General features: G+C 43.7%; 2 protein-coding genes and 2 non-coding genes across 10 annotated transcripts; 3 read left to right on the top strand and 1 right to left on the bottom strand.

The window, feature by feature from the left end:
- Nucleotides 1-675: 675 nt before the first annotated feature.
- MTIF3 (mitochondrial translational initiation factor 3) lies at nt 676-41578 on the bottom strand. Of its 6 annotated transcripts, none has more exons than XM_029602577.1 (6): nt 40873-41532; nt 32600-32692; nt 31730-31783; nt 29814-30307; nt 18271-18425; nt 676-1951 (listed from the first exon to the last, which is right to left on the bottom strand). In XM_029602577.1, the coding sequence occupies exons 2-6, from the start codon at nt 32620-32622 to the stop codon at nt 1721-1723; spliced, it is 957 nt and encodes a 318-aa protein (XP_029458437.1). In that variant the 5' UTR covers nt 32623-32692; nt 40873-41532; the 3' UTR covers nt 676-1720. The 6 variants fall into 6 exon arrangements, with proteins under 6 accessions (XP_029458437.1, XP_029458439.1, XP_029458438.1 ...); XM_029602582.1 differs by lacking the exon at nt 676-1951 and adding an exon at nt 14520-14904 and having other exon boundaries at nt 40873-41578; XM_029602579.1 differs by lacking the exon at nt 31730-31783 and having other exon boundaries at nt 32588-32692; nt 40873-41502.
- Nucleotides 41579-108626: 67048 nt separating this feature from the next.
- Nucleotides 108627-133650, top strand: RPL21 (ribosomal protein L21). 2 transcript variants are annotated; one of them, XM_029602583.1, is made up of 6 exons: nt 108627-108744; nt 111204-111285; nt 119260-119321; nt 128392-128504; nt 132896-133046; nt 133520-133650. In XM_029602583.1, exons 2-6 carry the CDS (start codon nt 111219-111221, stop codon nt 133607-133609), a joined length of 483 nt encoding a protein of 160 aa, XP_029458443.1. In that variant the 5' UTR covers nt 108627-108744; nt 111204-111218; the 3' UTR covers nt 133610-133650. The 2 variants fall into 2 exon arrangements, with proteins under 2 accessions (XP_029458443.1, XP_029458444.1); XM_029602584.1 differs by lacking the exon at nt 108627-108744 and adding an exon at nt 108841-108962.
- On the top strand, nt 128553-128687 carry LOC115093154. The gene has a single exon (XR_003857187.1). It is a non-coding gene; the product is annotated as a small nucleolar RNA SNORA27 (small nucleolar RNA).
- Nucleotides 133282-133357, top strand: LOC115093151. The gene has a single exon (XR_003857184.1). It is a non-coding gene; the product is annotated as a small nucleolar RNA SNORD102 (small nucleolar RNA).
- Nucleotides 133651-144179: the final 10529 nt, after the last annotated feature.

The following is a 144179-nucleotide window of genomic DNA, read 5'->3' on the forward strand; positions in this document are numbered from 1 at the left end:
CAGCAAACCTGTTCTCTGTCTCCATCTGCTGGTTGGGTAGCATAACCCATGCGTCTGGACTGGCATGGGTAGATGAGGAAATGTGAAACTCGCACTACCTTACTTGTACCAATATCTTAAACTATAGCTAAATATAATGCATACTATCATCTTCAAATTTATTCTTTAAAAAAAAAAAAAAAAGTTACAACAAAAAAGAATGCCTAGGTATAAAAACACACCAAAGCAACAACTAATTTAACAAAAGAATAAAAAAACTTTTTCTTTAAGAAATTCATTTACAATACAATTTATATAAACCTTGGAAATACTATTTCAAACTAGCTGAAACCTGTAAAAGAGTTTCAGGAAAAAATAGCACTTCCATTATGATTCCCTTCTCCCATTCTTTCTCCTGCCCAACTTTTTTTTCCCACCAATACCAAACTCATCTCTCCCTCCCTCCCTCCCTCATCACTCTCTCAATTGTGGCCAGTTTCACCTGTTACAAACTTTTGCAGCCTTCTGCCTTGCCCTCCTTCTCATCACCAATATAGCCCATGCTGCTGCAGCACATTGGCAGTCACACATCTCTGGCCCTGAAACGTTCCCTACCACATGTCCTACTGGCCAAAACTGTTTCCATGACCCTGAGTCAGTTCCTGGGCTCCAATGTTGCTGAATTGCTGCTGCCACACGAGTGCTCCATCTCTCTAGCCTGTGGGTTCTGGCATGGCTCAAATATTATGTCATATTTTACATTGATTTACAGTCCTAAATCCCATTACAAATGTGGCTCTGTTTCGCTGGGGCCCTATGCTCATAACAGACACTGATCTTAGCACCATTTATACATGTTTTATTGAACAATATTTGGTATTATATAGGATGCTGTAATTTCAGTAATTTGTAGGGTTTTTTTTTTAATTATTAAAAAATAAATTTTTACCAATAATGCTTCTTCAAGGTTCATTGAATGGCTCAATTACATGGCCCAGCAGTACAGAATCTTGGTTTGTATTCAAAATCACTGCAAGTCATTATTATCTAAAAGCAGTTTGTGAGATTAGTTGGTGGCCTTTATTCCATTCCTGGTGTGTACCTCATTAAAATTACCATCACAACTCGAACCTAGGCTTCCAGTTCTCCACAGTCATGGAAACTGCTTTACCCTTGCATCCTGAGGCAAACCCCTAGGAACATCTGGTAAGGCAGTGTGGGGAAGCTTACACTAGCACTTGCACAGGCACTAAATTCATTTAAAAAAATGCAATTTTGAACACTGCATTTTCTGTGCTAGTAACGTTGAATCACCTAACCCAGTAATGGATAATGCCACTTAAGTTTTTGCAAGTACTTCCTGTTTAGAGAGACAGTAGTTAAGAGGCTGACTGTTCCATGATTTTTTGTTCTTCCTGATGACGGGAGAGGTTGGTACTGACGAAACGCCCAAGTCTTCTCTCCTTTGCATGGCACCTTCCATGCTGTCCTCACCAATACAAATACCAATGGACTACATTAGTGTGTGACTTGATGTCTGCAGTGTTTTGAGCAATGAGACCTCCATTTATACCAGAGACGCACTCACCCACCCCTTATATTTTTTTTAGATGAAAAAAGTATTCTGCAGTAAATTTTATATCAGATATATGGACTTGCATGGGCATTCCTTTCGTGCACGTTGGTGTCATCCATGTTTACAATTAAACTCTGCTTGTGATGTTGAAGAAATGACCCTAGTTTAGTTCACATCCTCTCCTTTAAGCACTACAGAAGAAGCTTCAGCAGTTCCACCTTCCTTGTCTGAAAGGCATACATTCTTCACGGTTGACTTCTGCCTGTATTCACGCAGTTCTTTTTCTGAGAGGTGCCTCAGGACACACATTGCAGCTTTCCCCTCTTTAATCAGCTTTGGCTTGAAGACATAGGTAGCTTTTTCGGACATAGAATCAACAATCTGGTCGAAAATTTGCTGATTAGAGAAAAAAAAAAAAAAAAAAAAAAAAAAAGAACACAGCATTTAGTTATTCCCAACGTTCTTGATATTACAGCAACCTCCCCAAAAACTACAATTTAGTAAAAGATTTTCTGCTCAACTTTTTATCCATTAGCAAGTTCTATAAGGGGTTATTATAGGCCAGGCTGAGATCAGTCAGCAAGCATGCAAGAACCAGACAGCTAATGGAAGGTTGCGGAAAGTCTCTTGGATACTACTAGAGTTGATATTAACAAAATTGGCTATTTGTGCCACACACTGGAAATATGCTTGCCCTACTACCTGTGGTTAGCATAGTTGACCTCTCTTGCTATCTCAGAAAACAGACACAGGCTCAGGTTCTGCCAAATGTTTAGTTGCCTTATTTGCTAAAGGCTGGAAGGGACACTTCCTCTTAAATGCCAACTGTATGTCAGGGATGGGAGGGAGAGGTTGCTCTTACTGTAGCCTAACCTCCCTCACAGAAATTGAGCGCTGCTGCAACAAAGCACTCAAACAGAAAATCCCTACATGGATCTACTTTACTGCAGCACTACAAAAATACCACAGAGCGGGATCATAAGTACTATTTCTTCTGGTTACATAGGTTACCAGAGAATATAAGCAGTTCTGCAGCATGTGTGTATATATAATAAGTGTTGTGGTTTTTTTTTTTATCACTAACTACAGTGTGTAAATATATCGTTATATTTGTGCTACCTGTTATATAAACAGAGTTCCTAAGTGTTAATACACAACATGAAAAAGAAAAAAAAAAAAAAACCAGTGAAAAACAGTTATACCTATTAGATAATAAACTATGTAGATTTACAACACACTTACTTGCTAATCAAAAAACGAAATTAAATCAAACTAATAAAAAATTAAACCACCAAACACTTGGTAAAAAAGCCAGCTTGTAATACACTTGGCATGTAGGCAAATTACAATCATTTCAGGCATAAAACACATCCAAATATACTTATATCACTATCAGTGTGAAAAACTGAATAATCAAGAGACATTTTTACATTTGCTGAGATTTTCAAAAACTTCTTTTCTTAATGAATAAATGTTAGCTAACATCCAAGAAGACTTTGAATGAACTCTCAGTTGTTCAGCAATCAACGTGGATCTTGAATAAACATTTCCAGTTGGAAGACATCCAAGGAAGGCCTGGAATAAACCCCCAACAAAGGCTTTCATTTCACTGAAACAGCTCCTTCAGGGGGGAGGGAATACACAGAGCTTGAACATATTAATGAACTGCTAATGAAATATGGCTTACAGTACACATCTTCTAATTTTGTTTTCCCTCTCTGTTCTCAGAGTTTCACACGATATGTCCTTCAAAACCTATGAACTCCATTGCTGCTGTCCAATAAGTAGAAGTCTTTATTTTTGATTACTAATTAAACCATATTTTCCAGAAAATATGGGTAATTTGTTTGGTTAAAAACTGGAGAACAAACAGTAGAAAAATAAATGGTACCTTTAAGAGAGGTGGTCAGGCAACACAGCTCATTGGGAATCTGCATAAATGTAACTTTTTAAAATATATCCAGAGCAGGAAACCTGCGAGGGAGTCAGTTGGACCGTTAGATGGCCAAGGGGTTAAAGGGGCTCTTAGGGAAGATAAGGCCATAGCAGAAAGACTAAATGAATTCTTAGCTTCTGTGTTTACTAATGAGGATGTTGGGGAGATACCAGTTCCGGAGATGGTTTTCAAGGGTGATGAGTCAGATGAACTGAACCAAATCACTGTGAACCTGGAAGATGTAGGCCAGATCAATAAACTAAGGAGTAGCAAATCACCTGCACCCCAGGGTTCTGAAGGAACTAAAAAATGAATTTTCAGATCTCTTAGTTAAAATTTGCAGCCTATCATTAAAATCATCCATTGAACCTGAAGACTGGAGGGGGGCCAATATAAACCCATTATTTAAGAAGGGCTCCAGGGGTGATCTGGGAAACTACAGATCAGTGAGCCTGACTTCAGTGCCAGGAAAACAGTGGAAACTATTCTAAAGATCAAAATCAAAGCATATAGAAAGAAAGGGCTTAAATGGAACCTGATCAGCATGAATGTAGCCAAAGGAAGTCTTGCCTCACAAACCTGCTTCATTTTTTGTGAAGGGGTTAATAAAAGTGGACTGATAGATGTAGTGTACTTGGATTTTCAGAAAGCATTTGACAAAGTCCCTCATGAGAGGCTTCAAAGAAAACTAAAGAGTCATGGGATAGGAGGAGATGTCCTTTCGTGGATTACAAACTGGTTAAAAGACAGGAAACAGAAAGTAGGATTAAATGATCAATTTTCCCAGTGGAAAAGAATAAACAGTGGCGTGCCTTGGGGGATCTGTACTTGGGACTGGTGCTTTTCAATATATTTATAAATGATCTGGAAAGGAATACAATGAGTGAGGTAATCAAATTTGTCTATGTTACAAAATTATTCAGAGTAGTTAAATCACAAGCAGACTGTGATAAATTGCAGGAGAACCTTGCGAGACTGGAAGATTAAATTGCATCTGCCATATGGATGTTCAATGTGGACAAGTGCAAGGTGATGCATATATGGAAAAATTATCCATGCTGTAGTTACACGATGTTAGGTTCCATATTAGGAGCTACCACCTAGGAAAAACGTCTAGGCATCACTGTGGATAATACATTGAAATAGTTAGCTCAGTGTGGTGGGGGAAGTCAAAAAAGCAAACAAACAATGTTAGGAATTATTAGGAAGGAGATGGTGAATAAAACGGAAAATGTCATAATGCGTCTATCACTCCATCTTGAGTACTGTGTACAATTCTGGTCGCCATATCTCTAAAAAGATATAGTTGCACTGGAGAAGGTACAAAGAAGGGCAACCAAAATCATAGAGAGGATGGAACTGCTCCCTTATGAGGAAAGGCTAAAGAGGGTAGGGCTGTTTAGCTTAGAGAAAACACAAGTGAAGGGGATATGACAGAGGTCTAGAATGGGTAAACGTGAATCTGTTATTTACTCTTTCAAATAATAGGAGGATTAGGGGGCCCTCCATGAAGTTCACAAGTAGCACATTTAAATCTAATCAGAGAAAATTCTCTCTCATTCAATGCACAATTAAGCTCTGGAATTTGTTGCCAGAGGATGTGGTTAGTGCAGTTAGTGTAGCCAGGTTTAAAAAAAGGTTTGGATAAGTTCTTGGAGAAGTCCATTAAATGGTATTAAGCTGATTTAGGGAATAGCCACTGCTATTACTGGCATGAGTAGGATGGGATCCACTTAGTGTTTGGGATCTTGCAAGGTACTTGTAGCTTGGATTGGCCACTGTTGGAAACAGGATGTTGGGCTTGATGAACCCTTGTCTGACCTAGTATGGAAATTTCTTATGTTCATCTAAAAGAACAAAGTGTTTAAAACAGGGAGATAAGACATGAATGGTGTACTCTATGGAGAGGGTTAAATTAAGGCTGTGTATGTTTTTGAGTTTACTTACATGTGTGGATGTGTTTTGTGTATGTGAAACAGGAAGTCTACTCGTCTGGGTGAGTGTGCGAAGTCAGGAGATGGCAGTGTATGTTTGCGAAATGGAGTATGCATGCCATGAGTGCTTACAGATGTCTGTCCATGTACTTTTTCACCTTACATAAATTTCAAAATTAAAAGTGTAATTTCCATGGCATTAGAAAAATAGGTGCTTAGGTGGATGCAGATGTGGGAACATCAAGCTGCTCAAATGCCCACTTGCAGAGAAAATGCTAAAGTGAGCTCCTATTTACTTTGAAGACAATGAGACTCACGGCACTTCTCGCAAGAGCTGGCATGCCTATCATATTGTTAGAATTTCATTCAAACACAAGTTGTGTAGGTGAGAGCCAGCCACAGAGAGCACGAGAGTGAGGGATCCTGCAAGTTTATGAAAGAACCTGTATATGTATGGGAGATAGCCTGCATGTGTCTCCTCCTACCATAGGATTTATTATGTTAATATCCGCCTAGGATAAATCTCTGTTTATGTCTCGCTACTATATTGTTTTTCGTTGATTATTTTATCGCTCTCCAGTTATTATTGTCTTCCATCTCCCATTTTCTCGCTCCCTGTTTAATGTAACTTTTTACCTTCTACTTAGTTGTTATTTGGTTTCCCCCCTGTTCTATTGTAAACCGGTACGATAAGACCTTGTCTTGAGTATCGGTATAGTAAAAGAATTTAAATAAATAAATAAATACATGTGTATATGTGAGGAGCCTGATTGTGTGTGAGAGAGCAAGATCCTGTGTATGTGACAGCATATACAGTACTCGAGAGAGAGAGCGCCTATGTGAGTGTAGGAGAGAGAATAAAGCCTGTATGACTCTCCTCCCACCAATCCACAACAATCTCTAGGTGACCCAAAATCAAAAGATTCCAGGTATGGAGAGAGCTGGATATTTTTTAATCCTATTTTTGATCTGTTTTTGCTATTTCATGCATTTGCTGTTTTAAAATATTTGGTGTTTAGTAAATAGGGAAATACTAGAAAAAAAATGCATGAGTTTTGTTTTTTTTATTTTTGGATGTTCGTAGGCTGTTTTCACATGTTTGATGTTTTGAGGAATTTTGATATATTTAAAAAACATTAACCGTTAATTATAGCCTCTGTTCTAAGCGGTGTATAGCTTACACAGTGTAATAAAACCACACAATCAATAATAAAATTATAAATAAGCAGCAGGCTGATTGCTAAAGGCATTCCAAAATAATAATGCCTTTAATTGTTTCCGAAAACAACTTAATATCAAAGATAGGGCAAAGTGGATAGGAAGTTTGTTCCAAACAACAGGGCTGGCTATAGAGAATGCCTGTTTCCGGGTTGTAGCAAGCCAAGTATGTTTATAAACCAGAACTTCCGGTTGCTTTGTATTCATTGATTGAATATTATGCACGGGTTCCTAAGGAACAAGCAGATCAGTAAGTATGGACCTTCCCCATTTAGAAAAGCATTAATATCTTAAATTTAATGCATTTAAAACTGGCAGCCAGTGGCGTTGAATGAAAATTGGGGTTATATGATCAATCCTTTTTCCACTTATAACAAGATGAGCTGTGGCTACTCTTGGGGGAATTCTGTGCAAAAAAATTAAGAATTCTGCAACAAAAATTTGAAAATTCTTGGCATACTTTCTAAATTCTGCAAAAAAAAAAAAAAAAATTTATTTATTTTATTTTGAGGTTTTCTATACCGGCATTCGCGATTGGAATCGCATCATGCCGGTTTACAATTAACTAGGGGTGCAAAGGAGATATAATAAGAACATAACAGGTGCTGAGAGAAAAGTTGCAGTTACAATAAAACAGGGATATAATAAAACTTTCTGCACATTTTCAAAATAACAATGCATTTCAGTGTCACACACATGTTCTGTCTCCCCACATACAACTTTCTCTCACACACACTCCCTCCCCCCCCCCCCCCCCCCCCATACAGACTCCCAGGTAGACACCTACCCACCCACAATGGCTCACAACAAACACAATGGCTCACAACAAACACAATGGCTCAAACATACACAGCCAGGGCCAGGTCTCTTTAGCCGCCAGCAGGATGAGGGTCTGCTGGCAGCCCCTGGATCCTCTCTCGCTCTCTTTCACTACAGTAGGGTGGCATGAGAGGAGGTAAATAGGAACTCTCTCCCTTTCTCTTTCCCCCTCCTCTTCCCACTCTCCCTTCCCTCCTTTCTTTCTCTCTATTTGATTGTTGGGTCCTGGTTTTTAGCACGGTACAGCTTGCTAACCTCGAGCCGCCCGTGCCGTGCTGCGATGCCCCCACTCTGTGCGCCACCTGACTTTGCTGTCCCGGATTGGCCCCTGTCCGTGCGCAGCATGCTTCCGTTTTTTTTAATCCTTTTGCGGCACGGGAGGAAATCTGTGGGAAGGGGGAATTCTGCATTCCACAGTAGTGCAGAATTCCCCCAGGAGTAGCAGCGGCACTCTGCAAGAACCAAAATGCTTTTATCCGGTATTTCAGGAGTCCCATCAGCAAGGCATTGCAGTAATCCATGGCACATTTAAAAAAAAAAAAAAACAACCCCACACACACACAACTGAACAGTCCTAAAAATCAGTAGGGTATTAAATAATGTAATGTTGCAAGCATCTCAATTTATAAAAGCCAATTCTTAAAAGTAACTTAATATAAGTTACACAAGACACTGTCAAATCCAACTGAAAACCTAAATTTCTCACAGTGTTAGAAAAAGGTATTAAAGTACCATTAATTGTAACCCCAGTACTAGCGTAGGATAGAGTACTGTAAGAAAGCCACATAGCTTCATTTTTCTTGGTATTTAGGACCAACAAATTAGAGGACATTCAACTTTTAATATAATTCAAACATTCCTGGATTTGTATCAAAGCTTAAGAACATAAGAACATGCCATACTGGGTCAGATCAAGGGTCCATCAAGCCCAGCATCCTATTTCCAACAGTGGCCAATCCAAGTTACAAGTACCCAAACAGATAGATCACAAGCTACTATTGCTTATTCATTTGGTGTTTAATTTGGTAATAGCATTTTGTTTTTCCATTGTAGCACTGCATAATATAATCAGGCTTGTTGTAGTTTTCAGAGCATGTGAGTGAGTGAGAGAGAACAAGTGAGCCAATGAGCATGTGTGTGAGCAAGAGGACTATTTAAGCCAGTCGGCATATGCATGAACGAAAGAGAGAGTGAATGAGCTCGTGTGAGCAAGAGAGAGTCACTGAATATTTGCATGAATACGTGTGAGTGAGCGTAAGAAAGTGTAAGTGTGAGAAGAGAGAGAAGAAAGTTTATATATACCTCCCACCCCTGCTTAATCCATGACAATCTCAGGGTGACTGGAATCTAAACTTCCCAGGTATGGCGAGCAGGGGATTTTTTTTTTTTTTAGTCTTAGTTTTAATTATTGGTGTTATTTGATGTGTCTGCTGTTTTGAAATATTTTATTGATGTTAGGGCAATTAAAAAAAACATTATTATGTTTCTAATCATTGGATGTTGATTCGTCAGTTGCTTTAAAATACTTATTCTTTTTATGAGTATGGTTTTACTATTATGATTGATGTTTTACAATTGACTGACGTTTAATGAGGAATGGTGATGTTTGTTTTTCCATTGCTGCACTGCATACGGAGTCTGGCTTGTTATGGTTTTTGGATGCAGATTTCTGTTTATACTTTATTATCTCTTTGGTGAAGGTCTATCTGTGTTCTGCATGTGTGACTGAGGTGAGGTATTCTGCTAGCTTGTAGTTTCTGTGCAAGGATTTATAACAGTTTGGCTTATTCTGTTTTCCTAATAGCAGGTATATTGGTGTTTTAGGGCCTGGAGTAATATTTGCAGTGCTGCCTTTTCATAGGTAGGATTGTTCTGTTTGAATGCAAGCAGTTAGTACTGTTTTCATATGGGAGGCTCTCTTTATAGTAATTCAGTTTACTCTAAGCCCTCTGAGAGCAGAGTCCGCCTAATACAATATGGCTGCAGGTGTCTTTTTTGCAGAGTTTTCTTTTTTTTTTTTATCATGAATATTTTTTATTGATGCATACATGAAACTACAGGTGTAAAACAGTAACAGAACAAAACAAGTAAATGCATCACATTTTCAGTGCACACCCTCCCATTATGTCTCTCCCCCCCCCCTTGACAACAGCCTGATAAAAGTTCCACTGATGAACAGGATAATCTATGTCAGATGAGCCATGAAACAAATGTGCAGGTAAGAAAGTCCCTCGCTACCCCCCGCAGTAATCATATAATACAAATTCAGCAACTCAGACTCATGGGATTAGAACAGAAGGCCAATACTACAAAATTAACAAAAGCGTGAGTCCGGGCCCTCTGGAAATAAGTACTCCCGGTCAGGATCGGGTAATAAAAGTATATCATTGTAGCAAAAGCTACAGATGTATCCCATGGACGCAAAACAACTAGTCCGGAGAATAAGAGGACCTAGATGTCCGCCACTGAAGATAAGGGTTCCAAACCCGGTGAAACAGGTTTAACCGCCGATGTCTCTCTGCAGTGAGCTTGTTCAAAGTACATATTTGATCCGTCCGGCGCTGGACCGCAGCCAAACCAGGACCATCCTTGTCCCTCCATAATCTCGCGACTTCCAGTCGCGCAGCAATACAGACTTGGATACAAAGTTCCGGTATTACTGAAGAGTCAGTACCGTTCACATCATTCAGTAAGGCTCCTTCCATAGTGAGGGAAAAAGTATGATCAAATATTTCAGCCAACCATCCTTCCACACTCTTCCAGAAAGATTTGATGCAATCCCCATCCCACCACATATGTATGAAAGACCCTGTAACGGCACACCCTCTCCAACATTTACCATCATATGTAGAGAACATCTTCCCCAACCTTTCCGGGGTAATATACCAACGATACAAAAGTTTGTACCCATTTTCTACAAGTGCGGAGGATACAGAAGCCTTACTAATGCCCAGGTGGATACGATCCCAGTCATGTGGGGACACTTCCCGCCTAAGATCAGCACTCCATGCCGAAATATGTTTGGCTTCAATTAAAATTCTGGTATTCAATAACTTGTAAATCTTTGATAGAAGCCCCCTTGTTCTATGGGGATGTGAGCAAAAACCTTCAAAAAGGGTTTTACCTCCCAGCAAATCCACCAACACTCCATGTGTGCGGCAAAAATGCTCCAACTGCTTATAGGGTAAGAATTCCCTAGCCTGCAACCCAGCAGTCTCATATAGAGAAGCATAGGGAATCAATTTGTCACCTCCCCAAATATGCTCCAATCGAGTGATCGATTTATCCTTCCAGGCTTGGAAGGCTAATGCCGGCAACCCCGGACTAAAGGCAGTGTTGTGATATAGACTAGTCAGATAAAAATAGTTCTTGGTGCCCACCAACTTAGCCTTCCAGGCGGCCCACATCGCCAAGGTATGTCTAGTAGTTGGCAACATTGCTGAACAGTCCTTCCACGTTCGCTTAGGTTGCCAAGGCATGGCTGCTAATTTCATCGCGGGCATCCTACTCTGTTCAATAGTCACCCAATGCTTTGGTGTGTTAGCCACATGCCACTCAATAAGAGGTCGGACTTGGCTAGCTGCATAATACCATTGAAAATTGGGCACACTAAGTCCCCCTCTACTTTAGTTTGATATAAGACCCGTCTATTAACTCGGGGTGGACGCCTCCTCCAAATGAAACTGAAAATCCGACGCTGCCATTGTTTAAGTGCTGCATTAGAGACAGCTATGGGCAAGGACTGAAATAGGTATAGTAATTTTGGGAGAATATTCATCTTTACAGTCGCGATACGCCCCATCCAGGACATGGGGGCTCTATGCCATTTATCCAAATCAAAGAATATTTTCTTGAGTAATGATGGGTAGTTGCAATCATATATATCTCTCGGGTGACTAGGAAGGAAAACCCCCAAATATTTAAGCTTTTTATGAGTCCAGCGAAAGGGATGGAGAGGTTTTAAAAAATGCACGGTGGCATCGGAGCAAGTGATGTTGAGTATCTCCGATTTGTCCCAATTAACGCGGTACCCTGACGCCCCGCTAAACTGCCTTATTTCGTGTTCTATGGCCAATAGGGTAGTATGAGGATCCATCACAGTAAAGATAATATCATCAGCAAAAAGACATAGTTTGTGATGGGAATCACCTGCCTGTATGCCCTGTATAGTTGGATTATTACGGATTTTGACTGCCAGAGGTTCCAGAAATATTGCAAAGAGAATTGGCGAAAGAGGGCACCCCTGTCGCGTACCCCTTTTTACTTCAAAGCTATCAGAATACCCCCCATTGATTTTGAGGCATGCTTTTGGGTGATCATATAATTTAAGCAACCATTCGCAAAAATATGGGCCAAACCCCATTTTACGCAGTACTCCGAATAGAAAGGGCCAATGCACCATATCGAATGCTTTTTCTGCATCCATGGAGAGAAAAAGCGTGTCTGCAGATCGTTCATGTACAACCCATAACAGATTTATCAGTTTGCGGATGTTATCTCCAGCCATTCTCCCCGGTATAAATCCTGCCTGGTCTGGATGGATAAGGGTTTTAATATAGAGATTCATGCGGCCAGCCAGGATTTTTGCTAATATCTTAAGATCCAAATTGATCAAGGATATGGGGCGATATGATCCACAAGCTGTTGGGTCTCGCCCCGGTTTGGGGAGCACTGTGATTCCTGCCAAATTAGCCTGGGGACCCAGCTGGATGCCAGCTCTTAGAGAATTATACACCTTTTGTAGATGCGCAACAATATGAGGCCCAAATTGTTTATAAAATTTGGCCGTCAGACCATCCGGGCCCGGAGATTTCCCAACCTTCAAATCCTGTATACTAGCTAGTATCTCTGCAGCTGTGACCTCCGCATCTAGCGCCGATTGGGCATCCGCAGAAAGGCAAGGTAAAGGAATATCTGCCAGATAACCATCCACTATGTCTTGGGAAATAGCAGCATTAGAATCATATAACTGCGAGTAAAATTCTAAAAATCTCTTTCTAATATCGGTGTTATTAGTAAGAATGACATCTGCAGTGGACTTAATCTTGGCGATATTATTTTGATATTGTACGTGTTTTAAACGTGAGGCCAACTGCTTTCCGGCTTTATTGCCCCCCTCAAAGTAGTCCTGTTTCGCCAGTAGCATGGAGTGTGCAATCTTTGAAGATTCTAAGCGATTTAGGTCCTCCCTAGCCTGGGAGAGCTTCAACCACACCGTCCCCGAGCCACTAGCCTGGTGTTGTTTGGAAAGTTGTCGTATATTAACCCGCAAGTCATGAGCGGTTTTTGAATCCCGTTTTTTAACAAAAGTCCCTCTGGCAATCAATAATCCCCGGAGGTATGCCTTGAACGCATCCCATACCATGGGTGCAGAGACATCCACATCCATGTTTTGCTGAAAGAAATGTTTGATATTATCTGTGAGCACGTTAACATAATCGTCCTCATTCAACAATGACTCATTCAGGCGCGAAAACCTCACTCCAGCATCATACCCCTGCAGTGTAACCTCTATAATCACCGCATGGTGATCAGACCACCCCACCGGGCTAATGTCGGATTTTCGAACATGGTGAAACACCCCCTTATCCGTTAAGAAATAATCTAGTCTGGAATAAGAGAGATGGGATGCCGAGTAAAATGTGTAAACCCTGGACGTGGGATAGTGCACCCGCCAGACATCCAATAGCTGCCAAGTGTCCATTAACTCCTGCAACTTGGCCCTATGTTTATGAGAAGCTGAAACATAGCCCTTAGAAGCATCCAGCTGAGGCACCCGTGCTATATTAAAATCTCCCCCCAGAATTAGATAGCCTTTGCTATGTTGTAGGAGAAGTGCACTAAGTTGAGCAAAAAACCCACCCTGCTCCGTATTGGGGGCATAGATATTCATGAGGGTATATTCTATACCATTAATAGAAATCACAAGAATAAGATAGCGTCCCAGAGGATCCCGAATGCAATGAAGGCTTTCAAAAACCACATTGCGGCTAAACAAAATTCCCACTCCTGCATATTTAGCCTGCTTGGAGCTCGCTGCATAAAATTGAATTGGATAGGCCGACGAAGCCATTAAAGATTCATATCGCGCCCTAAGGTGCGTCTCCTGGACGAATGCGATATCAACCTTAAGGCAGTCTAATTCCCTGTAGAACATTTTATTTATTTATTTAACATTTTTCTATACCGACCTTCAAGGTTGAATACCATATCAGGTCGGTTTACATCGAACAGGGGTAGATCAGTATAACGTAACATAACATAAGGAGCAAATTTTGTGGTAAGAGACAAGAGCAGAGAAGCAAAAAGTTACATAATAACAAGGACCTTGAACTTGGAAGCTGGTTCAGCTGGAAAAAGAGAAGCCTTAAGAAGGTATTAAATTAAGTACATTGTGATATGTCCAAACTAGTAAATGAGGTGAATATTGGCGGGGCGAAGTTCCATATTCAAAAGCTGAGTAGTTATCTAGTGAAAGTTTGATGGATCAGGGAAGGCTTGTAAGAAGAGCCAAGTTTTGAGTTTTTTTTTAAATGTAGTTAGGCACGGTTCCATTCTGAGTTCTGAGGGGAGGTTGTTCCAGATGGATGGACCTGCTGTAGAAAAAGCTCGGTCCCTGGTAGAGATGAGTCGTGTGGCTTTAGATGGCGGGGCTTGTAGAGTTCCTTTGTAGGTTTCCCTCATTGGTCTGTTGGAAGTGTGGAGTTTGAGTGGGAATTCGAGGTCGAGATGGAGGAGGTTATGAATTGATTTGTGGATTAGAGTTAGCGATTTGTGTAGAGCCCTGTAACTGACTGGTAACCAGTGAAGATTACGGAGGATGGGCGTAATATGGTCTCTCTGGTTGGTGCTTGTCAAAATTCTTGCTGCAGCGTTCTGTATCATCTGTAAGGGCTTGGTTGTAGAGCTTGGTAGGCCGGTGAGGAGAGCGCTGCAGTAGTCAATTTTGGCAAATATTAGAGATTGGAGAACAGTCCTAAAGTCATGAAAATATAGGAGAGGTTTGAGTCTTTTTAACACCTGAAGTCTGTAGAAGCACTCTTTAGTTGTGGTTTTGATCATATTCTTTAGGTTAAGACGGTTGTCTATAATTACTCCAAGGTCTCTCACATGAGAGTGGGTGAGAAGGTGTTTGTGATGAATCTGAGATGAGAGGTTTTCTTGGTTGGAGGAAATGAATAGGAATTCAGTCTTAGATGCATTGATGACCAGATTTAGACTGTTGAGGAGATTAGTGATGGCTTGTAAGCTGTTGTTCCAGAGTGCGAGGGATTTGTTAATAGATTCTGTTATAGAACATGCGCCTCTTAAATGGTGTGTTTAGCCCCTTAACATTAATAGAGGCCATTCGTATGGTAGTCATTGTATCCAATCCAAGACATCCTCTCCACATCCACTCCCATGGCGAGATCCCAGCCCCAGTACTCCACTGCCCATCTTCCCTACAATGATATCAAAAAAGTTATCCACATTACAAAAATAGCCCGTTGTCAAGGAGCATTGCACTCTCCCCCTCTCCACATACCTTCCCCCCCTCCCCTCCCCCCCCTACCCTCCCACTCAACAGATCTACACACTCCCTCCTGTAGATCCATACTCTTTTACTTGTGGAGGAAGAATATAACTGACTTCACTCCCCCTTCCCCAAAATACAGGTTAAAGAACAGTAACAAACCGCTATTCCCCAACTTACAACATATGCATAGCATGTATTACGAATTGAACAACATAACAGCTTTTACTGACGAACTCAGAAAAGTGGACCCCCCTCGACCAAAGTCCTCGGGTACAATTTGGGCACCAGTTTTAGATACCCCTTGTAGTTCAGGTTTTTCCTTCCACTTGTTTAGCGGCGTCTGAATTTCTCTTCAGTCTGCTATTTCTGGCATTGGCCCTCTGCCAGCGTGGATGTTGCCCCTGAGGGACAGCCTTTCAAGTGGGGCCAGCTGCTGGTATAGTAGGATGAAATCCCTTGTCTTTTAGTAGTAGAGTCGCCTCCGCTACCGTTTGCAGCTGCGAGGTTTTCCCGTCCCACGTATAGCTCAGGCCAAAAGGATGTAGCCAGCGATATTTGATGTTCTCACCCCGAAGAAATTGTGTGACTTCCCGAAGCTCATAACGACTCTGTAGCGTTGCCTGGGAGAGATCAGCATAAATGGAGATCTCCTGAGACTCCCATAACCATTTTTGTTGCTTTCTCGCTGCAGCAGCTATTTTCTCCTTTTGAGAGTAATTGTGGAAGCAAACGATTATGTCCCTGGGGACATTCACTCTAGGCGGGCGGAGCGCCCTGTGCGCTCTATCCAGCTCTATTTCATCCCCCTCCTTCGGGTCTTCTGGATTCGCAGCACTGAGCAAATAGGAACAAAAACGTTTAATTAAAAGCTCACAGTTCTCAGCGCTAGTGGTCTCAGCGAAACCCCGAAAACGAAGGTTTCCCCGCCGTGCTCTGTTTTCTAAGTCGGCCATTTTGGCTCTCATAACTGCATTTTCACTCTGTAGCTCGCTGCAAACCTCTTGAAGCTGCCTGCTGGTCTCTGCCTGTTCGTCCATTTTGCCCTCATGTTCGTCCACTCGGCGTCCCATCGAATGCAACTCCTCCTGGAAGTCTTCCATCATATTGCGGATTTCTTTTTTATAACTTTTGAGATCCTGTCTAATACTGCAGAACCATTCGCGAAATTCGGAGCGAGTAGGCGCGACATCAGAGGTAAGGTTAAATTCATCTGCACTGTCAGTCGCGCCATCAGCGGCAACCACGCTCTGTTCTGGGTCCGCGTTCCTTATCTGGGCCTCCGCCTCTGCCCCGCTCGCCTTTTGGTAGGAGAAACAGTGAAAATCCACAGATTTTCTTTTCGCTGCCATCTCGGGTGTCTATTGGCAATACTCGCTGCTATGATTGAGGAAGCTGTACTCGGTTTGTCACAGAAAAGGAAGCTTTATAGAGGGAATCGATCGGGAGCTCGTGAGTTAAGCAGCCATCTCTTCGGCTGACGTCACTTCCTCTCTCTTTTGCAGAGTTTTCTGGCTGATACATTTTTATCTTTGAAGACTGTTCTTTGAATGTTCTTTTTCATGTAAATCTGTTACTATAAATGCATTGTGTGTGTGGAGATCTGATCTGGAATGTATACAAGCGTGTAAGGCTTGCTTATGGTACCTAATACCCTTGCAACAACCCTGGCTCCACAAGAGAAAGCAGGTTTCCCATCTGGAGCTGTGCTGCCTTGGGTTAAGTGGCTTGTCCTAGTCTAGGCCGTATTGTTCTCTTTTTATTAAGCCCAGAGAGCAATATGGATCACTTCTGGTCTCCTCTCCCCTGGAGTAGGTAGGTAGAGCAGAGCCTGGGGAAACAAAAGCAGCAGACTGCATAGCACGCAGTCAGTGGGAATGCTCTGGAGTGGTAGGAGGGTGGAAAAGAACTGGAGGCAAGCTACAGGGATAGGAAGAGAGAGGTTAAGCTAGGAAGAAGTGGTGCCTGGATAGTGCCAGGGAATCTTCTGTCTGAGGTGACTGGACTGAGCGCTAAGAAGAGAAGCAGCTGGCTGTGGAACCAGCAAGTCTCCTGGAGAGTGGGAAGAGACTGCTGCAGAAAGGGGAAGAGCTCCTAGCAAGCATGTTGCAGAGCACAAAAGCACCAGCATGTTAGACAGTGTTTTTATTTCTGGGTCAGAGAGAGAGACATACACCCATACACACACTGAAACAGAATGTGTGTGTCTCTCTAACAGAGACACACATTCTCGCTGTCAGTGTGTGGGTGAGTCTGAGAAAGTGTGAATGGGCATGTGCCAATAACATTTCTGTAATCTAAAAATCTGTCTGTCTGACTGACTGGCACTATGGGTTGTCTCATCACTTGCAACTGGTTCAAGAGCTAATTGGTTGCCCTCTATAAATGTACTTATATTTCTGGAAGCGATTTTTTTTTTTTTTAATATATTTATTAAAAAAAAAAAAAAAAAAAAGGCAAAATCTCTTCCAGAGATACAAGTAGATTTGTGGGGGGCCCAACCGATATGCATGGATGGAATGGGGTTCTGCTCATCCATGGTCTAGATTATGCTCCACTTTAGTTATTTAAGAAAAATGTGACATTTTGGAGATATTTGAAGTCAATTCTGCCAGGTTCCAGGGTCGACTTGACATGCTTTTTGGAGCTGTTGATGCATGTGCTGTAGGGAAAGCGCACAAGGGAATCAAATACCCCACGGACCAGTTTTGAAAAAAAATCCCCCAGGCTGTTTTCCTGCACTCAGCACCTGAAGTGGCCAGTTGCCAACTCTTTAAGGCAAACATGACAAAAGCAGTTCAGGATAGCTCATCATGGTCTGCACTATTAATGCTATTGTGCAGAGCAGTTCTGGATTCTTTAATGGACTACCTGCAGAGTGCCAGGTCAGGACAGGAGAACATCAGAAATGCCACACAGAGTCAGAATAGTGCTCCATCACACCCAGGATCTTGTCTCTAGCATTGGCCACTCCGAGTCACAAGGAAGATGTCCCCTTCCCTGTTCTTCACTCCCAGCAGTAAGAGATGGCATTCCCCCTATCTGGCTAATAATAGTTAATGGACCCATCTTCCAGAAATCTGGCCACATTCTTTTTGAAATCCAGATATACTACTGGCCTTGACCATATCCTCTGGCAACAAATTTGTTTGTGTTGATTGAAAAACGTGCTAACATTTGTTTTAAATCAGTTACCAGTTAGAAATTCATAAAATCATGAGTGCTGTGGTAAAACTATCAAATTCCCTCTCGTATAATCCACAGTAGATCATTTACCCATTTTGTATCAGCTTACCAGCTTGTCAGTTCCATCGTCAGTGCTTCTTTTCTGAACAGTTATGCGAACATGATGCTTCTTCTCAATCCACAGCTCAATCTGCTTTATTTTGGTCTCTAAATCATGTTTGGCAATAGTTGCAGAAAAGGTCAGCTCCTTTATTTGAACATTGCCTACAGAAAAAAATAATAAAAAAGGCCCAATAAACAAAATGCTAGGTAAGTAAATTCCGAAAAAAGGAACTTTGATCAATGTGTCAAACAAAGTGAAAACACCCAAAACGTTGGCCCTCCGGTTTGAAGGTAGCATTGCCCTCTGCCACCCCACAAACTGGGTGCCCTTACTTCCAGGACCCCAGTGGGACAGCCAAGGGAGGAGGGGTACAAGCAAAACACCTTTGCAAAACCTGCTGTGGAACTATTGTCCCATCCTTAAAATTTAGCCCTGAAGGACAAAAATCCCAGAACGCATTCTCCACCAAGTTTTCACTCACTCGATCGTTTGCGTGTAATTTCTATCCCTTCCAGAAATTGGAGGAAATAAGAGCCTTGGACAAAAGATGAGAGTTTAAAACTCCGGAAGCTTTTTGTACTTTTTCATTCCACTCCCACCTGAGTCTTAAATCTAGCCTTTCAAGTGCCAATATGGTAAAGAATTGTCGATCAACCCTGAAGCTTAACAATGGAATTTTGGACGATTACATTTGAGATGTTGGCATGCTTTTTACAACAGACCCTGCGATACCTTCAAATTCAAAGTGTGTTCCACACTTGCCACAAATTCCTATATGGGAAGCTCGCTCTATTTCACCATGTCCAAGTTCAGCCAACTGCAACTGTATAGCACTTTGAAGGACCATGTCAGAATGCAGGAAATCAAGCCAAAGTCTCCATTTGACATCCTAGTCAATGTTAAAAGCCTGTCAGAGCTCAGGAAGCATTAAAACGGGTATTTAAAATAGATTGTGGTGCAGGGCATTCAGACTTAGTTCCCCTCTTGGGCACGGCCAACTGGACCAGGGCATGCCATGGAAGTGCCTCAGGAGCAGGGAGATAAATCTTCCCTATGTATTAACAAAAAAACAAAACAAAACACAAAACAAACTTACTATTTCCTTGTAAAACTAAGCAGTTTATAATAGAATAATCCAAAGTCGAAGCATAATGCTTTATACACCAAGGGCCGGATTTTAAAAAGGTTACGCATGTAAATCCGGAGGATTTACCCATGTAACCGGTCTTACGCATGCCAGGCCTATTTTCAAAAGGCCCGGAGACACGCGTAAAAGCCCTGGGACACGTGTAAGTCCCAGGGCTTTACTAAAGGGGCGGGACCAGAGGCCTCCGACAGAGCGGCCATTTGCCGCTGTGTTGGAGGATCGCATGCCGGCAGGCTGCTAGCGCATGCAACTTAAGCCTGCCCAGAGGCAGGCGCAAAAGGTAAAACAAAGGTCCGGGGGTGGGGGGTAGGTAGCACGGCTCGGCATGCGCAAGGTGCACAATTGTGCACCCCCTTGTGCATGCAGACCCCCAATTTTATAGCTTGTGAGCACCTGCACACACAAGTTATAAAATCGGGCGTACACCTGTGCATGCCGGGTAGCACGCGCACATGTACGCCCTCGCGCACCCTTTTTAAAATCTACCCCATATCCAACAGTATAATCACACAAAAACACAATCAACACATAAACCACACAAATATAAAATACCTACAACAGCTTCTTTCAAATTACAGTTAGAGACCATACCAATCTAAGAACACATAGCAGAAAGCATGCTCACCCTTAAAAGAAAAACCTTGTCAAACAACCAAGCCTTCATGTGTTTTCAGAAGCTCAGATAGTTTGAGTGAAGTCACAGTTCCAAAGGAACATCATGCCACAGAATCAGAGCCCTTGACCGACTAGAGTTTCCCCCTTCCCAGGGCTCATACCCACAGTAGTGTTTGATAGGATGAGCTCAATACACTTGCAGGCACATAATAAAACCAGCAACTCCTTTAAATAAGGGGGCCTATGACAATACAAACATTTGAACTTTATCTGCCTTTCTACTGGCAGCCAATGAAGCTCTTTCAAAAATTGGTGAAACATGATCTGTGCTTGTGCCTACCAGAAGCCTGGTAGCAATGTTTGGAAGAGCTGAGGTCTCCTCAAACTTGTTAATGGTAAAGAGTTAAAGAGTTGCAATAATCAACCTTAATATGTATTATAATCAGGGTATGAATCAGAGATACCAAATCTTTCTTCCCCAGCAATGGACACAATCTGCAGATCTAGTAAAAGGCATAAAGAGATTCTCAACACCAATGAAACTTGCAAAGTCCATTGATAGCCTGGAATATAATCAGATTTCCAAACTCATCACTCCCTTGGGGTATAAACTCTACTACACAAACGGAGGGCCAAACTATTAACAGATGTTGCTGCCTGCTAAGCCAGTGCAAGTGAAATTTCTGTAGATTCAGTGTCAACAGGTGATGCTTAAGCCTGTCAGCAACAGCAACGAAACACGCATTCAGTTTATCTATGGCTGCTGTCTGATTCTGGCTCACCCCCTTGCACAACTGAATATCTGCAAAAAAAAAAAAACAAAAAACCCCAAATTCTGGATAACAATGAGAAGTGGACAAAGGTGCACATTAAACAGGACTGGGGAGAACCACAAGTCAGTAGGACTCTGAACTGCTGAGCTCCTCTTACTTTCCTGCTTTAAATCTGGCATAGCACTGAAGAGGAAGGGGAAAAGCAAGGTTTCCTCCCCCCCCCAAATCGAACCCTCTTTACCTCCTGGCCAGCAGTCAATTGTCAACTTTGCGTCTCCTGCAGACTCTTTGAATCTCAGTGGCACGTGCACCTTTTGCAGCACTTGGCAAGGGATCTTCGGTGCTTCCTGAGGATGAGGTTTCTCTCAGCCCCTGAGAACAGGCTCGTCTGCCGGCAGATCAATGCACCTCTTCTGATGTCACTGAAACTCTTGCAAGTATACCTTTGCCGGCGTCCACGTGAGTGCAAGCCGAGAATACTGCACATCTTTCCCCAACAACTTCGGCAGCCTCTGAAAGAATTGCAGTGTTTGGAACTGAATTTTCTTCTCTGCCTTCTGGAAGTACTGGTCCGATAAGGAGGATGTGTTTATTCTCCTCTTGGGGCTGTTTCTTCGCTGGTGGTTCCACAGTTGCAGGAGCTCTTTCAGATGCCTGCCAAGCCGGCGGTTATTACTTTGGAATCACTTTGGGGAAACTGATGGAGAATTTTGCCAAGATTTTGTTCTCTTCAGTTTCTAAAGCGGACATGGTTATTGCTAAATTGGATCCTATGGTAGTGCAGCATGAAAGTCCTATTCAAGAACACACTAGGCAACTAGATAAGATACAGCAAAAATTCAGGCAGTACAGTCTGTTTCCATTCACAATACTGGAGCTTTATCCAGTCTGCTTGAATTGATGGAGAATTTGTCTCCGATTAAATCTCAGAATTTTGAATTTTCCTAAAACTCTGGGTGAACTTCCACTGACTACCTTAAAAAAATATATATTTTTTTTTTTTTTTTCCCCATCGAGTTCTGGGTATTCCACTTGAAGAATCTCCTTCCATAAACAAGCTAACTTTTTTGCAGTCGTTTTCTCATGCTTCTGTGAATACCTCTGTTGGAAATTAAATTTGCCCCTTTAAATCTTACTGAATCTGGCTCGGAAATAGAGCTAGTTTGCTTGTGTCTTTCTAAAGTATTGTCCTTATATTTTCACAATTTAAATTCTCCTTTTTATGGTCAAAATCTGCGTATTTTCCCCTGATATTTCCAGGTTTACCCAGCAAAGTTTAGGATTTTTTGCTCTTAAGAAAGAGACCCTCAATTTAGGAGCTCCTTTTATATTATGTTACCTATGTAAATGTTTTGTTACATTAAGTTCAGATACTTTTGTATTCTATGCCCCTGAGCAGCTTCAATCCTTCCTTAATGCTAGGAAAATAATTACTTCTTCACCAGTTCCGCTGACCCTTAGTTATTAGAGACCTTTAACAACGCACGGGAGTCCCTACTTGCTATTAGCCTTTTCTTGAGTTGCTTTTCCGTTTACTCCCTGGAGTTTCTTCCCTTTGGCTTGTTTCATTTTTACTGGAGGGACGATAATGATGTTATATGCTTCTGTCTTCAGTATGTTTATTGGAAATATTGGCAATGTATTCTTTGAGTTACGATTGTTCCCTTTTTAGTTTTATTCTCATATTGCCTTTCAAATATTTATAATGCTTTGTATATTAAAAATTGCATAAATAAAGTTTAAAAAAAAAAGGATTGGGGAGAGTACAGAACTCTGCGGCACTCTGCATTTTACTGACTTGCGTGGAGAACAATCCTTTTTCCAACAAACTTGTGCTTCCTAGCCACCAAAAAGATGCAAATCAGTCTCAGGTTGTTCCAACAATATCCACTTCCAAAATAGCAGCAAACTTTGGGAACGTAGGCAGATGACTGCTGATACAGTGGTGGGTACCTGGTTGCCTGGACATGACTGTCTGGAGAGAGGTGGGGGCAGCAGAGATAGCAGAGTTGCTTACCTGTAACAGGTGTTCTCACAGGACAGCAGGATGTTAGTCCTCACATATGGGTGACATCACAGGATGGAGCCCAATCACAGAACACTTTTGCCAAAGTTTCTAAAATTTTGACTGGCACCTTCCGGGCATGCCCAGCATGGCACTAACCCTGCAGCTAGCAGGGGTCCCCCTTCAGTCTCGTCTTATAGTAAAAGTACATGCGAAAAAGAAAATAAGAAAACGAACCTAACACCGTGGGGTGGTGGGCGGGTTTCGTTAGGACTAACATCCTGCTGTCCTGTGAGAACACCTGTTACAGGTAAGCAACTCTGCTTTCTCACAGGACAAGCAAGATGGTAGTCCTCACATATGGGTGAGTACCGAGCTGAGGATGCCCGAGCAATGCACCAAATGTACCCAAAGACGTGCAGCAGGCACAACTGGGGTGTCAAATTGGTTAGAGGGCATCCTGAACCCTAATGGGTCATGGAAGGGGGTTGGTACACTAATTCGCAAATAAGTTGCATAGATCAGACTAGCCGAAGATGGAATCTTGTCTGCCAGCCTTATCTAAAAACAATAATGGGCTGCGAAGGTATGGAGAGAGCTCCAGGTTGCAGCCTTACAAATGTCAGAAAGCAGTACCGAACGGAGGTGCGCTACTGATGTCACCATGGCCCTAATAGAGTGTGCTTTGACATGATCTTGAAGCGTAATGCCTGCCTGCTGGTTACAGAAGAAGGGGATCCAGTCAGCCAACCAGAAGGAGAGGATCTGATTTCCCACAGATTTACCAATTTGATGGTGTCGAAAGAAAAACAATTGAGTGGATTTTCTGTGGGCGGCTGTATGGTCTAGATAGAATGCTAGAGCACGCTTACAGTCGAGAGAATGCAGAGCCTGTTCCCCTGGATTTAAATGGGGCCTTGGAAAGAATGTGGGTAGTATGATGGATTGATTAATATGAAATTCCGATACTACCTTAGGCAAAAAATTTAGGGTGAGTGCAGAGCACCACTCTGTCATGCAGAAGCTTAGTTTAAGGTGGATAGGTGATTAATGCCTGTAACTCACTAACTCTGCGAGCGGATGTGACTGCTAGGAGAAAAATCACTTTCCAAGTGAGACTGCAGAGATCGCAGGTTTGAAGAGGCTCAAACGGCAGTTTCATAAGCCGCTCCAAAACCACAATAAGGTCCCAAGCAGGGGCCGGAGGGCACAGTGGAGGTTTCAGGTGGAGCAAGCCCCTCAAAAAGCATGTCACCAGGGGATGTACCGAAATGGAGACTCCCCAGACACCTTTATGGAAGGTGGCCACTGCACTGACATGCACCCTGATAGAAGAAGTTTTGAGGTCTGACTGACAGATGCCAGAGATAGTGGGACAAGTAAAGGGGTCTATGGACATGGAAGTACACTAGACCATAAACCTGTTCCATTTATAGCGATAAGATCTTCTTGTGAAGGCTTTCGTGAAGCTACCAGGACACTGGAGACAGACTGAAAGGTTAAGAGGTTGAAGAATTAACCTTTCAACACCCAGGCAGTCAGAGACAGGGCCTGGAGGTTGGGGTGACGTAGGCACCTGTCGTTCTGAATTATGAGAAGCGGGTCCTTCCCCAGAAGAATGTGCCGGTGAACTGATAGGTCCCTTAGGATTGGAAATCACACCTGGCATGGCCAGTGAGGGGCAATCAGTATCATTAGACACCTGTCGTTTCATAACTTCGAGAGTCTTCGATATGAGTGGAAGTGGAGGGTATGCATAAAGGAGACCACTGGCCCACGAGAGGGAGAAAGCATCTCTTGGCTGTGAATGGTGGCTGCGAATGAGAGAGCAGAAGTTCCCTACTTTGCAGTTGTGGATTGACGCAAAGAGGTCCATGTGTGGGTAACCCCAACGTTGGAATATTGAGTCCGCTACTGTGGAGTTGAGAGACCACGCGTGCGGATGAAAGGTGCGACCCAGCTTGTCTGCCAACACATTGTCCACTCCCGGCAAGTAGGTGGCCCTGAGATACATCAAGTGGGAAAGGGCCTCCACCCATATCTGTGCAGCTTCCTGACTCAGGAGGTAGGAGCCTGTTCCTCCTTGCTTGTTGATGTACCACATGGCCACCTGATTGTCGGTTTGTATCAGGATGACCTTGTTGGTGAGGGATCCTGAAATACCCTGAGAGCATATCTGATTGCTCGAAGCTCCAGGATATGTATCTGATGTTTGGCTTCCTCTGGAGACCAGGTGCCCTGGATCTGCAGGTTTGCAACATGTGCATCCCAGCAGAGGTTGGAGGCATCTGTTAAGGTTATTTGAGGTTCTGGAACCTGAAAGGGAAGGCCTTGAATGAAATTGGAGTGGATGGTCCACCAAGCCAGTGATAACCAGAGCTGGTTGGTGACTTGGACAATGGTGGACATTGGCTGAGAAGACTGAATCCACTGAGATTTGAGAGTCCACTGCATCACTCATGGCGAGGCAGGCCATTGGAGTAACATGCATCAAGGACGCCATGTGACCAAGTAGGACGAGGAAATGACGTGCAGTTGAATGTACTCGAGACTGCAGTCGATGGGCCAGAGAAGCTTTCGCTTTTAAAGTGTCCAAGTCGGCTTCTATGAAAGACAGGGTTTGCGATGGAACTAGCCTGGATTTGGGATAGTTTATGAGGAACCCCAGGGAGATCAGAGTATGCAGAGTGAGACGTAGGGACATCAAAGCAGCTTGATGAGTGGGAGCCCTGATCAACCAATCGTTGAGATAGGGGTAGACATGGACACTTTGACCCCTGAGATAGGCTGCTACCACTACAAGGCACTTGGTGAAGACTCGAGGGGCAGATGCAAGGCTAAATGGCAACACTCGATACTGGTAGTGTTGTGGGCCTACCAAGAATCGCAGAAACCTGCGATGAGACGGTGTGATTGTGATATGCGTGTACGCGTCTTGGAGGTCGAGAGAGCAGAGCCAGTCTTCGCTTTGGAGAAGTGAAGTGGAAGTAGAGAACCCAAGGTCACCATCTTGAACTTTTCTCTGTGCAGGTTCTTGTTTAAAGCACAGAGGTCCAGAATTGGACGAAGACCACCTGACTTTTTTGGGATTAGAAAATACCAGAAATAGAAGCCGTGGCCTTGTTGGGAGAAGGGCACTGGCTCTATTGCCCAGGACTCGAGGAGGATTGAAACCTCCTGATCAAGAAGGTGAGAGTGGTAGGACGTTTCCCCCCCCCCCCCGTCAGCTGAGGTGGGGAGTCCGGTGGAACAGACAGTAAGTTGAGATTGTAACCTTGAGACACTACAGCCAGTACCCACTGATCTGTGGTGATTATATGCCACACACTGGTGAAGTGGCACAATCGACCTCCTACGGGTACAGATGGAAGAGGAGGTTGGCAACTGCTCTCCAGGAGGGAGTCAAAAACCAGACGCTGGACCTGGCTGAGGATTTGGCTGTGTCTTTTGCGCATGGGGCTGCCTGGTTTGGCCCTTTAGGTAAGGCTTGGAGACATGACCTCTGGAAGCTGGAGGGTAGAATTTCCTTTGCTCGTAAGTAGTTCTTTTGTAATCTCTTCTGAAAGATCTCTTGGAAGAGGAAGAGTAATCAGAAGGTTCTGAGAAGCGTTGGCGGAGAGTCTCATGGTGGTCCTTGAGCTGCGCCACTGTTTCTCTAATCTTTTTGCCAAAAAGATTATCTCTAGTATTCACTATTCACCAACCAACCTCTTTCCCTTTGTGAAAATATTCTCCAACATCCACTGTTCAAGGGAAACCCTTGCTCGGTGGTTTTGTGCAGTGGCTATATTTCAAGGACAACCACTGTGTAGTTGCCCTTAATAGCCCCGTATTTTACTCTTTATGACATTGGCCATGTTTCGGCAAGACGTTGCCTGCTTCAGGAACTGCGGGAGAACAATTTACTGTGTCCGCGCCGGGTTCACAGTTTTAAGATGTTTCTTAAACAAATAAAATCAAGTTAAACACATTACTAACTGCCTAAAATTTGTTAAAACTATTTTTACCACCTAACAAGCTTATGGTACTTACTGTTCACGTTTGTCCTATTTTCTTAAAGTGAGCGAAGCCTTCATCCTCTTGTTCCAGCATCTCTCTCTACTCTGCCTGCTTTTATATCTACCATGGGTTAACCACTACTCTCCCCTCTCAAATCGAGGCTCCCTCCGGTGCATCCCATAAATCTTGATTGCAATGATTATTTCCTCCCAACGCCTTTACTTTTATACTGTCCACTTCCTATCTATGTGTCCCCGTTTTCTGCGTCATTTCAACACGTGGCCCGATTTAAATCGGACTTGTCCTTTTTATACACATCACCTACAAACTTCAATTGTTACTATTGTTACTATCCCTTGAACAGTGGATGTTGGAAAAAGATTATCTCTGGCACAGGGCAAGTCAGCTAACCTGTCCTGTACCTCTGGTCTGAGGTCGGAAGACTTGAGCCAGGCCCATCTTCTCGCACTAATTCCTGCAACAGACACTCTTGAGGCGGTGTCGAAGATGTCATATGCAGAGTGTACCTCATGTTTACCAGCATCTAGTCCTTTTTGAGCTAGGGCATGAAGCTGGTCTTTTAGTTGGTCAGGCAGAGTTTCAGAAAAATCCTGGATTTTCTTGAAAATGTTCCGGTTGTACTGGGTCATGTAAAGTTGATAAGCAGCAATGCGAGAGATGAGCATTGAGCCATGAAAGACATGCCTACCAATTGCATCCAGGAACTTTTGTTCTTTTCCTGGAGGAATGGGGTTTGGATCGTCATGCCTTTTTCTGGGCTGACTCCACAACCACTGAGTGATGATGCAGTTGAGCTTTTTGAAAACCAGGAGCTGACTGGACAAGATATGTGGCATCTGACTTAAGGTTGACAGGTGGTACAGAACCTGGGTGCTCCCAGTTTCTCTTTAAAAGATCCATAAGGATGTCATGAATAGGGATAGACATGATTTCCTTAGGAGCATCTATAAACTGAAGTACTTCTAGCATCTGGTGCCTAGAGTCCTCTTCAGTCTGAAGCTGAAATGGGATTGCTTCCGACATCTCCTTTACAAAATTGATGAAGGACAGATCCTCTGGAGGAGAACGCCTTCTTTCATCAGGAGGAGAGTGTTCTGAAGGCACATTATCAGTGTCTTGGGACAAATCATCGGCCCAAGGGTCATCAGATGGGAGGAATGGTGCTAAACCTGAAGGTCCAGGTCTAGACATTGATGGAATCTGGGTGGAACCGAAGGCATCGATGGCGGCACCGATGGATGAGTCGGTGGCAGCACCCCAGAAGGTGGAATGGAGATCGGTGTTTCTTCTTCATCTGATAAGGGTATATCTGCATCTAAGGAATCTGAGCCACCGGTATCCTCGGATCCATCAGTGGAAAGGCACCGATCAATGCATCCATTCTGTCCAATAGCAGTGTCAGCACTATGGGAATTGGATCGGTGGCCGGCTGGTGAACCGGCATCGATGGAAATTTAGGCCATCGATGGAAATTTAGGCCATCGATGGAAATTTAGGCCATCCAAGAGGCCATCGGAAAAGTGCTTTTCCGATGGCCTCTTGGATCATCCGATCTAATTCCTCGTGGAAACCTGGGGCATGGAACCCCCAGTTCCAGAGGAGGCGGCAGCACAGGTGTAGCCGGAGGGTCCACCGGTGAAGGTGGAATCGCAGATCCCGGCACCTCTGCAGATGGGGAGAATACCTCGATGACCCGGTCACAAAAGAGGATGAGGCCTTTTTTGTCGGTGGCTCAGACGACGTCTATGCCGAGGGTTTACTTGTATCGGTGGCCTGAGGCTTATGATGGCGGTGACATCGTTTTTCTCGATGTTCACCTCGGTCTTTTCTCTGAGGAGACAGAGAAGGGGTAGACAACCACGGAGTCGTTGAAGCCGGTCGGGCAGCAGCGGTTTCACGGTGCTGGTGCGAAGTAGATGGCTCTGGTTGAGTCTATGTCAAAGCTATCGATGGAGTCGGGGTTTTTGACCGAAAGAGAAGTTCCATCTTCGCCAGCCGAGCTTTGCGGTCCTTCTGTGTCATTTGGGCACATTTGGTGCACGTTTAAACACAGTGGTCGGGCCCCAAACACATCACACATACCGTATGAGGGTCAGTGATGGACATTGTTCGAGTACAGTCTGGGCACAGGTGAAAACCAGACGCCACGGCCTCGACAACAATTTAGCCATGGTGCGGTCGATGGCTGGTAGGCCTCGAGGGAAAAACTCTACGTGAATCGACCGGAACTAGGTAAAAAACTTACCGTTCGACCACAGAGTACTGATAGCAATTCGGGGACCCCTGTGGGGTAGAATATTTTGAAAACTTTTTGAAGATGTTCCATGAAGAAAATTCCTGTCAGGAATCTGAAGAGCTCCTTTACCCATGTGACTACTGCTGCGCTGAAAAAAGAAGACTGAAGGGGGACCCCTGCTGGCTGCAGGGATAGTGCCATGCTGGGCATGCCCAGTAGGTGCCAGTCAAAGTTCTAGAAACTTTGACAAAAGTGTTCCGTGATTGGGCTCCATCCTGTGATGTCACCTATGTGTGAGGACTACCATCCTGCTTGTCCTATGAGCACATTAAGTGCAAAAAAAAAAACAAACAAATAAATGGAGATCCCTTATCCTCCCTTCCACCCCCTTAAAAAGAAAAAAAAAAAAAAAAGTATTGACAATCTCTTAAAAAAAAAACTTAGAAAATGACAGCAGATATAGACTAAATACAGCCCATCCAGTCTGCCCAGCAGCAGTTTGTCTACTTTGAATAGGTATGTATACAAAATCCCATATGGGATTCAACATCTATTCCCTCTTTTCCCATGACCTTCACTCAACCTTTCATACTACCACTAAGGTTGCAGCTGCCACACTGTGCAGGTTGCCCCACTGCTTATATTATACATTGAAAAGTTCTGTTCTAAATCCACATCACAAATATACTGTGATGACCAATACATCACATTCTTCAAAGATGGCACTGCTAAAATAATAAAACAGCTGCCTACCAGTTTTCGGCTTGGCTTTTTCCATCTCTCTGCGTTTTAGCTGCTCCTCGTGAATCTGTTTGCCAGTAAGCAGCTGGTACACTGGAGGGTCGGCATTCTCCCTCACAGCAATCAGTTTCAGTCCACGTTCATCCATTATTCGAATGACGTTTGCCCTGTGCATCGTGCCCAGATCCTCTCCACTCTCACTAATCACATGAATAAGCCGGGAAGAAATTTTCCTGCCAACACTCCCAAAAGATTTCCTAGCATTTGGATCACTTTTTTTCTTTTTCTCCTCTGGTTTCTCTTCGTCCTGCTCCATCTCTTCTCCTGAAGAAGAAAACCCTCTCATATGTACAGCCAGGGGTGCTCTTCTGGTAAAAGTTATTGACTGGGACAAAGTTGTCCTTCTCATGGTCTGAGTCAAAAGAAGGCCAAAATATCTGCCTGGGCAGATCATTTCACTCTTTGTGGCCTGACAAATTAGCTTCTTGAAGCAAAGAGCAGACATTCTGCCAAAGAGAAAAGGAGAAACCCATTAAATCCACTAATAGCTTCTGATGTAGCAGAGGCATGTCAACAAAGCAGCATGTTTATCAATATATTACAGAATAGACCTAACCTATGTATTTTTACAAAGCCAATAACATTTAAAATAAAAAGTAAAAAAAAAAAAAAAAAAAGTAAAAGACCAAAGTCTGAAGAAAGGAAAAATTAATTTTCCCCACTGCTTTTATCACAATTGGACATATAGTAAAAGAAAGGAAAGCTGGGAGAAGTGCAGAATTCAGTCAAGAAAGAGAGCACAAGACAAGTAGCCATGTAAGGTATTTTTACATTAAGTGCAAGGAAGGACTTTAGTAATGAGAAAGATTGCATGGGGTCTAGGAAAAAGAGGACGGGAGAAAACAACAGGAAGCACATCTCATCCCCTCCCCAGCTCACCACCCTCAAAAGGATTATTTATCCACCTAGATGTGTGGCTTTTGTTTCCCTCCAAGACCACTTCCCCCAATAGATCTACTTTTTGCTCAGAGCAGGAGCAAGAGTGGGTGGCCTCCTTGCTGCCAGCATAGCTTCTCTAAATTTGTAAGAAATGTGTATTTTCCTCTTTTTATCCTTCCATGGAACATCATAAGAGTGCCTTGCGAAAGTCATAAGAACATAACATTTTCCATACTGGGTCAGACCAAAAGGTCTATCAAGCTCAGCATCCCGTTGCCAAAAATGGCTAATCCATGACACGAGTAACTGGCAGGACCCCAGAGTAGTCCGAGTAAATGCTGCTTATCCCAGGGATAAGCAGTGAATTTCCCCAAGTTTATGGACTTTCCTTCCAGGAAAGTGTCCAAACTTTTTTTTAAACCCAGTAACAGTAACATTTTTCACCACATCTTCTGGCAACAAAATCTAGAAATCTATGGTTTCTCGCCATGCTGATTCTGGATGGATGGATGGTGTTTTGATGTGATGTAGCATCGGGAGCCTTTGTACAGCCAGAGGAGGGGAGGAGGAGTCATCTGGTTCCTTTTACCGGCTGACATGGTGATTTTGAGCCGGAACTGGGAGTTTTATTTATTTAGTAGGGTTTGTATACCGTGATTTGGAGCAGTTCCTTCACAACTGTTCATAGGGCAATTAATAACTACAACAATAAAATTAGTTCAAGTGCCATACATCTCAATAAAAAAAACCAAAAAACAAACTTACATCAAATCGTAATAAAACAAACATTAAATGCTAGTAATACTAAAACCGTAATCCATAACATAAATTGATATTTTATCTTAAAATCGTATGCACAGGAAGTGTGCCTGTTTGGCATTTGGATACCACGGTAGAGTCTTGTTTGGGAGTCCATAATCTCTGCAAACTTTATAGACTGGACAACATTTGAAATCCAACTTGTGGAACATTTTTTTTTAAGATACTACCTTTTGCATTTAGCAACGTTGAACCTGGGGACTTCTTCGTTGAGGTGTTTATCACTGTGGACATAAAATATAAAGTTAAGTGTTCATGATATTTTTCCTCTTTTGGATTCATCATTTTCGGATTGTCTTTTTGGGGGTATTGAATTTTAAAAAATATGAAATGTGTAGTTTGTGATGAGAAGAGAGATGTGTTGTTGGTGTGGAGAGTGAATGGCATTGGCGAGAAGGTTATATTTTATATTTGTATTTTATTACACCCATTGTATTGCATTATTGAATGAAATTTGTACTGCAGAAATGAGTTAAAGGATTAACTCATTAAAGATTTATTTTTTTGTAGCTATTTTTATTAATTTTTTTCTTTTTTGCTTACATTTATATACTGTTTGATATAGGTTATTGAGGTTGTCTATAGGAAAAAGTAGGGGTGGTCTAGGGCGTTGTTTGATAGTGGCATAGATCAGTAAAACAAACTCCTACTTTGATGCATTTTGATTTGTATTTTTTTGACAGCAGAATGTGAAAAATCCACAAGGGTATAAAGACTTTTTCAAGGCACTCTTTCCTTTTCATGATTCAATTCCATTATATATAAAGAAGTCAGTCTAAAGAATAAAAAGATAAAACAAAATGAAGAGCAGTACAGCACCCAGTGCTTAGATTTCCCCATCTTTCATTGGTTCAGTCCGACTGCTCTCTAAGGCAAGCCAGCCAGACACACAGGGACAGAACAGAAACAGAGAGAGAGAGAGAGAGAGAGAGAGCGCTGCACAGGCTATGTGGCAAGGGATGGAAAATGGTAATAGCGCCCATTATCACCAGCGTCCTATTTACATCTCCCCCACTTTATAAACCTACTGTCATCTTCACCTTGTCTGGCACCAGAAGACCATCAGGCAACTGAAGAAAAATCCAGTGCAAGGAGCGAATAGGAAAGCACCAATGTTAAATCCAGGAAACAACCTGCCGAGGAGCCAAAAAAAAAAACCAAGAAATAAAAATTATATTAAACAAATAAAAAGAATGAGGAATATAAATCTAGAGCCTGACAAATGTGCCAAGGGCTAGGACAGATTTACCTCTTTTGCCCTTAGGTACGACGGGAGGTGGGGGTAGGGAAGACAGACAATCCCTCTCCCTACCACCACAAGAAAGTGCTGAGATGTAAGGGGCATTGCCTTTTCCACAGGACAGCCCTCCCTCTCTCTCAAAGCACCAGTCACAGCTTAAACAGTAGTGTCCCACTGGGCCCATCCCTTTAAAGAGGTGCAGGGTTGGGCCAGTGGTGATTCTACTGTGCTCTGAAGGCCACCAGTTCAATCCTGTGCCTTTATGAGGGCACGTCCGATAGGATGTGGTTGTTTAGGCTGAGGATAGTTAGAAGAACGTGCTGCTGGGATGGAGAACCTGTGGCTCTGCCTAGGGAGAAACCTGGGCTTGGCTAAGAACAAGCTGAATGCACACAAGAACATGGCCAGCTTTCCCCCCCAGGTACCTTTACAATCACACTCAGTTATGACTGGAAAGCAAAAGGATTTAGAAAGGCAACTCAGAAACTATTGCAGTTTATATAGAGGTAATTACTATCCCCAAGGCCATGGAAAACAAGAAGCTGAAAACAAATTAGCAAGGGGGAGAAGATATTTCTAAGAGAGACTTTTGAAAAACAGTGAACCAAGGATGGGTAAATAATACCTTTAAATGATCCCTTCTGCTAATTGCTTCTTCTGAGCTGCTTTTAATAACCAAAACCACCCAAGCACGCCAAACAGTCAGCTTTATGTCGGCATACACACACACACACGCACTTTCCTTAAACATTAAAAGCCTGGTTTCTTTGATGCGGAGCAAGTCTGTGTCCACCTCATGAGCTGGATGTAGCTAAGCAATAATCAAAAGCGGAGGCATTTCCAGGAGATTACTATTGTCTTGGGACATTTGACTGAGACTCTGGCCAATAGTCCAGGCCAAGCACTAAATCCGCAAAGAAATGTCCTGAGCTACTGTAGCCCGCGAGACTTTATTGTTGGGACAGGTCATGAAGTAACTGCTTCAAAATGAAAATTCTTCAAGTTACATAACCATTTTCTTTTTTAGTTCATATATTTGCTACCAGATTGAGAAATTACTACATACCTGAAAACTTCCTTTTCTTTAGGACAGTCAGATGAATCCAGAACAAGTGGGTTATGCATTCCTACCAGCAGCTGTAGACGAAGCAGCTGCAGTAGTATTCTCTTCAAAAGCAATGGTGGACAGACTAGCAAAAAACCTTTATGAAAAACAGATAACCATTGCAATACTCAGCCAACAGGCAACACTGAGCCCAGACAAGAATGTAATAACGCCAGTCTAGGGACTGGAGTAACGCTTACTTGTAAGCCTTGTAACACGTAGGCACACAGGAGGATCATTATGCAATCATATGGCAGCCAAGGAAGGGAAGCTGGATTCATCTGACTGTCCTAAAGAAAAGGAAGTTATCAGGTATGTAGTAATTTCTCATTTCTTAGCATCCAGTCAGATGAATCCAAAACGATAGGATGTATCCAAGCTACTCCCAAATAAGACAGGGGGCTGCCCGCGGTCCAGTCAAACCCGCATCCTCCCAGCTTGCACTTCCAGACGATAATACCTGGAAAGGTGAGTAAGGATGACCATGTCACAGCTCGGCAAATGTCGACAGGAGACATCAATCTAACCCATGATGCTGCCTGAGCTTGAGTGGAATGGGCCTGAACCAGATTAGGTAATGGCTTCCCAGCATCCATGTATACAGTCGTGACTTCCTCCTAAATCCAGCGAGCTATTGTAGCCTGCGAGACTGACTCTCCCTGTCTAGTACCACCATGGAAGACAAACAGGCGATCCGACCTACACATACCTGACATGCCACTGGACATCCAAGGGCCGCAACAGATGAAAATCTTCTACATCTATCTTTGGTCAGGGAGAGGGCAGGGAGACAGACTGGTTCAACAAACTCAGAGACCACTTTCAGTAAAAAGAGAAACATCTCCCTGAACTGCAAGTCACAGGAAGTGATGTTCTAGTCGGATGGGAATGAGGAGATATGCCCCCTGACAGATCCAGAAAGGTAAGAAATTCTCCTAACTGCATGGCCATTATCACAAAGCGCAATGTCTTCATGCGAAAATGCTTCACTCGCAGATGACGATTGACGCCTCTGATGTCCAGGATGGGACGAAAAGAGCCCTCCTTCTTTGACAACGAAATAATGGAAAAATCACCCCGTATTTTCTTGAGACGTGGGCACTGGGAACACAGCCCTCATACTGAGGAGCCTTGCCAATGCAGTTTCCACTGCCTTTTTTTTTTTTGTGGCGAGTGGCAGGGAGACACCATGAACACGTCCCAAGGAACACTGCAAAACCCCAGCGCATATTCTTCTCGCATCACCTCCAGGACCCACTGATACGAAGTGATTTCAACCCACATCTGATGAAAGAGAGGCGTCCTCCTCTCTCATGTTCCCAGAGGTGGGTTGGCAAACCTTCATTGGGAGGCTCAGGAGGTTCCCCTACCTGAGCCTGCACCTCGTCTGGGTTGCTGGGACCAAAAGGACAGACTCACCGAAGGGTCAAGTCCTCTGAAGGTTGCTCTTCTACAGGATCGAAAACATTTGAGATACTCTAGCATGCCCTCTTATGTGAAGGGAGCGCTGTGCCTGCTTCTTATCCTTCGGCAAACGAAGAACCGGAGATTCATCCCACTTACTGGCCAGTTTCTCTAACTCGTGACCAAACAAAAGTGAGCTGTTAAGGGGCAATTTAGTGAGGTTAGCCTGGGACGTGGCATCAGCCGACCAATTTCTCAACCATAATGGATGCTTGGCTGCTTCTATCGAAGCCACCCTTCTGACTGAAGTGCGGACCAAATTACAGCCTGCCTCCACCAAGGCAGCAGCAGCTGGTTCCACAACTGCCCTAGAGTTTATCCTAGACATATCAAGCTCCTGGGAGAGAAACAAACAAGAGCGAGCAACCAAGGAACACGATCTGCAAGGTAATTGCAACTGCTTCAATTGCTCACTTAAGAATAGTCTCAATCTTTTTAGCATGAGCATCCTTCAAAGCCCATTTCCCTTCCACGGGAATAGTGATCCGCTTGCAGACTGCACACACAAGTGCATTTCCACGTTGGGAAAAACACAAGCACTCTTACCACTGGATCCAGAGGGTCCAGGCCTTTCAAAATAGCTTCTGGGGCGCTCCACTCAAGACCAATTAATTCTTGAATGGCCTCCCATCACAGAAAAAAACAAGAGGCTTTACGCAAGGAAACTAAAATGGGATTTCTCTTTGGCTCAGCCACCGAAACTATCCCAGGAACTTCAAGCAGTTTTTAAGGTCTAGGAAATCAGAGCTGGCAATTCATCTCTATGAAAGAACTGCGACATAGTTCCATACAGTTCTAATCCAGGGAAATTTCACCATCCTCGAGAGAGGCAGGATCGGAGTCATCATCCACGCAGTCTGGATCTCCATCTAGAGGACCCACTGCCACTCAAGGAGTTCTCCGGCATCCAACAAAAAAATCTAGGCAAGGTCTCCCCCTGTGCCTCCTCTCTAGGAGCATGGGATAGGGCTGAGGACTTTGCCTGAAGAAAGGACTGCAACCCCTGGAAATGTTCTACCCATGAAAAAGTAGAAGCATCCAGACCAGGAGGAACCTTCCCCTGCTGAGGAACCAGTTAGGGGAGTTCCAAAATCAGGCGCCCCACCTGAATAGTCTTTACCCAGAGGCACATCCGGCTGGGAACAATCAGGCTTAGTGAAATCAGAGGAAGACAATTCACCCTGAACCTTCAGCAGGCACTCCTGGCTGAGATGCCTGTATATAAAACAAGCTTAGGCTTCTCAGGCACAGGCACCATGATGGCCGACAACGTGCTGAGTGGCGGCCAGAGGTGTGCATCTAGCTGTATTTTTGTTTAAGATAGGCGCTCAACTAGGTGCCTAGAAATTATGCATCCAACACTTAGGCATTCACACCTAGGCCCTTACCTAGGTGACCAAAAATTAAACACACAAAAAACTTAAGCGCACAGTACCACTTAAGTGCATAAGTAAGCACGCGGCCACCATGTGTCGCTTAACGTGGGCATACAGACTACAAGGCCCCACTGTGTGCCCAAAAACTGGGCATACAACATGGACACACAGCGAGAAGCACACGCCAGATAGACAATCCTGTAGAGGGCAGTCTTAGCATGCAAAGAGCTGTTGCTGCCTACCACACGGCGCTCAGCGAAAAGCCTCTTAGCAGGACCTAGCCTAAGGAGGCTGCTCAAGTCGCCCGGCTTCCCACGTTCCTCGATCTCTCACAGAGCAGAACGAAGGTCAGATCGGTGTGCTGAGTATGGAGACTGGGGTGGGAGGGGAAGAGGAAACCCTGTACAAAAAAAGCCTCCTGCTAAGTCTCTGTCTCTCTTTGGTTTTTTTTTTAATTAACTTACCGGAGTTCAGCCGTACCTGGCTGAGCACAGAGACTGTCTCCGGCTGCGGGGGGGGGGAAGAGGGCATCTGCCATCACCGCCGTGCTTGGCCTCCTGCACCCTGCTGCCTTTCAGATGTACAATCAGCTAAGTTGACGCCAGCAAAACCAGCTTCCGGACCAAGGCATACATCTGAGGGACCAAGGAAATCACCTCAGGAATTCTCAGCTGGGGGAGGGACCATTTGGTATCACTGCAGGAGAGCGGGGCGAATTTTATCTTTAATTCTCCTTTATTTAAAAAAAAAAAAAAAAGCAATTCCCAGTGGAGAGAATACTGGCAGGCTGATGTAACTGCAGGGGTGTATGTGCTGTGACATCAGTTTACTCAGTCTCCATCTGCTGGTAGGAATGCATAACCCACTGGACACTAAGAAAGTGTAATTTATTTCACATTGGGCATACCAAAAAGAATCAGCTAGCAGAAAAGGAAGCCAGTAAAATCAATTTTGCTAAGTCTACCATTTGCTCTAGCATGTAGAGCAAGTGCCACCCAAGAAGTACAGGACTAGCACACACGTTTCCAAAGGCAAAAGCAGTGGCACAATAGGCTTGCACTAGTGCACTTAGTAGCTCAGTAATATTTGTAAATCATGGTATGAACTGTTTTAGAGAAAACTATACATAACAGAGTACATTTTCATTGGGGTACTTAACAGCAAAAGATGCGCAGATCTGTGAACCCACACAAAAGAAACCAGGTTTGGAAAAAAATACTAGATGTACACTTAATTTTCAAAAAAGTTTGCATGTGTGGTTTTTAAAGACCCTCCAAAACACTACCCCCTCCCCCATAAGACCTCTTATGTGTGTGGGTAGAAATACACTAACTTGGGTAGGTTAACTATTTTTATCCCAGGAAGTTCTGGCCTTAAAATTCTACACAACTTTATTTAAAAATACAAGAAGGTTTTTTGACACACGGAATGCAACAAGAACAAATTTTGGGAATACTACATTTGAAAATTTGTTGCCAAGCTGGATTGATTAAATATGAGTATGTATATAATGTTTTTTTCACATTTAGACTGTTTTATAATCACCCATTCATATAAAATACTGTAAAAAAAAAATACAATTTTAAGACAAAAGGTTTTTTGATTCATAATGGTGCATTTCATGTCCATCTTAAAAGCCTTTTTTGGCTTGATGTGTCCATATTGAAAACCTTCTTAGCTAGAAAATTGGCATCTGAAGTCTTTTTCCTTCTTTACCTTTTTATACACAAGAACATTATTAGTTTGTGCTTCTAGAATCTAGATTACATACTGGGTTCTTTCATAATCACTTATTTGTACCTAGGGGTCTCATTTTTTGTCTGAATTTTTCATCTTGGTGAGACCATGACTGACTGATTTTTGGAGCAGCGCTTTTAGTTTTTCAAAAGAACACTGTCATACTGCTGAAGGAGCCTGCTCTGTTACAAGATGATTCTGGGGCTTTATTACAATACATTAAAAATGAATGGAGGTTTATGTATCTTAAAGGAACTCAAATTGTTCAGAGGATTCCAGTTTTGTAAACCAGTGGAACAAAATTCTTAAAATGTTTGTTGGACGTAATGGTTTTAATTAGACAAATGAAACATCAGACACTATACAGCAGGAGATTGATATTTAATTAGAACCACTAAAATTGGAAGCAACAGTTGATATATACAATTCACGTCTGAAGAAAAACAGAATTTCTGCATAGAATTACGCAAATTTAAGACCAATAAATATGTGAGGGATTCTGCAGATTATGTAAAAGGGTAAGTTTACCCATGGATGGTGCCAAGAATATGAACAAAAGAAAGTCACCTTTGCTGTTTTAGGTGACTCCTCTGACCTTTTTTTTTTTTTTTTTTTTTTTTTTTTAAGAGATAGACCAATTTAAAGAGAGAGAGAATGAATGAACCCGTCAAGGGGGCTGAGTGGTTCCCATCCTTATATTCACTCACAAAGTCAGAGAGGTTTATTCACTTAGATGACACTGAAAAAGGCAATATTACTGATCAAACGGGTACATCAGGTACACTGATTTTCAATTTATCTAAATCAGTGGTTCTCAACCTTTTTTCCATCAGGACACACCTGACAGTTGGTTCTCAGATGCATGACACACTGAACACGTGATCATTATGGGGCTAAATGTAAACACATAGGGGTAGATTTTATAAAACTACGCCCATGCGTACTTTTGTTCGCGCACCAGGCGCAGACAAAAGTACGCCGGATTTTATAAAATCCGGGATCGGCGCACCGAGCCCTGCACGCGCTGCCCGTTCCCTCTGAGGCCGCTCCGAAATCGGAGCGGCCTCAGAGGGAACTTTCCTTCGGCCTCCCCCCACCCCTATCTACACCCCCCCTACCTTTATTGCAAAAGGCGTAACTCGTGCACACTGGCCGGCCACCGCCGCGTGATTCCCCGGCCCGGAACCACTCCCGTGGCCACGCCCCCAAATGACGCACCGCCGCAACATGCCCCCCCGACACGCCCCCCCCCCCCCCCCAGGAAAGCCCCGGGACTTACGTGCGTCCCGGGGCTTGCATGCGCCACCGAGCCTATGCAAAATAGGCTCGGCGCGCGCAGGGGGGTTTTGATAGGGTTACGCGCATAACTTATGCGCGTAACCCTTTTAAAATCTACCCCAGGCTCTGTATCTACAGGACCTGCCCTGACCACCCAACAACGGATGCAGAGCAGAACTAGGACATTCCCCCATCCAATTTACCATACAAAAAGTATATTTCTGGTGTCATCTCAGTAACAGTAACATAACACTCTCTCCTACCAGGTGCAATAGCCCTCCTTATGAAAAGACAGTAATTTACCACCCATGCATGACCTATTGAGAAAACACAACTAATAAGATTGATACAAATGCCTACATGCTAATATAATGCCTCACCTCTGTCACACACACAGAATCAACCTTCACCAAGTACAGAAAGACTGATTACAAATATGGAGACAAACTGGAATGGAAACCCAAAAAAGCCACTCTGCATGCAGTGCAAAACTGGAGAAATGGAAACAGAAATATAGCACCTAACAGACACCCAGGATCTGCAATAACGTGCACAAATTAATCCACACAAAACGTTACACCTGTATTATGGAACTCATTCAAAACAGTAATAACCCTATTTATGAAAATGCAACACTACAAATATTTAACCAGACACTAAACACCAATGCACCTCCTATTAAGAAAAGAGAACAAGCCAAGCTGCTATAGATCCCTACACAGAAACTACAATCTTGAAGAATACCCTTACCTGGGTCACACACGCAGAACACAGAGAGACCCTCACCAAATACAGAATAAAGTAATCATCAAGTTCGGGTTTTTTTTCACTGTTGCACTGCATACACTCAGTCTGGCTTCTTGCTGTTTCCAGTTCAGTTGTCTACACATTTCTATTTATACATTCCTCAAGAAGTATAAAATAATTCTAAAACTAGAATTTTCAAAAACAGTAAATAGAACACTACCCAATCATTAAAATCTTATAAAAGCCATTCAAAATTAAACATTCTCCAAACACCAATAAAATATTTTAAGTGGCAGACATCACATAATACCCAATAATTAAAATGGCAGTCAATCAAGAAAAACTTAAAAAGCAACCTTTACTTACCCTCTCCAGCAACTCGCCTACCTTCCCTTGTAGCCCAACAGCACACACCAGAAGCAGCAATGCCTGCTGAAGTTCTGTCCTCACGGTCCTCTTCCTTAGGGCCCAGGACTAGTCTGTCTCACACACACACATCACCTCCTTGACCGTTCCCTTCCTCTCACATGTTGTTTCCTCTTACTTACACATACAGTCTCTCACCCACTTATACACATGCTGGCTCACTCTCTCTGTCTCACTCACTCACCCCCTGCACACATGGCAGTTACAGCACAAGGCAGCTGGTATGCTACTTTGAAAGCAGAGTTGCGACGGGCTGGGAACTGCAGGAGCGACTCCCCCCGGCCCCGCAGCGGTAAGGAGGCAGCACTCAGCTGTTTGTCCGTGGTTCGCCACAGACCTGGGGCAGCTAATCAGTGGATTTTCTAAACAGCCACACAGCAGGAAATCCCTGCGGCCACATTTTCAGCTCACTGCGCTGTACCGCTTTGATTGCAGCACAGGCAAACGGATGAGCGCTGCCTTCTTACCGCTGCAGGGTCAGGAGTCGTCTTGCGAGCCTTGGGACGGGATTTCTGCAGTGGCAGCGACAGAAGCATGGCCCTTTCTTTTTCTCTTGTGCCCCGCAAACATCACTTCCTCTTCCGGGCCACAAGGGCGGGAAGAAGACAAGTTCATGTCGCAGTTGCCGGCTTCCACGAACACTGCTACCGTTCCCTTCCGAGCTCGAATGTGCTGATAGCACGGGCAGGCACAGCAGCAGTGTGCGCTGAAGAATTCTTTGCGTCGCGCTGGGGTGAGGAGAGGGAGGGAAGAGCAACGGGAGACCAGGACGTGCGCGACGCACCGGTTGAAAACTACTGCTCTAAATGATCACAGTCACCAGAAGAGCAAGCAGTTCTTGCTAGAGGGTTCTCTTTTGTTAATAGCCAGCCATATGACTCCTTTCAATTTAGGATAGATCTGGAACGGTTCATTAGAAAATCAGTTATATTTTTATTTTTCATCAGTGGAATCAGTTCCTTTAGATCATTCAATTGTCAAGAATAAGCCTGATTGGATACCACTTAGCTTTCTGGACCCCATTATTCGTACGTTCGAGGAATCTATTAGGCATGTTATAAATTTAAAATGAGGAAAAGGGCCATGTTGTGTACATAATGTAATTAGAACAGAAAGAAGCCTTACACACAGGTCTATCCAGTACCGAGCGGTAGGAAGAGCTGTGTTAGTGCCTACGGCACCCGCGGTTACCGCCCGCACAGTGCAGCTCACCTACCGCTCGATCCTGAACACTAATTATATGTAAATGTAAAGCGCGTCCGTAATGCCTTAGTCCCGTGCAACCCATTTTACTGGATAGAGCGCCTATACAGTATCCTGGGTGCGCGGGCCTAAGGCTTCACGCCACGCTGGTATCTGTCATTTCAAATGTCATTTGAAATGACAGATACCAGGAAGCGAAAAAACCAAAAGCAAAAAGTAAGTCGCTTCGCCGCTTCACTCTTCCCTCCTCCCGGAGCAAGGCTGCTTTTCGCGCCCTGCTCCGGGAGGAGGGAAGAGTGAAGCGGCGAAGCGACTTACTTCTTGCTTTTGTTTTTTTTGCTTCGCCGCTATCAGTGTCCCCCCTCCTCTCGGAGCAGGGCGCGAAAAGCAGCCTTGCTCCGGGAGGAGGGGGGGGCACTGACAGCGGTGAAGCAACGGCGAGCGACTTTTCGGTTTTTTTTTTGCTTCGCCGCTGTCAGTGTCCCCCCTCCTCTCGGAGCAGGGCGCGAAAAGCAGCCTTGCTCCGGGAGGAGGGGGGGCACTGACAGCGGCGAAGCAAAAAAAAAACCAAAAGCAATTTTGGGTTTTTTTTTTCAAAAGCGACTTACTTTTGGGATCTGTCAAGATCCCAAAAGTAAGTCGCTTTTGGACGCCTGCCAACTTACTTTTCTGAAGCCATCATCAGGAACCCATGCGATCGTAGCTCCTCCCGACGAAGACAAAGATGGCCGCCTGCACGGGGGAAGCGTACAATTGGCCGCTGAAGACTAAGAGGCGCGCGCGCTTTGTCCGGCTTAGTCTGGAGAAGGACGGAGAAGCGACGGAGGACTCCAGAGAAAGTTTGATTGCCAAGTGAGAGTCCAAGGTAACTGTTAAATTTGTGGGATGGTAGTTTTAGATCAAGGAAGCACATAGACAATTAGAGGACACTAAATGTTAGAAAAAGTTGCTTTTGGATCTCACCAGGAGACTGCAGTCAAAAATCAAAATTATCACCAGCTCAGGCTCACACGCCAGCTTCTTGACTAAAAAAGAATTTGCATATTTAAAATATTGAGCATCCATATTCACAACTTTTTATTTATACCTAAAATTCACTAATCATTTCCACAAATGATTCTATTTGGGATATGGATTTTTTTTTTTTTTTAAACCCTTCGTTCCGAAAATGATTTCCAATACATTGCACTTTTTGAATGTATTGGAGGGATTGGATTTTCAATCAGGAGGAGGAAATATGGAGACATTAGATGTTAACTTTTTATATACATGTATTCCCCAAAGTCAAGCACTAGAAGTAATTTCCGTTTAGCTATCCAAAAGGGATAGACCTCATCGAGTCCCTTCTTCATTTGTCCTATCCCTTGCAACCATCACATTAAAGGAGAATTTGTGAGTTAGCAGCAGCTTTACTTAGAAATTAGTGGAACCACTATGGGAACAGCCATGGAGCCATCCCTAGCAAATCTTTACATTTTGAATATGAAAAAGAATGGGAATACAATTATCCTTTTTGTGAACATATAGTACTGTGGAAAAGATACATAGATGATGTATTTATGTTATGGGATGGATATGTTGAAAACTTAAGATCAGGTTTACCGTTGGTTAAATTCTTGCGATGATCATATATAGTTCTCGATGGACTACAGACATAAAGAAATGCCATTTTTGGAAGTAGTAGTTCAAAAGAATGTCCCAATGGGCTTTATTACTCATGTTCACAAGACGATGACTAATCACAATAAATTTTTACATTACAGCAGTGCCCACCCATGAGCACCTAGAGAAAATATACAATTTGCACAAATTTTTGAAAGTTTAGATATGCTCTATCAAATGCTTTAAGGCACAATCAAACTTTGGCTAAAGATTTTTTGCATAGAGAATATCTGGTGATCACAATAAAAAGGCATTTTAAAAAGCCATGGATTTTCCTCATGAAGAATTACTAAAAAGCACCACGAGAGATGACAATCAGGACAGCAGTTTCACTTGTGTCATGCATTATATGGCCAGTACAAATGAATTATGTAACTATTAGAAAAAATAGGATAGTCTTACATTGAATCCAAGCTTCAGTAATAAAAGACTGCAGACTGCATTATCTAGAGGGAAAAATTTGAAAGAGATACTAAGTCCAGCATTCCTGAATGACAATTTTCAAGAGAAAGAAAAAAATCATTGGCCACTATAGATGCAGATCTTGCCGTGCTTATGAGAGCACTATTATGAAGAAGGAGTTCACCAATCCTGTTTCAGGAGGTACATTCTATGGAATTTTGCCAATTGCGCATCAACTCATATTTTATCCCCCTCTCTCTATACATATATATAAAACACACAATATGCCCTTGTAATAAAATTTATGTGGGCAAAACTGTCGGAAGCCTGTGAATCTGTATAATCAAAATACCAGAGCAGACACAAACATGGACTAAAAGAAGCACTGTTTGTCACACATTGTTTGCTGCAAGTCATAAATTTGTGGAGCTTGTTATTTGCAATCAAATCCGTTTCAAAACAACCATATGGAGGTGATTGAACCAAGAAGAGTTTCCCTCTAAGAGAGAAAAGATGAATATGTATTTTAAAGTGTTTGGAATCCAGCGATTCAAATAACTGCATAGAGTGGGAACAATTTTTGTGATTTATGTCAACCAAAGATGTGAAGAGATTGGAGCGATTCACATCAACATATCCTCGTTTTTTAATATACTTTTTTTTTTTAAGTTGAATTCTTTTTTTAAAAAAGATGAATTCATTGTGGACTGGTTGGGGATAGTAACTACTATTTTCGATTGGAGAGAAAACACTGATCAATTAATGCAGAGAACGTGTTATTCTCTGATTTGACACGTTCATTCAAAATGAAGCTGGTTCTTTAAATAAAGTTGCTCCTCCACTCCTTTGAAATGTCCATTAAGTGTGGAAAGGCTTTTTTGCCACATTTTGGCTTCTGGTGATAAAAATTAATGTGTTGAGATTTTGTGAGAACCTTTAAAGATACTGTGTGAAAAACTGCTCTTTATTTCGGCCATTTCTGTTTAAGATATTTTTGAGATAGGCAATTGCGCTATGAATAAGATTAGTTTTTTATGAAACAGCACAATATTGAGCATATATTTAAAGTTGCAAAATTAACAAATGCTTTTTATTTCAATAGTACTGTCCATCATATATATATGATGGACAGTACACGTGCATACTTACATACTTAGCCTTAGTTTCATTCTTCAAGAAAATTTGGATTTCCTTGATACAGTCCGTGTGGGCAAAACGCTGACAGTGGCAGAATGCAACAAGGAACAAATTGTTGGGAATTCTACATTTGAAACTTCATTTCCAAGTTAAATTGATACCTTTTTCAGTTGTACTGATTAAATATGAGTATGCATATAATGGGTTTTTTCATGCTGGGACATTTAGACTTTTTTAGTCATTCCTTCACGTTAAAAAAGAAAAAAAACCATAAAAGTAGAATTTTAAGATAAAAAAGGTTTTTTGACTCATGATGGTTTTTTGACTCTGATTGAAAGAAACAAAAAGCTAAGTGGACATTTTAATGAGCTTCTGTCCATATAGAAGGTCAGGGCTCTCTTGCAGTCCAAACTGTGCAGAGTGTGTTCACCATGGTGAGCATGAGAAGTGGAAAAAAAGCTGGAAGGACAATAGATTGATTTCCAACACCAGTTCAGGCAAAACCTTTGGGTGCATATGCAAGACCACCCTATTATGAAAAATACTTAGCCTAAAGCGGATAATTCTCTAAGGCTTGAAGCTCACTGCCCCTGTGCGCTGAAGTAACTACCATTAAAAATACGATCTTCCAAGTCAGACACGTCAGGTCACAGAAATGCAGCAGCTCAAAGTGAGCTTTCATCAGCTAGGACAAAACCATGTTGAGGTTCCATGACACAACAGGAGGTTTAATGGGTGGCTTCAAATGAAGCAACCCCCCGCATAAGACATACAGCTAAAGGCTATACAGAGATAGGCTTATCTTCTATATGATTATGATATGCACCAACTGCACTAAGGTATACCCCTGACTGAGTTGGTCATAAGACCAGCATCAGAAAGATGTAGAAAGTAGTCAAGCAATTTGTGTGTTGAGCAGGAGAAGGGGTTCAAGGCCCTTTGCTCACCCCAGATAATAAACCTCTTCCACTTCAGTCCGTAAGACTTTCTGGTGGAAGGCTTTCTGGAAGCCAGGAGAACATGAGACATCTTCAGAATGGTCAAGAGAAACATAATCATCCTCAATATCCAGTAAGTGAGCGAGAGGGCCTGGAGCTTGGAATGATCAACCTGCCTTGATCCCAAGTGATGAGATCTGGGGAACTCTAGTCCGACTGGTTTCCAGGTGGACAACTCCCAAAGAAGCGGAAACCAAATCTGTCTTGGCCAATGTGGGACTATAAGAATTGTGGTCCCCTTTTCATCCCTGGGTTTCAACAAAAAAAAAGTATTTACAATCAGAGGAATTGGCGAATATATATTCAGAAGTTCCTGGCCCCAATGGAGGGCAAAGGCATATGAGGCTAGCTTGCTGTGCAACCTGTAAATGGAACAATAGAGGGTGACCTTTCTGTTCCAGGGGCCTGCAAATTGATCCAATTCTAGGGTACCCTACAGGTGGAAGATCAGATTCCCCCTGGTCACTACCATTTGTGGGGTCTGAAAGACCGACTCAAGTCTATCTGCCACCTTGTTCTCCAGACCAGCTAGACAGGTGGCCCTGAGCACCATCCCTTAAGAGTCTGTCCAGGCCCAAAGCTAAACCGCTTCATAACAGAGGAGGTAGGATCCCATACCTCTCTGCTTTTTGATGTAACATAATTGCCATTTGATTGTCCGTCTAGATCAGTATAATTTTGCTGGACTGTCGATCTCTGAAAGCCCATAGCAAACACAATTACCCGGATCTCCAGGAAATTTATCTAGTACTGACATTCCCGGGCAGACCAGGAGCCCTGGGTGAGCTCCCCAGACCAGGTTGGATGCATCCGTGGTTAGGACAATTTGCACCAAAGGAATTTGGAAGGAAACTCCTCCCACCATTTGGAATTGTCCCACCACCAGGTCAGAGAATCCCAGAGTAATGGAGTAACTTGGATACAAACCTGAGGATACCGAGTGGCTTGAAGCCATTGGGACTGCAAGGTACATGGGCTCTTTCATAAATAGACTTGCCATGAGGACAACATGAACAGTTGTGACTATGTGACCCAATAGCCTCGACATGTGCCAAGATGATGTATGCTGACTCACTTGGATTGCTACTGCAATGGCCATCAGGGTAACAGCCCATTGCTGCAGAAGGAATGCTCTGGGCTGAGTCATGTCTAGCACAGATCCTATAAATTCCAACTGAGGTGACGGGCAGAAGTGAGACTTTGGGTACTTTATGAAGAACCCTAGTAATTCTAATACCCAGATAGTCATAAGTACAGACTTCTCGGCTCCTGCCCAAGATGTGCTCATGATCAGCCAATCATCCAGATAGGGAAACATATGCACCTCCAGGCTGGGTAGGTGTGCCCCACCACAACTAAGCATTTTGTGAAGACATGTGGGGAGGACATGAGCCCAACTGACAGAACGTGATACTGAAGGTGCAGGTTTCCTACCACAAATCTGGGGAAGATTTCAATGTGAGTGTAGGTATTCTTTAGCATAGACAGTCTCCCTTTTGCAGAAAAGAGATCAAGGTGCCCTGGGAAATCATCTTAAGCTTTTCTTTTTTTGAGAAATTTATTCAAGGCCCTTAGGTCTAGGATTGGATGAGTCCCCCATTTTTTGTAAATTAGAAAGTACCTGGAGTAAAATCCCTGCCCTCTCTGACCTGGTGAAATGGGCTCAACTGCTCTGACCATTAACAGGGAGGAGAGCTCTGAAAGCAGTATCTCCTGATGAACTATGAGCACCCAAGTCAAGCTTGGAGGACAGTTTGACAGGATATTGAATAGATTTAATTTGTACCCTCTCTGAACAATGCAGAGGATCGACTCATCCCACGGGAACTCGTTGAAAAGAGAAAAACCCCACTGAAAACCACAATCACTGGGCCCCGTGGAAAAAGAAAGACTGAAGGGATCTCGCATGGACATGTGATATAGTGCATGCATGGGCATGTTCAGTGAGACTCAGTCAAAGTTCTAGAAACCTTGATATAAGTTTTCTGTGCCGGGCTCCATCAAATGTCTCCCATGTGCGAGGACTACCATCCTGCTTGTCCTTGGAAAAATCTGAACTACTTGAACCATCATTTAGGACAGCCTACAGTCACTATTTTTATTTTGCTAGTCACATTAACCATTCATATATTACTTCAGTTCAACATGATGGATTAATATCTCTTGAGAAGCAACAATACAGTTTGTCTGCTATCAAGCTTCCAAGAAGGGTGGAGTATCCTGCATGGAGCAGCTATTGTTATACCCCATCCACGAGCATAGGGCAGCCAAATGTTTGGACTACAGTTTCACTAGTTTTGGTAGCTGTCCGATTACAAAGATTGGTGGTAAAACATGGAAAGGAGCCTGGGTGTCATATTAACATGTGGAACTTGTAAGAACCAAGAGAGGAAGATGGCAAATACCTGGAATGGCTGATTGTGGAGGCCAGCAGTGTAACAGTTTAAGCACATGTGGAACAGATACAGAATGCAGAGATAGAGTTGAGAAGGTGGGTAAAAGATATTTGGCAAGAGGGGTAGCTGGTATGTTAGTTTACACATCAGACTTTCTATGCTCACCTACCCAGAGTGGTAGAGAACCAGAGAGGAAGACAACTTAGCAGGACTGGATGAGTCAATTGGTCTTGGGCTACTGTCATCTACTGTGTTACTATCTATTATGGAGCTTTCCCATTTTGCAAATTGGATAATTCTATCTGAAAGATAGATATGTTCCTTCTTGCTGACAAATGTTTCCTAGTATAGATCTAGGCTTACTAAAGCTAGTACTACCTTAATTTCTCACTACAAAGACCATACTCCTTACAAATCAAAGCTTTCAATGCTAAAAACCTCAAACCATTTTGTAAAAGATAATCTCATAGGTATTCAAGTACATTTTTAGCCTAATTTCCTAGAAGGAAAGTAGCCTTATAAAATTGTGTCTGTCTATTCACCCTTTTAATAAAACTTCTCAATCAAATGTGCCACAGAGAGAGTATCTAGTGAACCCCAGGTCACACATTTCAAGTACTCCATGACCACAGCACTTACAAATCTTTTTCCATTTCTCTTCCTATAGGGAAACAGGCCAGTTCAGTTCAATTCAGCTGAAATCTTGGGGAGGCCAGAAGAGCACATTGTGATGCCAAAAAGCATTTTAAAAGTGCCATGCCACTGGTTAAAAGCATATCACACAACAGAGAGATCACATCATCAAATAATGTGTAACCATTTATTGAAATTCACAACACACTCACCTGTGTAAACATATTAAAAACTAAACTAGCACATTCATTCCACAATCACACTCATTTCATCTTTTAAAAACATATTTATGCACAAAAAGCACTATCTGTATAAATATTCAATTAATACATCAATGTGTGTACAACAATGTCAATACAATGTCTGGGTGTATTAACTACAGCTCACTAAACTTCTTTTAGCTATAGATCTTCTGAAATCTTTGTCCAACAAAAGATATCTTTGTTTCGCCTTTCAATTAGGCTTCCTCAGGGACTAATTTCACAGTGGATAATTTATCCGTATAGTAGAGCCTTCATATCCATATATATCTTACACGGAGGCTTTCTTGTTGATTAATTACATCTCATGATTATTTCATAATATATCCACACTCTGAAAAATTAAAATAAAAAATATTTATTAAACAAAATTCCAATTGCCCTATTCTTATCGAACCCCACTCAACAAACCAAAACCTTACCTCATATGGATATAAAGTATCTCACTATACCTCACCAAGATACAATTGTAACCACGGCACAGTAGCCTTCTGTATACACACCAATCAAAAAAGACACATGTATAACCACTGACCCGCATCTACAACAAATGACGATAAATATCAAGAAACAGATCTAATAATCATACTCTAACAACACCTCCCCCACTTATATTCTCTAAACTTACAGTGTTTCTATACCAATGAACATGATCTCCAAAGACGCCGCATAGGCTGAACCGTTAAAATGTTGAAAACTTAAATGATAATTGGAGATGCTCACATATCGCAATATGTCGGGGTCAAAAGACTTCACATGTTGTGCTTCAAAGTTTCTATTCAAAAAGAAATATAAACTATGTTAAAAAGTTCAAAAAATGTACCTACTTTCCACAATACTCCTCACCAACACAACCACCCAGGAACGCCATACTTACATGTGATCAGACGTAATATGTTACATCAGGCATCGGGTAACAAATTCAATCCTTCAAAACTTTATATATACTCACTAATCAATGCTCACAATCCCTTGATATAATTAATTATCTATGATCAACTTCCAAACCACACAATCTTGAAACACCTCAGATGTAAAACCCAATCGAGAAATTCAAAAAAATGCATGCCATTCAATCGGGCCGTTAAGGCCAAATGGGGCTGCTGTGCGCCAGTTATAAATAAAACGCTGTTCTGATTTCCTGAGAGCACTGGACAGATCCCCTCCATTCCTTAATGTTATTTGCTTAACAACAAAAAATTGAATGTCATTGAGGGAATGATTCATCATAACCCAGTGATCAACCAAGGGGGCGTGTTCTCGATGCGATTTAATACGGCTGCGATGATCAATAATTCTTAATCGAATGGGCCGTGCACTTTGGCCCACGTAAATTAAATTACATGGGCAAAGTATGGCATACACCACACCACTTGAATTACAAGTAAATGTTTTTGGAATTCTGTACGGGTGTTTCAAATGTGGATGTTGAAAATATTGACAAGTCAACACAAGCGAACACACCGAACATGACCCACATGCAACTTGGCCAAAAGCCTGATCAAGATCTATAAGATCATTCCTATTTACCAGCTGTTCACGTAATGATTGGCGTTTCTTGACTGCAAAAATTGGATTTTCCTTGAAACAAGGATTAGAAGCCAAAATATGCCAATGTTTTAGAATAGCTTTTTTAACATCTGTCAACTTTATGGAATAAGGAATAGAACAGATGGGACAAGTAGGTTTCTCCTTGATGTTAGGTATTAAAAGATTATCTCTGTTCGAGTAAAGTGCACGTTTATACGCTTTCTTAACCGTGGACTTACTGTATCCCCTAGCTATAAACCTCTCCGATAATTGCTGAGCTTGAAGTTTAAATTCTACAGTGGAACTGCATAACCGTCTGTATCGCAAAAACTGGCCGATTGGGATATTATCTTTGAGTGTCTTTGGATGAAAGCTGCGATAGTGTAGCAGAGTATTACGATCAGTGATCTTCCTATGAACACTGGTAACCAATCTATGTTCATGAATATATACTTTCATGTCTAAAAACGTTATAGATTGTTTATTTTGAACTACAGTAAATACCAAGTTAGGATCACTAGAATTCAATAACCTCAAAAACCTTTCCAAATCGACATCATTCCCATTCCAAATAAAAAACAAATCATCTATGAAGCGCCTCCAATGTATAACATACTGGAATAAAGAGGAACTGTAGATACAATTCTCCTCGAAATGTGCCACATAAAGACAGGCAACACTCGGGGCCATTGGGGACCCCATAGGGATGCCTTTAGTCTGTAAGAAGTACTCAGTTTTATAGCTGAAAATATTCATAGTGAGCGCCATCTCGGCAATAGAAGACAGAAAATTAAATCTACATGTTGAAATATCCATCTTAATAAGCTCCCCCTTGATGATATCCAAAGCTGCCTATTGGGGAATACTGGTGTATAATGAAGTTATATCTGCGGTTATCAATACCCAATCAGGTTGGGCATCTGGTAATGTTAACGAGTTGATAAAATCCATAGAATCTTTCACATAAGAGCGGATGGCCATTACACTGGGTTGCAATAAATGATCTAATAATTTAGCAATGGGTTCCAATACTGTACCAATACCAGCCACTATTGGTCGACCTGGAGGGTCAATCAAAGTTTTGTGAATTTTAGGCAAGATGTAGAAATAAGCCATAACTGGAAACAAAACCTGTAAATATTGGAATTCTTTATTGGTAATGATCTTCTCCTTAAAAGCTACCTCCAAGATCTCAGTAATTTGTCGGTGCAAAGAAACAGTAGGATCACTTTCTAATTTACAATAAGATTGTTCATCGGATAATTGCCTATAAACCTCCCGGTCATAATCAGAGTTATTCATGCAACAATTCCACCACCCTTATCGGCTGAAACAATTTTAATAGAAGAATTATCCCGCAACTGCTTAAGGGCTGTCCATTGTTCCTTAGAGAGATTATATTGTAAAAATTCAGATTGATCATCTATCTGATCTACATCAGACAATACTAATGTCTGGAAAGTCTGTATTAAATGACTTGGAGGGATAGGAGGTACCCATTTAGATGGCTTATATAACCCTCCTCTCTCATATTGAACAACTTCGTTAGAGAAATATTCCCGTATATGTAGCCGTCTAAAAAATTTATATAATTCCATGCAAGTTTGAAACGCATCATACTTACTAGCAGGAACAAATGAGAAACCTTTATTAAGGAGTTCCAACATGGGATCAGTAAGTCGAACATCAGATAAATTAAATACCGAAATGTCCCCATCATTAACTAAACTCTCTTTCACCGACGTAGATTGTAATTGTAGTTGTTGGTTTTGCCTCTTTGAAATCTGGTTAAAACTGGTTAAAAGCAAGCATTTGTAAAGCTGTCTTGCCATTGTTTACTGCCTTGGTTACCAGTAGACTTCATTTCTTTACTAGTTTCATCTAAGGAAAAACCATCTCCAATGTTTAATAATGCACTTACTGCACCAATTCACATAAAGAACATTATCATAACAATATGCAAGTTTCTGTACCAAACGGAAGAAACTCGGCATCATGAAATATTCACACATCTGATTTTCAATAGTATTGGAATTCCCCTATATTATTTAAATCTAGATATTAACTTTCCCGATATAAAATGATCTTAATCACATCCAAAAGGCCAAGAAGAAAATCAAACTTAGCCAAAAGGCAAATTTACTTTCTAAACCTCAAATAAGGTTGGCAACAGAACTTGTTCTACATCAGTTAGAACTGAGTAAAAGAACATAAGATTTGCCATACTGGATCAGACCAAGAGTCCATCAAGCCCAGTATTCTGTTTCCAACAGTGCCCAATCCAGGTCACAAGTAACTGTCAGGATTCCAAACAGTAAATAATCTCATACTGCTATCAGCCAGGGATAAATAGTGGCTTTTCCCATCTGATTAATAACAGGTTTATGGACTTCTTCTTCAGAAACTTGCCCAAACTTTTTTAAACCCAGCTTCTTTAACTGCCTTTACCATATCCTCAGGCAATGAATTTCAAAGCTTAATTGTCCATTGAATTAAGAATTTTCTCCAATTTGTTTTAAATGTGCCTCTTACTAATAGTTGTGTCCGTCGGTCCCCGACACCCTCTCTCTGCCCTCCTTACCTCTTTGGCGCCTCCATCTTCGTCCGTGGGACGATTGGCTGCTGCGGCGTCCTTCTGCCGAGGCCCTCCGGCGTCCCTGGACCAGAAAGACGCTGCATACCGCCATGCTTCCTGGAGGCCTAGGGGCGCATGCGCAGCGCGGCGCGGCCCCGACTGAAGTACCGGCGATGGCACGAACTTCGGGGGCGTCCCCCGAGGATGACGTCACCCGCGACGGATATATAAGATCTTAGAAATTGCTAACAGATTGAGTTAGCATGGGTTACTCTACCTAAGCTACTCTGCCTCCTCGGACTTACTAGGGGTACCCGCTCCTCGGGGGCCTCGCTCTCTCCTTTGTTTTTCAGGTGACAGTCTGGAACTGGTACTCGCTCCTTGAGGGCCCTCGTTCCCAGACTTACTCGGTACTCTCTTCTGCCTGGAAGTCATCACTACCAACTACATCAGTGAGTTACCATAGCTCTCTCAGAGCTTTCCCTGGAACCAGGTACTCACTCCTCGAGGGCCTATACATTCCAGCTCCTGGGCTTCTACAAGACATTGTGTGAGTGTTACCATCTGGTTCAGTACATGAACTCTGCATACCCTGCCTACTCACTATATTTCAGTTTCTCTACAGCTCAGCCTCCAGGGATCGCTGTTCCAGTATCTGAGGGTCTACAGCCCAGCCGGACATTCCAGCTCACTACTGCCACCTCTGGTGGTTCAGTATACTGTCTAATAAAAGAACTAGTGTGTGTCTGTCTCCATACTCTGAGCCTGACCGGTGGTCCCTCTCGGGATCTGCCCCAGGTCATGGTCATCTGCCACCGGTTCAAGGATCCACCCACAACTCTTCTAAATAACAACAGATTGCTAACTCCATGGATCCGGCACAACTGAATGCCTTGCAGGCCATACCGGGCCTGGCCCAGCGCATTATGGAGCAGCAAGACGCCTTGGAGAAACTTACTGCAACATTTCATCAGCTACACACACAGAAGGTTCAAGGCACAGCCTCCAACCAAGAAAGTCAGTCACCGGAGGTAACTTTAAAGAATGCTATACCACTGGCGGCCCCAATCTGCTTTTCTAGAGAAATCCAGAAGACCTGGGGCTTTTTGAACCAGTGCTGCATGCACTTTGCCTTACATCCGTCTCTATTTGCTACCGCTCTCTCCAAAAGGAACTTTTGGCCAGCTTGGGGGGGCCTCCTGACACCCCCAAGCTGGCCAAAAGTTCCTTTTGGGTCGAACGGAGGGTCCCGGAGCGATCCCGCGGGGAATCACGTGACGCCGCGTCACTCCGACGTGGCGCCGAATTCACGTGCTCCTCACAAAGGAGTTCAGAAATGGCGTCCTGACTCCTCGCTGGACCACCAGGGAGTTGTGGTAAGTCTTTGGGGGGGGATTAAGGAAGGTGAGGGGTTTAAATTTTTATTTTGGATCAACAATCGCGATTTCCAACGTATTCAACATAGCTATGTTGAATAAGTTGAAAATCCGATCGTTTTCGCCTCATCACTTTTTTAAGTTAAAAAAAAAAAAAAAGTAGCGTTTTACATTTAAGTTCAAAACGAATGCACACCCCTATTGCCTATTATTGGCAGGCCTGCGACTCCAGCAGTACCGGGACTGCCGCTCCAGTACACCCCCTTTGGGGATATCTTCTCCAAAGAAGTAGTTGATATTCTTCTTCCACTGGAGCCCTATGACTGTGCCATACTACAGAAGTCAAAAACTGAGTTTCCGAAAGGACAGGTGCACTCTCTCTCAGCTTTTGAGAATAAAGCAACATTGGAAGACATTGAAGAAAATCTCCAGAAGGACTTTATCCAACCATCTGAGTCGCCAGCTGGTGCGGACACTTGTTTTGGGGGAAAAGAAGACAATACACTAACCAGTGAATGTTCTTCAATATCTCAAGATGAAGACAATACATTAACCAGTGTATGTTCTTCAGTACCTCCAGACGAAGATGATACTATTCCTAGTGAACTATCCTCTATATCTCAAGACTCATTTATCTTCAATACAGAAGAAGAAGTAGAACTCAAAATCACAGAGATTCTGGACATTCGTAAAAGGGGCAAGACTTTTGAATACCTTCTAAAGTGGGAAGGTTTCGGCCCCGAAGTGATCTCTTGGAAGCCTCAGACCAATATCCTGGACAAAGAGATGCTTTGTCAGTTCCACCTTCCGCATCCTTCAAAACCTAAGCCTGGTACCCGAAGAGAAAATTGCCCTTTGAAGGGGGGTACTGTTGTGTCCGTCGGTCCCCGACGCCCTCTCTCCACCCTCCTTACATCTTTGGCACCTTCCTCTTCGTCCGTGGGATGATTGGCTGCTGCGGCGTCCTTCTGCCAAGGCCCTCCAGCATCCCCGGACCAGCGAGATGCTGCATACCGCCATGTTTCCTGGAGGCCTAGGGGCATGCGTGTGGCGCGGCCCCGACTGAAGTATTGGTGATGGCGCGAACCTCGGGGGCGTCCCGAGGATGATGTCACCTGCGATGGATATATAAGGTCTTAGAAATTGCTAACAGATTGAGTTAGCAAGGGTTACTCTACCTAAGCTACTCTGCCTCCTCGGACTTACTAGGGCTATCTGCTCCTCGGGGGCCTCGCTCTCTCCTTTGTTTTTCAGGTGACAGTCTGGAACCGGTACTCGCTCCTCGAGGGCCCTCGTTCCCAGACTTACTCGGTACTCTCTACTGCCTGGACGTCATCACTACCAACTACATCAGTGAGTTACCATCGCTCTCTCAGAGCTTTCCATGGATCCAGGTACTCGCTCCTTGAGGGCCTATACATTCCAGCTCCTGGGCTTCTACGAGACATTGTGTGAGTGTTACCATCTGGTTCAGTACATGAACTCTGCATACCCTGCCTACTCACTATATTTCAGTTTCTCTACAGCTCAGCCTCCAGAGATCACTGTTCCAGTATCTGAGGGACTACTGCCCAGCCGGGCATTCCAGCTCACTACTGCCACCTCTGGTGGTTCAGTATACTGTCTAATAAAAGAACTAGTGTGTGTCTGTCTCCATACTCTGAGCCTGACCGGTGGTCCCTCTTGGGATCTTCCTCCGGGGGGGCATGGTCATCTGCCATCAGTCCAAGGATCCACCCACAACTCTCCTAAATAACAACAGATTGCTAACTCCCAAGTAGACTGTTAACTCCAAACTCATCAGATTGCTAATTCCAGCAACTCCGTTAACAACAGATTGCTAACTCCCAAGCTGACTGTTTATTCCGAACTCAACACTAACTTCATGGTGTGTCCCCTAGTTTTTGTATTATTGAAAAAGTAAATATCCATTTCTAGGGATGTGAATCATTTTTTGACGATTTAAAATATCGTCCGATATTTTTTAAATCGTCATTAATCGTTAAAGAGTGCGATACAATAGAAATTCCACCGATTTATCGTGAAAAAATCATTAATCGGGTTAGTGCACACTAACGGGAGTTAGGACACAACCTAAAAACCCACCCCGACCCTTTAAAACCGCTCCCTTAGCCTCCACCACCCTCCCGACCCTCCCCAAAACTATTTTAAAATTACCTGGTGGTCCAGTGGGCCCCGGGTGTGATCTCCCGCTCTCGGGCCGTCAGCTGCCACTAATAAAAATGGCGCCGATGGCCCTTTGCCCTTACCATGTGACAGGGTAACCGTGCTATTGGCCGGCCCCTGTCACATGGTAGGAGCACTGGACAGCCGGCGCCATTTTTAAAGCGGTTTTGGGGAGGGTCGGGAGGGTGGTGGAGGCTAAGGGAGCGGTTTTAAAGGGTCGGGGTGGGTTTTTTGTTTATCAGCCGACAGCCCGAGCGCGAGAGAACGCTCCCGGGACCCCCGCTGGACCACCAGGTAATTTTAAAACGTTTTTGGGGGGGGTCGAGAGGGTGGTGGAGGCTAAGGGAGCGGTTTTAAAGGGTCGGGGTGGGTTTTTTGTTTATTGGATTGGGCGCAGCCGATAAAAAAAAACCGATCGGGCTGGACGAAAAAAAATGCACGATTTGAATCGGAACCGGAACCGAACCGATTCCAGTTCCGATTCACATCTCTATCCAATTCACATTTACCCGTTCTATTCCACTCATGATTTTATAGACCTCTATCATATTCCCCCTCAGTTGTCTCTTCCTCGAGCAAAATAGTCCTAATCTCTTTAGCCTTTCCTCATACGGGAACAGTTCCATCCCCTTTTATCATTTTGGTTGCTCTTCTTTGTACCTTTTTTCAGTTCATCTATATCGTTTTTGAAATGCAGAGATTAGAACTGCACACATACTCAAGGTGCAGTCTCACCATGGCATGATAGAGGTATTATGACATTCTCTGTTTTATTCCCCATTCCTTTCCTAATAATTCCTAACATTGTTTGCTTTTTTGACAGTTGCTGCACACTGAGCTGAGGATGTCAAAATATTTGTCCATGATGATGCTCAGATCTTTTTCCTGAGATGTAACTCCTAATATTGAAACTGACATCATGTAACTACAGTATGGGTTACTTTTCCCTATGTGCACCACTTCGCACTTGCCACATTAAATTTCATCTGCCATTTGGATGCACAATCTCCTTGTCTTGAAAGGTCTTCCTACAATTTCTTACAATCTGCTTATGATTTCACTACTCAGAATAATTTTATGTCATCTGCAAATTTGATTACCTCACTCGTTCTCTTTTACAGATTATTTATAAAATATATTAAAAAGCACCAGTCCCAGTGCAGATCCCTGAGGCACTCCACCGTTTACCTTCCTCTTCTGAGAAAATTGACCATTTATTCCTACTCTGTTTGCTATCTTTTAACCAGTTTGCAATCCACAATAGGACATGAATTTGTCTTTTTCTTAGGCGTCTCTCTTGGGGATAGTATTAAACACCTTCTGAAAATCCAAATACATTATATCCATATGCTTATTAACCCCTTAAAAAATATAGTAGATTGGTGAAGCAATGCTTCCCTTGTGTTAATCCATGCTGTGTCCTATTAAACCATGACTTTCTGTATACTATGATTTTATTCTTTAGAATATTTTCTATGATTTTTCTTGGCACTGACGTCAGGCTCACTGGTCTATGATTTCCCAGATCACCCCTGGAGCCCTTTTTAAAGATTGGAGGGTGGCCAATATGATGCCAATCTTCAGATACAATGGACGATTTTAATGATAAGTTAAAAATTACTATTAGATCTGCAATTTCATTTTGAGTTTTTTCAAAACTCTGGATGGGGGGGGGGGGGGGCGGGGGGGGTAAACCATCTGGTCCAGGCAATTTGCTACCCTTTAGTTTGTCAATCTGCTCTATTACATCACCCAGGATCACTGTGATTTGTTTCAGTTCTTCTGAATCATCACCATTAAATACTGTTTCCAGCAGAGGTATCTCTGCAACATCCTCTTCATTTAATCATTCCACTGTAGCCTTTAACCCCACAGTCATCTATTAGTCCAACTGACTCCCTCACAGGCTTCCAGCTGCAGATATATTTTAAAAAGGTTTTATGATGGGTTTTTGCCTTTATGGTCAGCTTCTATTCAAACTGACTTTTTGCCTGCCTTATCAATGTTTTAGATCTAATTTCCCAATGCTTATGCTTTTTCCTATTTACTTCAGCTGTACCCTTTTCCCAATTTTTGAAAGAAGTTCTTGTGGTTAAAATAGGCTCTCTTTCACCTCACCTTTTAACCATGCCAGTCTTTTGGCCTTCCTTCTACCATTTGTAATGCATGGAATACATCTGGTCTGGGATTCCAAAATAATATTTTTAAACAATGTCCACACCCGATGTAAAGCTTTTACCTTTGCAGCAACAGTTTTAAGCTTTTTTCTATTTTCCTCATTTTATCAGTCTCCCTTTTGAAAGTTAAATGCTAGGGCAATAGATTTACTTAGGGTCTTCCCTTAAGTCATTAACCCAAATTTGATCGCATTATGATCACTGTTGCTGACAACTGTCACCTCTCGCACCAAATTCTATGTTCCACTAAGAAGGTCTAAAATGGCTGCGCCTCTCATTGGTTCCCAGACTAGCTGTTCTATGTAGCAGTTATTTATTTGTTTTCATCGAGAAACTTTTCTTCCCTAGCATGTCCTGATGTGACATTTACCCAGTCAATATTGGGGTAATTGAAATCTCCTATTATTACTGTGCTACCAAATTTGTTAGCTTCCCCAGTTTCAGTTAGCATTTCATTGCCCATCTATTCATTGTGGCCGGGTGTTTGGGATTATATCCCCACCACTATACTCTTCCCCATCACACATGGAATTTCTACTGCAATGAAAAAAGTTTACCAAGGACATGACAACAGAGGCAACAGATTATTTTATTTTATTTATTTATTTATTTAAAAACTTTTCTATACCATTGCTAAGTTAAATACCGTCGCAACGGTTTACATGTAGGCACATATTTAATGTAGGTAAAAGTGTACAATAGTACATTCTAACAGGTGCCGTCAAAGGTTCGGTTACAATATATCATTAGACATAGTCATTTAGCGAAGTAGTTCATGACCAATTGTACCAAGGTACTTACACTGGTAGTTTTATTACACATAGTATTATAGTTATGGTTTATTGTGGTGTGGAGTTCATAGACTAATCTACTGTATAGTCCTAAGGACTGTATGTCGGTGCCTTTCTGTCTTTTCCTGAAATATTTCTTTCTATTCTCCTGTCTATTTGTAAAATGCTTGTTTAAAAAGCCATGTTTTTAGGTTTTTCTTGAATGTCTTGAGATCACTTTGTAGCCTGATCTCTGGAGGCATTGTGTTCCAGATTATGGGTCCTGCTAGTGATAGGGCTCTTTCTCTCACTTGTGTCAGTCTTGCTGTTTTAACTGATGGAATGGTTAGGAGTGCTTTATTTGCTGAGCGGAGGTTCCTGTGTGGAGTGTGTACCCGTAATGCTGTGTTCAACCAGTCTGATTTCTCATCATAAATTAGTTTGTGAATGATACATAGGGTTTTGTATTTAATTCTGTGTTCAATTGGTAGCCAATGTAACTCTGCTAGGGTTTCAGTTATATGGTCCCTCCTTCTTTTTCCAGTTAGTATTCTAGCTGCTGTGTTCTGAAGTATTTGCAGTGGTCTTAATGTTGTATTAGGTAGTCCTAGCATAAGGGGATTGCAGTAATCTGTGCTGGAGAAGATTAGTGCCTGCAGTATTGTTCGGAAGTCATTTTGAGTTAGCAGTGGTTTAAGTTTTCTGAGCCTTTATTTCTTATGTGCATAAGGAAGTCAGCTCCTATGTTTGAGAGACTGACTTAATTAGATATCCAATTGTCTTTTCTTAAATGCACTTTTGCCCAGGACATTACAACAGCACTCCTTTGATTTAAGATCACAAGGTGAAAAGCATTTGCTGACATTAACATTCCAAAGTGTAAGGGTCCTGAGAACTCACCTTTCCCACCCATGTTCGGAGCCTCGGCGTATCCATTGACTGTCACCTCAACTGCAAGAAATTCATCAATAATACCCTCAAAGACTGCTTCTACAAACTGCACACCCTAAAAAGACTTAAACCTCTCCTACATCTCAATGACTTCCGCACCATATTACAAGCCCTCATATTAACGAAAATAGATTACTGCAACTCCCTGTTATTAGGCTTGCCTAAAAACACCATACAGCCTTTACAACTCCTCCAGAATGCAGCCGCCCGAATACTCACCAACACCCACAAAAATGATCACATAACTCCGGTTCTCAAACATTTACATTGGTTACCCGTAGCATCTAGAATTGCCTTCAAAGCCCTCACCCTAATACACAAATCTCTTCACAACCAGAACATGCACTGGTACAAAGAACACTTCTCATTTCACAACAGCAATAGACCCACCAGAAAACAATATCTAGCTACATTACACACCCCCCTCACCTAAGCTTACTAAACTCCGCACCACAAACGAAAGAGCCCTATCCCTAGCAGGCCCGCTTCTTTGGAACAAGCTACCTACCTCCCTCCGCCAAGAAACTTGCCCAAAAATATTCAGGCAAAACCTGAAGACCTGGTTCTTCAAACACTCTTATACCTAATATACACACATTCACTCTCACCCCCCTCCCCCCCCCCCCCCCCTCCCCCGCAGACCTGGGTCTCCAATCCTAGCTCCTCAATTACTTCTACCCCTTATATTCACACAACCACTCTAACCCCACCCCCTACAACTCCTAACCTCTCCCCCTCCCTCTCCCCCCACCTATTTTCCACCTCCTTTTCACCCCCTCCCTCTACTCTAAACTACCTCTTCCCCCTCACCCCCCATAAAGTGAATTTATCAGGACTACATATTGTATATAAAAAACTTATATATAAAAAATTTGTTCCCAATCACGTGTATATATACCTCCTTTAATTGTGGATTCCCCCCTATATATCAGAATCTCCCCCTCCCCACCCCCCCACCCCCGTTTAGATAACCTCTTTCATGTATCACACTTTTATAATTTTACTTATATAATCTAATCTGTTATTTGTATGCTCTGAATGTTCCTTATTTAATTATCTAATTACGCAAAAATTGTAAAGCCTGTTGCTCAGTTCTGTTATATGTAAACCGACGAGATGTTCCCAACGTTCGTCGGTATATAAAAGTAAATAAATAAATAAATAACTCTAACTAAGGGGTCCCCAACCACCGGTCCGTGGACCAGGACCGGGCCGTTGGGGTTTTTTTGCCGGTCTGCGGCGCCGCCAAGCACCAGCTGGTGTGTCGCGTGCTCTCGGTCTCTCCCGCTGCTCTTCCTTCCCTGCTGCCGTTGCCACCGGGCTATCAGCACATTCCAGCCCAGTGGGAATGGCAGCGGTGCTAGAAGAAGCTGTGGCACCTGCGGCTGGCCTTTTCTCCTTCCCGCATCTGCCCCTCCCCCGTGACCCGGAACAGGAAGTGATACGCGGTGCGCGGGAAGGAGAAAGGCCGTGCCGTGTGGAAAAGTAACAGCGGCGGCAGCAGCAGCAGCGGCCTCCGAGCAATCAAAGCAGACGGTAATCGGGAAAGGAGAGAGCAGCATGAGCCTCCCGTGGCCAATGGGATTCTACTTTCTTGGCCTGTGGGGGCTGGAGGAGGAGGCTGCTGCAGCTACCATTTGTGCTCGGGGGTGGGGAGGAAGTGAGTGAAAGAAAGAGAGAAGCAGCCAGCCAGCCTGCCTGTGTGTGATTGAGAGAAACTGGTCAGAGAGCTGATGTGTGTGTGTGTGTGTGTATGTGAGAGACAATGAAAGTGATTGCTCAGGGAGATGACTGATGTGATTGTGAGAGTGAGAGACATTAGTCAGGGAGGTGACTGATGTGTGTGTGTGTGTGTGTGAGAGAGAGAGAGAGAAAAAGCATGGAAGTGAGAAGTCTGGGTATGTGAGAAAGCATGGGCGTAAGAAGCCTGGTGTTGGGGGGGGGGGGTGTGTGTGAAAGAAAGCATGGGAGTGAGAAGCCTGATTACGTGAGAGAGAGCATGGGAGTGGGAAGCCTGTGTGTGTGTGTGTGTGTGCATGCATGAGAGAGAGAGACTGGTTGGTAAAGTGACAGTGTGTGTGAGAGAAAGAGACTGGTGTGTCTGAATGTGAGAGAGAGAATGTGATTCAGGGAATGAGAAGCCTGTGCACATGGAGAGTGAACATGGAAATGAGAGAGACTGGTGTGTGTGTAACAGAGAGAAATGATTATGGGAATGAGAAGCCTGTGCATGTGAAGAGAGTGAGCATGGGAGTGAGAAACCTGGTGTGTGTGTGAGACACAGCATGGGAGGGAGAAGTCTGTATATCTGAAAGAGAACATGGGAGTGGGAAGCCTGTGTGTGTGTATGCATGAGAGAGATCAGTTGACTGGTGTGTGTGTGTGTGAGTGAGAGAGAGAGAGAGAGAATGTGATTCAGGGAATGAGAAGCCTGTGCACGTGGAGAGTGAGCATGGAAATGAGAGAGAGACTGGTGTGTGTGTAACAGAGAGAAAGTGATTATGGGAATGAGAAGCCTGTGCATGTGAAGAAAGTGAGCATGGGAGTGAGAAACCTGGGTGTGTGTGAGACACAGCATGGGAGGGAGAAGCCTGTATATCTGAAAGAGAACATGGGAGTGGGAAGCCTGTGTATGTGTATGCATGAGAGAGATCAGGTGACTGGTGTGTGTTTGTGTGTGTGTGAGAGAGAGAGAGAGAGAAAGAAAGTGATTATGGGAATGAGAAGCCTGTGCATGTGAAGAGTGAGCATGGGAGTGAGAAACCTGGGTGTGTGTGAGACACATCATGGGAGTGAGAAGCCTATATATCTGAAAGAGAACATGGGAGTGGGAATTGTGTGCGTGTGTGTGTGTGAGTGAGTGAGTGAGAGAAAGAAAGTGATTATGGGAATGAGAAGCCTGTGCATGTGGAGAGAACAAGCATGGGAGTGAGAGACTGGTGAGTGTGTGTGTGTGTGTGTGTGTGAGAGAGAGACAGAGAAAGTGATTATGAGAGTGAGAAGCCCATATATGTAAGTAGAACACAGGAGTGGGAAGCCTGTGTGTGTGTATGGCATGAGAGAAACTGTTCAGGAAGGTGACTGGTGTGTGTGTGCCAAAGACTGTTTGGGAGATGATTGGTGTGTGAGAGAAGAAACTGGTCATGGGGGCATGACTGGTATGGTGTGTGTGTGAGAGGCATGGGCACTAAGGAAGAGAACCATAAGTATAGAGCTTAGCTTCTACTGCTGCTTCTGGTGTGTGCCACGGCCTGCATGGAAGGGGAGTAGGAGAGCTGATGGAGGGGGTAAGTAAAGCTGGCTTTTTAAGTTTATTTTTTGTGATTGACTGCCATTTTAATTATGTGATGTCTGCATTTTTTAAATATTTTATTGGTGTTTGGAGAATGTTTAATAGTTTTTATGAGTTTTTAATTGTTGGATGTTATTCTGTTCTTAGCTGTTTTGAAACATTTATTCTGCTTATTAGTATAGTTTTACAATTATTTCTGTGTGGGGATCTATAGCTGCTTGCTAGTTCTGTTTTCCTAATAAGAGGTGTATTGGTTTTTAGGACCTGATTTAATATTTGTAGTGTTGCCTTTTCATAGATAGGGTTGCTCCTGTTTGAGTGTATTCCATAATACAGGTGTAACTGTGTGCAGATTAGTTTATGTGCATTACTACAGATCCTGGGAGTATGTTAGGTCGGTTCTGTGTCAGTTACCGAGATGAGATATTTTACTAGCATGTAAGCATTTGTATCGGTCTTATTTGTTGTGTTTTCTCAAGAGGACATGCATTGGTGGTAAACTGCTGTCTTTTCATAAGTAGGGCTATTGAGCCTGGAAGTAGAAGGAGTTTGAGTTGCTGTTACTGAGATGACAGCAGAACCAGAATATCTTTTTTGTAGGGTGAGTTGTATGGGGAATGTCATAATTCTGCTTTACATCCATTATTGTGGGTCAGGGGGGTTCCCGTGGATGCAAACTGTACTTTTACATCTAGCCCCGTGACAATCATGGGTCAGTGTGTCATGCATGTGAGAACCTATGGTGAGTTGAGTCACATTCACATTATAAATTTCATAATTAAAAATGATAAGTGTGCACTAAAATCCAACCCCCTCCATAAGCCTGCCCCCATATGACCAAATCCCCTGCCCCACCCCTGCCCTGCCGGGCCATGGAAAAATGGTCTTGCTTGAAGCCAGTCCCTGGTGCAAAAAATGTTGGGGACCACTGCTCTAACTAACCTTGATTTTATAACTCTTCATTGTGTTGCCTAAAAATACAAAAAGATACATTTGTCTTTTCTGTTATCTAAGTGTGAGACAGTTTCAGAGACAGTTTCAAGACCAAGCAGTGCCTCCTGGAATACTTTTGGTAAATTTTCACTAAACAGATGCCTCTAATAAATTTTATTATCACAGTCCCTCCTTTTGGTCCAGGGGGCAATGCTTGTCTTAAATGCCTAGAGGGCCCATGTTCCCTGAGTCGCTGTCTGCATCTTCAAACCTTTCTACTTGGAAGACTTCACTAACAGTTTCCATCTGTGAGTACAACTACCATCTATTCCACAGTAGTGATTCATTGGAATCAGGTACTTGATCCTCAAGGGCCTGCCCTCTGTTCTGGTGCCAGACCTCTCGTTTAGTGGAATCTCTGTTACTGCTACGTGAGTACAAAACAACTGAGTCTCTCTGCTCTAAGGGATTAGGTACTTGCTCCTCAAGAGCCGGCTCTACCTGTCTCGGAGCTTCTCCTAATTCTACTTGGGACTCTGAATACTTCTCATTATGTACTCATAACTCTCATTCTCTTTCCACTACAGCACAGCCTAGCAGAGAATTCGCTGTTCCAGCGTTCTGTAGGAGACCTGCCCAGCCGGCCTCAACATCTATTACTCACTACTGCCACCTCTAGTGGTTTCCAAAACTGTTTAATAAAAGATTCAAATCTGTGTTTGTGTGTCCAGAGACTAGCCTGACACTGTGGTCCCCCATGGGACTGCTCCCTGTGGGCGTGGTCAGCTGCCACAGTGTCCAAGGATCCACCCAAACATCAATAACCATAACAGTGATGGTCATAGTATCGGTACAGTTTGCCCAAGGTGTGGCACCCTCCGGCTGAAAATACCACCCTGCCTGTTTGGTGTGCAAGGGTAGGGCATAAGGGTTAGTGTGGGTAAGAGAGACAGCAGTAGGTGCAATATAAGTATCCTGATTGAGGGTGGATGATTCATTAAAAGGTACAGGAACAAACCCAGAGCCATCCGGCAATAGGTGATAACATAGCCAGCAATCTGAAAGATTCAAAGATTTCTGCAGTTTTTAGGCCAGATAAGTCTGTACATGGGGCCCCAGATAGGGCCATGTTTCTGTGGAGTGCAAATGAATCAGAAGCAAAAGCAGGATCATGTCTGTTCCACAGCCTCGTAAGAGAGAGTTCTATATTCAGGAGCTTCTTGTAGTACTGTAAAAGCCTTTTTACAATGGGAAAGATGAATCCATGTAAGGTGTCCTTCCAATTTTACTGCAGAATGTGAGGTTAAAATTACCTGATAGGGGCCCCTCCATCTGGGGGCCAAGGAGTTCTTTCATCGGAAAATCCTCAGAAAAACAAAATTACCAAAAGAACAAAATTACCTGGTTGCACACCCTCAGTAGACGCAGGGTCCACTGGAGGAAAAGATGCTCATACTTTCTGCCAGTGTGAAGTCAAAACTTTCTGCAACATAAGCCCTGTCTTAAAATGAGGTGATGCCCGCAGGGCCATTAGTGCTAACGGGAGAGCCCGTACTCAAGTTAAATTTGTTGCAGTCATGATAATACCCAGCTTAGTTTTTAGCCTGCTGTTGAAGTTTCCTATAAGGGCAGAGGCTTGGGGTCTCTTAAGGGGTGTGGAACCTGAGAGAGATGCCTAACGCCTTGCTTAACGACACTACTATGTCATTAATAAAGTGTAACCCTTGATCACTATCAATTGATTCTGGAATTCCATATCTTGGAATAAATTCTCTCAGCAGAATCTTAGCTACTGCGATAGCATCTGCCTTCACTACTGGGAAAACCTCCCACCACCCTAAGAAACAGCAAAAACAGTGTTATTTATTTATTTTATTGGATGAGTTTTATATACCGTCATTTGGTGAAGCCATCACAACAGTTTACAATATTCAAATTGTAATTTTCTTAACAATTGTGAAAAAAGGTATAACAGGATGCATATAAAACAGAAGATTAATCATTTATGTCCAGAAGATAATCATTTTTGAGTGAGGGGGGTTTGTTTGGTGCTGGTTGGAGACAAGTTATTTTTGTGGATTTGGTTGGTAGTTTTTTTGGGTGTTAGGATGATGAGAAGTTTGAATGTCAATGTAGACTTTGTGAAACAGCCATGTTTTTAGGTCTTTTTTGAAAGTTTTGAGGTTTGGTTGGGTTCTTAAATCTTTTGGGATAGAGTTCCATATTTTAGGCAGGCAATGGAAAAAGCTCTTTCTCTGGTTGTTGTCAAGTGAGCATCTCTGAAGGGGGGGGACGGGGACAGTTAAGCGGCCTGAGTTGTTTGAACGTTGTTTGAATGTAAGTCTCTTTGAGGATTCAGGGGGGTTATGTTTAAGCTAGTTAGGCCTTGATGTTCATTGTTTAGTCATTTATGTATGATGGTCATGGATTTGTGTTCAATTCAGGCACATTTTTCGCCTTCACGGCCTACCAAGACACATTGTCTCAAACCAAGGATCTCATTTCACGGAAAGATTCTGGAGGGCCTTGTGCAAATTATTCGACAACTCTCTAGACTACACTTCAGCCTATCATCCGCAATCAAATGGCCAAACAGAACGGATGAATAGAACCTTAAAGCAGTTCATTTGAGCCTACTTGAGTTGCTGTCAGAATAACTAGGCCGAACTGTTACCTTGGGCTGAATTCGCCATCAACTCTCATCCAGCAACATCAACTGGATCAACACCTTTTTAAGTGGTATATGGACGCTCTCCAACACCGCCACTTCCACTGAAGCTCTTAGTGACGTCCCCAGCAGCTCAATCTACTGCTGATGAAATCCATAACCTGTGGACTCAGACGAAAGACATGCTAGTCAAAGCGAGTGACCGCGCTAAGAAGTTTTATGAAGCTCACCATTCTCAAGTCTGGTTATCTACCAAACATCTCAGACTGAAATTACCCTCCACTCGGTTCACTCCTCGCTACGTTGGACCATTTCCAGTCCTCCGACGTCTTGGCAACATCACCTACAGTCTGAAGTTACCACCCAGACTAAACATCAACAACGCTTTTCACGTTTCACTCTTGAACCTCTCATACTCAGTGAATTCTCTTTCAAGACTCAGGAACCATCTGCCATCAACGCAGAAGATGACCTAGAATTCAAGGTTGAAGAGATTCTTGATGTCTGAAGACGAGGCAAAACACTTGAATACCTCCTTTCTTGGGAAGGTTTCAGCCCCGAAGAAAACTCTTGGGAGCCTCAGGCTAACATCCTTGATAAAGAGATGCTCCGTCAATTTCATCTCACGCATCCTTCTAAACCTAAACCTGATACCTACAGAGGAGACCACCCTTTGAAGGGGGGTACTGTTACGACTGTCGCTGCCCGACGTCTCCACTCCGCCCTCTTTACTTCTCTGGAGACTCCTCCCTCGGTTGATGGATGTTTGGCTGCCGCGGCATCTGCCTGCGTCCTCTCCGGCGTCCCTGGTCCGGCTTGGGAGCTGCCTCCCTCCATGCTGTCCAGCTGCCTTAGGGTGCACGCGCCGAGTGACCCTGCTTCAAATACTTTCTTTGGCGCGAACCTTAGGGGCGTCCCCCTGTGATGACGTCACGCATCCCGGATACAAAAAGCCTACACTTCTGCTAGCTAATCGAGTTAGCAACGGGTATTCATACAGGAACTCGTTACGGATGGGATTCGCTCTCCGTACCTAGCTTCTCTACCTCTCCATTATTGGACTTACTCTATTTGGGGTAACCGCTCCTCTCCTCTTTCAGGTCGCTGTCTGGAACCGGTACTCGCTTCTCGAGGGCCCATGTTCCTGGACTCGCTGCCTGAACATTACTTTTGCCTGGAAGATACCGCTGCCTACACCATCAGTGAGTTACCATCTACTTATCTCAGAGCTGTTCCCTGGAACCAGGTACTCGCTCCTCGAGGGCCTGCCTCTATTCCAGCTCCTGTGTTTCCTACCGAGAGAAACCACTGTGTGAGTTGTATGAATATGGCCAGTACAAGAGAAGTCAGAGCTGAGAAAATAAAACTTAAGAAGACTGATTTCCTGGAAGCTAACAGCAAGTGCTTCCAGCAGAACAAGTGCCCTAGCAACAAAGCACGTACACATGCACAAATTTACTAATTGGATAAGGGATAAGGGGCGGGGAAATGCAGACACCTGTTGATTGTCTGAAGGTAAATCCTTATAATGCTGTGCACGAGCAATAGATCTCTGAGTAGGTTTATTCCCGTTTTAATTTTCGTCCTGCGCCTTGCTTTGGGAGGGGGGGAACCATCCACTTCCTCGTGCCTGTCATTTCAAATGTTATTTGAAATGGCAGGTACCAGCGCACCCAGGATACTGTATAGGCGCTGTATTAGCGCCTATACAGTATCCTGGGTGCGCTGGTACCTGTATTAGCGCCTATACAGTAAAATGGGTTGCGTGGGCCTAACACTTCGCAGATGCGGCATGCATTTGCATGCAATTTGAAGAGAGTATCGAGCGGTAGGTGAAGAGAACTGTGCGTGCGGGGAACGAGGGTGCACCTGGCACTGCCGCACTCTTTCTAACGCGGCATAACTGTATCGACATGACAGTGATTCTGTCAGACGGGCCAGATATTGGTAGGGCTGTGGTCCCTGTGAATCACACTTTTCTGACACCTATGACTGGAGTATTTTTGCCAAATAGCACGGTATGTCCACAGATCTGCTCCAGTTGTAGAGGGCATCCCTGAAATTTTGAATCAAAAGAAAGGATATCTTATTACAATTTAAACATTTTATTGCAAAAATATATAAAATTCCTGTGGCCATGTACGTTGCAAACTGCTTGGCAGCAAAAGAGTTAAATGGTTGGCAACTGCATGTCCAATATAAATCTGTACAGACTGCATTTTGTAAGCACACAGCCCCCTTGTTGAGCTGCAGCAAGATGGCAAAAGTACCAGCATACACCAGTTGCACTGCCACAAAACCAGTTTTTTCAAGTTAAAAGCCACTGCAATTATTAACAGCAGTGCTGAGCTCTGATGACAGAGGTTTCAGGCACAGCTTGCTGCTGCTTAGTACTGCGCTGTTTTTAACCTTTTGCCATTTCAACAGATGGTGACATTTGAAGAGGTTGGAATACCAAGTTTTTCTAATGTGGCAGTACTCTGCTGCCAATATCAGGTCAATGAAGAAGCAGCCACCATATTAGTTGGGGAAGAAAGCCTGCCAAAATCATTTTCCCCCAACACTCTTCCAAATTAAAAAAAAAAAGTATGTAAAAAGAAAAAACAAAGTAGAATATTAAAAGTCCCTGGTAAGTAATAAGCACAGCAGTTACCTTCACTGAGTAAACACTGCTGTCTGTTCAAGAAGGATCTAGCCACAGCTATGCTCCTATGTTTTAATCTGTTATATATCTGCCAGAAATATCAGATTCTGATTTAAATGTTCTCATTATATAAAACATAGATGGCGAGACAATACTGGTGTAAGAGTGACCAAAATGTGTCTCTTGCTATTTGCCACAGGGTCTCCACAGACTGATGAAATCAGAGAGCAGAAGTGGTTTCCAGACACTCCACCCCCCCCCCCCCCACCCCACACACACACAGTCTGGGGAGTGAATTTCCAGAACTCATGAGCCCACTAGTTGACTTTGCTTGTGTTCTTGTTCATCTCCTCTTTAAGGAGTGTGCTGAAGCTCAAGGGAGGAGCACTCAGGCACCCGGGATTTGGGAGTTTCTTGGGATCTGGAGACTGAGAAGAGCCAGGAAACAGAAATGTTGAAGAGGGTTTACTTTGAGGGGAACAGCCAGGAACCTGGCACTTCTTTTCAGACTTAAAAGCAGAACACCCCCACTGCTGCTTTGCCTCTAGCCCCTCCCCTTCAGCCAGCCTGGGGGAAGAGGAAAGGAGGGGGTGAGCTGGAGTGGACAAAGCAGAGAGCTCTGCTCCCTAATTCAGCTGGCCTTCTCCTTTTCTATAGGGAACAAGAGGGGAAGGGGTTTTACTGAAGCAGAAACTGCAGGGCAAAGAAGAGACACAAAGGGGCCAATGCAAAAAAGGTGCACTGAAAGCTTTCCTAACGTGCCCCCAGGCACCTGTACTGGGGGCACGATGCAATATTTAAATTAGGGCTCGCGCTGTCAAAGAGGCGCTAAGGGCGATTGTGCGCCCCTAGCGACTCCTTGACAGCGTGCGCCTGAGAGAGGTCCGCTGTCAGCGGCTGTCCGCTGGTTAGGAAAACCGATGCTGAATTTGCATGTGATGAGGGCTATTTGTTTCACTCCGCATTGGACGTGCATTCTGGAGGCGCTAATCCCCTTATTGCATAAAGGGATTAGGTAGCACCTACACAACCCGCATCCAATTGTGGGTTATACAGTGTGCATGGCTGAGTGCACAGTATTGCATCGGCCCCAAAAAGGGTTTGAATTAGCACATTTGAAACTTATGAGCAATAGTGCCAGTCATCAAAGTTTCATCCCTGGCCCCGATGATTGGCACTACAGCTCACAAGTTTCAAACTTGTGCTAATGCAACTTCTTTTAATGCCTGTTACCCAGGGCTCAATTTCTGGTGGAACAATCCAGAGTGGCTTTCTGCCACCTTTTTTTTTTTTTTCTGGGACCCAAGAAAGTAGAGCCAGTAATGTCAATCAGTTCCGGTTCTCCACAGAAACAGAGCAGAGCCAGTGGTAGCAATTATCGTTTCTGGTCCCCCAGGTTCCAGAGGATGGAAAGCAGAGTGTGTTGGAGCTGCTTACTCTGAGATGAGGCAGTCACATGGCCTTGATTCTGGTGCAATTTCTTGGCACAATCGAGGAGGCCTTGAGGGACAATAGCAAAGGTCAAAGAGATAAGGTGCATGCCTGTCAGCTCCACTGCTTCTGCCACTAGTGACCACACTAAGAGATGGGGGAAGGGCAAGAGAGTGAGGGAGGCGATGGTTGGGGGTGGGATGGCAGAGTGAATGAAGGGATCAGAAGAAAGTGAGGGTGGGGGGGAAGGGCAAGATACTGTGAGATGTTGGGAAGGGGGGGCAGGAAATTATGAGATCAGAGGGCAAGTGAATAACGGGGTGTGGTGGGGCTGAAAGTAGGTGAGGGGATTGGTGGGGCTGCGGGTTGTGACAGGACTGGAGATACTGTGAGGTATGTGTGAGATAAGAATGAGGTGCAGACAGTCTGTGAGTGAGGTGATTGGAGGGGCAGGGAAAGAGTAAATGAGAGGAGGGAAAGGAATAGTGGTGGGAGAAGGGATAGACAGTGAGTGAGAAGAGCACATGGTGCTGCTCCCTTACTTTCTTCCCCAAGGAGACAAAGAGCAGGATGCAATTTTGAATTCCAGACCCTCTCACACTTTGTCTGAGGAGGTTGAGGACAGCTGCCTTCACCCCCAATGCAGAGGATAGCCAGCTGATTTGGGCTCAGTGCCTTATTGGCCAAAGAGGGTGTTGTGTCTGTGGACCCTTGGGCCAAGGCGAGGGGTGCTGTCGGTGTTGAGAGGGTGCCATTTTTGAAAATGGCAAAGAAGGAGAGATCACGGAGCAGGAACCAGACAGAGGTTAGAGCGGTATGCAATGAGAATGAGAGAGTGAGAGAGAGAACATGACTATATATTTACCACTGTCAGAGGGGCACTTGCAACTCAGGGTGGGCTTTGGGGGTTTGGTGGGTGGGGCAGTGTTACTTGGTCTGCCTAAGGTGTAACAGATTGTTGCACTGGCGCTGATCTGCAGTCCCCAACAGTGTTCAACTTTCAATTGTCCTTCATCCACCAGTGCTTACTGAGCACTGATAAGGCCTAAAGAACAACTGTTGTCCTCCTCCTGCTTCAGTGCAGGAAAGGGGGGAAAAGACTGGGGGGGGGGGGGGGGGGAGCAGAGGGAAGGGTTGAAGGGGATGGAGTTTGGTTGGCATGGTCCCCTCAGCCAAAAGGGCATTCTGCAGCCCCTGACTACTGGAATAAGGAAGATTTGCACACCACAAGGCAGGTACCATTTAGAGGCAAACTCCAGGAAGTTCCCTCTTTCAAGAATACCTTTGCTAGGGACAAAATGTTGAAGAAATTCCCCTATGGTGTAAAGATTTGCAAGGATTGTGAATTCTGGATTATGTACTGGCCTATGATTTTTTATCTTGATTGAACCAGATGTGTCTTTTGCCATGTTATACATTTGCATAAAATATCACAGTCAAGTTTATTTTTCTGGACAATACCAGACTGTGTGGCAGTGTGTTATTCCCACTGAAAGGTAGTAGAAGATTCCACAAGCCTAAGGGTCCGGAAAGACTTTTGCCTCCTCTCCCTGCCCTTGTCAGGAAAGAACCCCGGGTTCATGGGTCACAACCTGGTCCCTGAATAGCCCCATGAGCTCCTATGTCTGACTAAAGAGGGTAATTTTGTAACTGTCAGCTCTGGTGAGGTACTTTTTTTTTTTTACCACACACATTTACATTTGTTAATATGTGCACATATGGGCAAACCCTTCCCCAACCCTGCTGCCGGGAACACCTTTACTCACTGCAGGTAAACTTACACCCATACAGGCCCTATGAGTGTAAGGTTACCTGCATATAGGGCAAGTAAATTATTAAACAGTCCTTTTCCACAGTGAAGACACTGTTTTACCTGTGGAAATAGCGTTGACGATTACCCTCAAAGTCTGATTCCAATCAGGTGAAAAAAAATTCACTCTCATGATAAAGATATTACAGGCACTGGGAGAACACAATCTCTGAACCAAAAAAGTAAGTACCCCATTCCTCTATATCTGCAGAGCAAGAGACAGCTCTAGCAGACATATTAGGGCAGATTTTAAAAAAGTACACGCGCTCATACTCTTGTTTGCACAACCGGCGCAAACAAAAGTACGCCAGATTTTAAAAGATACGTGCGTAGCCGCTCGTATATTTTAAAATCTGGGGTCGGCGAGCGCAAGACTCAGAAAAAATCGGCAGCCTGCATGCGCCGAGCAGCCTGCCTCCGTTCTCTCCGAGGCCGCTCCAAAATCGGAGCGGCCTCGGAGGGAACTTTCTTTCCAGCACCCCCCACCTTCCCTTTCCTTCCCCTAACTAACCTGGCCCTAACTAATTCTCCCCCCCCTACCTTTATTTCAAAAGTTATGCCTGCTCGAGGCAGAGATGATGGAGTTCTTCAGCTGAAGCCTGGGCTGCTGGCGATGGAACTGACAAGGGTATTGGTAGCGGAGGTAATGGCTGACAGCCATACACTATCTGGAATGGTGTTGATCCAGTGGCGGCAGATGGGTGCAAATTCAGGGCGAACTTGGTCCAGGGGAGCAACTCTGCCCAATTGCTTTGTCTGGAGTTGACGTAAGAGCGGAGGAACTGTTTAAGTGTATGGTTCGTTCTTTCGGTTTGACCATTTGATTGTGGTTGGTATGCTGACGTCAGGTCTAAAGAAATATCGAACTTCTTGCAAAGAGCTCTCCAGAACTTTGCCGTAAACTGTACGCCTCTATCCAAAAGGATATGCTTCAGCATGCCGTGCAGGTGAAAGATATGCCGTATAAACAGCTTTGCCAATTCTGGAGCAGATGGGAGTCCGGGTAATGCCACGAAGTGCGCCATTTTCGAGAAGTGGTCTACAGTGACCCATATGGTGTTGTTTCCGCTGGACACTGGCAGGTGAATGACGAAGTCAGTCACAATGTGCATCCAAGGTTCCCCTGGAGCTGGTACAGGCTGGAGAAGGCCCCAAGGGAGGCCGGCTGGAGGCTTCTGTCTTGCACGGGTGATGCAAGATTCTACTTACGCTCATACGTCCTCCTTCATTTGAAGTCCACCAGTAGTATCTTTCTAAGGAGGATAGAATACGGGCTTGCCCAGGGTGACCAGCTAATCGGGCATCATGAGCCCACTTAAGAAGTTTCTTTCTTAGGGTCCGAGGTACTACCATCTTCCCAGCTGGAACGGAATGGGTAACAGCCAGAATCACTTTATCAGGGTTGATTATATGGCGAGGTGCATCCGGAACATCCTCAGCAGTGAAGGAGCGTGAGAGAGTGTCTGCACGTGTGTTCTTGTCAGCAGGGCGGTACTTGAGTAGAAAGTCAAACCGATTAAAAAACAAAGACCATTGGGCTTGTCTATGATTGAGTCGTTGTGCATGTCACAGATATTCCAAATGTTTGTGGTCTGTGAATATAGTTATCTGATGTTGTGCCCCCTCTAGCTACGGATGCCACTATTCGAATGCTAGCTTGATAGCCAACAGCTTTTATCTCCTATGCCATAATTTCTCTCGGCAGGAGAAAAACACCGGGATAAAAAAGAGCAAGGGTGTAGTGTATGGTTATCACTGTTCTGGCTAAGAATGGCTCCTACACCAACATCGGAGGCGTCAACCTAGACTATAAATGGACTTCGAGGGTCCGGGTGGCAAAGGCAAGGTTTTTTGAGGAAAGCCTCTTTGAGGGTTTGAAACGCTGAAACAGCTTCTGTAGACCGCTGTGAAGGGTTGGCACCCTTATTTGTCATGGCAGTAAGTGGTGCAGTCAAGGTAGAGTAGTGTTGGATGAATGTGCGATAATAATTGGAGAAGCCGAGGATGCAGCGGAATGCTTTGAGATCAGTGGGTTGAGGCCAGTCCTATATACTTTTGGTCTTTTGTGGAGCCATCTGCAAACCTCTGCTGGACACCACGTAGCCCAAAAAGGGAACAGACTCCTGATGGAAGGCACACTTTTCGAGCTTAGCGTAAAAACGGTTATCACGTAGTCTTTGCAGGACTCTGGCAACGTCTACCTGATGACTTTGTAAATCTTGGGAAAAAATGAGTATGTCGTCTAAATACACAACCACACATTGGTAAAGTATATCTCACAGAATCTCATTCATCATATTTTGGAATACGGTTGGAGTGTTACACAGGCCAAAAGGCATGACCAAGTACTTGAAATGGCCATCGCGAGTATTAAAGGCCATCTTCCACTTGTCTCCTTGATGAATGCGGACCAGATTATATGCCCCATTTAGGTCTAGTTTCGTGAAAATCTTGGCTCCCTGGAATCTGTCGAATAATTCTGAAATCAGAGGTAAAGGACATCGGTCCTTTATAGTAATTTCATTAAGTCCCCTGAAGACTATACATGGACAAAGAGATCCATCCTTCTTGCCAACAAAAAAGAATCCGTCTTCGGCAGGTGACTTGGAAGGCTGGATAAATCCTTTTTGCAAATTTTCATGAATGTAGACCAACATGGCCTAAGTCTCTGAAAGAGAAAGTAGGTAAACCCTTCCTCTAGGGGGCTCCGAATTAGGTTTTAAATTAATAGCAAAGTCGAAGGACCAGTGTGGTGGTAATACATCTGCTGCTTTTTTGAAAATACATCTTGAAATGATGAGTATTGTGGTGGCAAACCTGGGAGAGAAGTAGAGGTTGACAAGCAGGGCATAGATGTTACTTTCTTCAAGCATCGGTTGTGACAAGCCACTCCCCATTGTGATAGTGTTGCATTCGTGCCTGCTCTTCGCCCTCGCTCCACCCTCTCTACCTCTTTGGCGACTCACTCTGGGTCTGATGTACAGCTTGCTGCCGCGGCATCTCCGTGTCACTTCTTTCTGGGACCCCCGGACTGGCCTGACGCTGCGGATCCGCCATGTTCCTGATGACGAAGGGCATGCGCGCGCTTCAAAGTTTGTACTAGCAAGGGCGCGAACCTCTGGGGTGTCCCCTGTATTGACGTCATCCACTTCCAACATAAAAGGTCTTTGCTTACGCTTACGAATTGAGTTAGCAAGGATTTGTCCAAGCTACTCTGCCTTCGAACTTACCAGGGGTACCCACTCCTCAGGGGCCTGCTCTCTCCTCTTGTTTTCAGATTGCTAAGACGGGATCCGGTACTCGTTCTTCGAGGGCCTACGTCCCTGAACGCTCAGAAGACTCCCTATTGCCTGGAAGCGATCGCAGACGTGAACATTGTGAGTTTCTTTTCCAGTTGCATATAGGAACCGGTACTCGCTCCTCGAGGGCCCATATTCCTAGAACTCTGAAGATTCTCTTCTGTCTAAGACGCTATCGCAGGTATGGAGATCATGAGTTATTACAGATTGCAGATAGGAACCTGTACTCGCTTCTCGAGGGCCTATGTTCCTAAAACCTTCCGAAGACTCCCTTCTACTTTCAGAAGTTATTTCATATACAGATATTGTGAGTTCTTATTACAGTTTGCCTAGAAACCATTACAGAGATAATTAACTGTGAGTTACCATCACTCTCTCAGAGCTGTTCCTGGAACCATGTACTCGCTCCTCGAGGGCCTAACTCTCTCCAGCTACTGAGCCTTATTATAATCTATATGAGTGTATCATCTCCTTCTGATTGTATCCAGCATACCCTGTCTACTCACTATCTATGAGTCTCTCTCTACAGCTCAGCAAACCCAGAGATTGCAGTTTCAGGATCTGAGGGACTTCAGCCCTGCCGGGCACATCAGCTCACTACTGCCACCTCTGGTGGTTCTACTACCTGTCAAATAAAGAACTATCTGTGTCTGTCTCCATACTCCAGCCTGGTCGGTGGTCCATCTCTAGATAGCCTCTTGAGGGCGCTGTCATCTGCCATCGGCCCAAGGATTCACCATGTCACATTGTTAACCCCTCCTCCTCTGGGGGGAGCAACTATCACAGATTGCTACTCTGCCCTCCTGGTGGGGTGATCGATAACAGATAGTTCCAGGGTGCTCCAGTCAAACTGGGGTGTATAGTCTTGCAGCTATGGAAGACCAAGTACTACTGGATGAATGGCTTTGTCAAGGACCAGAAATAAGATGGTCTTGGTTTGAAGAGAACCTGTGTGCAGGCATATTGGTTGTGTGGTGAAAGAGACCTCTTCTGGGAGAGAATCGCCATGTATAGAAGAAAGAAGCAGCAGAGTTGGTGTCAGAATGATAGGAATCCAAAGATGTTCCACCAGCCTTTTTAAAATAAAATTGCCACCTACACCGGCGTCAACAAGTGCAAGAGTCTGAAATTCAAGAGTCCCAGAAATAATTGAGACTGGGAGAGTCAGTGAAGGAGATGGTGTAGTATGACCTAGGAAGAGTCCTCCTGCAGATCCTAGGTCTGCATGTTTCCTGGACAGATGGGGCATGATTGAACCGCATGGCTAGATTGTCTGCAGTACATACAGAGACCTAATTTCTTATGGTAGCATCTTTCTTTGGCAGTAAGGTGGCTGCGGCCTAGTGGCATGGGCTCATCTTCTTCAGTGATAGGGGAAGGCTGAGTCTGAGGAGCAGGTGTTGGTCGTGAGCGCATACTACCTGATGAATGCTTCTTAGGAATCTTTACCTCGGATGAACGCTCACGCAGGCGATGATCAATTCTGCCAGCCAGGTCAATGAGTGAGTCCAAGGTATCAGGCAAATCACGTGCGGCCAATTCATCCTTGATGCGGGAGTGAAGGCCCTCTAGGAAAATTGCACATAAGCACCCCAGGTACCAATGAAGCTCTGAAGACAGGGTCTTAAATTCAATAACATAGTCCGGAAGTGGCTTAGCTCCTTGTTGGAGCTGTAATAGAGCAGATCCAGTGACAGTCTTGCGAGCTGGATCATCAAATACTGACTCGAAGAGAGCAAGAAAACCTGGCAAGTCACAGAGGATTGGGTCACTGTGTTCCCATAGAGGTGAGGCCCAGGTCAGGGCTCTCCTATCTAAAAGAGACAGGATATATGTGGTCTTGGCTAACTCAGTAGGGAAGTAAGTTGGTTGTAGAGAGAAGTGCATACAGCACTGGTTGAGAGAGCCCCTACACAACAGGGAGTCTCCTGAGAAGCGAGTGGGGGCTGGTAGAGGTACAGCAGTTGAAACGGAAACCACTTACGACGAGGCATCTTTATCAGAAGTAGTAGAAGTATTCAGTCGGGAACTCAACTGATTAAAAGCAGTGGTCAATGTCTCTAAGGTCCTCTGTTGTTCAGCAATGCATTGGGCCAGGCCAGGAATGGCCTGCAGGGCTGAGACCTGAGCCAGGTCCATGGAGTTAGCAATCTATTATAATCTGGTATGGTTGTGGACCCTGGATCATAGTGAGAGCTAATTCCACCCACAGGGAGGAGCCCTGTGGGGACTCACTATGATAGGCATGGCCTCAGTTGAGATGGACACAGATGTGAGAGACTTTATTATACTGGAATCGTGGGTGGTACCCACAGCATGAAGAGAAGACACAGTCCAGAGTAGTAAGGCTGCTCGATGATGATATCCCTGGTAATGGCCCGCAGAGCAGGGTACGCCAGGAAACTCCTCTCTTGATGACACCCCTCAGGGTAGATCTGGTAGTGGCCTGCAGTGCGGGGTATGCCAAGGATCAGCGAGTAATAGTTCAGAGAGATGCAGGAGATCAGCAGAGTGAAGTAGATGATGGTACTTACTCCATAGTGTAGAAAGATAGCTGGGATGAACACGGTAGTAGCCCGAGGCATGGGGTATACCGGCGGTTCCATCAGCAAGCGTGGAAGTAGCTTGCTTCTTGCGGCGGTTACTACCCTGATCCAATACTTCACTTTGAATACATATACAGCGCAGCTCACTGCTTCAGCGGCAGAGGGGAATGAAGAAAAGAGGATTTATATTAAGACAACCAACAAGGACTAAATTGCACAGGCTGGGTAAACAAATAAGCATGGGAGTAGCTTGCTTATTGCGGCAGTTACTACCCCTAACCAATTAGGCTTGATGCTTCACTTTTATGCAGCTCTCTACGTCAATGGCAGGAGTGGAAAGAAAATTAGAACCAAAAAGTTACCAATAAGGGCCCTGACCTCAGTAGTCAGAGTAACAGATAAGTATGAGAAAAATAACTGAAAACTTGCTGGGCAGACTGGATGGGCCGTATGGTCTTCTTCTGCTGTCACTTCTATGTTTCTATAAGATGGTGGAAGCGATAATAGCACTCACAAGGCTGAACTGGCAGGATCCCGAATAAGGATAACAGGAATCTCCAGGCAGGAAGGCCCTCCGAGGAGCGGATAGCCAGAACATAAGAAGGCCCCCTAAGAGCAGGTACCTAAGGCATCCTATTCCAGGAGTTCAGGAAAGAGTTCAAGTAGTGAAGCGAAGTGTCTTCGAATGGAGTGGAATAAGCAGGAAGGAAGTCCATGCTAACTCGTAGGAAGCATAGGCTGGATGGGTTAAATACTTCTGGCGGGTGACGTCATGCGGAGGGGATGCCCTCCGCATGACGTAAATAAGAGAGGGCCTGGCGCGTGCGCACGTGCCCTAAGTAATCCCTGATTCAAGATGGCGGACGGGATCGCCCATGCCATCCCGGGGATGCCGGGGAAGGCGGCGTTTGCAGGCTGAGACCGTCATGGCTCCAAGAATCAGTGGTGCAGGGAAGAGAGGTGAGCAGCAAAGGTCGCAACCATCTGCGACCAACGGGCGCAACTCAGCTACTGCTGGACAAAGGGTGAGGAAGGGAAAAGTATGAGAAAAAGAAGGGGGAAGCTGCCAGACAAGGGGCAGGTGGAAGAGAGAGGAGGGATGCAGCTGCACAAGGAAGGGAAGGGGAAGAAAGAGATGGATGAAGGAGGGGCAGAGAAAAGGAAATGCAGGACAAATAGTTGGGGGGGGGAGGCCAGAGAAAGTGGTGGGGTGCTGAAAAAGAGCAAGTGGTGGGGTGCTGAAAAAGAGAAACAATAAAAGGCAAGGAGTTGGTGGGGAGAGGGATGCAAGGAGTTGGTGGGGAGAGGGATGCAAGGAGTTGGTGGGGAGAGGGATGCAAGACATGGAATGGGATAAAGAGGAGGAGATAAAGGGGAAGAACTTAGTGGAGAGAAAGAGGATGATGCAGGACACAGGGTGGATTGGGGAGGAGTGGAGGGCAAGAGAAAGGGAATCCTGGGCAAAAGGTGTGGGAAGAGAAAGAGGGGAATGCTTTGCTGTAGCTGCCACTACCAGTGAGAGCTGTGACTTTGCCACTGAAGGAAAAGGAGCTGTGCTGGAGCAGTCATTGGTAAATCAAAGGGATGGGGGACATAATTCTGAATATCTACCCCAGGCGCAGAAAAAGCTGAGCCCGACAATTCCAACTGCCACCCACTCTCTCACCACAGACTCTCTCCCCCTCTCAATCATTTCTTTTCACTCTCTTCCTCTCACATTCTCCAAACCTTCCAGTTTGTCTCCCTCATCTGCTCTGACTCCTTCAGCCCCAATTAACCCCTCTCATACTTTCCTCCATCACCCTGTCTGGCTTTCTATCATACAAGCTACCACATCAGCCCCTTCTGGCTCTTACACATCAACCCCCCATCACCCCTCTTTGTCTCTTTCAAACCCTTCCTTCTCCTGATCACTACCTTTGACTCTCTCTTATCCTCTCCTCCTTCATTATCACCTCTAGCTCTCTGTCACTATTACCCATTTCTCCACCTCTGGTTCTGTCATCCCCTTTACCTTTTCTGCCTCTCTCACACACACACACCCTCCATCACTATCTCTGCCCCACTCCCACCCCAATACTATTTCTGGCTCTCTCTACCCCATCACTACCTCTGGCTTTCTTTCACACAGACCCTCCCTTCTGACTCTCACATACATTCCACTTCCAACAACTCTTTTACATCTACCCCATCCGCACCCCTCCTTCTACCTGGTTCTCATGCGCTCCTATACCCGAGCTCTCTCTCATCACCTCAGAGAGCCCAAGTTACTATTTCTGATTTAAGAACAAAATGCCATGCTGAGTCAGACCAAAGTACACTAAGCCCAGCATCCTGTCTCTGATAGTTGCCAGTCCAGGTCACAACTACTTGGCAGATCCCAAAATGTAGATGGGAGATGTGGAGGAAACAGAATTCACTTCTTCTTGTACTTCCCTCAGCAGAGAAGACACTTCCTTCCCTGAACTCAGGTAGACAAAAGCAAAACTTGTGAAAAATAAGCTTGGTCTCGCTCTTCCCCTTGAGGTTACTACAGCCCCTCTTGATCTGGGCGAAGAGGAATGCAGGACCCTCATGGCCTTCCTATGCAGGGGAAACAGCCTTTCAGAAGGCACAGGTCTTAGACAGAAAAAAGGACTCCAAAAAAACTCAGAAACAAGGCAAAAACTCTTTTGCACTCTGCTATCCCTTACAGCACTATAAAGGTGCTGGCAGGGCAGTGTCTCTCCACTTCCTGAACCTGGCAGGGGCCTAAACTTGGAGAGAACATGAAAAATACTCCTCATCCTTCCAAAAGAAACTCTAAACTGCCACACTACTTCCTTAAACTCCTCCTCCCTTATGGTGCTGAAGCTCACCATTACAGACAGCCTCAGGGGAGGTGCTGTTACGAATGGTACACACCTCTCTTAAGCTCTCTAACCCCAGGATGAAACTAAGACCATCTAGGGGAGACCCAAAGAGTCTCTACATTAGCAATGCTCCTGGTGCTACAAGATGCCAGGTCAAACAGGACAATAGAAGAGAGGTGGCACTCATTGGGTATCAGTCAACAGAGCTCTGCACAGATTCTGTAATAGTTTTGCTTTTTCAGGTAGTCTTAGTTCTGTAAACCCATTTCTTCACAGGATAGGTCATTCTAGGAAAGGAGAAAAGTCACTGTAGATACAAAACTAGGTAGGGTTGGCAATGCAGGTGGTAAAGTAGACTGGATTTGCATTTTCCAAATAAATGCACTCAAAAACAACAAAGTCCATAAACAAGCAAATTTAATAATCTGTATTGTGTTGTGTAGGCAGTACAGTGGCCACACTCCTAGAAACTGTCACACTACTGGTCATCATAAAGGAGCCACTTTTTTTTTTTACAGTGCTGCTCCTTGTGACGTTGGGCAGGTCACTTTACCCTCCGTTGCCTCAGGGACTAACTTACAGGGTCATTTATCAAATCGCATTATGGTGTTTTTGCATGTGAAAAATGCCTTAACGTATTCAGCAATGCACATTTTTAAAAGGGGAGGGGGTTGGGAATTCCATAAAAGTGGGCTGGCTTTACTACACCTTTTTCAATTGTGAAGGAGAGAGAGAGAGAGACTGTGACTATCTACAAGGGCTATTAATAGTTAGCTATTTAATGCTTCTATAGGAGGTCCACCGAGTAATTTGAGTTGAGGTTTAGGTAGTAGTGTAGGGGTTGGGGGCCACTTTTACATGCAGAGTGAGACGTACGAACAGAACAGTGCACTGTTGTGAAGATTTGATGTCCTTCAGAGTGAGGAAACTCACAGAACGATGAGATTTGTACAATGTTCTCTCAACCTAGTTTGATGGACTCTCTACCTGGGTAACATCAATCTAGGTTGAGAGAATATTGTACAAATCTCATCGTTGTGTGGGTTTCCTCACTCCGAAGGACATCAAATCTTCACAAGAGTGCACTGTTCTGTTTGTACGTCTCACTCTGCATGTAAAAGTGGCCCCCAACCCCTACACTACTACCTAAACCTCAGCTCGAGTTACTAGGTTGGCCTCCTATATTAGCATAAATAGCTAACTACTACAAGGGCCTTGTTGATAGTCTCTCTCTCTCTCTCTCTCTGTAAAAATACACATACTCACAGGAAAACAAACATTTTTACCAGTTCAGTAACCTCCACAGATTTAATGTCAGCACCCTCTTAATAGCTACACAGTAACATTCCAATTCATTAGTAGCTCAATCGAACATTGGATCCAAATAACTTCAAACATTTAACTGATTTGTTTATAATTCTAGAATAAGAAACTAGATTCATGGTTTCTAAAACCAGGAGCAAATTTAAGACAGTACATTACTAGAAATACAGTCATTGAGAGAATTTTTGTAGAGAATGATAAGAAGAAAGCACTCAGCAAATATTTGAATTATGAATCCAAGATTCTTGCTAAGAATACCAATTCTTTAAATTAAAGCATATTATCCTTGACTAACTGACACAGTGGAAGAAAATAATGTAATGTGGATGAAGAACATGTAAGATTAACTTATACAATTCCAGGTATTAAGCCTGCTGCATTACAGCACATATAATTTTACATGGTTCTCTAGCCTAAGATCCCTGCCTCATGATACTGTTTTAAAATAGGAATGTTGCAATTACATACTCTCTAATTCTTAAAACACTAACCACCTGATTTACTAAGGCTTTGTTTCCCATTCTGTGCCAATGAAAAAAAAGCTTTTTTACACATTCATTTTTACTCTAAGAAAAGAAACTCAATAGATCTTTTTGAAGAATGGCTTAACTAGGCAAATGGATCAATTAATCCCAAGATCAATGTATGAACTAATAAATCAAGAGATCAAGAAGAAAACATGTTCTTATCAAATATATGTGGCCCGGGCCCTTAATTATGGTCCCTAAGTCAGTAATAATGGTATCTTTAGAGTTTTCCCCAAATGTCTTACTTAATCTTCTACCATTGGTTAGATATGGAAGAATGGTTGTACAGAATAGGATGGCACAGTTTTGCCTATTCCTTTAAGTAAGTGTGTGTGTAGAAATGTCTTCTAGGGGGAGTGTGCACTGCATATATAAGTCTGAAAGAGGAAAGGAATTAAGAAGGCATCGCAGAGGAGACCTCAGGGACAGAACTTGTCCAATGTTCTGAGAATATCCCTCAAGGTCTACTGGTTCTGCCAGTCCAGCAGGGTCTTCTCTTATAATGGATGCTGGTATGACAAGGATCTTCTCCTAGGCACACATGCCTAACCTCTTATCAAGAGTCCTCTGGGGATTATGGGCATGGCTAGCTGCCAGAGAAGTCTCCACCAGATGGACCCTTTCTGTAGACCAGGATTCAAGGCTACTAATGATTACTACTTGGTGTCAATATGGCATCAAGTTGGAGGCTGTGTTTTCCTTCTTTTGATTACTGGAGCTGTTTGAAGTTTTAATGGCTGTTGCTATAGGGAGGCTGTCTATTAGATGGTTCTGTAGAAGGATCCTTCGACACATTCTATTGTTTTTCTTTGTTTTATTGCTACTGATTTTTACTGCTAGTAACCCCAGAAGATAAAGTTTAACTTATTGGAACTATACTGTAATGTGTGATACTCCCTTTGTGAATCCCAGGGTGTGGATTTGACAGTTAAGAGGCACTTACAAGAGGGTATGGAAGCAGTATAGTCACAGAGAGGAAAAGCTTTTTTTTCTTTCCCCCTGTCCTGCAGCCAGGTCTAATCCAACATTTTACCCGACTAATTTTTGTGAATCTACAGAGCTTGTGCCAGGACAGAAAAATCCCAGCATCAAGACTCTTTATTTTATGTGCCCCTGGCTTATAAAAATGTCAAAAATGATGGGAGCCACAACTCCTCTAATACAACATTTCTGATAAATCCTCTTCTATTTTGCAGCAATTCTTGATTTTTTTTTTTGCCAGCAACATAAATTTTCAGGCTATCTTTATCACTTGTTCTCCTCCACACAAACACTGGTTCCTCTAAAAGTACTCAAACTCCATCAAATGTTTGCCCTTGCGGTTTATTATAATCACAAAAGCAGGACTAAGAGGAAACTGTCTGTTCTTCAAAACAAATGGTAAATTTCTATGCCTTGGTGCTAATTCAGCTCTAGGTGCAACATCCCATTCCTCCTTGTTACTTCAAAGTCAAAATCTCAGCATCTCTAAAGTGTTGCTTTACAAACAAACAATCTTGTGCTCTCACAAACAATATTGTTCCATTCAGCAAGCTCTGCTCTGGATTCACCATTACTGATATCAAATTTGTTTCCACAGATTGTTTCTGCATTACTGATATCAATTTTGTTTTCGTAGATTGCTGCTGAAAGGATTACTTTGGAGATTGAGGGTCTGCCAGCAAAACTGAAATGTATCAGCATAAATCTCAACTTGTTTATGTTGGTTTCATATGGAAATTGAGCATGACAAAGTGATTCAATCGCAAACTAAGCATACTGTACATATATATAAAATACAAATGCAAGCACTTTTAAATTTAGAGAGAGAATTTGAATAGCTTCATGCATAAAATATTACAAAGGCAAACTGTCACCATACATCAAAGATTTATAAGAGGGGTCTATGAAGAGGTGTCTTCGAACTCGAAGCTCCTTTCCTGCTGCTTCAAGGGGGTGGTGGTTGTAGTTCTTTTATATTTGGTTTAATGCAAATGCAATGTGAGGCTTAACACGTCTTCTGGGCTGAGACCGTGCGTACTGGCATTCTACCCAGGGGCTCTAACGGGGGAGGGGGGGGGCTGATCTCACTGGGGTCTACCCTGGGATTTACCCGAGGGGCTTATCGCCGGCATGCACACAGAACTGCCTTGGGGGCTTACCCAATGTAAATACACACACAACTACTGGGATTCTACTTGGGGGCTTGAATCCAGGAGCTTATTCCCCACACAGTCATACACACATTCTGGCTCAGTACATCACGGTTCCAGGTATTTAGGAAAGTAGGTTTAATTGAGCAATAAGAGGGCAGAACAAATAAAATCAAATAATACAGAAGTGTTAGTTGCAGATAATAACAATTACTGCATATATAATGAAGCTTACATTTTTCCAAGATATCAGTCTGTGCTATCATGTCCTGGAAGCACTCTCTCCCTCTCTCTCTAGCTGTTATTTCTTCTTATACACTAAACTATTGTGCTGGGAGTGGACCCTTGGCCTGGTGCAGGATTGGTATGGCCCTCCGGTTGGATCCAGAGAGCGCCTGCCACCAGGAGGTGGAGCACAGGAGGAGACCGAGGCTAGCTAGAGCTTCACCAATAGCAACCCAGGGTTCCCTTAGGTTGAGCCCTTGGTTACCTGGGCCACCTGGTCTTAGCTGGGTCTCGCAGGGTCTCCTAGAGAAGAAGGTTCAAGGGAGTGCCCACCATGAACAAGGGTGCGTGGTTGGTATTCAGATAAGGAAATCCAGAGGTCGCAGGAGGCCAGAATAGAGTGTCCAAGTGTATAGCGAGAATCAAGGCCAGAGTCTTGGTGCAGAATGGTCAGCCAAGCAGGGTCGGTAACAAAGGTCAGTCCGGGCATAGTCGGGTCAAGCAGGAGGTCGAGTTCCAGGTGGAAGATGAGTGTAGTCAGTGTTCCAGGCAGAGGTCAGGTCAGGCAGCAATCAGAGAGTAGTAGATGTTCCAGGCAGAGGTCAGGGCAGGCAGCAATCAAGGAGTAGTCAAGAACAGGCAAAGGTCAGCACCGTGAGATCAGTCCGAAGGGTACTACCAGGGATTGAGAGACGAAGGAGCAGGAGTTGCTGGAACTGGAGACACAGGAGATGCTGGAACAGAGAGACTGGAATAGAAGACACAGGAGCAAAACACTGAAATGCAGGAAGGCAAACTTGCTATCACTAGGAGATCGACCCGATTGCCAAGGCAAGGAAGTGATGTGAGACACAGGGATCAATCTGGGTGTGCTGCGGAGCTGGGACCTGCCCTTGGCCCTTTAAGAGGCCGGTCAGTCCGTGCACGCATGCCTAGGGGCAGGGCCAATGCCACGGAGGTCGCCAAGCCCCATCGTGAAGCCTGGCTGGAGCTGGGAGGTGAAGCATCAGGGAATGCCGCCGTAGCCGCCGAGTGGAGCTGGCAGCAGATGCGAGGGAGGCCGACCTGGGACTGGCTGGCGTGGAGGAAGGGTAAGTGGACTCGGGAGCAGGTCGGGCATGAGCAGGACGCACAACAGTACCCCCTCTTTTAGGTCTCCCCCTTACCGGCTTTGATCTGTCAGGGTAGTCTCGATGGTAGTCCTGGAGGAGTTGCTTGTCGTAGATGTGGGGGGAGGACTCTCAGGAGTTCTCCTCTGGCCCGAAGCCCTCCCATGACAGGAGATACTCCCAATGGCCATGTCTTCTCCGGATGTCAAGGACCTCTCTTATTTGTAGGGTCTCTTCAGGTTCTGTGGAGACTTGAGGAGGAGGAGGAGCCCTACGAGATGGCCAGCATAGTACGAGTGGCTTCAGCAAGGATACGTGAAAGGTATTGTGGATACCCATCGACCTCGATAACTGGAGTTGGTACGTTACTGCTCTGACATGGCGGTGGACTGGGAATGGGCTGATGAACTTTGGCACCAGTCATTGAAAGGGCAGCCTCAACTTAATGTGTTTTGTGCTTAACCAGACCTTTTGGCCTGGGCGGAACAAGGGTGTGGAGCGATGATGAGCGTCGGTAGAGCGCTTAGCTCGCTCGGTGACCTGGCCCAGATTTTCCTTGACTTGGTTCCATAACCATCTTATCGTCTGAGCTGTCGACTGGGCTGCAGGTGAAGGAACTGAGAGTGGGACTGGTAGAGGCAGATGTGGTTGGCGGCCAAATACCACAGAAAAGGGTGACACATCAGTGGCGGAGGCGATATGAGTATTGAGGGATAACTCAGCCCAGGGTAACAGATCGGACCAGTCGTCCTGCTGGTCATTAATGTACTCTCCACTGGCTTCCAGTAGAGAAAAGAATCGAATTCAAAATACTAACCATCTTACACAATACAATATACAAAACTGAAAACACCGCCCTAGGTAACATCATAAAAAAACACAGATCACAACGCACTACAAGAACCTCGAGAAAAGTACAGCTAAACGTCCCATCACTACCTCTAGCTAAGCTATCCTACATAAGAAACAGAGCCATCTCCATAGCAGGACCTAAACTCTGGAACTCACTACCAGAATACCTTAGTTCTCAAAGCAACACCAAAACTTTCAAGAAAGAACTCAAAACATGGATCTTCAGACAAACCTTCAAAGATGGAATTGGCTAACCACTCATAACATCCATCACCTAACCACAGTCAATTTTATAAACACAATATCAAGAATATCATCATAGAGGTCATTTTAAACCATTAATGTACTGTCAGGACAATACTATACACCTTCTCTCAAGCTCATAATAATCATTTTTTTCATAGATTCAACCACCTTCAATACTCACTGCCTTACGCTATATCATAATCTGGACTATACTCCATGCCCTTCTCCTCATCACTTAAAATAGTTGATAAATTATCCAAGTTGCATTTTGATGTTGATTTTTAACTTGTTTGATGTCTCTTGTTTTTTTTTTTTGTTTTGTTTTTTTTTTAATCTCGTTTGATGTCAGTTGCTCCCAAATGTATTAAGTTGTTGTATCTGTAAACCGGAATGAAGGCAGCCCGCTAAATTCCGGTATATAAAAGCTTATTAATAAATAAATAAATAAATAAGAATGTAAGAAGGTTTTTAAAGACCTGTTTGTTCTTTCTGCTTGGCCGTTTGCCTGGGGATGATAAGCGGAAGTCAGACTCAGAGTAATCTCGAATTTCTTTTGCATAGAGATGGTTGTCCCTGAGACGTTGAAGGACTGTCTGAACATGAGAACGATGGGATTTTAGATCCTTGGAAAAGATCAGTATACCGTCTAGATATACAACGTCAGACGAGTATAGTAGGTCCGGAAGATCTCATTCATCAAGCGTTAAAAGACCGCAGGGGCATTACAAAGTCCAAAGGGCATTACCACGTGCTCGTAGTGGCCATCCCTGGTATTGAAAGCGGTCTTCCAAATGACCTCTAGTTGGATCCTGACAAGATTGTATGCCCCTCTGAGATCTAACTTTGTAAAGATCTGGGCTCCCTGGAGGTGATCAAAGAGTTCGCTGATGAGTGGTAGAGGATAACGATCCTTGCAGGTGTTGCAACCATCGCTGCCCAGCGGCTTCACTCCACCTACCTTTTTTTTCTGAGACTCCTCCTGCTCCTTGTGGACGTCTGGCTGCCGTGGCGTCTGTCCGCCGTCCTCTCCGGTGTCCCCGGAACGGCTTGGGCGCTGCCTCCCGCCATGCTCCTCAGGTACCTTAGGGCACACGCGCCTCATTCTTATTTCCTCTATGGCGTGAACCTCAGGGGCGTCCCCCTGTGATGATGTCACGCCGCCCAGATATTTAAGCCTGTTGTTTATTGCTCACCATTGAGTTAGCAAGGGATTTCCTACGGATGGGATTGGCTCTTCGTACCCAGCTACTCTGCCTCCTTCTATTGGACTCTTTTCTGTTAACGAGGTACCCGCTCCTCGGGGGCCTCTCTGCTTCTTTCAGGTCGCTATCAGGAACCGGTACTCGCTCCTCGAGGGCCCATGTTCCCTGACTCGCTGCCTGTGTCCATCTCTTCTACTTGGAAGAATTCGCTACAGACACCATCTGTGAGTACTACTACCATCTACTCCTCAGAGCTGTTTCCCTGGAACCAGATACTCGCTCCTCGAGGGCCTGCCTCCGTTCCAGCACCAGTGCCATCTCCTACATGGAACTGCTGCGTGAGTACTTGCCAATGAGTCTCTGCTCCCAGGGATCTGGTACTCACACCTCGAGGGCCAGCTCTTCCTATCTCGGGGCTTCTCCATACTGGGGACTCTGTGAATGTCTTATTGTACTCATTCTCTCAGTTTTTTTCACTACATCACTGCTTCCAGAGGAACCACTGTCCCAGCACCCTGAGGAATACTAGCATAGCCAGGCTCCATCTTCTACTCACTACTGCCACCTCTGGTGGCTTCACAAACTGTCTAAATAAAGATATAATCTGTGATTGTGTGTCCAGAGCTCAGCCTGACCTGTGGCCCCTCACGAGATTTCCCCCCCATGGACGTGGTCAGCTGCCACAGTGTCCAAGGGTCCACCCAAACCTTTCAAAACATAACAGCGGGTTACAGCATTTAGCCCATGGTAGTTGATGCACGGGTGGAGACTGCCATTTTCTTCTTCATGAAGAAGAAACTGGCTCTTGCCAGAGAGTCGGAGGGTCTTAGGAATCCCTTGTCCAGATTCTCTTTAATGTACTCAGACATTGCCTTAGTCTCGGGTAATGAGAGAGAGTAGGTCCTGCCTTTGGGAGGCATGGTACCTGGTAGGAGCTCAATGGGGCAATTAAACTTCCAGAGTGGAGGTAGGATGTCAGTATTCTGTTTAGAGAATACATCTTGGAAGTCTGTATATGGAGCAGGCAACCCAGTTAGGGTTGTAGAGTTCAACACGGTGACTGCTGGAGACACTTGACGGAGGCAGCGGTGTTAGCACTGGGGTCCCCACTGGATTAGCTGTAGGGATTGCCAGTCAAATTGTGGACCATGCTCCTGGAGCCATGGAAGTCTGAGGATTACTGGGTGCATGGAACGTTTCAGGATGTATAGTGAAATCTCTTCTTCATGGAGGGTTCCCACGGAGAGGCGGAAGGCTATGGTGCGATGAGTGATGCGTCCAGGAAGGTGCTCTCCCTGGATGGACACAATCCTGAGGGGAATGTCCAAAGGCTGGAGCGGGATTTGGAGGAGCGTGACGATATCGTCCAAGATGAAATTGCCATTCGCCCCGGTGTCCCCAAGGGCAGTGGTGGCAAAGGCTTGTGACTCTCCGGAGACAGACACAGGAAGTAGTAATTGGGGGCCAGCAACAGTGGCACCCAAGCTCGGGACCCCCGCCGGGCTCAGGCTCTGCAGTTTCCCGGACGAACTGGACAGGCTTGTAAGAGATGTCTGGAGCCGCTGCAGTACAGGCAAAGGCCTTCCCTCTTTTGTCGAAGGCGCTCTTCAGGGGACAAGTGCCCACGGTTGATATGCATCGGCTCCTCTGTCGATGGAGGAGGTGCCGGTAAGGCCTTCAGCTGAGGACTGGTAGCACAAACTAGGCGTATGGCAGAAGGTGAGAGGCTTTTACCTCCTGATGTCATTGATGTAGGCGGTGATCGATCTTGCCAACCAAGGAGATGATATCAGCTAGAGATGTGGGAATCTCACAAGCAGCCAGCTCATCCTTGAGGGCAGGAGATAAGTCATCCAGATAGATTGCCCGTAGGCAGTCATCTTGCCATCCCAGTTCTGTGGCTAATGTCCTGAATTCTACCGTGAACTCAGTGAGCGAATATGAGCCTTGACGGAGATGAAGGAGCTGGTGACCTGCAACTGCCTATCAGCCGGGGTCCTGGAAGGTTCGCTTGAACACGGAGATGAAGTGGGAGAGGTGACGGAGGATGTCATCCGAACATTCCCAAAGTGGGGAAGCCCATGCCAGGGCCTTCCCCTCAAGGTGTGAGAGGATGAAAGTGATCTTGGTATTTTCACTTGAAAACAGTTCAGGCTATAATGCGAATTGCATAAAACATTGGTTGAGGAAACCTCAACAGAGGCACAGATCTCCACTGAAGCAGGGTGGAGCAGGAAGGGCCAGAGATGCCCGAGAGGACGCTGGTTGGAACCAGCCCTTCGAGTTGGCCTTAAGAGACTCCTCAAGTTGAGACCATAGTCTCTCCACAGACGAGGTTAATGCTTCTATGGTTCGCTGTTGTTCTTGGACGTGAGCTGCTAAGCCAGGGATAGCCTGCAAGGATGGAGACTCCGCCGAGTCCATGGCCTTGGCAACCTGTTGCACTGAGAGTGAACCCTTGGCCTGGTGCAGGATTGGTACGGCCCTCCGGTCGACCTGGAGAGTGCCTGCCACCAGGAGGTGGAGCACAGGAGGAGACAGAGACTAGCTGGAGCTTCACCAATAGCAACCCAGGGTTCCCTCAGGTTGAGCCCTTGGTTACCCGGGCCACCTGGTCTTAGCTGGGTCTCGCAGCCCACCACAAACAAAGGTGCGCGGTCGGTGTTCAGATAAGGAAGTCCAGAGGTCGCAGGCCAGAATAGAGTGTCCACGTGTATAGTGAGAATCAAGGCCAGAGTCTTGCTGCAGAATGGTCAGCCAGGCAGGGTCAGTAACAGAAGTCAATCCGGGCATAGTCAGGTCAAGCAGGAGGTCAAGTTCCAGATGGAAAACGAGAGTAGTCGGTGTTCCAGGCAGAGGTCAGGGCAAGCAGCAATCAAGAATAGTCAGAGTTCCAAGCAGAGGTCAGGGCAGGCAGCAATCAAAGAATAGTCAGGGTTCCAGGCAGAGGTAAGGTCAGGCAGCAATCAAGGAGTAAAGGTCAGTACCGTGAGATCAGTCCAAAGGGTACTACAAGGGATGGAGAGACGAAGGAGCAGGAGATGCTGGAACAAGAGACACAGGAGACGCTGGAACAGCGAGACTGGAACAGGAGACACAGGAGCAAGACACTGGAACACAGGAAGGCAAACTTGTATCACTAGGTGATCGACCCGATTGCCAAGGCAAGGAAGTGATGTGAGGCACTTCCTTTTGTACAGGGATCAATCTGGGTGTGTCGCGGAGCTGGGACACACCCTTGGCCCTTTAAGAGGCCGGTCAGTCTGCGTGCGCGTGCCTAGGGGTGGGGCCTACCCCACAGAGGACGCCGAGCCCCGCCGTTAGGCCTGGCTGGAGCTGGGAGGTAAAGCATCGGGGAATGCTGCCGCGGAACGCCATGGCCGAGTGGAGCTGGCGGCAGACGCAAGGGAGGCCAACCCAGGACTGGCTGGCATGGAGGAAGGGGAAGCAGACCCGGGAGCAGGTTCAGTGCAAGCGGGACGCACAACATAAACATTAGCAAATGCGTTGGAGAGAAGCAATGTCTCCTCCCTCACTGCGTACTCTTATCAATTCCAAGTGCAGCAGTGTGGCCTTCACTCTCTCAGCCTTTAGTAACAGTTAATTAATTACTTACTTCCTATCTGGGAGCTACTGGCTCTACAGTTCTCAGATTCTTGCTTGTTCATAAACATTTCTTAGCATTTCACAGGGCAAAACAGTAGATATGAGTTCACTCAGAGGTTGGCCTAAGGCCTTCAAACTAGTATGTGTCTGGGTGAGAACGGCCTAACCTCTAAATCAGAGCTTTCCAAACTGTGTGTCGGGACACGTTAGTGTGTCGCCTGCAGTGTGCAGGTGTGTCGCGCAAGCCTGGTCAACTCTGATGTGAGTTTGGGCTTTTTTTTTTTCTAGAGATTCACTTTTTTTTTTTCAGTTTATGGGTTGCTTATTATTGGGTGATTTTTGCTGTCAATCGCGTTTTTTGGGGGGGGCTTGGTGGGTGGAACGAGCCCAGCCATCCTTGCATTGGCTGCTGCTGCCGATGAGGCCTGGCCATGAAGAGTACTGACTGCAAGCAGCAGTGTCTGGTGATTTTATTTATTTTTATTTATTTGCATTTCTTATATACCGGCATTCGCGATGGGAGTCGCATCATGCCGGTTTACAATTAACAGGGTGTGACAAAAGAAGAAATACTTAGAACATTAACATGTGATAGAAGAGGAAATAGCAGTTACAATAAAACAGGGACATAATGCAACTTGGAATGTAAAGAAAGCGATAGAGAAAATTAACAATGAGGTAAAAGAAACAACAATGTAATAAACCTGCCAATTTAAAAGAGAAAGAGTATTATGGAGTTGTCGAATTTGTTGATTACACTTAGGGGAGGTCTTAGTTGCTTGGATTGAAAGAAAGTTCAATTGGTATCTGGAAAGGCTTTCATAAATAACCAAGTTTTTAGTCTTTTTCTAAATGTAGGAAGGCAGGGTTCCTGTCTCAGTTCTGGTGGGATGGAGTTCCACAAAGTAGGTCCTGCTGTAGAGAAAGCCCTGTCTCTAAGCGTCATATGGTGAAAGGTTTTGGCAGGAGGAACCTGTAGTGAATCTCTGTAGGACTCTCTAATAGGTCTGGTGGAGGTGTGTTTTTTAAATGGTATTTGGAGGTTAAGCGGAGAGAGTTGATGGAGTGCTTTGTAAATGGTGGTAATGGACTTGTATAAGATTCTATAGTGCACTGGCAGCCAATGTAAGTCTTTGAGAATCGGAGATATGTGGTCTCTTCTTCTTGTGTTTGTCAGAATTCTGGCCGCCGTGTTCTGAACCATCTGAAGAGGTTTCGTATGGGAAGATGGGAGACCTAATAGAATGGAATTGCAATAATCTAACTTAGAGAAGATTATTGATTGCAAGACTGTTCTGTAGTCGTGGAAATGGAAAAGTGGTTTAATTCTTTTTAAGACGTGCAGTTTATGAAAGCAGTCCTTCGTGGTTTGATTAATAAAAGATTTTAGATTTAGCCGATTATCAATGATGGCTCCTAGGTCTCTTACTTGTGAAGTTTGAAAGCCGGTTGGAGGATTTGAGGTGAGGTTACTGTTTTCGGGGGAAATTATGAGGAGTTCGGTTTTAGCGGAATTTAAGATTAGATTTAGACTGGAGAGGAGGTTGTCAATATTATGTAGGCAGTTTTCCCAGAATTTAATAGTTTTAGTGAGGGATTCTTTGATGGGGATGATAATCTGGACGTCATCTGCGTATAGAAAGTATTTGAGGTTCAGATTTGTTAAAAGTTGACATAGGGGTAGGAGGTAAATGTTAAAGAGCGTGGGGGAAAGAGAGGAGCCCTGTGGAACTCCTAGCGTGGAAGGATAAAACTGTGATTCTTTGTTATGTATTTTGACTTTGTATCCTCTGTTTTCCAAGAATGACTTGAACCATGTAAGTGCTGAGCCTGTTATTCCGATGTTCGCTAGTTGATTTAGGAGAAGGGCGTGATTCACGGTATCAAAGGCGGCCGATAGGTCGAGGAGTATCAGCAAGTAGGCGTGACCTTTATCGATGCCCATGATGAGGTAATCTGTCAGAGATATGAGAAGTGATTCTGTACTTAAAGATTTCCGGAAGCCGTATTGGGTGGGGAATAATATATTGTGGTCTTCGAGGTATTCTGATAATCTGGTGTTGACTAATTTTTCTGTAACCTTAGCTATAAAAGGGAGGTTAGAGATCGGGCGGAAGTTGGAAGGATCTTTAGGATTTAGATTAGGTTTTTTTAATAGAGGTTTGATAGAAGCAATTTTGAGGTCGTCTGGATAAATTCCTTGGGCTAAGGAACAATTTATGATGTCAGTCAGGGTTTTGGCGATGGTGTCTGGTATTAACAGCAGAAGTTTGGAGGGGATATGGTCAAATGGGTGAGATGAGGGTTTCATTCTCTTCAATACTGACATGGTTTCTGATATTGCAATGGGTTCGAAGGCTTGTATAGCAATGTCTTTGCATTGATGGCGGTATGTGCTGAAAGGAGTTATGGTATTCGGTTTTAGTAGTGATTGCAGGTTGGAAATTTTGTTACTGAAGAAGATGGCCAGCTCCTCAGCTTTTTCATGCGCTTGGTAGAGTGGAATGTCTGGAGCGTTGACTTGAGTTAAGTTCGAGACGTAAGTAAAGAGGGCTCTTGAGTCGAAGATGAGGTGATGTATCTTGTGAGCGTAGTAGTCCCTTTTTGTTTTTAATGTGGTGCTCTTGTATATGTGAAGAGCGAGTTTGTATGCCGAGAGGGAGGTCTGAGATGGTGCTTTACGCCATTTATTTTCTTTTTGTCTGAGTGAAAGTTTGAGTTTTTGCAATTGTTCGTTAAACCAGGGTTGTCTTCTAGATGCATTATGTTTTGGTTTTTTTGTTGCCAGTGGGCAGAGTTTTTTTGCTGCCGATACTGTGATGTTGGACCAAGAGTGGAGAGCAGAGTTGGGAGTGGAGATGTCTATATGAGGGAGTTTAAGGACAAGGTGTTCGTGAAGTTCATTGGATGAACAGAGGTTTCTGTAAGTAAATTGATGTTGAGGATCGAGTTTGTTGCTTGATTGTGCCAGCGAGAATGTGGTAGAGATTAATGCATGGTCTGACCAGGGGACTGATTGGCATATGGGTGGTGCTGAGTGTGAGATGCCTGAGTTAACAAAAATGAGATCCAACGTGTGTCCTGCTCTGTGGGTAGGATTGTTGATTATCTGTTTGAATCCCATGGCAGTCATGGCGTTTAGGAAAGTTTCACAGTTTGTAGAAGGAGAAGGGTCGTCAACATGTAAGTTGAAATCTCCTAATATGATGGCTGGAGACTCAAGATTTAGGTTAGTGGCTATTATTTCTAGAATGGGAGAGGCGTCTGAATCCAGAAGTCCCGGAGGGGCGTAAACTAGAATGATTTGTAGCAGGTCTGATTTGAAGAAGCCGGCTTCAATTTTTGTAGGAGAGTGTACTGGGAATTGAGTAAGTCTCAGCTCTTTTTTGGCTGCAAGGAGAATACCCCCACCCTTTTTTTTCTCTCATGGAAGGGAGTGAAGCACTTAACTTAAGGGAGTGATCATGGAAGGGAGTGAAGCACTTAACTGGCAACAATCAAAAAGACGAGGTACATGAGTGTGGGGGCCAGACATGTGCTGGGGGGAGAGAGATGAGTGAGTGGTGGGCAAACGTGCTGGGGGGACAGACATGTGCTTGAGGGGGAGAGATATGAGTGTGTGGGGTACAGACATGTGCTGGGGGGAGAGAAATGAGTGTGTGGGGGTCAGACATGTGCTGGGGGGAGGAGAGAGATGAGTGTGGGGGACAGACAATTTGTTTTATTATTGTTTCTCATAAATTATAACAATAACATGAATCTTGGAATATATATTTTTAATATAAATTTAAGGTTTTCATGAGATAGGTTGTGTCGTGAAACATTTTATTTATGTATATATTTAAGGAAACATACATAAATTGTCGAAATATGTTTCGTTCGTTTAACCTTTAACCTCTGGTTTACTAGTAGACTGAATTACTGTGTCCCGAAATTATGTTTGTCTAAAAAGTGTGTCACCAACATGAAAAGTTTGGAAAGCTCTGCTCTAAATACATCTGAAGCTAGAATAGTCAGAAATAATTCTATTACAACATGACTTGTGTTAATCCACTTTAATATTAATGAGCTGATTTGTACACATGTGTAGGTGACATATATATATATATATATATATATATATATATGTGTGTGTGTGTGTGTATATAAAAGGCTTATGTTGTACCGGTCAGTCAATCACACGGGCATGTCTGTATTTGGCCACTAGATGATGCCCGGAACAGCAGAAGGTGCATGGTGCAAAGCAGGGGCGGATTGGCCTATCGGGGGATAGGGCATCCCCTGGTGGGCTGGTCGTTCTAGTCACGTGGTCTGCCGAGTGCCGCCGTGACAGAGCCGCGCTCGGCAGACCACGTGGTATCTCCTGGGCCGGCCTGGGTGGCGAATACCCGGGCCAGTCGTCATCGGTAATCCGCCCCTGGAGCAAAGAATCTGCTCTATTTGCAAAGCCCTGTTGTACACACATACATGCACACACACACACACAGGCACACATACAAGAAGACACACACACAGGTTGAGACACACAAACATAGAAAGGCACAACCACCCACCCACACACACACACATACATACACAGGCTTCCCCAAATATACACTCTCACAGAGGCACCAATACACAGACACACACACAGGCAGACGCATACACAAGCACAGGTCCCCGTCCCCCCCCCACACACACACAGAGGCAGAAGCAGGCACACACACACGCAGGCTGACTCACACCCACACATGTACAGGCTTCCCAAAACACACACGCACAGGTGCACACACATAGACTGCTGCAGACCAGATTACCCAAGCAACACCAGGCACTTTTTGTTGGTTTCATTAATATTTTGTTTGCTTTTTTGGCATTATTGGTAATTCTTACATATGTGTTACCAAAACTGCACCAGTACCTGAATGTAATCTGCTTTGAAATGTCTGAAACGTGGAATATAAATCAAATAAATAAATCGATTTAACATGTTAACTCATCTTAGAAAATATGGGCACTTTGTCTCTAGTGGGCACTCTAGAGGGCTTACTGAAGCACAGAAAGGAAATTAAGTCAGGGTTGGAAAGAGCCCAATGCAGTTGATAGTCTTCAGGTGTTCTGAGCAAAGGAGCCAAATGAAGATAATGAAGGATTACTGAGTGGCAGTTACAACCTTCAACACCTTGCTGGGCAGACTGGATGGACCATTTTGGTCTTTATCTGCCATCATTTACTCTGTCAGTGTTTCTAAACCCTTTCCTGAAGGCACTCCTAACCAATTGGATTTTCAAGATAGCCATAAAGAATATGTATGAGATAGATTTGCATACATTGGAGACCCAAGGTATGCAAATCTAACTTATCCATATGCAATGTGGCAATCTTGAAAACTCAGCTGGTTAGGTGTGCCTCCAGGAGAGAGTTGGGAAACACTGTACTATGTTACTATTGGGATACAAAAAAAAAAAAAGCCAAACTTCTAGAAACTGTTGGAAGAGGAAGAGGGCCAGAGCAACATCATACAGGTGAGGCCCTGAGTATAGCTGTCTGAGGGTTTTCTTCATTTCAGGGAACTTAAAGGGACCGCAGCGGGAAAGTCTCTGAGGCCCCTGCTGCTGATGTCATCTAGGCTGCCCTATTTAAGGGCAGCTCCCCTGCAGCAAGGTGCCTCAGCACCAGATTCACTACCCTGAAAGAGCAAGTTGCCTCAGTGTTTGCTCCTGTGTTCCTGATCTTCGTTCCTGTGTTCCTGGTCTTTGTCTCGGCAGTCCCTGGTCTTCGTTCCCCAGATCCTGGTCTTTGTATTCATCCTGAGGTCAGTCTTCAGTTCTTCGTCAGGTCCTCGTCTTGTGGTCAGCCTTCAGTTCTTTTGTCTTCCTGCCTGCTTCTGCCATTCCTTGCCTCCCTGCCTGCCGATCCATCCCAGCTTCCCTTGGTCGGATCTCTGATTCTGACTTCAATTTGCTTGGCACTCAACTACACTTGAACTCCACCTGCCACTGACAACTGCCTGACTCTCAAAGATGCTTGAACTCCGTGTTTGTATTTAATACAAACTGAGTGTTTGTATTAAAAAGAAAAACCAACACAACCCCCCCCCCCCTTCCCAAAAAAAAAAAAGTAGCCAGAAGCTAGAAATAAGCTAGGAGCAGTATATACCTAAGTAAAAAAGTTGAAAAGTTCAGCTCAGTTACTCACCTTGGAAAGGTGTTGAGGTAGTGTGATTGGGTTTGAATAGGTACCAACATTTGTTAATCAAGAGAGCAGTGAGTCACTCTGGCTGACTAACTGAAGTTAGACTGAAATGCTCCCTGTTCCACGCACAGGTCACCAGAGGCAGGCAGAGCTCCGGAGTCTCAATGCGTGGATGAGATGATGGTGCAAAGAAGAGAGATTCAGTTTTGTTAGGAACTGGGGAGCCTTTTGGGGAAGGGGGAGTCTCTTCCGAAGGGATGGGCTCCACCTTAACCAGGGTGGAACCAGACTGCTGGCACTAACCTTTAAAAAGGAGGTAGAGCAGCTTTTAAACTAGAACAAAGGGGAAAGCCGACAGTCGCTCAGAAGCGCATGGTTCGGAGAGAGGTATCTTCAAAGGATACTAATGATGTATTAGAATTAGGTCATCCCGACAGTGAGGTTCCAATAATAAGAAAAGTAGTCCAAGTGCCTGTAACTAAAAACTCACCTGAGCTAAAAAATTCTAACTTATCTCTATCAATTAAAAAGCAGAATGAAAATACTAACAAAAAACAAACTTTGAAAAGTTTGTATGCTAATGCCAGAAGTCTAAGATGTAAGATGGGAGAATTAGAATGTATAGCACTGAATGATGACCTAGACTTAATTGGCATCTCAGAGACATGGTGGAAAGAGTATAACCAATGGGACAGTGCTATACCGGGGTACAAATTATATCGCAATGACAGAGAGGAGCACCCGGGAAGCGGTGTGGCGCTTTATGTCTGGGAAGACATAGAGTCCAACAGGATAAACATTCTGCATGAGACTAAATACAAAATTGTATCTTTATGGGTAGAAATCCCTTGTGTGTCGGGGAAGACTATAGTGATAGGAGTATACTACCGTCCAAGAGGCGTGGTCATTGTTAAAAAATACCATTCTAGAAGCACAGTCCAGATGTATTCCACACATTAAGAAAGGTGGAAAGAAGGCAAAACGATTACTGGCATGGTTAAAAGGGGAGGTGAAAGAAGCTATTTTAGCCAAAAGATCTTCATTCAAAAATTGGAAGAAGGATCCAATAGAAGAAAATAGGATAAAGCATAAACGTTGGCAAGTTAAATGTAAGACATTGATAAGACAAGCTAAGAGAGAATTTGAAAAGAAGTTGGCCGTAGAGGCAAAAACTCACAGTAAAAACTTTTTTAAATATATCCGAAGCAGAAAGCCTGTGAGGGAGTCAGTTGGACCGTTAGATGATAGAGGGGTTAAAAGGGCACTAAGAGAAGATAAGGCCATTGCGGAAAGATTAAATGATTTCTTTGCTTCGGTGTTTACTGATGAGGATGTTGGGGAGGTACCCGTAATGGAGAAGGTTTTCATGGGTAATGATTCAGATGGACTGAATCAAATCACAGTGAACCTAGAAGATATGGTAGACCTGATTGACAAACTGAAGAGTAGTAAATCACCTGGACCAGATGGTATACACCCCAGAGTTCTGAAGGAACTAAAAAATGAAATTTCAGACCTATTAGTAAAAATTTGTAACCTATCATTAAAATCATCCATTGTATCTGAAGACTGGAGGATAGCAAATGTAACCCCAATATTTAAAAAGGGCTCCAGGGGCGATCCGGGAAACTACAGACCGGTTAGGCTGACTTCAGTGCCAGGAAAAATAGTGGAAAGTGTTCTAAACATCAAACTCACAGAACATATAGAAAGACATGGTTCAATGGAACAAAGTCAACATGGCTTTTCCCAAGGCAAGTCTTGCCTCACAAATCTGCTTCACTTTATTGAAGGAGTTAATAAACATGTGGATAAAGGTGAACCGGTAGATGTAGTATACTTGGATTTTCAGAAGGCGTTTGACAAAGTTCCTCATGAGAGGCTTCTAGGAAAAGTAAAAAGTCATGGGATAGGTGGCGATGTCCTTTCGTGGATTGCAAACTGGCTAAAAGACAGGAAACAGAGAGTAGGATTAAATGGACAATTTTTTCAGTGGAAGGGAGTGGGCAGTGGAGTGCCTCAGGGATCTGTATTGGGACCCTTACTTTTCAATATATTTATAAATGATCTGGAAAGAAATACGATGAGTGAGATAATCAAATTTGCAGATGACACAAAATTATTCAGAGTAGTTAAATCACAAGCAGATTGTGATAAATTGCAGGAAGACCTTGTGAGACTGGAAAATTGGGTATCCAAATGGCAGATGAAATTTAATGTGGATAAGTGCAAGGTGATGCATATAGGGAAAAATAACCCATGCTATAATTACACAATGTTGGGTTCCATATTAGGTGCTACAACTCAAGAAAGAGATCTAGGTGTCATAGTGGATAACACATTGAAATCATCGGTTCAGTGTGCTGCGGCAGTCAAAAACGCAAACAGAATGTTGGGAATTATTAGAAAGGGAATGGTGAATAAAACGGAAAATATCATAATGCCTCTGTACCGCTCAGTGGTGAGACCGCACCTTGAATACTGTGTACAATTCTGGTCGCCGCATCTCAAAAAAGATATAATTGCGATGGAGAAGGTACAGAGAAGGGCTACCAAAATGATAAGGGGAATGGAACAGCTCCCCTATGAGGAAAGACTAAAGCGGTTAGGGCTGTTCAGCTTGGAGAAGAGACGGCTGAGAGGGTTATGATAGAGGTGTTTAAAATCATGAGAGGTCTAGAACAGGTAGATGTGAATCGGCTATTTACTCTTTCGGATAATAGAAAGACTAGGGGGCACTCCATGAAGTTAGCATGTGGCACATTTAAAACGAATCGGAGGAAGTTCTTTTTTACTCAACGCACAATTGAACTCTGGAATTTGTTGCTGGAGGATGTGGTTAGTGCAGTTAGTGTAGCTGTGTTTAAAAGGGGATTGGATGGGTTCTTGGAGGAGAAGTCCATTACCTGCTATTAAGTTCACTTAGAGAATAGCCACTGCCATTAGCAACGGTAACATGGAATAGACTTAGTTTTTGGGTACTTGCCAGGTTCTTGTGGCCTGGATTGGCCACTGTTGGAGACAGGATGCTGGGCTTGATGGACCCTTGGTCTGACCCAGTATGGCATGTTCTTATGTCCGTCCGCCACCGACCACTGCCTGATTCCTGACCACGTCTGAATGCTGCCTGCCTTGACAACTACCTACTTTCAACTATGCCTGAACTCAGCCTGCCCCGAACCCTGGCCTGTGACCTGACCATCTCCACGGACATCCAGCTCATCAGCAGAGGCCCCTGCCTAAGCCCTCCTGGACCCGGCACCCGAGGGATCAACCTAAGTGGAACGAGGGCTAGTATAGGTGAAGCTCCAGCTGGGCCTCTACCACACCCAGCTCTGCCAGCCAACAGTGGGGACCTGCAGGACTCCTCCCTGCAGGTTGCGCCAACTACACCTTGGTCCAAGGGTCCATGCCCAGAACAGAAGCAGGGTAACTAGGCAGATTAAGGCTGGGTTTACCTGTTGGAACACAAGTATTAAAGAAGGAATCTGAAATAGAAAAATAATATGACCTATAAAAGATGGTATCAGAAGTTGCATTATACCAAAAGCCTTAATCTAAAGCCTTGTGTCATGCAATGGGCTATCAGCCCAGTCATATATGGCATCACTCATCAATTATCTATCACCGTAATTAACTTTATTCAAATATGAGCACCAAAAATAAATAAGTGACTCAAAATCACTCAAACATTTTTTTTCAAAAGAACTTATCTTTCAAATGGGGATGATAATTGCACTTTCCTACTTCGATATAATTAGAGAGTGCATCTGCCTGGTCTCCAAAACTGCAATGTTTCAGCAGCCTTACTGCCTGCCACAGGGCCCAGGAAGTTCTCAATTGAACACCACTTTTCTTACACCATTATCTCCACTGAATACTGTAAGGAGGGTGGCGCTGAGTCGAGAGTTTCCCCGACTCGAGACTAGAACTACTGCTTTAGAGACTGTTAATGCTTATTTTGGGCAGTTATTAACCTACATACCTCTTTGGCTGCAGGTATTAAAGATAACTTGATTATTCACCACAAATGTGAAGAATTAGATAATAAAATGCGATCTAGGAACCCTTGGTTACTGAATTAACCCTAAACTCGTATTCTTTCAGGTAATGCATTGTTTAAGAAATATGTAACTGAGGTTCTTCAATTCTCTCCTGGAAGGAATTTTCTTTTGTCTAATTGCTTCTATTTGCCTGCTAAGAGGAGGGTTGTAAGCTCAGAGGAAGGGGCTTCAGATTTTTTAGCTCCCTTCTCTAGTACTGATCTCTTTTTTTCAATTTTCATTTGATAATATAGTAATGAGAGCTATTTTTGTTGTTACATTTACATTAGATTCGGATAAGGATATTTTCTTTTGGCAATATTTTAAAAATAAGTGGAGTTTATTTTGTGGACAAAAGAGTAAAGTATTCCCAGATGTTTCTAGAGACGCAGTTAAGAAGGAAGGTTTCTCCAATTGAAATCTCAGGTTTTAGCTATTGGGGCTTCTTATCTAAAATTCCCCTGCATGGGGGGTTGTGTGGACCTGGGACTTAAGGTAACCCCCAATTGGGAATTGCCTTCTAAAACGTCCCTTACATAGGACTCACCCATATGCACTATGTGAGAGTCCATTGGTCCTATTCTTCTTGACACCTGTAAGGAAGGATATACAAGTGGCTAATGAGGTTATAGTTCCCTCTGTGATGGCAACCCCAATCCTTAATGGAAGGGGGAGCAAAGCTGAAGGGAATATACATCCGAGTATAAATTTAATGGGTAGTAAGGCTACTGCTAGTAATGCTAAAGTCCTATGTCCAGCAATAATTTCTGATGTGGGTAGTGAAGGGGAGGAGAATAATGGGGAACCGGAAAATGTTACATTACTTGATGTGTGGAGGTTATCTGCAAAAATTGATAAGAAATTGTCTAACTCTATATCTAAGGTACATACTTTCTCTGTGGAAACCAGAGCAAAATTTGAGGAGTTAGAATCTAGGACTAACAAGGTAGAACAGGCAGTAGCAAATTTGAACCCACTAATAAATAATTTGCAAGCCACCAATATATCTTCCATTAAAGATAATTTTATACTGCATAATAGGATATAATTGTTGGAAAATGAAGTAAGATCATCTAATCTTTGATTATTAAATTTTCCAATTTCAAGATTATTGTCATCTATGGAATTGTTCAAAAAATATGCAGTTGAGATATTATCTTTTGAAATGGAGAAAATCCCAATCATATCTAAAATGTATTATATTCCTAAAAGAAGAACGTTGCAAGCACAAGAGGGTGGAATTGATATTCTGGATAGTCCAGGGGTCTCCACTTTTTTAGAAGACTCCATGGACAATATATCCTCTAGAGCAACATTATTAGTTTCCTTTTCCCTAAAACAGGATAAAGACTTTTTTTTTCAAAATAAAGATCTAACATTTTGAAGGCAAAAGATACAAGTCTTTCCAGATGTTTCCCATGCAACTCAGGCAAGTAGGAAACATTTCCTGTCTTTCAAGCAAACAGCTCTAGATATAGGAGCGAGTTTTTTCCTAAAATTTCCTTCCAAATGCCAGATAACATATTGTTGCATCCGTCGGTTGCAGATGGCTGTGACCACTCTGCCTCACCTCTCTTCTACCCTTTTCCTCCTCCCTTGGAAGGATGGCTGCCTCCGCTGCTGTTTGCTGAAACCCTCGGCGTCTCCGAGCCAGGATGGGCGTCCCCGTCCGCCATCCTTCTTCCTGAGGCCTCCTAGGGCACGTGAGCGCACGCTGCCTACGCTTTTGAATACGCCATGGGGGAACCTTGGGGGCGGCCCCACCGCATGACATCAGTACTTCCGGCTCCAATACAACGAGTTAGCAAAGACTTCGGTTTTGCTTCTCAGTTGCTCGCTCCTACGGAAGCTCTGGGTACCCGTTCCTGGGTGGCCTCTCGCTTTTACTCGCCCTCCGGGGTTAAGCTGCCTAACCTCAAGGACATCCGCCCCTCAGGGGTCCTGTCTGCTTCTTTCAGGAAACTCTCGGCGCTCCTAGGTACTCGCTCCTCAAGGGCCTATCCTGCTCTGGGTATCCTGCACCACGGACCACAGGTCCCCGTCTTCATTCAACTACCTAAGGAAGTTATCAGCACTGCTTTTCTCTGTGAGTATCGCTACGCTCCAGCTCTCCTTATTCCACCTTTCAGGTTCAAGTCCTGTCCCGCGCTGCGGAACACTACCGGACCTTTGCTACATCTGGGTGAGACCATCTACTACAGAGACTGTCTGAGCTACTGTGATATCGCTGGACTGTAGTACTGCCCCTTCCTTGGGCAAGATTCTACCCATCAACAGCAGTATAATAAAGCTTTCTTTCCTCAGTGTCTGCTTACTAGAGTTTAGCCAATCGTTGTGGTTCCCCCGGGGCCCCTCCCTGTGGGAGGAGTCATCGCCACTTCGAACAAGAGTCCACAATATGCCACAAACCCAACACATATGAAAATATTAAATATATTTTTTTTGATCCCTCATACTTGGAACGCTTCTTAAGGGATAAGTCTTGTCATGAAGTTCGGTATAGAAATGTTAAATAAATAAATAAATAAATAAATAAGTAAGTCTCAGAATAATTAATTTGATGTTTAAGGAGTTTGGGTTGTATAAGAAATCACGCAAATCAGACCACATAACCCCCCTCCTAAAAGACCTCCACTGGCTCCCTATCCCATCACGCATCCTATTTAAGACCCTCACCATCATACACAAATCCATCCACAAAAGCAACTTCTCCTGACTCAGCGAACCCTTCCGATTCACACACTCCTCCCGCCCAACCAGAGCAAATCGCAAAGGTACCCTACACATCCCAACCCTCAAGAATACCCACCTCACATCAACAAGGGATCACGCCCTATCAATTGCTGGCCCCACTCACTGGAATGCTCTACCTACAAACCTCCGCCTTGAGCCCTGCCCCTTTAAATTCAAGAAAATGCTAAAGACCTGGCTTTTCCACCAGGCATTTCCAGACTACTTCCATGTAACTACTGCCACCACAATCCCCCTATACCTTGCAGATAACCTAACACCGCTCTAAGTACTATGTTAATATGTTAACCCTGTAGTTCTACTTTTCAGGCTCACAAATAGAGCCTCCTCCTAGCTGCAGCACCGTTGTTGCAATTTGTTACTCTTGTAACCCTCTCCCGGGTTCATTGTATTTTCCACCTATTGTTCAGATGTAAACCGATATGATGTGCCTTCTAACATCGGTATAGAAAAGCTGTTAATTAAATAAATAAATAAATAAATATATAATAAAGCACACTTGACTTCCTACTTTTTGAAAATATATTATGTAAAGTTTGATGATGTTTGGCCAGCACCAGGCAAGTGTACAGAAAAGCAGAAAAAACTGCTTTTCTGTACACCCTCCAACTTAATATCATAGCGATATTAAGTCAGAGGCCCCAAAAATTAAAAAAATCTGCCCGCGGACCACGGGTTGGAAAACGGATGCTCAATTTTGCCGGAGTACGTGTTCCGAACCCGTGGCTGTCAGCGAGTTTGACAACCGACACCGGTAAAATTATGCGTTGGCTGTCAGACCCGCTGACAGCCGCTGCTCCGCCAATAAGGAGCGTGTCCCTAGCCCCTCCTTATTAGCATGGGCTCTAATTTAAATACAGAATTGCGCGCCCAGGAGAGGGGGCGCTCGCCTTGGAGTGCTGGCTCTCCCATGCACTTTACTGAATTGGCCTGATAGTAAATGACGGCAGATATCTATCTACTCTGTCCAGCAAGTTGCTTATGGTAATATCACTCTATTTATATATTTTATTCTGTTGTAATTTCTCAGTTTTATCATTTTTAGGTATGCCACCCTATATATGTGTACATTCATGTGATCGGTTTAATTGATATTTTTAAATCATTGCTTTGTTTTAGGTATTCCATTCTATATACGTGCCTTCCTGTGATTTGTATTTGGTTTATTGTATTATTTGTTCTCCTCCTTATTCTCCGGCCCTAGATAAGAGCCCATCATTTTATTCGCCCGGTTATCCCAGTTCATGTATCCCTTGTTGTAATGTAATGCATTCTTACATGCTAGTTCACGTTCTAATGTAAACCGAAGTGATGTGTAATTTTTACATGAATATCGGTCTATAAAAATACTAAATAAATAAAAACATTATTTGTATATTGCTTTTATTTTTACTGGTATTTTGTATTTCACTTGTAAATTGCCTTGATTTGTGTTAAAGAAAGGTGATCAGGAAAATTCAATAAATTAAATTTACTATTCCTCTTAGCTGCATAATAACAAAAACGGTAACTAAAATCGAGCCCATGTCTCCACAGAGAATCCCTTACGTTATCGCTGAGTTTATCGACGTCCTTTCCCTCGTGACGTCATTCCGTCTTCCTTGCACGCATATTTCTATAATACCTCACGTAGAGGCTGTCCATTGAAATTGCCAACTCACGTTCACTAAGTTAGGGAAAGGCACCGTTAAAATAGGGACACTAGAATTACTGCCTATAAATTCCCGTCTACAGAGGACAAACGGGTGACTGCTATATTTTCTTCTCTTGGTTTTGATGTAGCTCTCGAATTTTGTAGTCAGGCACCAAGTAGGTCAGGCCCTCACTTCCCAAGTAAGGACGGGAAGGGGCCTGTCGGCTTCCTTTTCGCACGGACCCGCCATCTTATAGGTAACGCGGTGGAAGCATCAGCTTCGGTGATAGGGGAAAATTAACCAACAAAATACTGCCTGTAGCATCCTAGCACCGGGTGGCTGGGTCGGGGAGGCGTGCGGGGACCGGCTAGTACTCTGGGCAACGGTAGAGCTCGATCCGGTGGTGTTTGCTAGTATCGGGGTGCAGCGTGGCCTGAAGGGAGGGAGGCCGTCACTGCCGCGTGAATCTGGGAGGTGAGAGCGAGTGGCTGCTACTCTGTCTACTCCTGGCTTTTGCAGCCTTTTGAGTCTTCAGAGCTGCGTCTGTTCTCTCTTCTTTGGAGTTCTGTGGATCGGCTTCGGCCACATGAAGACTCGCCAGTCTTCGCCCAGAAAAGACGGGTGCAAGGACATGAATGGCCCGTGATCTTCGTTAGTTTGTCGTTTTATATTAAAACATGTTATTTAATAGGCGCACATTTACTCCCTGCCACATATGGATACCGCTTTCATCTTTGCTCGGGATTGGTGCAAATAAGGATTGATTAAAGGTCACCATAGTTTGAATTTAAAAAAAACATTTCCCTTATTATAACATAAATATTCGTTGCAATAAGGGAGTAAAAGTATCTCCGACTTTAGAGAGTACATGGAGTTCACACGCACTGAATATTATGATAGGAATCTTGATGATGAAGTTGGATTGTAAACTGGGAAATTTATTTTTAAAAAGTTTCTAGCTGACTCCAGTTACTAAAGAAGTCCATCAAAGGACATCTCATTTAAGATACTATATTCCTGAAGGTTTGAAAAGTCCACTTAGTGCGATGTTGGCAATATATTTTCTAGGCTAAAATAAAAAAAAAAGCAGTTTGTATGCTTCAGTGTCATCTTTATACAGAATAGAAGGAACAGCAATGTTAAAGACTTCATATATTAAGTAAAAATGTACTTCCTGTAAGTGGCATGAATAATCAAAACCTTTACAAGAATATTTAATTATGAGATACCTAGAGTAGATTTAAATCTATTCTGTATTTTTAATTAAATGGATTGCAGCTTTATTGCAGTGTTCTAGAGATGTCTTAGCAAATTATCAGGCCGATTCTGTAAAAGGAGCGGGCGAGCGCCTGCTCTCCCGGTGCGCACACAAGCCACTCTCCTGTGCGCGTGATTCAGGGGGGAAGAAGATGCAAATGAGGGCCTGCGGTAAAAAGGGGCTCTAGTGCGTCCCTAGTGCCTCCTTTTTGACAGAAGCGCGGCTGTCAGCGGGTTTGACACCCGATGCTCAATTTTTCCGGCGTCTGTTCTCGAACCTGCTGACAGCTACGGGTTTGGAAAACGGATGCCGGCAAAATCGAGCATCTGTCTTCCAACCCGTGGGATGCAGGCAGATTTTTAAGTTGTTTTTTTTTAAACTTTAAATTTTTTTTTACTTTTCAGACCTCCGACATAATATCACTATGATATTAAGTCAGAGGGTGTACAGAAAAGCAGTTTTTACTGCTTTTCTGTACACCCTCTTGTGCCGGCTGTACACCTCTTGTGCCGGCTGTACACCCTTCCTGGTGCCGGCTGAACTTAACGCCTGCCTTTGGGCAGGCGTTAATTTCTGAAAGTAAAATGTGCGGCTTGGCTGTACATTTTACTTTATTGCGTGGGAATAACTAATAGGGCCATCAACATGCATTTGCATGTGCGGGCACTATTAGCTTTGGGGGGGGGGTTTGGCAGCGCGTTTTAGAAGCACTATTACCCCTTACTGTATAAGGGGTAAAAATAGCGTGTCGAAAACGTGCAGCCAAACGCGGGCTAACAGTGCGCTGTACTGTATCGGCCTGTATGGTATCTGTTCAGATCCTTAATGTCTTGAATGACAGCTGCTGGCTGTAAGCAGAGGGCTCTCTAATAAGACGGCAGAGCAGATTGTGCAAAGTCAAAATAAACATCTCCCAAAAAAAACCTTCTCAAACATTACCTTTGCGATCCAGTGCTATGACATTTTAGAAAATGCCTACTAGTATATTGAATGACTAAGTATTTAGGTTTATACAATTGGTCAAAATAACTACTTCTAAAAGTAATATCAGGTAAAGAAAAACCAGAGGGGAAGAGAATACACAGAAAACAGAAAAACGTCTGGGAAAGTTGAATGGGGTGAAGAGAGATTTTAAGATGTAATACTTATTTAGTAATACTATATGAAACACATGAAGACTTCTGGTAGCTAGTGCTATCAGAGCACTTTACTTTTTCTCTCTTGTGGTTTTAGAAGCGCTTAATGCTCTTTAAAAGTGTGAAACTATGTATTAGGTTTCGTATTTCCACCATGAATTTGTGACGTGATCTATACCCAGCTTAACTTTCTGACCTAATAATTATAATATTAGTGTCTATGTAAGAGCACAGTTACCTTTTTGAGATCAGAGAGAATCTATACTTGATCTGTTTAAGAATTGATAATAATACATTTCTTCCATAAAATGTTTATTTTAGTAATAAGTCGCCAACATGACGAACACAAAGGGAAAAAGGAGAGGAACTCGTTATATGTTTTCCAGACCTTTTCGCAGACATGGTAGGTGCAATTTATATTAGCTTTTGAAGCCTTCCATTTCCTAAAGGAGAGGCCATAGAGGTCCTCTTTACCTCTGTGATTGAGAGGATTATGGCAGCAAGAAGGAGGGCACCAAATAAGTAATACACCGTCCCACTTGCCACCAATGAAGCTTCTCTTCTGGGGGGGCATGAATTCTCTGTTTCACTGATGACCATGAATAAGTGGGGAGGAGGAAGTTAAGGAGAGGAGTGAAGATCATTGGAGGGTGGAGTGAATGAAAGTGAGTGAGGGGATTGTGGGGGCAGAGTGAAAAGGGCATGTGGGGGTGCTGTGGCTTCCCTCCTCCTCCACACATCTCTAGTTCTTTTCTTCCACCCTATCCCAAGTTCTTATTCATCCTGATCTTCCCTCTTCCACACCATCCACAATACTCCCTTTCTTCATCCCCATTCCTGATTCCTCATTACTTTTTCCTTATCTTCTGGATTTCCCTATCTTCCTTTATGTATATCAATCTACCCCTCCAACCTGATTCCTTAATTTCCTTCCTCTAAGATCACCTTTCCTGCTTCTAAATAAGCTCTCCTATTCCAAGATCCCTTCCCCCCTCCTTCCTCCCCAGCCCCAATCCCTAAGGTCTCTTTCACTAATAAGGAACCAAATTAAATGACACAAATGTCACAAATGGCTTTATTTTTCTAAAGTTAAAAAATATACATTGAAATTGCAAATATATGAAAAATTATATATGTTTGCCACAGAATTTTGAAAAAATTTGCTAACTCTTGATGCAGAATCTTAAAATCTGCAGGAAACTGGGGGCTCTGATTTAGACCATGGAATTTGTGCTCGTCTATCCAAAGTAGTAGAAAAACAATGATTGGTGTCTCATTCCGAGCAGACTGGATGGTCATTTTCTACCACAACTTACTATGTTGCATATGGAAAAAACCCACATAGTTGTTTACAGGTTAACTAATCTTCTGTAAAGATCATCACTGTTTTGATGGTAAGGGAAGGTTGTTTAAGATACTAATCAAAGGAGAACATTTTTTTTCATGGTAAATGTGGTTTATTACCTTCCCCTAATATGGATAAGTTTGGTTTATGATTGTAAGAAATGCGATTAATCAAGAAATAAACTAAGTGGATGAGATTGTCAGGGAAGGGAAAGTACACATGGTGATTACATTTTACTTTGTGGTACGTACTTTGCGCCTGCTTCAGTGCAAAGTATGTGGGTACTTGTGCTGTACCCACTGACCCTAGTTTTCAGATGAGCCTGCAGAGTTTCAGAATTGCCCTGCAGATGTAAATCCCCAAGAACAGCAGATTGTTTTGATCTTGTGACATAATTTCATGTTAATGTTCACTGTTCTTACTGAATACAAATATTAATATATTTTAATTTCAGTGTTTTCTCTTTTTTCAGATTTTGCTTACTTATTTCTATATATATAAAAAACATTAGTTAGCTTTCAGGGAAGAAAATTGAAATCTGCATCTTAAATACTGTCATAACAACTGTCTGCCCAATATGTTGTCACTTTTATTCTTTGAGGCAGCCTCTGCGATCTTTTAATTTTTCTGCAAAAGAAAGCATGTAATTTTCTTTTTTTTTTTTTTTTTTACCATTTTCAGACTTTCATTCAGTTATTAATGTTAATAGTTTTTTAAATATGTGTATGTAAAAGAGAAATTACATGGCGGCATACAGGCTTGTGAAATAACACATTCTATAGCAGCTTCTGCATTCACAGAATGCTAATTTCTTTGTTTTTAGTCCTGCTTTTAAGAGCACCTACCATTTTGGTGCCTGATGCTGGCCTGGACAGAAAAGCCGATGAGGCCAGGCCAAGGAGAGCTGCTGCTATCACTTCTGTGATTAGGCCAAGGTCAAAAAGAGCTGCTGTGCCTGGGCCAAGGTGAACTGTCACTGCTTGGGCCAAACAGAGACTCAGGGAATAGAGGAGCAATTGGAAGGGGGAGGGAGCAGCTTGAAGGGGGGATGACAGGCTAGGGAGGAGGAAGGGGGAGAGCTGCTGCAGAGAGCAATCTGGAGGGAGAAAAGAGGACAAGAAGCTAAAGAAGATGAGTGCAGAGTCAAAAGTAGGAAAAATGTTAAATCGCCTACAAGAGAATAAGTGCAAAATTAGCAAAATGAGGGTGTGGTTAAAAAAAAGTAACTATTTAGCTTTTCAATATTTTCACCTTTGTTGCAGAGATTTTTACATTGTAATAGTCGCCCTTTTTCCTGGCATATATTTAGAGCAAATAATATCTGAAGTGGAGAACAAATTGGTCTAAAATTGTGTGCGTAGTATCAGTTGTTACAAATGGAAGCTTTACAATGTATCTCAACAATAAAAGAGGATGGAAATGCTAAAGAGGTTAGGACTCTTCAGCTTGGAGAAGAGACTGAGGTAAGATGAGAGAGGTCTATAGAATCATGAGTGGAATGGAACAGGTCAATGCAAATCGGCTGTTTATGCTTTCAGAAAATTAGGGGTCATTACATAGCACATTTAAAAAGAAAATATTTTTAATCGAGGCACAATTAAGTGCTGGAATTCATTACCGCAAGATGTGGTAAAGGCAGTTTCCTAGCATGTAGCAAGATGGGCTCAGGGCCACTGGGTTATGTGCTCCCCTGCTAGCAGATGGAGATGTCACCCTAGATATACCCCTGCAATGACCTCAGCCATTTAGTATCTCGCTGTCTCCTAGCAGATGTGGATTGTGCCTTCCCTATCGGGAGCACAGTATGCCTTAAAAGAGGAAATTTTACCTTTACATTTCTCCTTTAAATTGGAGAAAGATCGAGCCCTGCTCTCCTGCGGCGATACCTAATGGTCCCTCCCCCGGTTGAGAATTCTTGAGGGGATTTCCGAGATCCCTCAGAGGTGTGCTTTGGTCCGGTAGCCAGTTCCCAGCGCGGACTTTACTGTTGCAGCAGGTACAGGAAGCTGAGCGTGGTGGTGATGGCCTATTCTCTCTCTCTCTCCCCCCCCCAGCAGCCAGAGACAGTCTCTGTACTCAGCCAGTAGGCGCTGAGCCCAGGTAAGTAAAGAACTCCTTTCTTCTTGCTTGGCATTCCGTACGGATGACGTTCCCAATCCTGTTTGGGCAAGGGAAGGGGGTCTCCGAGCGGGTTAAGCAGCCCCCTGATGGGCTAGGCCCTGCATCGCACTCAGTGGGCACTCCACATGGCAGGCCACAGCGGCACTTTCTTGCGCGTGGTTTGGTTTGGCGCCATTTTCCCCCAATGACTGTCGGTATGTGCAGTGCCGGCTGGTCCTGTTGTGCACCTACTGCACACACAAGTGCGTGCACACCTGTGCGCATAAGTACATGCATACATTCGTGCACAACCGGACGCTTATACTTACATGTAATGGGGCGGATTTGTGCGCGCTCAAGCTACAGATAACTATGGCTCTGGCAACAAGGAAGCACAAGCGACACTCCCTTTGTACTGCCTACTATATTAGGGCTGCACAGTCTGACCTAGAATCCTTCCTGTGTCAGCACTGTGAGGAAGCCCAGGGAGGGATGGAGTCTTAGAACTTCTCCAAGTCCAGCCTCTCTCAGGTAGAGGACGGGTCAGCCACGACCTTATCTGGTAGCACCCCGGATCTGAGCAATCCCGGGGCTATGTCCTCCCCAGGAGAGGGCAGTTCAGCGTCCCTGCCCCAGTTCCTCCTGGGCTAGGTATGAACCCATCCTAGGTATGAGTCCATCCTTAAGCAAGCCTTTTGACGCGACAGCAATGACACTGCTGATCCTTCCTGTTGTGCCCTGGTGGCTCGTTTGTATCTGCTTCTCTTGAGAGAGGCAGATAGCTCAGGGGCGCAACCCAGAGAGGTGATGAAGCCCACTGTGGCCTGCCTAGCGGATGCAAGCTCTATCCTAGTGCATACCTTGGTCAGAGGAGTAGCCTCAGTGGTGGCGGCTAGAAGACAGCTATGGCTGTGAAATGGGTCAGTGGATACGACCTCTAAGGCAAACCTCACAAAGATGCCCTTTAAGGGATCCCTTCTATCTGGAAGCGAATTGGAAAAGCTAGCCAGTAAGTGGGGTGAATCTCCAGTGCCTCGGCTACCGGAAGATAAGAAAAAGAGGTCACAGCTCCCCTTGCCCATGAGGGGTCAGGCCAGGGACTCCCAGCACTTCTGACCCTACAGAAACTTGTCATTTCAGACATCTTGGCCCTCGAAGGACTCTGTCCTTTCGGAGCCGACAACCAAAAAGAGGAATTGGTTTGGGATCAGGTTCGACCCGAACTTCCCAATGAAATTTGGCCGACCCATCCACGGGACGAGGAGATGGGGGCAGACTATCCCTCTTCTATCAGAGGTGGGTAGAGATCATGTTGGACAAATGGGTACTAGACATCATAAGAGAAAGATATGCTCTATAATTTCGCAGCATCCCTTGGGATATGTTCATGATATCTCCTTGCCACTCCCAACACAAAAAACTGGCAGTGGAATCCACGTTGATAAGGCTCCTCAGTTTGAGGGCTATAACGCTGGTACCTACAACCCAGGAAAATGCGGGGTGTTATTCCATCTATTTCATCGTACCCAAGAAAGAGGGTTCATTTCGCCCCATCCTGGATCTCAAGAGCGTCAATAGTCATTTTCAGGTAATTCACTTCCGCATGGAAACTCATTGCTCCGTCATAATGGCCGTACAACCAGGAGAGTTTTTAACATCCCTGAACTTCTTGGAGGCTTACCTTTATATCCCAATCCAACAAGACCACCAGCGTTTCCTACGCTTTGCGGTAATGGGCCTCCATTATCAGTTCCGGGTGTTTCTCTTCGGCCTGGCAACCACCCCCAGAACATTCTCCAAAATTATGGTGGTTGTAGCAGCGGCACCGAGGAATGAAGGGATCCTGGTGCACCCTTACTTAGACGACTGGCTGATTCAGGTGAAGTCTTTGGAAGGGAGCCTCCAGGTAACTAACAGAGTCAGGTCCCTACTTCAGGAATTCAGTTGGGTCGTGAATAGGGACAAGAGCAGTCTCAAGCCCTCCCAGTTTTTAGAGTACCTGGGAGTCCGGTTCGATACCAAGCAGGACAAGGTCTTCCCTCTCTCCCTCGAGGATAGGGAAATTGATGTGCCAAGTGTGTTAGTGGTTGAACACAATGCGCCCCAGGGTGTGGAGCATTCACCAGCTCCTCGGCCTGATGGCGTCAACCCTGGAGGTAGCACTGTGGGCGAGAGCACTCATGCGGCTACTTCAACGCTCCCTGCTGTCACGGAACCCGCTGTCTCAAGACTACTTAATTTGCCTCCATCTACAGATGGAAGTATGTTCTTGGCTCCAGTGGTGGCTACAGAAAGTGCATCTAAGCAATGGTGTAAACCTGTCCCCACCGAACTGGCTAGTCCTCACAATGGACGTGAGCCTCAGAGGGTGGGGAGCCCACTGTCAAGAATTGACAAACCCAGGGGAGATGGACCATGGAAGAGGCGTGCTGGAAAATAAACCACCTGAAAACCTGAGCTGTCAGATTAGCGTGTCTGCAATTTAGCCACAGGTTCCAGGGACAAGCAATCCGTGAGATGTCAGACAATGCAACAACAGCCTATGTCAACTGCCAGGGTGGAACCAAAAGCCACCAAGTATCTCTGGAGATAGACCCCCTTATGGAATGGGTGGAGTTAAATATACTAGGATCTCGGCCTCTCACATCGTGGGAAAAGATAACATCAGAGCAGACTTTTTCAGCAGGGAGAGTCTGGATCCAGGGGAATGGTATTGTAGACAAGAGCCTGCCAGCTCCTAGTAGATCGCTGGGGCCTCCATCCGTCCACCTACTGGCCACATTTCATAATGCGAAGGTCCCCCGATTCTTCATTCGCAGAAGAGATCAACACCCTTGTCTAGACTTGGCCAGAGGAAGACTTGTGTACGCCTTCCCTCTGTGGCCTCTGCTGGGCAAAGTCATTTGCAAGATCAAACACCACAGAGGATTAGTGCTTCTTGTGGCCCCGGATTGCCCCAGACACCCGTGACATGCAGACATGCGGAGGCTTCTGGTGGAGAGCCCCTATGCTTCCCCCTGCACAGGGACCTTCTCCAACAAGGTCCAATCCTTCATGAGGACCCATCTCGGTTTTGTCTTACGGTCTAGCCCTTAAGAGGGCTTGCCTGACGAAGCGTGGATATTTGTCGGCTGTAATTGCCATCTTGCTCCTCACTTGGAAGTTCTCTACATCCCTGGTGTACATGCGGATCTGAAGAATATTTGAAGCCTGGTGTGAGGAACACAGGGTGCCCCCACGGACGACCAAGATCCCCGTGATTCTGGAATTTTTACAGGATGGTCTGAACAAAGGACTGTCCCTCAACTCCTTGAAGGTCCAGGTTGCGGTTCTCTCCTGTTTCAGAGGCGAGGTGAACAGAGCCCACCTGTTGACACTTCCACACTTGGCCCGTTTCCTAAAAGGAGTTAAACACCTCTGACTACCCTTAAAGTTGCCTGTCCCCCTATGGAACTTCAATCTAGTGTTGGACTTCTTAGCAGAGCCTTCCTTTCGGCTGCTGCGTTCTGTCTCTCTGCCTGTTAACGCTGAAGACTGTATTCTTGGTGGCGATATGCTTGGCTCGTCGCATCTCTGAACTACAGGCACTATCATGTCAGAAGCCATTCCTCCAGTTGACTCCAGGAACGTTTCAGCTTTGCAGACTACCTTTGTCCTTCTTGCCAAAGGTAGTCTGAGTTTCACCTGAACCAGTCCATTTTCTTACCATCCCTAGAAAGACGCAAGGACTCGGAAGACTACCGTCTCCTATGCCACTTAAACGTCAGTAGGCTGTTAGTACGATATCTAGAAAATACAGAACCGGTGCACAAGATGGACCACTTGTTTGTTCTTCAAGATGGAAGGAAACAAGGTGAAGCAGTTTCGCGAGCTAACAAAGCTCACTTGTTCAAGGAAGTGATCATGGGAGCTTATGTAGAGGCAGCTAAGACTTTACCCCTTCAGGTTAAAGCTCATTCCACTAGGGCCCAGGCAGTATGCTGGATGGAAGCAAAGCGACTGTCTCCTGTCGACATCTGCCGAGCAGTGACGTCTTCCTTGCACACCTTCTCCAGGTTCTATCACCTGGATGTCCAAGCCCGAGAAGATGCAGCTTTTGTGAGGGTGGTGCTAACTGGTCCACGGACAGCCTCCTGCCCCGTTCAAGAGTAGCTTTTGTACATCCCATTGGTCCTGAGTCCATCTTGCTACACGCTAGGAAATGGAGAAATTACTTACTCAGCATCCCACCCATGGCTGCCCATGAACAGTGCCAAGGAATCGCATATGAATCTTGATCCCAAAGAGGTTATAGTTAAGCAATCACCCTATCGCTAGATCTGGGCATCTATAATATTGCTGGGATTCAGCACTTATGTTTGGTTGAGTAAAACTGATGACAGTAACTGTAATCAAGTTCTTAATCAAGTTATTAAATTGTATTCAAGTTTTTCAATAGTATGTCCACAATGGCTTTTGAAGAGAGTACTGCATGGCTGAGGTCACTGCAGGGGTATATCTAGGGCGATGCTTTGAAAAGTGACTCAGTCTCCATCTGCTAGTAAGGGGAGCACATAACCCATTGGTCCTGAGTCCATCTGTTTACACTAAGGAAAACAAAATTAACAGGTAAGTAATTTCTCCATTAGCATAGCTGGGTTTAACAAAGGTTTGGACAAGTTTCTGGAAGGAAGAGTTCATAAACAGTTAACCAGATAGTCTTAGGGAAAGCCCCTGCCTATCACTGGCAGTAAGCAACATGGAATCTTATCTGTTTTGAGATCCTGCTAGATACTTGTGACATGGATTGGCCATTGTTGGAAAGAGGATATTGGTCTTGATGGACTCTAGGTCTTATCTCTAAATCAGTTATCTAAAGCAGCAGGCTGAGGCATACCTTTGCTACCAATACATATTTATCTGTAAGTTAATGATGTTGCATTTTTGTTACAGGAGTTGTTCCACTGGCGACCTACATGCGCATTTACAAGAAGGGTGATATTGTGGACATCAAGGTAATGTTAAATTAGCAGTTTGATATTGTGCTGTTAGTGTCTCAAATTAAGGCTTTGTAATCTCTAGAGTATGATTATTATTTTTATTGTTTAAGCTTAAATTAATGTATTTCATTTGTAATTTGTGATCTTTTATTCTGTATTTGGTGAAGGCCTGTTCAGTGAGTGTGACCAAGATGAGGTATTTTATTAGCATATAGGCATTTGTATCAGTTTTATTTGTTGTACTTTCTCAATAGAGCATGCATTGGTGATGCACTGCTGCCTTTTCATTGGTAAGGCTATTGCTGTTTGAGTCCTCGGAGTTATTGTTGTTATGGAATGGCGGGTTTGCTATACATATGCTGAGCATTTTTTTTTTTTCAGGTTTTGTATTTTACAATGTGCCTGGTAGCTTTTTTTTTTTTTTTTTCCCCTGATACTGAAATGATACCAGAATCAGAATATTTTTGTATGGCGAGTTGTTTGGGGAAATATTCTAGTTCTGCAGTGCACTTATTATTGGGGGTCGTGGGATTCCTGTAGATGCAGAGTATATATTTAAATTTAGCCCCATGATGGACGTGTTCAGTGTGTCACTTGTGTGAGCATCATCTATTAGGTGCGCCCCAACAGAAACAAGGTTGAGAGCCACTGTTTTAGTGTATTATAAGAAATGTATTCAGCCACATCATAAAATCTCTCAACTGTTCGTCACATACAATCCCATCAGGCTAGGAGTAGCAGACGCCAGGCATAACTTATCTAATTGGCTGTCTGAGTGCATTTACCACTGCTATACCTTATCAGGACTGCAAGTCACAGACTTTGTAAATGCTCATCAAGCGATAGCCATGGCTGCTTCCCTTACTCATCTTCAAGAAGTACCTATTGAAGATATCTACAAAACTGCAACTTGATCTTCTGTTCATATTTTTTATGTCCCATACTGTTTTGATAACCTTCAAAAATTAACAGTATATTTGGACAAGCAGTTTTGCAAAATCTGGTCTCGCTGTAGTCCACTCTTCACAGTGAGGGCCAGGTTGCTTACTAAGTAAATGCTTTGCTGCAACTAAGTTTGAGACTGCCCACATGTAATGCCCGATTCAACTTGCTTATTGACATAAAAAGCATATTTTCATACCGTAAATGGTGTTTTCTGTAAATAGGATGAATTAGCCTTGGAATAGTCACCTGCCTCCTTGGAGAACATAACATAAGATATGCCATACTGGGTCAGACCAAGGGTCCATCAAGCCCAGTATCCTGTTTCCAACAGTGGCCAATACAAGTCGCAAGTGCTGAACATTAGATAGTTGACTACATAGCTAGATCAGCTCTGGTATAGACTGTGGAGACTCATGCACATAGGGCTTAAAGTTAATTCATCCTACTACCTATGGAAGACAGCTTTACAGTAAGCAAACAAACTGGCTTAATGGATACTTCTTGCTTTTTTTGCTTTGGGAAGCTTACAGCTGGGGCTTGCAGCCAGTCAAGTTTAGTCATAGGGTTACATTTTCTAGGTTTGTGTTCTGGTCTGGAATATTGACTAGTGCGAGAGACTACTAAAAAAATAAAATAGATTTTTCTATACTGTGCCTAGTTTGTTAGCAGTGTTTCAGAAGTGGAAACACTGTGTTGGGAAATGTGCAACATTGTATCGATTTTCCTGTTTTTAAATTTAAAATATTTTTTGATATTGAAGGAAAAATGGCATTTTGTGTTAAGTTTGCTGCTTTTATCAAATGGCCACTCGGCAAGAGAGAAACTTGCGTGTACAAATAGGAAAGAGTTGGGGGCAGAAGGAGCTTCTTGTTTGGACAGACTCCCTCATACTGTAGGAGTTTCAATCTAGTGAATGAAGCTAGGTTTGTATCATTGGATTTACCCACTCCATCTAGGCTTTGGACTAGCCCCTGTGGACTAGATTTTTAAAGTGAGGGTTTAGTAGTTTTTTAGCCTGTACAATGATTCACGATGCTAACTGCACTCCATGGCAAATTCTCTACGTAAGATATACCAGCCCATGTGTTTGTTGCAATCTTCACAGGCACACCTATTAGACATCCCATCTGTAAAAGGGGCATGGCTCTGTCTTACATGGGGTGCTCTTTTTTGATAGTAGCTCCCATGCTCTGGAATTCTTTGCCTGCATGTTTGTGTCACATGGAATGTGCAAAGTCATTTAAGGCAGGGCTCAAATCCATGCTTTCATAGCATTCAGACAGGTTAATCCACACCAGTGGGTTGTGCATCTCTACCAGCCGATAGAGACAGAGCAAAGCTGACCCCTGCACGGACATCAGCCCACCAGTATTCTCAGTCTATAGCAAATGGTGGACGTGCATCTCCATACTAGGGATTGCTTTATCTGCAGATCCCTTCCTCAGAGTGCCTTGGTCCGGTAGCTGGTTTTCCAGTGTGGACTTAAGTGTAGGGCGAGAAGCAGCTGAGATGCTAGTGGGTGCAGGAAGCAGAGCTAGGTGGTGAAGGCCTTTGCCCTCTCTCTCTCTGCAGCCGGAGACACTCTATACTCGGCCAGGACGGGCTGAGCTCAGTTGAGGTAAAGAGTTTAAAAAAAAAAAAAAAGTTAGGGTTTCCATTCCCCTTCTGGTCTCTGAGTCTCGGCATGCCGATCCAACGTCCATTCCCGCTGCAGAAGGAATGTGGGGAGTCGTGGCAGCTTGATGGGTTGAGCAGCCTTTTGGCTAGGCCCGCTCTCAGTCTTTGCTTAGATGCCGCGATGGCGTTCATGCGCTTTTCTGTGCACACATCTGCTGCAAAAGTGTCTGATGGTCCATGCTTGCGCACTCAGGTAGGACCCTACCTGGACTGCGTATTGTGCACCTATGTTTTTGATGCTTATCGGTCAGACCTTATTTTTGAGCGCCCTTGCTTGTGTGGGTGCACAGAGGGGTGCACAGTTGTCAGACGCTTTGGGAGCGTGCTGCTTGCCATATTCAGGCATCTTAGCTTGGCATTCCCCCTACCTTGTGTCAGCACTGCTTGGAGGCTCAAAGAGAGTTTTCTTTGGTTGCTTTTACTGAGCCCGCCCTTCCCAGCATGATGTGGGAATGAAACTGGAGGGGGACCTGTCGGAGGTTTTGCCTTGTTTTGGGGCTCCCCTATCTGGCTTATCAGTGGGGGAATGCTGCTCGGTGGGCACAGTACAGACACCCCTTGGTTTTAGTATGGACTGCGGCGGCATTCGCATGCTTTTCTATGCAAAACAGCTTGATGAGCTGAACAGCCTTTTTTGGCTAGGCCCTGCTCGCAGGTTTTTTTTCTCAGTCGCCTATTTGGTAGGCTTAAGAGTTCAGGATTGCAGACTGTGGATCCCCACATGCCTGGTGCTGTGGGTACGCATCTGAGTACGTCTGCACCTGCTGCGGGTCACGCTGATAAGGGACCCAGGTGGCATGGATGATGGTGACTCTTACTCCCTGGAGGATGGGAAATTCCTCCGGGGTTGGAGCCATATAGAACAATGCTGCATTTCTTTCATAGAGATGCGTTGCTGGCCCAAATCACCCAGGCACTGAAGATGCTGAGGGTGTCAGGTGCTGATTCCACGTCTGAGCCAAATAAGAATCCCATTTAGATTCCTTATGTAAAGCAGTATGGATGCTATTCAAGAATTGACTGATCTTGAATGGGGCATCCCGGAAGCTATTTTTAAAGGGGGGTGAGCCTTGTTAGCACTGCACCCCCCTGGTTCCGGCAGAGAGAGCAATTGCACTTTCTGAAAGTGATCTGCTTGCTGCAGGAGCTATGTTGGTCGGTTAAAGTTGGCCAGGAGCAATCTGCAGCCATCCCAGAAACTGGAGTATCTGTGTTTGTTTTCGACACGAAACAAGACAAGGTGTTCCTGCCGGAGGTCCACAGAGAATACTGGCGGCCTGATCTCTCTCTCTATATATATACTGTGACATCAGCTTTGCTCAGTCTCCATCTGCTGGTAGAGGTGTATAACCCACTGGTGTGGATTAATCTGTCTTCATTTAAAAAAAGAAAGAAAAAAGGACATTATCAGATAAGTAGTAATTTCTCCTTTCAAACTGGTATACGATTTGTAGTGCTTTTATCTGTTTTTAAGAAACTATTTTGTTTTATCTGATTTTATATATGTGTAAGTTGTGCATTGCAAATTGCCTTGGCTTTAGGTGATCATTAAATCTTGAGTAGAGTAAGCCTGGTGGTTTTTTTTTTTTTTTTGTTTGTTTTTGAAGTTTTAAAAACAAGATATAACTTTTGAAGATGTCATAACTCCAGAGGGTTTTTTTTATGAGCTGTTATGGGTTTATGGGGTGGCTGCAAATATTCTTGACAAGTTTTGGAGCTCGATGATTGCTTTTGTAGAAACCAACATGAGCAAACTTCACTGGCACTGAGAGCAAATCAGGATTTCCTAAGCATTTTATATAGAGGGCAGCAGTCTGGTGCCTAATTCTAGTAAACGATCTTTCAGTCTTGTAAAAGCATTATTGAACTATTACATTTTAAAATTTATGCAGCTTTACGGTTTGGTGTGGTTGTATCAATCTTAATGTTTACTTTTATGGTTTCGTTGCTGTTTCTAATGATTCTGTATATGAAACTACAGCATAGAAGCAAAACAGAGTTTACAAACAACTTTATTTAATATTGAAAGGTGTGATGTGTACTGGTTACTCCAGTCTAGAACATTTTTGTGTGGGGATTTATTTGTAGTCTAATGATTAAAAGAATGCTGCCAGTAATGCTGGGGACACATTGGGCAAGTTGCTTTCATCTGTATCTGGGCAATGAAAACTGGCTTCTCATCCCTAGCCCTTTGCTGGTTCCCTGGACTGCATAAAAGCTTCCAGTGTGCTGCTGGCCTCACCTTGAGAACTGCATGCATATTTGTTACATATTAAAGTTGAGCTCTTCATTTATATTAACAGAGCATGCTGTTTCAGTGCTGACAACTTTCTACATTGGCAAGGTGGTTTATTCTTTTTCAGAAGTGCAATATAATGTTACAGTGAATAATGAGATGTGTGTGTAGAGACTATTACATTTTCATTCTCCCTTTTTAGTTATAATAGACGTGGGTTGTTAGATATAGAATTTGAATTTATATGGCGTTTGTTTGAAGTCATGGGAGTGAAAGCTTAGGCTTGAATGCTACACAGACTAGGGCAGTGGTTTTTTTTTGGGTTTTTTTTTCAACTTTGTCCTCTGGGTACATCTAGCTAGTCAAGTTTTCAGGAAATCTACAATGAATATGCACAAGGTTTGCATGTACTGCTTCCATGGTATGCAAATCTTATTTCATGCATATTCATTATGGTTATCCTGAAAACCTGATTGGGTTGTGAATCACTGGTTTAAGGGACACTTCATGAAGTTGTAAGCAGCACATTTAAAACACATTGGAGAAGATTCTTTTTCACTCAGTGTACAGTTAAGCTCTGGAATTCATTGCCAGGGGATGAGATAACAGCATAGCTGAGTTTTTAAAAAAGATTTGGACAAGTTCCTGGAGAAGTCCATAAAGTGTTATTAACCAGATAGACTTGGGGAAAGACATTACTTATCCCTGTTAGTAGATAGATCTCATTCTGCTGTTTGGGATCTTGCCAGGTACATGTGACCAGGATTAGCCACTATTGGAAACAGGGTACTGGGCTTGATGGACCCTCAGTCTGACCCAATATGGCAAGTTCTTAGGCCAGAGCTTTCCAAACTTTTCATGTTGGTGACACACTTTTTAGACAAACATAATTTTGGGACACAGTAATTCAGTCTACTAGCAAACCAGAGGTTAAAGGTTAAATGAACAAAATGTATTTCGACAATTTATGTTTGTTTCCTTAAATATATACATAATAAAATGTTTCACGACACAACCTATCTTGTGAAAATCTTTCATTTATATTAAAAATATATAATATTCCAAGATTAATGTTATTGTTATAATTTATGAGTAACAATAATAAAACAAAGTTATTGTGTTATTCAATTTACCTCTTTAATGAGATATATGAGCTTGATGGGATGAACACAGATTTGAATATTTGGTGTTAATAAGAAAGTCCAAAGGGTCTTCTGTGTAATTTAAAAAAGCTGGCCAGTTTCACACTATAAAATTATTTGATAGCCTCATTCAACTAATTCTATATGGCTATGAGAGTGAAGACTGGAATTTATAGGAAGGGACAGAATGTCAATATAAATCCTGCACCTCCAGTTCTGTAACTCTGTACATCCACTGAAATTCCCCCAAACAATGAGCTTGAATGTTTCCCTTACAGCTCATCATACTAAAAGATGTTTTCAAATTCTGGTGTCACCTCACAGTAACAGCAGCACAAACACCTTCCACTGCCAGGCACATTGTGAACGAAAATAAAACCTCGCAAAAAAAAAAGACACTCAAAATCTATACTGCAATCCCATCATAACATAACAGTAATAACACCAAGGACTCTAACAACAATAACCCTACCTGTGAAAAAGCAAGGGTAAATATTATACTGGGTCCTAGAATACCAATACACCACCTACTGAGGAAACAATTGCTATAGATCCCTATGCTAGCGAATTTCTCATCATGGTCACACACACAGAGCAGAGACAGACCCTCACCAAATACAGAATACAAAATAAAGGAGCACAAATTAGACAAAAACTGAAATGGAAACCCCAAGAAGCCAGACTCTGTGTATTAATAATGGAAAAACAGAACCATCATTCCTCATAAAACAAATAAAATCAAGAAACATAAAGCATCAGTTATAATAGTAAAACCATACTAATAAAAGAATATTTTAAAACTACTGATAAATAGAATTTCTATTCATTAAAATCATATACATTTTTTACAATTTCCTAAACACCAATAAAATATTTCAAAACAGCACATATATCAAATAACACCCAATAATTAAAACTAATAAGGATTTTAAAAAGCCCCTGCTGTCCATACGTGGGAGCTCTTGATTTCCAGTCACCCTGATATTGTCAGGGATTAGGAGGTTATCCTCTCTCTCTCACACATACTCACATTTCCATTCTCTCTCACACATACACTGTGACATACATACATATTCATGCTCTTATACCCACCATAACCTCTCGCTCTCACAGACACTGACACACTCTCAAGCTCTAAGACACTCTCTCTCCCTCCACACACACCCCCCCCACACAAACTCTTACTCCCCTGGATTTTCTCATACATACTCTGTCTGGCTCCCTCACATACACACAAACACACACACCCAGGCAAGCTCCCAGTCATTCTCACACACTGAAACTGACTCCCAGGCAGGCTTCCATTCAATTTCACACCACTCCCTCAGGCATGCACACATTCATTCTCACACACAGACCCCCAGGCAGGCACCAATTCATTCTCACACACACATACACCACACACAGGCTGGCACCTATTCTCACACATACAAACCCCAGGAAGACACCCATACATTCTCATACACAGACACATCCTCAGGCAGGCACACACTAAAGGCAAACCCCCTCTCTTTCTTTTGCCAGCAACCTCGGAGCCTCTCTCATTCCTCTGCTGCCACTGTCACTGCTGCCGCATGGCTATTGGGGAGGCGCTGATTGCTGCTATTGGCACTGAAGCCCATTCTGCTGCCTCCTCTGTGCAGGACCCGTGGGTTTCCACTTCCTCCATGTTGATCTCGTACATTGTGAAATCAGCATAGAGAAAGTGCTACTCTTGCACATTACCAAAGATTACATGTGCCAATCAGTAAAAAGTAATTTATTTCTTTTTTTTTTACCTTTGCTGTCTGATCTTAGTTTTCTAATCGGTTGGTCACAGGCTTTTTTGTTCCACCTCCCCTTTCTTATTTTTTTGCCAATTCCTTTCATATTGTCTTTTTTTCTATTTCTTTTCTCTCCATCTATCTTCTTCCCTCAAACATTCAGTCAGGTTCTCATTCTCACATACATTCTCTCTCTCACACACTCACAGGCTCTCTCTCATACAATCATTCATACAGTCTCTCTTGCACATGCTGTCTGACTCTCACACACCCAGGCTCTCTCTCACTCCCACATGCTGTCTTGCTCAAGCACAGACTCTCACTGTCACATGCTCTCTCTCATACAATCATTCATACACACAGGCTCTCACTGTCACATGCTGTCTCTCTCACACACACACACACACAGGCTCTCTCACATGCTGTCTCTGCAAACATTCAGGTCCTCACTCCCACACACAATCGCTCAAGTCAGCTCACAGACGCACACAATCGCTCAAGTCAGCTCACAGACGCACACAATCGCTCAAGTCAGCTCACAGACGCACACAATCGCTCAAGTCAGCTCACACACGCACACAATCGCTCAAGTCAGCTCACACACGCACACAATCGCTCAACTCAGCTCACACACGCACACAATCGCTCAACTCAGCTCACACACGCACTCTACGGGCCCTCAGCCGCTCTCTTACCTCTGGGCCTCCTCTTCATGGGTCGCTGCAGGATGGGCTCTGCAGCGGCCCTGATCTTCTCGGGCCGATCGCGGCGGCGACCCTGCTACCGGGCCTCCTCCTCTTCTCTCCCCGCTGCAACAACGCTGACGCTTCTCCCCCTTTCTGCCCGTGCGGCTCCGGCAACATTTTTCTTCCGGGGCCGCATGGGCAGGAAGGAGGAGGAGCACCTGCACGTCTCGACGTGACCTTTTTCTTCTTCGGGCCGTGGTGAGGTGAGCTCCACCACGGCCTTGCCAATCTTCCTGCCAGCGATATTTTACTGCTCAGCCGCCAGTGGGATGAGCTCCACTGGCGGCTGCATTGCCTCCCACTTGCCGGTGTGTCACGTGCACCGGGCTTGCGCGACACACCGGCACACCTCAGGCGACACACCAAAGTGTCGCGACACACACTTTGGAAAGCTCTGTCTTAGGCAATAGAAGCTGATAGGAAGTCTTGGTCTTATTCACCTGATCATGTGACACTGCATACTTTAAAATAGTTAGGTGGTATTGTTGCTTTTAATGGTTGCCCTGAAAGGGGTGACATTTGGAGAGTAGCCAGATGCTAATGTTTTTATTTCTTTACAATGCTTTTGTTTTACAGGGTACAGGTACAATTCAAAAAGGCATGCCCCACAAATGTTACCATGGCAAGACTGGCAGGGTCTATAATGTTACGCAACACGCTGTGGGCATCATTGTAAACAAGCAGGTTAAGTAAGTATTGGTGGATATTTAACTTTAAGGAGCTTATTTTTGCAGTTCTCACCCCCTTTCACTTTACCATTTGGACAATTTTCATGTCTGAAATGGTCATTCGAGCGGGGGACAATACCATCCTTTTAAAACCCAAGCAAATACATTTTATATTTGACTTGTGACCTGTCTGGGGAAACAGTTTTGTGAAAGAAAAGAACATATGTGAAGACCTTTAAGAACTTTGGTCCTATATGCAGTCTAGATTGTATACATGGGGATGGTGCGTTTAGAGGTCCTGTGGAAATATGAGCTAAAATTCTTACTTTAGAGGGAAGTGTTTTTCTTTTTAAACAGTGTTGCACAGTAGTTGATCGGTCCCTTTTTTTTTTCATTAATTTAGTTTTTGCCACTTTTCTTCAAGATTTTACAAGGGTAGTCCTTGAATCTTTTTTTAAACACTTCCTCTGCAGTTCTCTGAACAGCTGAAAGCAATGTTAGCCATGTCACAGATTACTTGATTGTGACATGGGATCTAATTTTCTCATGTTTTGTCAGTACATGACTACATTGGCCAGTGATTGAAGTGATTTACTGACGTGTTAACCTAAGTCTGATGCAAGGGTTCAGAGGAGTTGTGGGGCTACATAATGAATTTTTAAAAATTACTTGAGTATAAACTTTTTAACTGAAAAACCGGGACCTGTATACTAAACATTTTCCTCATGGACACAAAATGGGGAAAGCCCTGTTAGTATTTCTAGTATTTCTGTTCAGTTCCATGTAAACAGATATGATGTTTCGACAAATACAGTATATAAAAACATTTAAATAAATAAATATATGCATTTTTGAAATGCTGGCACAGAACAGAGGGAACAACTTTGTTTTGTATTGAAGTTTTCTTACAGCCCTGCGTGTCCTGTTGCTTTATTTTTTGGGACGTCAGCATGATAAATCTGTGACATAAGATCTACTGCAGTGTAATGGACAGAGAATTTGGACTTTCAGCAGAAAAGGGAAAGTTAGGGGAGTCCAAAGGCGAAAGCTAGTAAATGTTTAGAATATTAAGTTAACAGAGGAATAGAAATTGAAAACCCAAGGCAAATTGGTTGAATGTCATGTTTTCCGCTTCACTCAGTGCTTTCTTAGTGTCTTGCCCCCCTCCCCTACCCAAATTATTTCTTTCTGAAAGTGTTTGAGGCTGATGTACTAAAGTGCAAAATTGTTTTTGCAAAAGGGTTTTTTTTGCTCAAAATAATGAAACTTCCACAAATGCGCAAATATGCTAAAACATGGGTGTTTTGCAAAACATCTTTCAAGGAAACCTCTCTGGGAAAAGTTACAAGCCAACTTTGCAATAGTAAAATTTTGTGTATAGTTTGCTGTGTGTGTTAAAGCTGACTCAGGCTCCCCAATAATGAACTGCTGAAATGAAAAATCCCCACTAAAGCTCTCCTTACCATTCCTAGCACCATCGCCAAACCCCTTGCAGACATCATCAACTGCTCCCTCTTCTCTGGCATGTTCCCATAAGAACATAAGAATATGCCAAACTGGGTCAGACCAAGGATCCATCAAGCCCAGCATCCTGTTTCCAACAGTGGCCAATCCAGGCCATAAGAACCTGGCAAGTACCCCAAAACTAAGTCTATTCCATGTTACCATTGCTAATGGCAGTGGCTATTCTCTAGGTGAACTTAATAGCAGGTAATGGACTTCTCCTCCAAGAACTTATCCAATCCTTTTTTAAACACAGCTATACTAACTGCACTAACCACATCCTCTAGCAACAAATTCCAGAGTCCAATTGTGCGTTGAGTAAAAAAGAACTTTCTCCAATTAGTTTTAAATGTGCCCCATGCTAACTTCATGGAGTGCCCTCTAGTCTTTCTATTATCTGAAAGAGTAAATAACCTATTCACATCTACCCGTTCTAGACCTCTCATGATTTTAAACACCTCTATCATATCCTCCCTCAGCCGTCCCAGACACACTCAAGCATGCAGTGGTCAAACCCCTGCTCAAAAAACCATCGTTAGACCCCAATGACCCATCCAATTTCCGTCTATCTCAAACCTCCCATTTATTTCTAAAATTTTGGAAAAGGTAGTTAACTCCCAGCTCATGGACTACCTCAAACAATATCCTTCACCCCTCACAATTCGGTTTTCACAAGCACTTCAACACTGAAACCTTCTGCTCACTCTCTCTGATTACCTCATCAGAGGCATGGACCAAGGTCACTGCTACATTCTTGCCCTTCTTGACATTTCCTCTGCATTTGATACAATAAGCCACAACCACCTCCTCTCCTGCCTATCTGACATAGGTATCTCAGATTCAGCCCTCCTATGGTTTAAATCCTACCTGTCTAATAGACAATTCTCAGTCAAAATAGGCAATGCCGAATCCACTCATTACGCCCTCTTCCAAGGAGTTCCTCAAGGTTCCTCACTCTCATCCACCCTATTCAATATTTACCTGACACCTCTCTGCCAGCTCCTATCTGACCTTGGCCTCAAATTCTACCTATATGCTGATGACGTCCAGATCATTATACCAATTCATGACTTAAACTCTGGGAGAAATGCCTTGCATCCATCAACACACTTCTCACAAATCTCCACCTCGCCTTAAACACCACCAAAACGGAACTGCTCTTCATATCCCAACACCAACTCCCCAAACCTTCCCTTGCAAATGACCCAGCATTTAGTTCCATCTCCGCTCAGCACTTTGTACGAGACCTCTGTGTCCTGATTGAACAGCAATTGAACCTAAAAAAAATACATCAACACAATCATCAAGGAAGGTTTCTTTAAGCTCAGTGTTAGGAAAAAACTAAAACCCCTACTCCATACCCATGATTTCCGTACCGTCATTCAGGCTGCCCTCTCATCGAAAATGGACTACTGCAACTCCCTTCTCCTGGGTCTCCCCTATTCCACCATTAAACCGTTTCAAATGCTACAGCAGAAAAACACCATTTGCTGATGGCACAAAGATTAAAAGGTAGCCATTCTAGTCAGATTATTGTACTCAATGGGTTATACACCAGGTGTAAAGTCAATAAATAAGGTGAACTTAACCACCGCATCAAACAGCTTAAATTCATCTTATTTATCAACTCCCCCCTCATTCTCAAATTATGAGTCATCTAGGGACAGAGAAATACCTACAGTAGCTGAATGTAATCCGCTTAGAAGTGAATGAAAGGGAAAATATAAATAAAATACATTTTTCTGCTGTAGTTAAACATTTCAGAAACACAGATTTCAGAAGTACCGGCTGGGGGTTGTGAGAATTAAACAGTGCACTTATACATATGTGCATGGAGGTAAAAACTAGAGATGTACATTCGTTTTTTCTGAATTGGAAAATTTCAATGAAATCGTCCAATTTGGGATTTTCCCGTTTTTTCGCGAAAATTCATTTTTTGGATTAGTGCGCGCTAACTCCCAGATAGTGCGTGCTAGCAAAAACTAGTGGTTTTTATTAGTGTGCACTAACAGGAGTTAGCGTGCACTAACCCAAACAATTTTTCACAAAAAAAAAGACCCAAACTGCAAAAAAAACATTTCCCGCAGCGGCCGAAAAATGAAGAATGTCACGAACACAAAAAAAGATTCACATCTCTAGTAAAAACTTAGCCAAGAAGAAAAAAGTTAAAATAAATAAAAATAAATTTATATATAAAGTGCATGCGATCTTTAGATACGTCTTGAGTTGGCATGGCATGCATAGAATCTGAGATCTTTTCTTCTTTTTTTTTTTTAATTTTGTTTGCAGTTGCATCATATAGTGCAACATAATTCCACAATTGTCAGCATGTACAGTACAACAAAACTTTTTAAAGAATTATGAAAATATTAAGATTCAGATGTGAAATCATTGTGGAAAGTTGTCTGTACTATTCTCAAGGCAACCCCAATACTTCTGAATAAATGTCTTTTCCTGTAACTGTAATGTTGCCAGAATTGTGAGGTGGGCTGTGAGGGTGGTGATAATGCCAAAATATGCAGTCCAGCTTGCAAATTAAATCAAATAAATTGACCAAAATATTACCCAAATAGGTTAATATCTTATTGTAAAAGACTACAAATTACAATATTAAACAATTATAACATACAAAAATTTAAATATCTTGCTTTCTGCAGGGATCGGTAGAGAATATGCAAACAGAAGGCAAAGCTGTCCTACTTTTTATCCTTGCAAATTATACAGTAAGACTTGCAGTTGGCCAAATTGCTTGTAAGTCAGATGGATGGGAAGTTGATATGATCAGGTTGCAGCATATTTGCTTCATGATGGTGGCTCCTCAGAAGTGCCCTGTCTTGTCTTTATTACCACAATTGAATGCCCATATAAACAGAGCAGCTGGAGGACTCAGGATATTTTTTTTCTTGCAGAGGCAAGATTCTTGCCAAGAGAATTAATGTGCGTATTGAGCATATTAAGCACTCAAAGAGCAGGCACAGCTTCCTGAAGCGTGTTAAAGAGAATGAGAAAATGAAAAAGGAGGCCAAGGAGAAAGGCACCTGGGTTGAGCTGAAACGGCAGGTAAGATTTCCTCTGCCCTTGAATGATGCAATTTCTGGTTTTGCCTCACAAAATGGGTCAGAATTGCAAACCATTTATGATGCTTAGTCTGGTGTTTTATCCTTTTGTAGTCAGATTCTTAGAACATTTCAGTAAAATTCTACATATATGATGCCATTTGTGTTGCTCAGTAAACATTAACAAGCGCACATCAACTGTGTCATTTAAAAGTTGGAGTAAAGCTATGGGTAAAGACTGCTCAATGATGACTTTCTCTTAAGATAACTTCATAAGAAGTTGATGAAGATGATATTTCACCGGTTCTGAGAGCAGAGCAAGTTTAACATGTCTGCAGTGATAATTTTAATATTTCGATCAATTTAATTGCCTAATTTTGTGCAATGGATTTGCATCATGTATATTATAGCTAGGATATTACAAAAGACCCGTGGGTTGTGTGGCTGGCAAACTTTGTCCTTTCCTTTTCCTTGCAGCCTGCAGCACCCAGAGGAGCCCACTTCGTGAGAACACAGGGCAAGGAGCCCGAACTGCTGGAGCCAATTCCTTACGAGTTCATGGCATAGGGTGCATTATAGAATAAAGACAATTGTTATCAAAAGACAAAGCCTGTGGTTTTAATTTAAAATTTCATTAATTTAAAACAAGTTTTGAGTTCTGTCATCTTTTGCATACCAGGGGGTGAGATGGCATTGATTAGTTACCAATTTGTCTTCATCCATAGGAAATTGTCAAATGTTTTGGCCAGCATAGTTTAATAAGAATATCATAAATATTTAAGGCAAAGTTTTCTTTTATATAAGAACACAGGGGTTTATTTATCTGAGCCAACTTTTGGCTTGAGCTTTGCTGCTGATCAGTGATCATTATACTACAATTGCCTGCTAGGACTAGATGAAATCTAGATATTTCACCGGCGAACTGAGCATTCAGTAAGCTGAGATGAGTAGCACAGTTAGGTAGAAACTTTGAATTTTGAGTATAAGTGGATAAATTCCCACCAGTTCAGAATTTTATCAAATAAGTTTGCTTTTTGTTTTTAAATATATAAATAGGTCTAGTTGGGCTTCATCTGTAACTAATAGTTGTGCCATGCAAAAGACCTGGGCTTGGCTTCTGCTTCCTGGGCTGAGGTCATGGGAGCCAACGTTTGACGATGACTGAGAGTGCTAAACAAAATTACCCTTCTCTGAACATAGTGAAGGAGTTTACTTAATATTGGGGATGCCCAAGCACTCGCTACACTTGCAGAGCTGGTACCTATGGCTGAAGATGCTGTGGGAGGCGAGCGCAATGCTCAACAACAATCTGTCAACGGTGAAATCTACCAACCTAGGCTCAATGCATGTGTGACATGTTGCAGAGAAAGCTGTGGTTTGGACCTTGGTCAGGAGCTGTGACTGTATTGGCTGGGATAGGTGGTGGGTTCTCAAAATATGGGAAAACCTTGGGTTGGGTCCAAGGTGGCAGGAGGATATATTTTTGGGGTACCTTTTTTTTTTTTTTTTTTCAATGTTCATTTGTTCCTCCTTTCTTGACTAGCTACTTCTGACTTTTCCGTTACATATGTAGTGAATTCTTGCCTCTTTTTTTTGTATACATCTTCCTTTGCTTGTTAGTCCCCATGTTTTTCTGTTTCAGCATGAAATGTAACATTGTTTCAATTATTTATAAAATGGAAAATTAATTTTGCTACCACTGTATTTCCAGGCATTAATATATTTACTAAGATCATCGCTACTGAGCACTGCATCATTGTGCAGTTTTGCTTCAAGTCAAGACATGCAAATTTTTGTGGAAGTAGACAGGAAAGAGCAATGTTTCAGCCATTGTGATGAGACGTGACTAAATGTAGTAAATGCTATGGGCATAGCTCTGGGTTGCCCACACTGCTTTACATTTTAACCTTTGGTAGAATAACTAGCTGTGTGATGCACAGACCCCTTCAGTACCTCTCACTTTCTTCTCTGCTTTCCCTTTCCACTGGTTATCTGTGTGTCTGCCAGACTTTTTTTTTTTTCCTGAGGCACGTATGCCACTGCAAGTCAACTTGATTTCTGGTATATATCTGTCCTACATGCTGTCCTGCTTTGGGTGGATTTCTTATTCAAAATGGTGGGTAATAAATCCAGATTAAAAAAAGGCAGGAAATCTGTTTTATATAATGTAACAAAACATATATTATATTTGAAGAAAAAAATTCGTTTTGGCTTGTATAGAATTGAGTGCAGCCATATTTGTAAATAGGAAAAGCAACTGTTTGTACAAAAAAATCTAGATTAAGAAAGATCCGCATCTCTGCATTTGGTTAGGGTGTGAGATGGATTTTCAAAACAAGGAGTGTCATTGGATGAGTATGGTAAACTTGTTTCCCTAATGTTTGATGTTGACAGCTAGTAGCTGACTTTGTTCTGCTTGAGAGCTTTTTGTATAACAGTTAAAGTAAATGCTATAGCAGCAGGATTTAATCTGTGTACTTCACTTGCAGTTTCAAAAGGTTTATCTTGCTTTTTCCTGTTAGATTTTACTTCAGAAAACAAATCTGATGGAAACTACCAGGTGCCTGCAGTTTGCCTGTTTTTTTCCTACTTTACCTATTTCTGTTCAATTATGTTTAGTTTAAGAACAGTTACAAATAATTTAGGAAAAAATGAGCAAATGAAAAGAAACCCTACTAGCAGTTGTGCAAAAATTCAATAAAAGGAGTTCTGCTAGGTTAATGACCATTCTTGAAAAACAATGAAATCTGCATACTGAGCGTGAACCTTAGTATAAGGCCCATTATAAAACTCAGTCCTAACTCACTCCCTATTCTGCATTTCCTGTGATTTGCCTGCAATAGACAATCCTAACCCAAGTGCTGGGCTCAATGTAATAAGATGCAAGTAAAGTACACTGAATTTCAGTGTGCTTTTGTTTACTTGAACTAAACTAGTACTCTTTTTTTCTAAAGCACTACTAGACCCTTGCAGTGCTGTGTATATATATACACATAAGTGACAGTCCCTGCTTACAGTTCAGTCAAGTTAACCATACCTGACAAGGCTGTGGGAAGTGTATTTATCAAAGGTGTTTTTTTAATTAATTTTTATTTGTCAGCATAAGCAACCAAACAAAGCAATGTCACAATGCTATCATCAAGCATATATCATACAGGTAATATTGAGTATCATACAAATAGTAATAGCCATAATTTAATTTTCATCAAAGAAATTACCCCCCTCCCCCCCCAAAAAAAAAACGAAGCCGGTTCAGGATAATAACCAAGGAAGCAGGAACAGGCATACAGAGCTCTAACAAAACAATATTGCATACCCCGGAGAGACGTAGCAAAAGAAAAAGAATATGTGGATAAAACGCAGAGATACATCAGTTTCTAGAGGTACTTACAATTAAAGCTGCTGATACCAAGGGAGAAAAGGGTTCCCAGACATGAATATGAAAAGCTACAGAATCTCTTTGAACAGTTAAATACGACCAATAATGCACCCTCCAAAGCTGTAGGAGGAACAATGTTATGTTTGGGCAGCCACCTCCTTCCATTGAGCTGCAATTTCTTGTTGGCCCCACAATATGATTTAGTAAAGATTTCTCAGCAGATGGTCAAACTCGTGGGTATTGAGAGGTAAATTTCAGATACAAAAGGAATACTTAATTCAGCTCAGAGAGAACTGTAGCAAGCCACCTCCAAAAAGGCAGAATCTTAGGGCAAGATCACCAGACATGATAGAATGATCCCTCCATTTTACACAGACTCCAACAGTGATTTTATCGACCAGGATAAATCTTACATAACTTAAGTTGCGAGGTAGCAGTGACACATAAGCTTATAGTTTAGTTTCTACAATATTGGCCGAAATAGAACCTTTTGCTATAGCATTATAGCAAGTCTCCCATTGTTTCTTGGTCCAGGTTTGTCCCCAGTCTGATTCCCAACCCACCTGATGCTTAAAAGAAGGTAACTGCTTTCGGAATAGTAAAGTACAGTTTAGAAATTGATCCTTTAGTCTCAGTATGATGAAAACACATCTTCAAAAACAGACCAGTCTTAAGCCACATGGCTCTGTAAAGATGGGCTAGAAAGACAATATTGCAGTTGAAGATAATGAAAATATTCAGAATCAGGTAAATGAAATTATAACTGTACATCTGAAAATGATTGAATTTTTAAACCAATCAATTGGCCACAGAATCACACCCCCCACTGGTTCCAATGCCTAAAAGTGCCTCCCAAATTAAGCAGAGAGTGCAAACCCTTATAAAGTTCCAGAGGTAACAAAGGAGAAAGGCACTCATGTCCCGTAGGATGGCCCTCCATCGCTTCCAGATCTTTAAGGTCAGCTTAGTAAAAGGGTTCGACGCCAAGCCAAAACCTCCTCTCTGGCAATCCCCAGGTCATATATATATCTCCATTGTTTAATAGGAGCTCTAAGGGGTCATTCATAAACAGCCCTCGATTGCGCAGCAACAAAATATTGCGTAAAATTGGGTACAGCCAGCCCTCCTTTCAGTTTAGGTAAGAATAGCACCCTTTTTGCTACCCTGGGTGGTTGCCTCTTCCAGATAAAATGAAAAACTTTTGTATGTAGGGATTTCAAAAACTTAGTTGGGATATCAATAGGAAGGGACTGAAAAAGTCTCCAAGGCAAAATTGATATTTTAACAGTAGCGATTCTGCCCAACCAAGAAAAATAAGGAGCCCAAATATCCAAGTCTTTCGAGGTTTTCTTTGAGAGGAATATAATTCAAAGCAAACAGTTGCCTCCAGTCAGCTCCCAAATGGATGGCCTAATAGTGGATGCTACAACTTGCCCACTTAAATGGGAATCTCTCTTTAAGCCTAATAACTTGTGATTCAAGTAAAGATACATTCCATATACTGAACCCTACTGACTGGAGGCTCCTTAGGATAGGTTTTGAAACTATGCTGTAAGTTTTTTCACACTATTAGACCGATACAGTACAGTGCGCACTGTTAGCCCACGTTTGGCCGTGCGTTTTTGATGCGCTATTTTTACCCCTTATACAGTAAGGGGTAATAGCGTGTCAAACGCGTGGCCAAACCCCCCCACCCCGAAACTAATAGCGCCTGCAACATGCAAATGCATGTTGATGGCCCTATTAGTTATTCCCGCGCGATACAGAAAGTAAAATGTGCAGCCAAGCCGCACGTTTTACTTTTAGAAATTAACGCCTGCCCAAAGGCTGGCGGTAATTTCGGTCAGCACAAGGAAAGTGTACAGAAAAGCAGAAAAAACTGCTTTCCTGTACACCTCCAACTTAATATCATAGCGATATGAAGTCTGAGGCCCCAAAAGTAAAAAAGAAAAAAAAAATTTTAATAAAAAAAAAATTTTAAATCTGCCTGCGGGTTGGAAGATGGACGCTCAAATTTTGCCGTCGTCCGTTTTCCGAGCCCATGGCTGTCAGTGCGCTTGAGAACAGACGCCGGAAAAATTGAGTGTTGGCTGTCAAACCCACTGACAGCTGCTGTTTCTGTCAAAAAGTAGGTGCTAGGGACACGCGGGCCCTCATTTACATAAATTTATTTACTGGATCGTGCGGCCTGGGCACGCGCCTCCCCATGAAGTTTTCTGTATCGGCCCGTATGCAATTACAGCAAAAAGAATAGCAGGGATTGGTGAAAACTTCATTGACCTCAGACTAACTTCACCGTGAAGCAGAAGCAAACTCCCCAGTCCTGGTAAGCAAACATGAAACGTTACACTTCATCTTAGGGCAAAAGTGAATCCATATATTAGACTATTGGAACATGTTATTATCCAGTCATGAAAATGAAATAGCCATAAAGAAAAGGTTATTTTGCTGTAGAGACTTTTTATTATTTGTGAATAAAAATATGACACAAAAATTGGGTCAAAATAGACCTAGAATTGAATAAAAAATTATTTGCTGATAAAGTAGGTTGCAGAGGATTATATTGCAGTTTGGATGATTTGTCCTTATTTGATGGCTGAAAATCTCCCATTTCCAAAATGATTTTCTATAGATGCAGAATTTCTAGCATCTCCATTAGAAATCTTTTTTTTTTTTTTTTAATAATTTTTTAAGATCTTGAACCAAGTAGAAAATGGCTATAGAGTAAAGATGCAAACAATGCTTTGATTTGGTTGTTGAGGATGCTGCCCATAAACTCATTTTGTAGTTCATAATTAAATTAAAATATTCAATATCCTAAGTGATGTACAGAATTCAATAAAATTGACCCACTATTATCTTACAGCATGGTATTTGCATCTTCCACTGCAGTATGTCAGGCTTCTCTGTTTTGTTTCTACCTGATGTTCAGTAAGAATGTCCATACATTCTCACCATTGTGACTTCTGTATGCTACCACTGTATAATCCCTGCAGCTGTAGCTTCTCTTTAGTTTCTTCCCAATGTATATTGGAGTTTCTTGGGATCAAGTGCAGGACCATAGATTTGTGTTCATTATATTGACAACTTGTTTACCTAGTACAGTTTAACACTATCAGGCCGATACTGTAAAGTGCGCTCAGGTGAGCGCACTGTTTAACCCGTTGTTGGACATGCATTTTCGACACGTGTCCACTACCACTTAGCAGGTCAAACGCACGTCCAACCTCCGCTGTAACTAATAGCACCATTCAACATGAGTGTTGATGAGGCTGTCATTCACCTGGGATACCGGAAAAAAATGTGTGGCTAATCTGCACATTTTATGCTCAGAAATTGGCGCCTGCCCAAGGGCAGGCGCCAATTTCTGAGCAGCCAGAAAAAGTGTACAGAAAAGCAGAAAATACTGCATTACTAGCATGTAGCCAGATGAACTCAGGACCAATGGGTTATGGCTCCCTTTAGCAGATGGAGATGGAGTCAGGTTTCAAAGCTGATGTCACCTTATATATATTTAAAGGCAAATTTTCCTTCTAACAAGTACTGCAATCCCACTAAACCACCAATGCTGGTATAGGGAAAGTACACCCACATATGCTAGGAGACGGAGAGATACTGAATGGCTGAGGTCACTGTATTATATATATATACCCCTGTAGTGACCTCAGCCATTCAGTATCTCTCCGTCTCCTAGCATACGTGGGTGTACTTTCCCTATACCAGCATTGGTAGTTTAGTGGGATTGCAGTACTTGTTAGAAGGAAAATTTGCCTTTAAATTGGAGAGATTGAGCCCCGCTCTCCTGCAGTGATACCTAAAGGTCCCTCCCTGAGTTGAGAATTCCTGAGGCGATTTCCGAGATCCCTCCAAGGTGTGCCTTGGTCTAGTAGCCAGTTTTCCACCGTGAACTTACTGCTGAAGCAACTGAAAGGCAGCAGATGCAGGAAGCAGAGTCCTGCGGTGACAGCCAAAACCCTCTTCCCCTTAAGCTGGAGACAATTTCTGTACTCAGCTGGTAAGCACTGAGCCCAGGTAAGTACAAGGACTCCTCTTCAGAGACGTGGAAGGGCTTTGGAAAGTCTTTCCTCAAGTCTCTTGCTCGGTGAGCTGTACTGACGAAATTCCCTCTCCTGTTGGGGCAAGGGAAGAGTTTGAGTGGGTTGAGTAGCCCCACCATGCGTTAGGCCCTGCTTCAGACTTGGTGGGCTCTCCATATGGTAGGCCGTGGCGCGCCATCTTGCGCACAGTTTTGTGCGGTGCCATTCTCCCCATAGACCCTCTGTACCTGCGGTGTGGATTGGCCTAGCTGTGTGCCGAATGCATGCATACATGCACATATACTCGCGCACAACCGGATGCTTATGCTTTCGCACATTGGGGAGGATCTGTGCTCACTGAAGTCCAAGTGCTAGCCGGCTGTCATACAAGTTAGTTAACTATGGCTCCAGCAGCAAACTAGCACAAGCGACACTTTGTATTGAATCGAGTGGAGACTGCACACGCTGACCTGCAGAAACACGTATGCAGCGCCATTAGAGAATGGAACCGGGAGATGCTTAAGCGCAACACTATTCAATTAAGATACGTCTGTTTTGCGGATGTTTTTGAAATAATTTGAGACTTATTCAGTGTGCTCTCATTTAAGCCCTTGAGGCAGCCACTGGAATGTGGCGAAACTCGGCGCGAGTCGGGCTATTTTAACAATTAATATATGTCTCCACCAATTAAAGTTTTGGAAAAGACTTTTGGGCATCATTTCTCTTGTTTCCTCTCAGCACTGTAAGGAGGGCTGGACTCTCAGAACTTCTCCAAGCCTGGTCCCTCCCATTTGGAAGATGGGTCAGCCACAACCTTATTAAGTAGCACCCCGGATCTGAGCAATCCCGGGTCTGTGTCTGCCTCTGGAGAGGGCAGTTCAGCAACACCTACCCCAGTTCCTCCTGGGCTAGGTATGGACCTGGCAGCCTTTTCGTAGGTGGAATTTCTTTCAAGGCTGCATGGACTGCTGCCCCTGCTTGGACCGAACTCCAGCCGGGAAGGCCTTGTCCTCCCAGGCTTATCACATGCTTCGGGACATGTCTAGTCTCAACAAGGATATCCCTGACAGGGACCCAGACAACATGGATGACAAAGGGATGCAGACTCGAAGATGGGAAAATCCCTCCAGGCTTGGACCATGTTACAGTTTTTCCATAGACGAATTGCTGGCCCTTGTCTCCCAGACCCTGAAGACTGGGAGTTCCTGGCATGGACCCAACGATGAAACCAAAGAAGAATCTCATTTTGCTGTCTGTGGAAAGCCTCTTGCTATTTTCCGATGTTGGAAGCCATCCAGGAATTGATTGACCAGGAATGGGACACCCCGGAAGCCAGCTTTAAAGGAGGTTGGGCAATGGAGGCCTGGACTCTCTGGACTCTACGGCCAGAGAGCGCCTGCATTTCCCCAAAGTGGATGCCCTGGTCTGCACAGTTTTGGAACTGTGCAGACCAGTGGTGGGAGGAGTAGCTTTGAAGGACACACATAAGTGGTTTGACTCCATCCTTAAGCAAGCCTTTGACGCGACAGCAATGACACTACAGATTGTTTCCTGTTGTGCCCTGGTGGCTCGCTCATTCCTGCTTGCTTCTCTCTCTCTCAAGAGAGGCAGATAGCTCAGGGGCGCATCCCAGAGAGGCGATGGAGCCCACCGCGGCCTTCCTAGCGGATGCAAGCTCTGAACTAGTTCTTCCTCGGACATAAGAAAATGCCATACTGGGTCAGACCAAGGGTCCATCAAGCCCAGCATCCTGTTTCCAACAGTGGCCAATCCAGGCCATAAGAACCTGGCAAGTACCCAAAAACTAAGTCTATTCCATGTTACCATTGCTAATGGCAGTGGCTATTCTGTAAGTGAACTTAATAGCAGGTAATGGCCTTCTCCTCCAAGAACTTATCCAATCCTTCTTTAAACACAGTTATACTAACTGCACTAATCACATCCTCTGGCAACAAATTCCAGAGTTTAATTGTGCGCTGAGTAAAAAAGAACTTTCTCCGATTAGTTTTAAATGTGCCCCATGCTAACTTCATGGAGTGCCCCCTAGTCTTTCTACTATCTGAAAGAGTAAATAACCGATACACATCTACCCGTTCTAGACCTCTCATGATTTTAAACATCTCTATCATATCCCCCCTCAGTCGTCTCTTCTCCAAGCTGAAAAGTCCTAACCTCTTTAGTCTTTCCTCATAGGGGAGCTGTTCCATTCCCCTTATCATTTTGGTAGCCCTTCTTTGTACCTTCTCCATCGCAATTATATCTTTTTTGAGATGCGGCGACCAGAATTGTACACAGTATTCAAGGTGCGGTCTCACCATGGAGCGATACAGAGGCATAATGACATTTTCTGTTTTATTCACCATTCCCTTTCTAATAATTCCCAACATTCTGTTTGCTTTTTTGACTGCCGCAGCACACTGAACCGACTATTTCAATGTGTTATCCACTATGACACCTAGATCTCTTTCTTGGGTTGTAGCACCTAATATGGAACCCAACATTGTGTAATTATAGCATGGGTTATTTTTCCCTATATGCATCACCTTGCACTTGTCCACATTAAATTTCATCTGCCATTTGGATGCCCAATTTTCCAGTCTCACAAGGTTTTCCTGCAATTTATCACAATCTGCTTGTGATTTAACTACTCTGAACAATTTTGTGTCATCTGCAAATTTGATTCTCACTCGTCGTATTTCTTTCCAAATCATTTATAAATATATTGAAAAGTAAGGGTCCCAATACAGGTCCCTGAGGCACTCCAGTGTCCACTCCTTTCCACTGAGAAAATTGTCCATTTAATCCTACTCTCTGTTTCCTGTCTTTTAGCCAGTTTGCAATCCACAAAAGGACATCGCCACCTATCCCATGACTTTTTACTTTTCCTAGAAGCCTCTCATGAGGAACTTTGTCAGACGCCTTCTGAAAATCCAAGTATACTATATCTACCGGTTCACCTTTATCCACATGTTTATTAACTCCTTCAAAAAAGTGAAGCAGATTTGTGAGGCAAGACTTGCCCTGGGTAAAGCCATGCTGACTTTGTTCCATTAAACCATGTCTTTATATGTTCTGTGATTTTGATGTTTAGAACACTTTCCACTATTTTTTCCTGGCACTGAAGTCAGGCTAACCGGTCTGGTGTTTCCCGGATCGCCCCTGGAGCCCTTTTTAAATATTGGGGTTACATTTGCTATCATCCAGTCTTCAGGTACAATGGATGATTTTAATGATAGGTTACACATTTTTACTAATAGGTCTGAAATTTCATTTTTTAGTTCCTTCAGAACTCTGGGGTGTATACCATCCGGTCCAGGTGATTTACTACTCTTCAGTTTGTCAATCAGGCCTACCACATCTTCTAGGTTCACCGTGATTTGATTCAGTCCATCTGAATCATTACCCATGAAAACCTTCTCCATTACGGGTACCTCCCCAACATCCTCTTCAGTAAACACCGAAGCAAAGAAATCATTTAATCTTTCCGCGATGGCCTTATCTTCTCTAAGTGCCCCTTTAACCCCTCGATCATCTAACGGTCCAACTGACTCCCTCACAGGCTTTCTGCTTCGGATACTTTTAAAAAAGCTTTCACTGAGATTTTGCCTCTACAGCCAACTTCTTTTCAAATTCTCTCTTAGCCTGTTTTATCAATGTCCTACATTTAACTTGCCAACGTTTATGCTTTATCCTATTTTCTTCTGTTGGATCCTTCTTCCAA

The sequence above is a fragment of the Rhinatrema bivittatum genome, chromosome 5 (assembly GCF_901001135.1).
Source record: "Rhinatrema bivittatum chromosome 5, aRhiBiv1.1, whole genome shotgun sequence".
In the NCBI taxonomy this organism is placed as follows: Eukaryota; Metazoa; Chordata; class Amphibia; order Gymnophiona; family Rhinatrematidae; genus Rhinatrema; species Rhinatrema bivittatum.

Coding starts and splice junctions, on each gene's coding strand:
- MTIF3 (XM_029602577.1), bottom strand. CDS start 32,622: ATGGTCTTCTGGTGCCAGACAAG. Junction 31,784..32,599: donor GTCTTCTGGTGCCAGACAAG/GTGAAGATGACA, acceptor TTATGTCCACAG/TGATAAACACCTCAACGAAG. Junction 30,308..31,729: donor AACGTTGCTAAATGCAAAAG/GTAGTATCTTAA, acceptor TCTCTTTGGCAG/AATGTCTGCTCTTTGCTTCA.
- RPL21 (XM_029602583.1), top strand. CDS start 111,219: ATGACGAACACAAAGGGAAAAAGGAGAGGAACTCGTTATATGTTTTCC. Junction 119,322..128,391: donor GTGATATTGTGGACATCAAG/GTAATGTTAAAT, acceptor TTTGTTTTACAG/GGTACAGGTACAATTCAAAA. Junction 128,505..132,895: donor ATTGTAAACAAGCAGGTTAA/GTAAGTATTGGT, acceptor TTTTTCTTGCAG/AGGCAAGATTCTTGCCAAGA.